Consider the following 144,179-nt stretch of genomic DNA (forward strand, 5'->3'; position numbering starts at 1 on the left):
GAATCCTAGAAATCCTACAGGGTGATTATATATGCACAACTTAGAGACAAGAAGTATGTACTGGGGTGGAGGTAGTGTAAGACAACTAATCTCTTTCTCTTTTTCAAAAAAAAAAAAAAGACTAGAAGTATATTTGTATTTGTATCAATACATTAGGGGCTTTACTCAGGGTTTCTAATTGTCTCTGACTTTGAGTCTGGCCCAATCAGAACTGATTCCTTCCTTTAAAATTACATTTGATAATTTTGACGAGCAAATTGGTGCTGAGATCATTGAAAAGGTATTTTTTGTTTAATTATTGAGTAATCGTTTTATTTACAGGAAGACTCTTTATTGTTTGCAGCTCAAAAGATTATTCAAAGAGTAGAGTAGAGTAGAGTAGAGTAGAAACTGTCATTCAGCATATGTTGGATTCAATGATTGAAAAATTGTGTATTCTTTTTAACAAAAAGTTGGATTCAATGATTTGTTCTTAATATGTATTTATCTTCTTAGGCTAAAGGTGCCCCAACACAAAACATATTAGTAAATACAATGGGCAGCATTGAAGAATCTCTTAAAAGCAATGATTGGTCAACAAGAGAAGCTCATACATTATCAACTCATGAAGAAATGGATATAGCTCATTACATTAGCCCCCATATGGCTGTAATGTATAGGTATTATTTAGCTTTATTTTTATATTTTTGTGCTTCAAATTATATAGTCTAGCTTGTGAAACGGTTATCCTCCACCACAAGTGAGGGTCATTAATAAAATTTGGAGGTTAGTCCAACACATATGATATTTGTCACTTTTTCAAAAATAATGACAAAAAAATTATTAATTAATTAATAATAGAGTCCATTATAATAAGTTGGCTGTGTATAGAATATATATATAGATGGGTGACTATTCAATGGTTACATTTTTATTGTAACCATATGGTTACATTTTTCTTTAACCTGTAATAGCAGGTTACCAATAGGTAAACTTTCCTTTTTTAGATTTAGTTAATTATAATTAACTATTTTCTTAAAATAATTAATTAAATAGACATTCCTTTTTTAGAATTATTTAATTATAATTAACTATTTTCTTAAAATAATTAATTAAATATTTAACAAGACCTCTTTTAGCAATTAATATTTATATTTAAATCCTTATTTGAATTATTTTAATAATTAAGCCATTTAATTATAATATTTACAATAAAATTTATTTTTTTACAAAAATTAAACTTCTTTTGACACAAATTAAAATTCTCTTCTTATAATAAATTTTTAAATAATTAATTATTTTTAAATTATATTTAATTATTTTGTTACAATTATATGAACTAAGTATGAGGCCTCAAGCTAATCAATCGATAACAAGTGCAGCCATTTTTTTTTCTAAAAAATTCTTCAACTTATTTCATTTTTTACTTTTTAAATATTTAAATAAAAAAATTAAATAATTAAGTGTAATAATTTAAAATTAAGATTACAAGAATAATAAAATTTAAATTATGAAATTATATGTGTATAATTTTAAATTATAAAAAGTTTTGTTATAAAATTCTAAATAATTTAAGTATAAAAAAATAAATTGCTAAAAGATCCTTATAGAGTAATAAATTGCAAGAAATTAATTAATAATTATAAATAATTTAATTTTAAAATATAATTAATCTTAATTAAAGTTTTATAAGGAAATAAATGATTAGGTTACTTTCAGGTTACAAGTTATTTATAATTTATTTTCATTTAATTTCCAAATTAATCACAACCATTTAATAGTAATCCAATGACTTAAAAAAATGTAACCATCATTGTTACAATAAAAATGTAACTATTGAAACCTCTTCCATATATATATATCTGCCATCAATTAGTTTGGTGTGCTATTTGATTGATTCGCATTAATGAAATGAATTTGATAAAACATAGATTCAACATTATCAATAACCAGAAGATAGGTTAAAAACTAAAAAACCACGATTCAATAACCAAAATATGAGTTTGCACAAGATTTTTTTGATAATTAGTTCATACATAATGAAACTCTGATTATAACAGCACATATAAAATGGTTGTAGGTTGGGAATGTGCTTGAGTCGTTGTTGTGTGTGAATTGAGACTCCTAATTGTTTCGATCAACCTTATTGTTGTAAAAGTAGTTAGTGTCGATTGAAATCCTCAAAAAAGACAACACTAACAATGTTCATAGCACAAACAGTAAACCTCAAACAACAACTTGAAGATTAGAGATACTCACTCGTAGTCGGAGAAATTGCTGGGATTTGTTGAGTGGAGATTGGTACAGATCGATTGATACTTTAAATTCAGAGGATTAGATCATTTGATGAACTCGGACGATGCGGGCTTAGGGAGACTCTTCACAACTTGAACGAAGATAACCCAAAATAAAGTTATAAACAAGAAGAAGCAGAAAACAAAAAGAGAAGAAAATTGAAGAGAGAGAAATTTACCCTTTCATTATTATCAATCCTTGAGTTTTATTATGCCATGGCTGATCAAATCTTTTTTACGAAGTCAAAGAAAACTTAACAGAATTGAAGAGCTCTTCTAAAAAGAAGAACTTCACAATTTTTTCCATTAAAAAATAAAAACAATAATGGAATTAAAATAAAGACAATGACCTTGAGGAGTGGCTTGGCAATATGTATGTAATCCAACAAGAATATTAGACTACTAGTGCTGAAAAGAATACAACAATAAGCAAATAATAGATTGCACTGTAGCATTTTTATAGGAGTTAGTACAAACGATCAACTATGGGTAAAAAATATTTGTCAAAAACTTTGATAGCGAATTGTAATGGGTTTTTGAAAAGTGTGAAAAACACAAAGCAAATTTCAAAGATCTGAAACAATAAAAGTGGAAAAACTCAATAAACCCAAATCAAAACCAAGAGAATTGAACAAAATTCATATAGCAAAATTGTATACGATCATCAAAATACACTCTACAACAGGAAATGACAAGGGGCTGATATTATATGACCCTGAATATCTAAACACGACCCCTATTCGATCATCGATATGTTATATCAATGGTGATGAAGGGATTCTTGGATACAGGGGCTAGCCAATTGAGGAATTGGTTGGGAGCGGTACCTATTTGGAATTGGCCTAATGCTTAAGTAAGTATTCTTTTGTGCTTTTGGATGCCTCTGTTAATCTTTATAACATTGGATTGTAGTTTCTAAAATATGAAACTACATAAGAATAATATTAAAGAAAACCACAATAGTTTGTTTTCATTGAGAAAAAGCTAAGTTGCATTTGCGTGACTAGGGATATACATAGAGAAAAAACCATGATTGTAATGGGTTTTTGAAAAGTGTGACCTTGTGCGTTCATCCGTGCGTCTAAGTACAAAAGAGAAAAAATGAAATGCATAAATGGGGTACTAGCAAATCTAGACAAAAACAAAATTAATTGTCTATGAGTGAGACTTTACAACTTTTTTTTGTTCTAGTCCATTTGGAATTGGGAGGCAAAGCAAGAACAAGAAAAAGAGTTGCTTCTCTTGCTTTACGATTTTTCCTTCTTAAAATTAAACAGGCAAAACAAGATGTACAAGACATAAGAGACTAAGAAAAACCTTACCCAAAAGGTGCTCCTTTCAAGTCTCTTGAGATGGTACTACAAAAATAAAAACAATTAACTGTAAGTTGCAAAGATTGGGAGCTTATTTCCAACAAAGATAATGAAATCAAACCTTTGAAAAGGGGATTAAAAAAAATAGTATGTAAATAGGCTGAATAAATTACAAATTGCATTTATGTTGATTCCTTTCTTCAAAGTAAGAAAATTGGGAACTAGTGCTATCAACTGGTAATCGAGATTTCCCATTGATTTATATCATCCAAGTACAGATAGCACATAAACACAAAGAAAAACTTTAGATAATTTACAGTAAAATAGAGAACTAGTGCTATCACCCAACTAATCTCACACACGCATTAAGAATAAGAAAAACTTTTCATTTGTAGAAAAATAAAAATCCTAGGTAATGATAACTCTACACAAGCTCATTATCTACGAAAAGCTAAAACTGTTCTATTAGCCATCATCTGAATTCTAGTAAGCATGACGTTGACACCTTTGTCAGCAACAACAATAATAAAAAATTTCAAAGCTCAAACATTAAAATATTGTCCTTCTACCCGCATTTTACAATAGTTTGACCAAAAACATCGAATGAAAAAAAAAAAAAAAACGAGATTGAACTACAAATCAACTGAAAACAAACAAACAATATACACCTAATCGAAAACCCAAAAAAATGGCATCTCTTACTTCAGTAACCAAACAGAGCAAATGCACAGGATGAATATGATCAGGAGAAGCTTCATTTTCTCAAGAGAAAACCAAACAGAGCATCTCTTACTTCAGGAGAACCTTTCTTTTCTCAAGATAAAACCAAACAGAGCATCTCTTACTTCAGGAGAAGCTTTCTTTTCTCAAGAGATAATGAAATGAAATGTTTACCTAAGCACAAGGGTATATAGCTATAGACTTTAGCAATATCCATATCACGTGGCATACTACCCAAATGAGTCGTCCCTTAAACTACAAGACACAGTAGCATAACAAAAATCCCAGGATTCAAAGATCGCCAAAAGATGAAAAAAAAAAGGGTCTTTGATCAACTATAAAATAAAATTGAATAATCAATCGAAAGTCCGAAATTCCAAGAGCAGAGAATACGAAAGAGACCGCAACTAACCTTGATCTGAAGATCACCGCAGCAAGCCCCGAACATATCAAGCAGTCGAGTACCGTTAACGGATAACAGACACCATACCTGAGATTTGTAGGGGACGATCATGGTCGGGATCCTTTTTTTATCAAGCAGTCGAGTGCCCTTAACGGATTACAGACACCATACCGGAGATTTGTAGGGGACGATCATGGTCGGGGCCCTTTTTTCCAGAAATGGATGGATCGGGCTCTTTTGTTGTGCCAAAATTAAATAACAGAAATATTCAAAAGAAAAAAAAAATACGAATGACATAATTGCCACAGCCGGTGGCCAATTTTAAGTATTTTATTACCCCTCATCGACTGTTCGAATCTAAGCCATTGCATTCCAAAAATTATCCATTCTATAACCTCCAAGGGTTAATACCCTTTAGAGGTTTTAAAAACCTCAAACCAAACTGAGGTTTTACATAAAAGGCCATAAATATTATTATTATTTAGATGAAATAGCAATTTCATTAAATTTAATATTCACAATACAAAATATTCAACATAGTAGCTGGAGTGTTAGACTCATAAATGCTATTGTTATCCCAATTTCTGTACAAAGTGATGTGGCATCTATTTGTGTGACACGTGGAGAGGATTTCATAACTTGGACGGGCATTTTGATTCATGATGTACCGTCCATGGTGATTTATGACACAAGCAACTAGTTTGCAGTCAGCTCACATGTACCGACCAGAGAAAATGCAGCTGGAATATCTTCAAGGATACTCTCCCTAAATGTTCAAGCAATATAAGTCTCGATCAAGTCCATGATTTTGTGGAGTGACAACCCTTCTGGCTGGGTTCACTTCAGGTGCGCAAGAAACTAGAACCACCAATACCTAGGCTAAGCAAACTGCTCCTAGTACTAAAAATCCGTCTATTGGAGATCCTCAAAGGACAATTGGTGATGACACCAAACTGCAAAATTTGTGAGCCGCTCTAGAGCAGGTGCAAGAGCATACCAACACTCTTCACCACTATTAGCATGTAAATTTTGCTTTCGAATAGTAGAGACGCCAATTCCAAGAATGGATGGATCAATAAATGGAAATCATGAGAGCCCAGCAAGAGGTAATTGACAACCGTTCCAGGAAGGCTACCGTGTTGATTAGGCAAACCTATCAGATAACTAGACAGCAATCAGTGATAAATACTTTGATTATACAGGATTCGAACAAAAGGATAGATGTCTATATCCCCACTGAACCTCAGTACGAGCCATAAGAACGTCTAGCTAGAAACAATCAGCTAACCCAAGGAAATGAGCTATCCAATCTAAAGTCACAGAGTCAAATTGTGGGTCGTTATGTTAGACGAGCAAGTTTTGCATGTTCATTACTTAGGGAATGATCAGCATAATATCCGTCCTCAAACGGATATACTCAACCAATCCATTGCTAATAATAGTTAGACAAGAAACGATTAACTAGTTTCCTAGGCATACCAGGAAAATCAATTAACCAGATTCCAAACTGGTTAATTAGTTTTCCTAGAATACCAGAAAACTCGAGTTTTCAAACTCAAGTTGCCCCAAACCTTCCAGAATAGTTCAAAGATAAGTTCTAAACATAACCTACCATTCAGAAACTAAAAATACCCAAAGAATAAAGATTCACCATGGGAGAGCCAAGCTTTGAGCTCAAAAGCTCCAAGCTTTCTCTTTCAAAACAAGACAACAACCCCACAACCTCAAACAACTTAAAAACCAAGTTCAAATAGCCAACAAAACTATTCCAAACTAAACAAAATACCCCAGACCCAAAATCACAATATTCCCACAAAAATTTCTAATTAAAAGTCTTAGTTTCACCAAGAGATTCAAGAAAACTTACCCCAATCTTTGAAAAGCTCCTAAGGTTGATCAAAAGATAGAAATTGAAGAATAATTGGATGAGAATGTCTGAGTTTTCGAGCTGGTTCTCCCCTGTTTTGTTTGGGCTAAACATAGAAGAAGAAAGAGAGAAGGAGATGAAGTTTTGGTGTTGTCTTGATTTTTTTAGAGAATTCTATTCTATCCCTAGTATTAATCTATAATAATACTAATAATAAGAAATGATAATAATAAAGAATTATTCCATTAAAAATTATTTTAACTTAAACCTTGACAAATTATCAATTTTCCCTACCCACACTAAAACCTCTAACTCAAACTTTAGGTGTAAATTGATCATCTATATATCTATATAATTGTGATGTTGGAGTAGGTGATGTGGCGCTCTGATCTTTCTTCTTTGTATATTATCTATTTTTTCTATTTTCTAAGTTTTTTTATTTATTTATATTCTTTTCAACATTAATATAGAGCTCCTGTAACAGTCAAACTTTAAAAAATATTTATATATATGCATATAGAAATAGCAAAACTGTTATGAATTTATGATATTAGTAATAAATTGCCAACTATTATATATATGGATATTATTTTTATCATAATAAACTCTTTCATTGGCTGCACTCTTCATCTCCTTCTTCCTTTCTTTTTTATTTCTTTTTTCTTTGGAGAGGACAACAAGTTGGTTGCCACAACAAAAATCTATATCTATATATCTATATAATTGTGATGTTGGAGTAGGTGATGTGGCGCTCTGATCTTTCTTCTTTGTATATTATCTATTTTTTCCATTTTCTAAGTTTTTTTATTTATTTATATTCTTTTCAACATTAATATAGAGCTCCTGTAACAGTCAAACTTTAAAAAATATTTATATATATGCATATAGAAATAGCAAACTCGTTATGAATTTATGATATTAGTAATAAATTGCCAACTATTATATATATGGATATTATTTTTATCATAATAAACTCTTTCATTGGCTGCACTCTTCATCTCCTTCTTCCTTTCTTTTTTATTTCTTTTTTCTTTGGAGAGGACAACAAGTTGGTTGCCACAACAAAAACAAGTAGATCGACCACTTTCAGAAGAGAAAAATGCTACTCCAACATGATTGGTAATAAAAATATATGACACTTTCAGTTTGTTTTACATGATTACATCCTGATATTATTGATCTTCTTACTCTTTTTATCTTGTGATTTGAGTATTTTATTAATGCTTAAAATTATGTGGAACTACCTAATGCATCACATACTTACATTGGCTTTATTAAGCCATATATATATATTAATCGTGTTTCTCACAAAAGCCTAATGATATCAAACCTTAATCCCTCCATTTCTCACACTCAATTCAAACCTTAACCCCTCACATTTCTCACACTCATCAACCTCCCTCATTCTCTCACATTTTTTTCTTTAGCTTATATTTTTTTTCTTTGGCTTATATTTTTTATTTTTATGCTTCTAATGAGGTATATTGAAATATATATTTTCATGTCTAATAATAATAATAAAAAAAAAAATTATGCTACATAATTAGATATAATTGTAGGCGGTTGAATGGCTAACTATCCCCTTTGTTTGAGATTATAGGAAATGTTACTTCTGTGGACACTATAGAGTCCAGGCAGAGCTGCTACATTGTTGGGGCACATTTGATTGGTTTGTGAGTGAACGTTCGGTGTGTGCAGAGCAAGCCAGCCTGGTTGGATACGTGACATTTTTGGATGCAGTAAAAGATGGAGGTAGACTACATATCAATATTTATTGATTAGTGGATGAGTAGATTGTGTCTATTAATCTTGAGAAAGTGGAATCAATTTTTTTTATCTGTGGTGTAAACCTATTAACCCTTACAGCTTAGGAAATCTTTTCATGCATGTTGCTAGGAGATATCTATTGTAATACAACTGTAACTTATCTTTGCCTTGCAATGTAAAAATATGTTTTATAAGTTCTTCATACAGTTTCTTTATTTTATTTATTAGAATTTAAATAAGAGTTCAAGTATATATATTAATGATTATTATTATTAACAGTTATAATAATAAATGTTCTCTTTTCATATTCTTATTTATTTTTCCTTAATTGTTGGTAATAATTTTTTATATATTGGCAAAAATTTTCATTAAACTAAAAAATAATAAAATTTTCAATTACATATATAAATGTTGGACAATAAATGTATATATGTACATTTTATTAGGGATACTTATACCACATACTGAAATGTTTAACTTTTTTTACTTATATACTACGGGGCGAATTTTTTTTCAAAAATATTGTGTTTTTTTTTTCAAAAATACTGTGTAAGTTTTATATTGTATATACTGTGTTAAGTTTTCACTGTTGTTTTACGGTTATTTTTTAGTTGTTCCACTGTTGTTTTTAGTTGTTCTCTTTTGTGTTCCACTGTTGTTTTATAAAAATACAGTATTTTTTTAAAAAAATTCAGTGCAACAATATTTTTATAAAAATTAACTTAAATTAATTCAGTATGTTTGTAAGTTTTCATTTTATTATATAATATAATCATTTTTATTAGTATTATAAATCTCATTGTTGTAAAATTACGGTTATAGCATGATCTTATATTTTGCGAGCTTTTCAAAACTATAGCCAAGGTTTTTTCTTTTTTATTCTTTTTATTTGGTCACAACTCATAGTATCTCCAAATAGACTTCCAAGAAAAAATTAGTACATTGTTATAATTTAGATAAATTATTTTTTAAAAAATATTATTTAGTGTTTACATATTTTAAAAATTATAATTAATAGATTAAATATATTTATAAATCAATCTTAATAATATAATTTTTATATAAATAATAATTTATAATAACATAAAGGGAAACTCATATTATTACTGTTATTTATGTATTAATAAATTCATATATTTATATATAAAAAAAAATACTTTATAATTAGGTTGGACTTATTTTTTTGATCAACATAATAATTAAATGTTAATAGTTTATTATTATTTTTAGGCCGCACAACGCGCGGGCCTATTTACTAGTTAATAAATAACCCGACTAACCCCTTAATTTCATATCATAACATATAATCTCTTGGTACATCTAAAATGCCCTCTAATACCGTCGTGAAATTTTTGGTCAACCAATCAGGTTTCCACTGTTGACGGACCTAAAAATATTTTACTTCATGAATCTCATTTATTTTACCCACATAGTCAAATAAAATCTTCGTAATTAATAAATTACGCTTATTCATTCATTGCCGTTAAAATCTTTAATTATTACATAATTAGCTTGGTAAGATTATAATCTCACTCATTATGCTCTAAACACACATATTATTCCACATTTAATAAAATATGTCTTATTAAACATAATTATATTTTTTGGGATATTACAACTACCCTATTTGTAATACCCTAAGATTATGAAATGGATTAGCAATCCCTAACTAGTAAATTGTGTAATTATATTATTATATAATCTATTATATGCGAATTATTATGAAATATGACATGTTAAGACCTTGTTGGTGAGCCAGGGGCATTTTAGTAATTTGACCCGAGAAGGGTAATACTGTGAATTTAATTTAATACGTGCTTATGGACTATATTATTGTTAACGCAAATTTTCGTTAACCAAATTTGAGCCTCACAATGATAATTCAACACAGGAATAATAAAAGCTATAGAAAAATAAAATATGAACATAGGGTTTTTTACGTGGTTTTGCAGTTAAAATTCTGTATAGTTCACGAGTCAAACTTATTCAGATTTCTGAGTGTTTTTCAGGGCCTCTTGCATAAGAGTTCTTAGGTTTCTTAAATTTAATGTTATTACCAAGTGTAGAGTAGGAAAGGTAATTGATTTTATTTTTAATAATTTTTAGGGCATTTTTCATTTATATACCTATATATTTAGTTTGCTTGGTTAAAAAATATCATATTTATGTAAACTTTTTACTTTTTCCCCATAGTTTCGTAAATAGCTCATTCTTTTTTTTTTTTAAAAAAAAAAAAAAAACTACTTAAGATTTTTACCCTGAACTTTGACATGTACTAAATCACGCTTCTTGAACTTTTCTGATCGTTAAAAATTATTGAGATTGTTGAATTTAAAGACTTTTGTCTAATTTCTTTTAATTTTACTAATTTGGTGATTATACTCATCAAACTTTGATATCTACCAAAATGCTCCTAAAATTTGACATATACCAAATTATGTTCCCTAAACTTTGATTTATGTTAAATTTTCCTTAAAAAAAATTGGACAAAATCCCTTAAATTCAACAATCTCAATTTCAGGGGGCATAATTTGATACATATCAAAGTTTTGAACGAAAATCCTAAATAGCTTAAAAAAATACCTAATTTATTTTTTAAAATATTACATTAGATATTTTATTAAAAAAAAAAGTCCACCTTAAGCTATGAGTATAATATAAAGAGTAATTTGCGACGTAAATACCTAAGTTTTATGCCGAGTAGCAGATAAATACCTAAGTCGTATTTTTGGCAGTAAAAATACCTTCTGTTAGGGTCTTGGAACTTCCGTAGGTACCTGGATGTTAAGTGCCAGGTCAGTACCTACATGGCACGTTGTGATTGGTCCAGGTAAATTTATTTTTATTTTTTTTATTTTAAATAATCATTTAATATTTTAAATTATAAAAAATTAAAAAAATCCTTTTACTCTCTCTCTTCTTCCTTCTTCATCTTCAACCTATCACCTCCTCCTCTCTCTTCTCACAGGTTTCATCTCCGGCGCACCTCCACCCGACCCCGGTGAGGCATTCTACCACAACCGATGGACAAGATTCCCACCACCAGTATCGCAAGCATTAGAGCACACTGAAGCCTGTTCTCCCTCTCGATCTCGTTTGAGTTCCCTCCACTCTCTCAGTCGCTGTCTTTCTCGATTTCTCTTTGCTCAGAGTCGGACGGAGCAACTCCAACTGTCCATGGCTCAAACAGACTTTACTGCACCTACCGGAGATACAAGTGAGGTGTCGACAAGGTTGAGATCTGAGCATCAACGACATCTGGGCATCAACGACATCTGGGCATCTCGATCTAAGAAGCTTGAGTGTTGGGGTTGCAATCGCACAAGAGGACGACGATGATGTTTCTGTGCACTCAAGAAAATCGCAGGCTTCTAGGTATTTTTTTTTACCTTTTTTATTTTCTTTTTCAAGATATTATAGATGAGGATTGGTTTTTTTCTTCAATTTTGGGATATTCGAGTAGAGTTTTTTTTGTTGGATTGGTTAGATTAGTTTTCTCTTAGTGAGAATGTTTTTGAGCTTTAAGTGGGTGAATGGTTTTGGCCCTTTTGGGTGAGAAATTTTTGGTTGAATTTTTTTTTAGGTTTGGGATGCCTCTGTTAAGAACACAATGGAGAAGACGATGGTGAGGGAGATGAAGATTTAGGTTTATAATTAATATTATTATTATTTTGTAAATTTAAATTTATAATCAGGTTTAATTTTAATTTTTATTTAATTTAATTTTTTTTTTTAATTTTAAAATAATTTTAAAATATTTTAATGAATTTTAAATAATAAAAATAATAATTAAATTATGTGGACCAATGCGAAGAGGACATGTGGACACTTACATGTCACTTAACAAAAAAGTGTTTACGGAACTTCTAGAATCCTAACAGCAGGTATTTTTGCTGCCAAAATTTTTAGTTGGGTATTTATCTGCAACTTTGAAATAAACTTAAGTAATAATGCCGTAAATTACTCTAATATAAATCTTACAAATTACTCACACATAAATAATGTAAATGCTACAAAATACTCACACATGAGCAATGTAGGACAAACACAATCTTTTTTTTGGATAAATTTTCAATCAAACTTAGCATTGATTCAATTACTAAAATCCTTGAGTTATGACTTGTTAGTGTAAATCTAGAGAGATAATTAAATTGCCGAACTACTATAAATTCTTAGTGATTTTTTACCTTTCTCACAAACAAAATATAATCGAGCACATAAGCTCTAACACTTAAAGTCACAAGTTTCTACCATCAAAAATAGTTTTATAAGATTATGCAGAAGGCATCAAAAAATATAACCCTACTGCCGTCAAGTCAGCTCGATTAAATGCACACTAACACTGAAATGCTAGTTAATGATGAATAAATCTGTATCAGATTTGTTATACCAAAACATTTTGCATTTGAATATTTAACAGCACAAGTCACTAAACGATTCTGTACACCAAACAAGCAGATGGTTTGCCAATTGTGCCGCGACCTTGACCATGCACTTGGAGAAAGAAATGATAAATTGGTATTCTCACTGCCATCAAAACCAGTAAAAACATTCAATTCACAAACTTTTTAACAAAATACTACCTGAAATAAAATTCTCTTAACTCTCAGAAGTGCGGCCTTAGCATTCAATTACCACAATCTTCGTTTGACAAAATACTACCTGAAATAAAGATGCATAACGTGAAGGGAAGCCAGCAAAGGAAATAAATCAACTATCTGACATAATTACAAATCTTTGGGCTAATAAGGTGAGGTCTACCCTATTAGGAGTACACAGTATAGTAAAATGGCATCACAAGAGAAAGACAAAAAGACACACACATTATATATATGTATATATACCTGGAAGAATTAAGACTTGTTTTCTGAATCCTGTGGCAATGTTGTTCTTGATTTGTTTTGAGGTCTTCTGTACCACAAAATAGTAAACCACAGAGTCCTTAATAAACCCCCATTAGCAAAATGTGGGATAAATATGCGCCCCCAGTACGGGTAGTGTGGGCCAGGTAATTTAAGCAAAGTGAAGAAAATAGCCATGCAAATTAGATGCCAAGGAACTTCTGCATTCTGAAATTAAGCCAGATAAGTATAGGAACCATTAGAATATACATTATTTTAGGCGCCATTTAAGAATACTCAGATAAGACGAACTAAGAAAAGTATAGGCAGATTTGTGCAATTATTTACAGATTATGACAATACAAGTAAATATCAGACCACCCTATTTGGAATTTAAACTGAGCACCACAAATGTCACAAGATTTGGTCAACAGTAAAATATGTTCTACCCAAATGAAGTTCAGAATAAACCAAACAAATTTTTGATTTTTGGTAAACATCTTACCTTGAGAAGTGGGGAAATTTCCAAGGCTGTCTGCCTCAAGACTCCAGCAAGAGTAATTCCGATGAATAATGGAAAAGGGACAAGTTTCAGCTTCCTTTCATGTGCACAGTAAGACATCTCGCTAAGAGAGGACACGGCGAGTAAAGGTACAGATAAGTATTTAAAAACTGCCAAGATGAGGTCCAGGGTAAGCTGAATGAAGTTGTCAAATGCTCTGTTCCAAGGGAAGTTCTTCACTGGTTGAGGGAAACCTTCCCACAATTTCCTTGCCTTCTCCATCAACTGGTCAAACTTTGTTTTCCCGGAATCATTTGATGACTGCCCTGCCGCCATGTTCATTGCACAATAGACCTTTGACATGGGCACAGAATTTTGAAGTACTCCATATGATTTGAAACCAAAGCTGCAGCTACGTGGGAATGATCCCAGCTGCAACCAAAAGAGAATTCAATATTCAGTACAAACCAAAAAACAAAAAAAACAATTCAAATATTTTATAGCTCTGCTCTGATTACTAAACCGAAATTAGCTTAACTAAAATCACAAAGTCGTTTTTATTCGCAAGAAAATCATCGTGTATAACAAGTCATTAGCAAAGTAGCTCCTATTTGGTTGAAAAATTGCGTAAGCACAAATGTAGTCGAGATAGGATTAAGAAAACGGGAAAGAAAAAAGAAGTATTTCAACTATACGATAATTTGACTCCAATTTACTCATTAATAAAGGTTCAGATTTTCAGGGAAACCAAACATTTCAACTGCGAGGAACAATTTGTTTTTTTTTTTTTTTATTTTATTTTATTTTTAAAAAGAAAAAAACTTCAGGGAAACCAAACATTGCAACTGATACTACGATGAAAACACACAAAAATATATGCGTATATAATCAATAACTACAATTGAAATAGCCGGAAATTAATAGCTTTACCTGCAGAAAAGGATGAGGGGTCTTAAGGGCCATCTTTGAGGAGATCTGGAGATAAACAGAAGAAGATATCAAGTGAGAGGAATATAGAGACGACATTAATGAAAAAGCTTAAACCCTCGTCCCCAACCAGAATCAACAAAAGCATCTCATCTAGAATCTTTCACTTCCCAAAACCCTCGTCCCCAACCAGAAAATGAGAGAGAGAGAGAGAGAGAGAGAGAGAGAGAGAGAGATACCTGATTTAGCAAGAATTGGTTGATGGAAGGAAGGAGATGAAGAGCAGAGGCGGCTAGGCTTGGTTGTTCTTCCAGTCGGGTGAGCTTTCCTGAGAAATGAAACTCTTGTGTTATCAAGAGGTGGATATTACCTCAATGTTGAGCCCATGTTGAGCCCATAGTAAAATGAATCCCCAGCTACAAAAATAAAAATGTAATACCAAACATGTTTGGGTTGGGCTTTAAATTCCCAATCCTCAGTAAGCAAACATGTATACCAAACAGCCCATTAAACGGCGTGAGGCTGGTGTTGGTGGATCTGAACTGAGCCGCTCCATTGACATCCCTACACTTTTCTTGTTTGTCAGTATCTCAAAAAGCACGAACTCCCTTTTCCTATATCTTCACAGTCTCCGCCGAAACTGAAAAATAGACAACACAGTTCATAGTCCAAGACTTCATTTACCTTTTTTTTTTCCCTTTGAAGGTGAATTGCTTGTACAGATTACACATTGCTTTACTACTTCAAAGCCTCATCAAGTCTTTTGAAACATTCACAATTGTGTTTTTTTTTATGTGGCAGTGTCAAATGAGCTCTTCCACCTCACGTTCCTTTTGCTTTGACTCTGGCTGCCTATGGAAGGTCTGTTTTACTTCCAACGTCTATAATTTTTTGCGTCTTTAGCTTTCTTTTAGTTTTACTTTTTATTTTTCGATAAAATTATGCTTTTTTACTATTTAATTGTATCCATTTTAGAAAATTGACTATGAAAGCTTTTTGTTTGTTCTTGTTATCATCGTTTTAAATGTTGGTGGATTTAATGTTTTTAAGTATTTTTGTTTGAATGTAGGATGAAATGAAGGTGACTAAGGCTAAGAGGCGAAATGCAGGGAATATGTTTGTTAAATGTTCCGTGAATACCAAAGCTCAAAAAGCAGAAAAACCCATTCGTATTGGGGTTCTTGGAGCTAGTGGTTACACTGGTTCTGAGGTAGAGTAATTCCCATGTTGTTAAGTTTTATTTTTTTTTTCTCGGAAATTTTATGTTGGGGGTGGAGGGCTGACAAGGGAGCAGAGAAAATGAAGGACAGTTCTCTGATGGAAAAAGAATTTAGAAGCTATGAATGCATCTTACGGTTTATAATGTGGGAAATCAACTGGGCATTTAGAACATTTCATTCATGTATTCAGTATCATTGCATTGATCAAGTTGAGGTCTCTGTTTGTGATTTTATAGCCTAAAGGATCATATTGCATTTTTATTTTGGCAGATTGTTCGGCTTCTAGTAAACCATCCACACTTTGGCATTTCCTTTTTAACTGCTGACAGAAAAGCTGGCCAACCACTCAGTTCTGTGTTTCCTCATCTAATCACACAAGTAAGTAAGAAGTTTATAAATTGAAAGTAGCCTTTCAATGCAAACATTGATCTGATCATCAATTTCCATTTAGGATACTTCCTATCTGGTTGACTTTGTTGCCTGGCCTGTATCTTTTATCCTTAGATTGGTATCAAGTGGTCAAATGGATGTCAATTTAATGATTTTGGCTCTAAATTGTTTGATCATATTGTGACTTGCTTTCCTAACATATACGAATTTGCAGGGTTTACCGAACTTGATTGCTGTCAAGGATGCTGATTTTTCTGGGGTTGATGCTGTTTTCTGCTGTCTGCCACATGGAACCACACAGGTTTGTTCCCATTACCTTTCTTTCTGTTAATTTCTTGATTGACAAGTTACCTTTTAATTTTTCCTTCCCTTCTTGTAGATAGGAAGCACTGCTTTTTAAGCTTACAAATAGGAAGTGAGTTTACTTACTGAATATTTGCCTTCTATATTTTAATTTTCAGGATATTATAAAAGGACTGCCGAAACATTTAAAGATTGTGGATCTTTCTGCTGTATGTTCACTTGACGACCCTGTGCTGTTTCTAGTTCTTTTTACTTCTGTTATTTTCATTATGTAACATATTTGAAAGTTTGAAGTCATTGCTTGTGGAAATTTGTATTTATTGATTCTGTAGGACTTTCGACTTCGGGATATATCTGAGTATGAAGAATGGTATGGTCAGCCACACAGAGCACCAGATTTGCAGGTGAGGTAACTATTTTCTTCTGTCTAGAATATGCCATGTAGTTTGTTTTATACCTGTCATTCATAGTTTCTGTAAGGGCTCTGAAGTTAACCATGAATTATGAAGAGAATCTAGCACAACAGGCATTAAAAAGGTTATGTTTTAAATACATTCAATTTTTTTACTAAAAATTATTTATCTTACTGGATCCAGAAAGAAGCTGTGTATGGACTCACTGAGATTTCACGAGAGGCGATAAAAGATGCACGTCTAGTTGCTAATCCTGGTTGTTATCCCACGACAATTCAGATTCCCCTTTTTCCTTTGTTAAAGGTGTGTTTCTTGGTTATTTGAATTCATTTGTCGTGTTTTTACGAGAATGTAGCTTGGGATTTTTTACTAACTGGAGCTGGTAAGAATGTAATTTTCTTATATAATGTACACTTACAGCCTGACAAGAAAAGAATGTACTGTGTCTATATAGAAAATCTTAGACAAAGAGAAACTGAAATGATCTATAATTGATCTATAATCTCCCATTAAGCATGGCTTAACATTATGCATCAGGGATAAAATGGAAATAAGAAATAATCATGCCTTTCTCTTGGTGCAAATAATCCAATTCAAATGACCTTGGTGCAAAGGTTTTCCTTATAGCTTGAGTTTGACTGTGATTTCTATGGAGTAAAATCTTTGTTTAATTTATCTTGCAAAATGAATTACAATAATGCTTGAGCAAATTTATCCTTCTGTGTGACATGTAGGCTCTAAGTATTAATGCTGTACAAATTATTTCGAAGTTTAGCGAAACATTCTAGAATAGGCTTTTATACCATGTTCTGTAATGGTAGTTGTACAGTCACAATGAGACTTGTTTCGAAGTTATCCTTTTGTATTTTTAGGGATTCCTGATAGCCCTTTCACATGCAGGGGAATCTCGTAAGAGTTGAAAATATCATTATTGACTCAAAATCTGGTGTTACTGGAGCAGGTTTGTATTTTTTTTATACCTCCTAACATTCACATGGAGGGTCCAGGATATACCTTCCAGTGCTGCTATGTTACTCAATATTTTTACAAATTAATTAATTTGCAGGGAGAGGTGCGAAGGAGTCAAATATGTATGCCGAACTAGCTGAAGGCATCTATTCTTATGGTGTTTCCCGGCATCGCCATGGTAAGTTTTGTGTTAAAAATCAGTATGGGAAAAGGATTTGATTGGTCACATATTTCTTTATTTATTATTGAAAATGAAACAAAAGGCGATGATGTTGTCAAGATGTTTTAGGAAGTTTACATTTGCTGTTTCACTTTGAATAATATAAATAACTAAATCAAGCAAGCCCTCGGAGATTAATATTTATTGTCTGCATCCTTATTGTAATATAAATTAGATCTGTTTTTGTTTTTCTTTTCTAAATACTTTAACCTTTCTTATTGGAAGAAAAATGGGAGAGAGAACATATATGACTAGTTTTGATCAACTTTTGTTAATTAAAGGTCAGTATTTTGGGTTAAATTTATTCATAAATGATTCCCTCAAAACGGATAGACAACTGTATAGTCACTTTGTTTCTTTTAAGGGTCACATGATATTCAATTGACATAACTTATATGCAAGGCTAAATAGGTTGTTTTTAATTCATTGCGTATTGTGGTAATCTTGGTTCTTTCTTGAATTTCAGTTCCAGAAATTGAACAGGGACTATCCGATGCAGCTGATTCAAAGATAACCATCAGTTTCACCCCGCATCTTATGCCAATTGTAATTATTACACAAATTGTATTAGTGATTCTATCCTCTGCAAACTTTTTGTTGCTAAAATGAATCTTTGTATCAATCTTTCAGATCCGCGGTATGCAGTCAACTATATATGTTGAAATGGCTTCTGGAGTAACAGTTGATGACCTATACCAGCAATTAAAGACAACATATGAGGTCACCTTTTGAACTAAATTCTCATAGTTGAGCGCTTTTCCATTTCATAATAAAATTGAATCAGAAGTCAATACTTAAATTCCTGCACAATCAGACATTCGTTTAAATTAAAAAAAAAATATTGGCAGTGAGTCTTAATAACCATTTGCTACTCCTTATTCCTATCAATATGTCATCTTGACAGGCTTAGGAAATATCTTGATTTGCAATAATTTGAGTTGACTTAAAGATGTTCGACATTTTGCAACATTTCTCGTGTGTTAGTTTGATGATCAGGATGTTTTACCTTAAATCTTCCCTGAATATTGGTGTACATCAACTAAAAGGAATCAGTATTAGGAAAGGGTCTTGGTTATTCTTTGCTAATGAATTGAATGTGAAAAAGTTTTTTGAGTTCTGTACAGCCCTTGGAATTGTTTGTGGCTGTTACCTTGTAGAAATGGCATAGTCATTGATCCATGTGCCTGTTCAAACATTCTTGTTTGTCTTCTTTGGCAAGAGAATATATTTTCCTTGATTTATTTTCTTTTGTAATTGAAGAATAATTCTGTTGTGATTTTGTTACAGGATGATGAATTTGTAGTCTTATTAGAGAAAGGAATTGTCCCTCGCACTCATGATGTTCGTGGATCTAACTATTGTTTAATGAACGTCTTTCCTGACCGAATTCCTGGTCGAGCTATAATAATTTCTGTTGTATGTCCAATCTCTAAATACTTAATTGATTATTACCATGTGCTGCAGCAAATTCTTATGTATGGCATCATAAGTGGCTAAACTCTTAAATGTTGGTGTAGATTGACAATCTTCTTAAGGGAGCTTCAGGTCAAGCTATGCAGAATCTTAATCTGATGTTGGGACTTCCAGAAAGCACAGGGCTTCTTTCCCCGGCTTTATTTCCTTAGCATTTTTCTCTTTTTATGTGTCGGAAGAAAGAGTAAGCATTCTACATACGAACTAAAATCTCCTTATTTCCTATGTGAATACCATATTAATATTTATAGAAATGACACATTCATTACTTACAGTAACACCCTATGTAGTCTAGAAAAGATAAAAAGCAAAGAAATAGTTCACATTTAGTATAAGTTGAAGGGTCAAAAGTAAAAGAAATTGTCGGATTTACCTAATTTAAGATCGGTGAAATGTATCAGTTCATGGGATCTTGTAGTTGTAGTTTTGACATAATTCAGATAATATGTTTCTATTAGCTTCTCCTTTACCTTCATTTTTTTTTAACCCAGAAAGCCAAATGAGAAAAGAAAATGTTCTCATTTTATCTTCAGCAAGTGTTTCATTTAACATTGTTTTTGCTCTGATATTTTCCTGATTATCACAGGGAATAAAAGATGCGGAAACCCTACCAAGTCCATTAATTAAGTTTAATTTTCAGCTAGAAATCAATATTTCCAGCACCTATCACTACTTGGCTACATTTTATTTTATTTTATTTGTATTTTGATAATATTAGAAAGTATAATTTGTTGAAATTGATTATGGGATGTTATGTTTGCTGACATGTTGTCCTGAGATTTTAAGATTTGAATTTTGGTTTTTACGAGTAAATAAATATAGGCTAATATACTGATGCATACGCCGTGCAACCCAGAAATCAATATATATTAGAAACGGCTGAGAGTTTAATTACAATAAAACATTATTGAAGTAATCAATTCATCCAGTGAAGTTTCTGAATATCTTAAATCTAAAGAGCATAGAGATAAAATATAACTGTTGAATCGTTTTTTTTTACAATCTATGTTATTTTATTCCTTTATTAATAAAACTAGTAAAGAGAATAAAAAAGAAAAGAAAGAATTAGTCAGGCAAAATCATAAAGAAAAAATGTATATTATTATCATTAATGAATAATAATACAAATTCACTTTTCTCTCTAACTTTTCACTTTCCACTCTTACTACTTTTTCACCTAACGTAAAATTATTGGAGCCTACAAAGAGAAGAAAATCAGACCAAAGAAAAGGGAGGGTATCGATACTTTCAAAAAAAAAAAAAAAAAAAAAAAACTGACAGAGAAGAAAAAAAATACTACATATAATTTTTCCAAGAAATCAAGAGGCTTCAAGGATAAGTATTCATGGAATGCTTTCATTTCTCTTTCTTTGTTTGTTGATTATGATGTTAATTACCTCTCTTATTTTCTCTCTATTGATTTATGGAATGTCCTCATTCCATAAAATGAAAGTGGATGCCCTCAAGGAATGTTCTCATTCCACAAAAAAAAAAAAAAAAAAAAATGAATGCTCTCATCCAAAAAATGCCCTGATTCCGTCAAAAAAAAAAAATAGATGCTCTCATCCAAGGAATGTTCATTCTGCCAAAAAAAAAAAAATGAATGACCTCATCCACCCTTATTCCACCATAGAAAAATGGATGCTCTCATCCATGGAATACTCTTATTCCATAAAATTTAAATTTATGGAATGCTCTCATTCCATTAAATTTATAGATGCCCTCATCCAAGAAATGTCTTTGATAAAAAATGGATGCTCTCATACAAGCTTAAAAGAGAAAGAAGAAGCAGAGATGAATTCCCTCTGTTTTGTATTGATACTAAAATGAATCTCACAATATTACACTGGTGCAAAGGCACCTATATATACACAAGGAATTAAATCACGAGGCCTAATGCTATTGGTCAAAGGATAACAGAAAAAATATTCTATATGGGACCACTGTCAGAATCAAATCATTTGTTGTAATCATTTGCAACGTAAGAATATTCCCTTTGCCTAATCATCAGTATATTCCATATTTTGCATTTGGGCAGCTTTAAGACCTTTCATTTCAACATGCCCCCTCAAGCTATGTTGTGGTGAGTAACTAACAGTGAGCTTGTTTTTGAGATAGTGAAAGGTTGAGATTGGTAGGGACTTGGTTAATATATCTGCAGTTTGTTCATCAGTTGGTATGTATCTAACTTCAATCATTTTGTTTAGCACTTTGTCTCGAATGAAATGCACATCAATCTCTATGTGCTTAGTCCGAGAATGAAAAACAGGATTGGAAGCCAATTGCCTTGCACCAGAGTTGTCGCACCATATGACAGCAGGACTTTCATGCTTAATTCCAATTTCAGTAAATAATGATTGTAGCCAAGTGATCTCTGTGCAGGCTTGAGCAAGGGATCTATATTCGGCTTCAGTGCCGGATCGAGCAACAGCCTTTTTCTTTCTTGAACTCCAACTGATCAGATTACCACCAAAGTAGACACAAAAAGCTGATGTTGATTTTCGATCGTCAATTGAACTTGCCCAATCAGAGTTGCAGAAACTTTCTATGACAGGTTTAGTTGCTTTGGTGAATTTGATGCCTTCTCCAATTGTTCCTGCAATATATTAATATCCTCTTACAAGCCAGCCAATGTTTTTGAGTGGGAGCCTGAAGAAATTGGCTTAGTTTGTTGACTAGAAAAGCAATATCAGGTCTCCTAAGAGTTAAGTATTGCAGTGCACCAATTGCACTTCTGTACTGAGTGATGTCTTCAAGAAGTGGACTGTCCCATAGGTGTAATTTATTACTTTGAAGCATAGGTGTAGGACACGGTTTGGCATCCAACATGTGGTATTTTTTGAGAAGATCAAGGGAGTATTTGGTTTGAGACAAGTGAAGCCCATCTTGCCCCCAAGTTGTCTCAAAGCCAAGGAAGTAAGTGACAGACTCGAGAGATTTCAGAGAGAATTGTTTGTTTAGCTCTGAAATGATGTGAAGCACACGATGAGAGTTGTTCCCAGTGAGTAGGATGTCATCAACGTAAACAAGAACATATAGATGAGCATCACCCTCGGCAAGATAGAAAAGAGAGTTGTCTGAAACTGAGTTGCGAAGACCAAGCCGAAGTAAGGCCACACGAAGAGTATCAAACCAGGCACGTGGTGCCTGTTTTAGGCCATAAATGGCACGGTCAAGTTTGCATACAGCAGTGGGAAATCGGGGATCAACATAGCCAAGTGGTTGAGTCATATACACATCTTCTTCAAGAGTGCCATGGAGGAAAGCATTGTTGATGTCGATTTGTTGAACATCCCAATCAAATGTAACAGCAGAGATAAGATGTCACGAATTGTAGATGGTTTAACAACGGGACTAAAGGTTTCAAGATAATCGATGCCTAGCTGTTTTTGAAAACCTTTAGCCACGAGTTGGGCCTTAAGACGTTCAACAGTGCCATCAAGATTGAACTTAATCCGATAAACCCACTTATTGTCGACGTCGTGCATACCAGGTAGACGAGGGACAAGATGTCAGGTGCCATTTCTTTTTAAGGCAAAATATTCATCATCCATAGCTGCCTTCCAAACACGACTTTTCAGGGTAATTTCAGGGGAAGCTGGGGTAGTGAGGGAGAAGGCTGGAAGGCTAGGATTTTTGAGAAGTGAAGCAATGAAAGTTTTTGGCTTGAAGATGCCAGATTTGGAGCGAGTAACCATTGGATGTGATGGTGCAGGTAATGGTTCAGGTTGCGGTATGGAAGGCAGTGAAGGCAACTGACTAATTGGTAAATGGACAGCCAAGGGAATTGTGGGGTATGAGGCAACATAGGCAGGACTTTTGGGAGAAGAATGACCATGTGCAGGACTTGTTACTGATCATTGGAAGCATCTGAATTCGAAGAGCCAATTTGAGGTGATGTGACTGGGCTTGCTAAGCTTTGAGATGTATCAGTTGCAAAACATAGTGTATCATCTTGAATATTTGGTGTGGAAAGGAAAGGAAGCCAATGACTGTAGTGAATTGTGGACTCAGAAACAGAAGAGGACATTTGTAAAGGATCTGTATGACCAAAACCAGTGGAGAAGGGAAATTCTAATTCATTAAAAGATACAATGTGTGCAATATAGATACGATCACTAGAATGCAAGCACTTATATCCTTTATGATTAGGACTGTAGCCAAGAAAAACACATTTTGCAGATCGAAAATCAAGTTTGTGATTGTTGTAATCACGTAAGTGGGGAAAACAAGCACACCTAAAAACCTTTAAAAATTTTAAATTAAGAGAAACTTTAAACAGTATTTCAATTGGAGATTTGAGTGCAAGTGTTGGTGTGGACAAGTGATTGATGAGAAAAGTGGAAGTGCTAAAAGCATGCCACCAAAATCTCAGTGGCGTGGAGGCTTGAGAGAGTAAAGTGAGCCCCATTTCAATGATATGTTGGTGTTTTCTCTCAGATTTGCCATTTTGAGCATGAGTATGAGGACATGGGTGCCTAAAATGAACTCCAATAGAGGTGAGAAAGGGTGCTAAATTTCTATACTCTCCTCCCCAATCCGATTGGAGAGTTTTGATTTTAGTGTCAAATTTTCTTTCAACAAACCTTTAAAAAGTAATGAATGTACTTTTGACATCTGGTCTGAGTTTTAAAGGGAAAATCCAAGTAAAGTTGCTGAAATCATCTATAAAATGCACATAGTACCTATATCCTTCTTTTGATGGGATTGGAGAAGGGCCCCATACATCCGAATGTATGAGCTCAAGTGGTGAATGAGTTTTTGTATGAGATGTGCTGTAATGTTTATACTTGGATTTGCCTATATGACATGCATTGCAAAATGGTGGGTCAGATTTGAAAGAAACTTTTTCATTCATGAGCATATGTTTCATTACATTGACATTGGGATGACTAAGTCTCATGTGCCACACATTAACATCAGAATGAAAAACAGTAGGCAAACAAGGACTGATGACAATTAAAAGACTGTGAAGGACTCAATTTTTCTTGACTACCTAATAACTGAGAAAGTTTGGCAATTTTACTGCTCTTGGAGGAATTAAAATAGCTAAGATTAACACTGGATGATGATGGAGATGCAGTAAGTTGCAACTGATACAGGCCATTGCTAAGCACTCCCCGAAGCAGCTCCTCCTTCGTGATTAGATCCTTCACAATACAATGATCAGCATAGAATTCAAAAAACACATGATTATCTTTGGTTAGTTGGGAAATAGACAAAAGATTTTTAGCTATTTTTGGTACACAAAGGATATCTTTGAGAATAAGACTACAAGCAGAGTTAGAAATTTTGCCAAAACCATATTGAGTAACTGATAAGGGAGATCCATTTCCAATCAAGAGTTGAGTAATACCTTTCAGATTTGTTTTGTGTTGCAGATTGGTAGGCTTAGAGGTAATGTGATTAGTGGCTCCACTGTCTGTATACCGCGAGTTGTTATTGAAGTTTTTAGTGGCTGAGAGAAAGACTTGCTGATCATTTGATGGCTGGTTTTGATTCATAGATGGCTGCTGCTGAGTATTATTCTGACTAGGTGCTTGAAAGGATATGTCAAACCTGTGATAGCATTTCGAAGCTATGTGACCTGGTTTGTTGCAGAGTTTGCAAACATGTCTATTGTTATTTAATCTGCCTCTACCGTGGCCTTGACCACGATTGTTGTGAGATCGACCTCCTAGGTGCTGGTTTTGAGTATTTTGAGAGCCTCCAAAGTTGAGAGATCTGCGCATCTGAGTAGCAAGATGTGCAGCAGGAATTGTAGGATCTCCTTGAGTTGAATGAAGTTGTTCAAGTCTGATTTCCTGGCTTTGCAACATGTATTGAACCTCTTGTAGAGTAACCTGGTCATGTCTAGAAGTTAGGTTAACAACAATTGATTCATACTCATGGCCAAGGCCACCCAATATATAGAGAATAAGATCATCATCAGACTAGAGTTGTCTTACAGCAGATAAGCCATCAGAGATATTTTTCATTTTTAAAATATAATCATGAATAGATAAACTGCCCTTTTTAAGTGACTGAAGTTGAAAACACAGCTGGAGTATGCTGGCCTTTGAACTTGTGGTGTATAATCGTTCAAGAGTTATCCACAGTTCATGAGAGGTAACGCAATTTATCACATGTCCAAACATGAATTCAGAGATTGAGTTGAGCAGCCAACTCAATATGGACTGATCTATGCGACGCCACATCGCATATCCGAGATTCAGCTATCGAGATTCGCTTGGAACAGAGCCTCTGACTGTATTGTCCACAAACTGAGGAGGACAGACTTTAGTCCCCAAAATATATCCTTCCAGATCATGAGCTCTGAGAGCTTCTGAGATTTCCAAAAGGGGTAATTGGCTCTGTCGAGTTTAATGGTGAGAGGAGCTAGGCTTTGAAATGGTGAAGCAGCTGTAGGTGGAGGTAAAATAGGTGAAGATTCATTGTTGGCAAGGGGTTAGCTTCTAAGGGACTTGTGGCAGAGGATCTTTCGACTGATGCTGGTGTCTCCATTGATGTAGGTTAACAGAAGCAAACCACGCTCTGATACCAAGCTTAAAAGAGAAAGAAGAAGCAGAGATGAATTTCCTCTATTTTGTATTGATACTAAAATGAATCTCACAATATTACATATATATACACAAGGAATTAAATCACGAGATCTAATGTTATTGGCCAAAGGATAACAGAAAAATATTCTATATGGGACCACTGTCAGAATCAAATCATTTGTTGCGATCATTTGCAACGGTAAGAATATTCCCTTTGCCTAATCATCAGTATATTCCATATTTTGCATTTGGGCAGTTTCTATTAATGATTTTTTTGAAATCCCCTCCACACACCCAAGCTCCATCTATCATTGGTTTCAACTGTTTCAGCAACTTCTAATATTCCTTTCGACCTCCCGGATTCGGACTACCATAGTAAAGCGCCATGTGAACCCTAAATAATTTTCCACAATAGCATCTATATGTGAGACCGTGAATGATTTAATCTGGACATCGAAAGAATATCTCCAAAGCATAGCTAAACCACTATTTTTACCCTTGGCATCCACTGTAAAACAGCCAGCATAACCTAGTTGAACTTGAACTAACTCCACTGCAACACTAGTTAAATACATTTCTGACAAAAAATCATCTTGGGATGATTATCTTTGACATGGGACCTAAACATAGTTAATGTCCACGGGTTCCCAAGCCCTTTAAAATTCCAAAACATGGCACTCATTGCACTTTGCGACCCAACTTCTATGGGTTCTTCGCTTCCTCATTCTCACCATGGTTCAAATTCATCATTACTGAAATGCTCCTTGGACCTTCCTCACACCACATCTCAGGTTAAACTATCTCTTCCCACTTTCCCCCATAGTTACATGTGAAGGAATCCCTTTACGCTTGTGTCGTTATGGAACCACACACTTTTGTTTTTTCATTCTTTCTCCCCGACTTGGATCACAACATCCTATACTGAAAGCCATTGGAACTTCAACCAAAATTGGTGCTTGAGCCAGCGGTAATTCTTTTTGACCTCTTTGGTATCACATTCCTTTAGAATCTTGCAGAATCCTAAATCAAAATCTTCCCCCATAGTCTGGCCCTTACCCTGAAAACCACCTCACTTTTTATTACATTGTTTTGATTGGTCTCTGCCTTCCTCAACCCCATGCCGATCATCAAACTCCCCAACTTAGATTGAACCCGCACCACTTATCACCTCCCTTGCTCTTTCTACCGACACTACTTATTTCTCCTTATAATGGTTACCTAAAAAATTGCGTTGAGGACCCACTACCAACACTGAATTATTCTCTTCCATTCCCATAATCTAATACTCCCTTAGTTCTTCCCTCTACTTCATCACACCACTACTCTTGCCAGTTAATTTAGTCAAGAACTATTTCGAACTTGTCCCTAACTCCCCCATGTCTAACTTTGTAGTAACTTTATTGGTTTCTTGATCATTAGAACCTCTCTTTTGGTAAGCAAAGTAGCCGTGTCGTTCATCAACCTTTAACCAAACTCCATAACCCGACAATCGATTCCCATTATCGTCTTTTACCATCGTTATCGGCTCCATACAAGATCTAGCTTCATTCCCCAATCTTCAACAATTAAAACACATATAGGGTAATCGATCATACCTAAATGGTAGCCAAATATTTTGACCCTCACTGGGAAAAAGAAACCCTAGGCACAGATGTCACACTACACTTTAAATGTAAAATAGACATTAATCACAATTTTAGTAATATGAGCCTTCTATACTTTGATTATTTCTCCTGTTAACCCAGCTAATCTATCCAAATTTTGTTGTGAAATAGAGCGTGGAGGTATCTGTAAAACTCGCCCAACAATTGGAAAACAACACAATCCTTATTCCAATCCGTAGGTACCCTCTCCATTCGAGCCATAATCAGTGTCCCATTGTTCAGGAACTAAGGATTCTTAGTCAATATCATGTTTAAATCTTGTTCGAATTTGAAAAAGAAGACTAGAAACATCGCCTCATCTATGGTTAATTTAATTTGGACACCCTATTCCTTCTCTGATAGTCCCCGAACCCATCCAAAGACCGTCTTGAGCAAAGAGCGATTCATTGACCGATTAGTGAAAAAATGCCCAATCGCAAACAATTTCTCCACCTCTGTTTCCCCATCTTCATTAATCTTCCATCAATCTTCATCCTGAACAATGAGATTTTTGGTTCTCGATAGCAGTTCATCCATGTCAGTAGTAGGCCTAAGAGGCATTTTTTCAGGAAGGCTCTTCTCGCAAGAGAGCATTTTTCAATTAGTGTAATGATTTTTTTATGACCCTTAGATCTTAATTTTGTATTTGAAAAAAATTAATATTTTTTTAGTAAGAAAATACATAAAATATAGACAATTTGTTGGTGACTTATTGTAATTTTAAGTAAATTATAGAATTGAATAATTGCTTTATTTCTAACTCACAAATGATTCTAAAATGTAATTATTAAATGTTTTAGTGTCTTTTTTATAATATTTAAAAAATTATTATTGTTAAAATTAATCCTTTCAATTTATCTTTTTTAAACATTAGCTATGTGATAATCTCATTCTATCTTTTTTATGTATTATATATTCTATGGTAGTGACATTGCTTTTGTTCCTCTACTGTATTGACATTTTTTAAACTATTCATCCATATGACTTTTGAGATTAAGAAGTAACAGAAATCTAATAATTGACTTTTTGAGTATTTTTTCTGTCATTTTTAAAATTTAAATATTTATTAATAACAAACTCAACAATTTCATTATTTATCCCTCAAATTTTCCGAACTAAATATAATCTAGAAACTGAGTAGGGAGAATAAGTTAAATTCTTTATTAATTTAACACACGTAATTGAAATATTTACAGTACAAAATAAAGAGAACAAATATAAATTTTGCCCTTCAAATATGTTGGACAAATTTTTCAAAAAAAAAAAAAAAAAATATGTTGGACAAAAAAATTGTCGATTATACATGTTAGCAGAGTTAACTATACACAGTTACACACCATTTGTTTACAATTCAACGATCTATATCAGAATTAAAGTATGGAGCATGGGACACCTTTTTGGGGGTTGGACGTTTCTCCTCATCTGCTCTAGAATTAATTGGTGAAGATTGTGGCAAGAGCTCACACAATCGAGCTCTTTCACATGTAATCTTACTCTGCAAATCACAACAAACAGCTGTCATTCTGATGAACTATATATTTATATCTAATATGTATGGAAGATATTAACATATTAGGGACCTTGTATTTCAAATCTTGCACTTCTCTATCCATAGAGGCAATTTTATTCTTTAACTGCTCAAGAACTTCTTCAGCAAGAGAAGGGTTAATCTCATTTACAGGCTTTGTAATTCCAGCTGCCTGCAAATTGATTGGTTTGAATAAGGTTAGGTTGATTCATTTTCTATGTATTGAAATTACACATAAGTTTGTATTTGGGCTTACCTTTAAGATACTGGTACACAGAGCCAATAACTTATGTGCTAATTGCAGTTTTTCCTCCTCTGTTTCCTGGAGCAGATAATTCATTGTTAATTGCCTAACTCTCTCTCTCTAAAAATATCGATATATACTCCTCTGTCAATAAGGCAATAAGGGACTACTACCACCACACTCCTTCGTGCTCTTGGTACTATATAGTTATAATTCCAATTTTTCTTTTTTTCTTTTTTATGTGACGATGTACATATCCCATTAATTTTCATAAAATTCTGAACTTGTTACTAAAAAAAATCTAAACATTCGGCTTCACAAGCATATAAATAAAATAGGAAAATTTATTCAATATTTACTATATAACTACAGTATCCATCATCACATAAAAAAAAATTAGATTTATAAGTATTTATAAACCAATGCACTGGTAGTCTTTTTTGCACATGGAAGTACCAAAGAATCTTCATATATATAGTAAACCAATGCAAATAAATCCCTGAAGTACAGTGTACTTACCTTTAATTTTGAACTCAACCGTTTCTCTTCATCAAAATCTATGTATGGATTCCTCCCATTGGATGCACGGAAGCAAGCAAGTTCATCCTTCACACGAGAAAGAAGGACTTCTGTCCGCCTCAGCTTGGTGCTAAGGTCAGCATTCTGAGTCTTGAGCGTGTTGTTTTCTTCCTGTAAACATATAAATTCCCACTCAAAATTGATAAGAGAAATGTAAGGAGTTTGAATCTGAAGAACAGAATCTGTTAGATCTATTGTGATATATTTAATACAAAAAGTTCGTGTGTTATATATTTGTCCTAATATTTAGCATTGTTCTCAAATTATAGAAGTTTATCCAAAAATCAGTTTTTATTAATGTCATTGAAAATATATAAAAGTAATATGTTTCTTTATTATATTTGCTTTCAGGATTTTTGTCATTGTCATCTGGCTAACAAAATGTGTGATGTGGCTGTTTAGTTAGCATAAGGTGTATAATAATTTGAAATATATGTATACATTCTTATAACTTTTTACATTAGTTTTACTTAATTTATGTTTATTTATTCATTAATTGATTTTTACTTTAAAGATTTTCTTAAAATGCATAATTTAAATTATACACATGCCACTAATATAGCAACGGACATGATAATGGACTGAGCATCCGCTAGCCAAGTGTGACAGAAGTTAAGTGAATGACCACTTTACAACATTACGAAATCAGGCCTAAAAAATCATGGGACACAATAATGCTTAAGTCATAATTTGAGGATAAAAATCTACAATAGCCTAAAATAAGAAGTAAAAAATCTAGTAGCTAAAACTAATAAAAAAGACGTAAAAGTAAATTGAATAAATTTGTGGTGATACAAAATATGCATCACGCAATAGTGTGCTAAATTTGGCACAATTTTTGGCTTAGGATTGAAGCAAATTTTTTATAGTGAGTTGTATTCTGGCCATTACTAATTTAGCAAGCTTGTGAAAAAGTTAGGACAGTTGAAAGTAAGTCATAAGATCTTGCCTTGATTTTAGTATGATGATGAATTCGTTGATGGAGGTTTTGCTGGCCAGACAATTTATTTATTTCTCCTTCAAGTTCCATCACTTTCTTCTTGTGATTTACATTCTCCATCTGCAAATAATGAATACAAGGGTAACAAACCGTCGTTAACTTCTACGGTGACATTCCAATAACTTTAATTTGCTAAGCACAAATTCATTTATCCACCTTTAACATCTCATTCTCAGCTTTAAGTAATTGATCACGCTGTCGAAGCTTCTCTAAGGCAACTTGTGCAGCTACTACTTCAGCCTGTTTTCGATCAATCTCCTCTAGCCATCTGAATCATGGGGAAATAAACTTAGACATGCCTAAGATAATTTTTGATAATGTGTGTGTTACTTGATACTTTTGGTAAGTCAAATCATTGCTTACCCTTGTCTCTCTTTGATGAATTCAGTTAGCTGTTTTTTCAGCTTAACAACCTCCTGATCCTGAAGGAAATTCAATAAAAACAAGTCATGTTCATAGCATATTCAAGAGCAAAGATGTCAAGCTAAGATTCAGATGATGAAAGCTGAGCTTACTACATCTTGGGATTCTATATCATGAAATCGAGCCTTCTCAGTAATTTTCTGAACTTGCTGATTGTCTAGTAGTGACTGGCATTAAAATAGGAGATGTGTGATATTAGAATTGTTGTCCAGACTAAAAAATGATCTATTTTTATACCATATTTGCCAATGTTGGCTTCAGAATATATATATATATATATATAACCCAGATATCTGTATGTCAGGAAGAGTCATTTGTATACAGATTTTATGAAAACTTTAATGAAACTCAATTTTTCGAATATACATTAAAACTGGCATTAGTTTGTTAGACTAAAACCAGTAAGGCTAAATAGTTACCACGTAAGTAGTCATGTCCAACTTGACTCCCAGTAAGTCCCGAATCACATCGTGGGTCATACTTTCAGCAGCTGCCAATTTGGTGTTTAGAGTAAATATCTACATTGAGAAGAGAAAGGAGTAATCCAAATTATTTTGGTAACAAACATTAATAGAAGAACAAAACAATGACATAAATGACTCTTATGTTCATTGTCCAAATCTTGGAGCAACCAATTCAGGGCAGCAAGGCCTACCTCTTTTTGACGGCTTGCCACAAGGGATTCAAGCTCTTCAATTCGCAGCCTTGCCGCAGTAAGATCCTCATCCCTCTCTGATTTTATTTGTTGCACCATGCCTAAGCCAATGCATTTAAAAGGAGAACCAGATCCCCTCGGCTTTGCAACAAACTTCTCAGCCTTTTTCGGTGAAGAAGTCAGGGCATGAAGAAAGCTGCTACCTTCGGGTCTGACTTGTTCAGCCATGGCTTCCAACGCTTTGAACTGTTTCCACTTATAAAAGTTAGCCAGATGAAACAAAAGAAAAACTAAGGGCATTATCAATTATATATATTTCTATGCATGCAACCTATTCAATGAAGTTTGATATATCCATTTAATGGTGGTGGCGTACCTTTTGTTTGTACTCACTAGCCTGTGCTTCAGCATGCAAGTTTAGCTCAGAGATATGGGCCTTGAATTGGGCAATCTGTAGAAAGAAAAATAATTGGAATTACAATCTTTAATCACATGATTAATGAACTATGTTCAAATTCATTTGTGAAAATAAGGGGCTGCTTCCTTGGCAAGCTTAGAATAATTTAAGAAAGATAGTCACCTCTGAGTCCTTCTCAACTATATCCTTCTCAAGAATCTGTATTTGCGCAACTGCTTCTTGAAGACTTTTCTCTTTTTCATGTAAGTAACTGAAGGGAAAAGGTCAAATTTGGCACTTTAATACAAGATACATTTATTATTATGAGTAATAATAAAATAACTTTTTTCTTCAATTAAATTGAAATTGTTATGGAGGTGAATTCTAGACCTTCTCATGTCAGCATCAGCATTTTCAACATTTCGTGTTTGTTGTTTTACTGCATGAAGTTCCAATTCCAGCTCTTCTCTCTGCAACCGCTGTCTTTCAGCTTCTTCCTTAACAATAGCAACCTAAAAACAAAGACATCATATGACATGGTAAGAATAAACTCCGGGCCACAAGAATTACAGTTTACAAATCATTATCCAAAATTTACCTTGTTTTCCAGTACATTTATAGTATACTCTAGCTCTTCAATAGACCTTTCATATAGCTTCACTTCTGCCTCTTTTTCGTCAACATAGATGTTCTTAGATTCGGCTATCTGACACAGAGATGATGCAAAACAAAATCAGGAAATGAAATTATAAAGTAATAATAAACGACATTGTTTGTTTCCTTGTGCCAAATTTCTTGTACCTGTTGTGCTTCCTTTGCAATTGCTTCTTGCTCTTCAGCCCGTGCCTGTTCTGCTTCAAGCTTGTTTTTCAAACCAAGCATTTCTAGCTGTAGTTGATCCCTCTCGCTCTCAAGTTCACCTAGATTACTTCTCAGAGATTCTACCGAATCATTCAAGCAGTCAATAGCATTACCCATTTCCATGAGCTCCATTTCTAAGCTCTCATTTACCTTCTTTGTCTCAGTCAAATCCTCCTCGGCATAACGTTTAGCAGTAAAAGCATCTTCTAGCTGAGCCTTCAGTTCCAAATTTTCACTGCGAAGAACATCTCGAGACTCACAATCTCTTGAGATACTCAACTCAAGAGTGTTGATTCTATCTGTTTTCTCGTGCAACTGAGCTTCAAGCATTTCTTTTGAAGCCATGGCCTCATCGAGCTCAATTGATTTCACCAAAAGCTCATCTTCTAAAGCCTCAAGTGATGCCACTAGTTCCTTCATTTCATCTTTTTGATCCTTGGTATTGGATGCAGATTCCTGCAACAAGCTCAGATCAAATAACAAGCCTTTGAGAACATCATCCTTCCTTAGTAGCTCTGTTTGAAGAGATTTATTTTCGAATTCCAGCTCTTTGCATTGGCCCTTTAGGTACTCAATCTGCTCCATAAACTCATTTGTCTTCTCTGCAGTTTCACATATTTCTTTAAGCATTTCATCCAAGTTCACAAAGCCTCCTTCGTTCAGAACATTTAACCTGCTATCCATCAAATCAACACATTTCTTGATGTTAGAGCTGGCCATGGTGAGAAGTTCATGCTTGTTTCTCTTGGAAGACACAAGCTCTTCTTCCAAAAGAACATTTTCTTCTGTCATAGAATAATGAGATAGTTGGAGTTCATGAAGTTCTTCAGTTTTCAGCTGGAAATCTGTCTCCAGATTGGCAACACGAGTCTCCAAAATTAAAATTTCATCTCGTAACCTGTGATTTTCTTTCTCAAAGACATCAACTTGCCCTAAATATGATTCAACATCAGAATTCTTCTCTTCAAGATTGTGAAGAACTAAGCTTTTCTCAGCATTCAATTTCTCAATCTCAATTTTCAGCACCTCATTTTCTTTCTCAAAGCTGATCATTCTAGTTAGCTCAGCTTCCTTCTTTCTGAAATCAGTCTTCAGTTCATGTGAAGAAGATTCCAGCAGTAGTAGCTCCTCCTCCATTTTCTGCTTTTGCTGATCAAGGACAGAGAATTGACAAGCAACCTCAACTTCCTTATCTCTCAAGAGCTGATATTTCAGTTCTGCATCTACCTTGAAGAGAATAATTTCTCTCTTTAAATCTTCAAGAATTGTACAGCACTGGCTATGCTCTCTTTCTGCATTAGCTTTACGAAGAGCCATTTCCTCTAATTGTGATGCCAATATAAGTGACTCGAATTCTTTCACGCACCACTCCATCATAAAAGACTCAGATTGTGATTTGAAGACCTCCTCTTTGTCTTGCAATAATTTCTCTTGATCCAAAAGTGATGCTGCCAAATTTTTGTTACTTAAGTCCAACTCCGCCATCAACATAACAAGCTGAGATCCTATGTAGTTAGACCTCTGCACCATCAACTCCTCTTGTAGCTGCAACTCTGATATCTTCTCATCGAAAGAGGTTAGCTTGGCACTAAGCTCTTTATTTTCATCCTCTGTTTTGGAAATGCGATTGAAACCATTTTTGATGTCACACAATAATTTTCCCTTCATCACCCTACACATCTCAAGCTCTTTTATTGACTTGCTATTGTGCTCTTTCAAATCAGCAATAACAGCATTTGATTCACACATGCCATGTTGAAGCAGCCCATTCTCAGCATTTAGCCCCGTCACTGTTTCCAATAGAATTCCCATGTGGCAAAGGTGAAGGACTGACACCGCACAATCCCTCCCAATTATCTCAGACCAAATTTCATCAAGCCATGTCTTCACTAGCTTTGAAGTGTCAAATAGTAGACTCTTCAGAGTACCGAAGTCCGAGGATAGAAGCAAGAAATTTTCTTTGAAAGAAGCCCGGACCTCCACAATCATACCCTCCAGTTCTACAACCAATGCGTTTGTCTCCGATAAATCAGACCTAAGTTGTTCACATTGCTGACTTTTGATGATGTTAATGGACTGCAAGCTCTGAACTTCATTAGCTAATATATCTTTATCTTTTGTCAGCCTGCAATTTATTTTGTGCAATTTTTTTACTTCAAGCTTCATGGTCTCATTTGCTATCATCAGCCCATTAATCATAATATCTGCTTCCTTCATTGTATCTTGCGCTTCTTCAAATTTAGAGAGAATGCAAGCAACTTCAGCAGCTTTCTGAGCAGCAACCAATTTTGCATCATCAACTTCTAATTCAAGCAACTGTTAAACAAAGACACATTAGAAGAATTCTAAAAGTAGCAAAATGCTAAAATAAACAAGGAATTAATGTTTAGTATTACGAGAAAGCAAATTGATTTATTTATGCCTAAATACGTTATCATGAAGAGAAAATTTGAAAAGGATGTATGTCTAAATTAATAAATTATCATATGTTGACATGAAGAAAGAGATATTGAGTGCGAAAATTCAAATCTTTTCAATGTTACACTTTCAATACTCAAATATTTCTTTTGGTGGTAATAATATACTCTGTCTAGATTTTGGTGTAATTGTTAAATCTTGCTGTTAAATGCCTGATATGACAGCTTATACCAATATTTTATTTAATTAAATAATTTATCATTATTTCAATTATTTTATATTTTGAAATAATTTATTATTTGTTTTAAATAATATTCAAAACAATGTTCAGTACTCAGTAGAATATGGAAGAATTAGAGGCATCCCAAAATTAGAGGTATGAAAGTCTTTAATCACCTCTCTAGTTTCATACAAATGCGAGCCAGCTTCCACCACATTCTGTTCAGATGCCTCTAGCCGTTGATTCAAAACTTCCATCTTCAGTTTGGATTGAACTTCAAAGTCAGTCAAAGTTGTTTGTAGATTTCTTATTTGGTTTGTAAAACATGTCATGCTTTTGCGACTATATTGCTCAGACTTCAGTATGTCTTTATTCTCTCTACGTAGCTTTTCCATCTCAACCTGCACCTCTTGTAAACTTTGAAGGGCATATTCCATTTCCCTTCTCAGAAGAATAATAGTAGTGTCCCTATCACATTTTTCCTCACAAGGGGAAGACTTGAACTTATCCTGATCACATGAATGAAAACATACCTTCTTCCCTATGTCAGGAGAAGACTTGGAGATGCCGGTTCCTGAGTCCTCAACGATTTCGTTCTCAACTTCATCATCTTGATATATTTCATTATCTATCTGCAAGAATATTCAGGTTTAGGGACTATAAATCATGCATCCGTAATTAAAGGACCTCAACCAATACAAAGATGTTAACTTACCCAGCCTGCACCTTCTCCATCGAAAGATGTACGATCTTCCTGTGGACTATTCCTTGGAAGACTTTTATACTGCTCCACATGGGTGCCCATGCATGACTTGAGTGAGGAAACACCATATTTTAGCTCAGCCAGTTTTTCCTTTGCAACTAATATATTATTCTCTTCAACATCTTTAAGTTTTTCTGTCATAGAATAGTTACGTTTTTGCTCATCCGCAAGCTTCTGCTTTAGATCAGATGAAATTTCCCTCAAGTTTACAAGCTCTGCTTTCAAAGACATGATCTGTCTTTCTGCTTCTTCAACCACAACAACCTGTTCACAGAGGAGGGCATCCATCCTCATGTTAGTTTCTTCTGATTTAGTAAGTTGGATATTCTTTTGCTGTAATTCATCAAGATTGTGATGATTCACTTCTTCTAATCTGTTGACAATGACAAAAGCAACTGTTGCACAAACTGATGCTTTTTTTAGCTCATCTTCCTGTAATTTCAGTCTATTTTCCAGCTTATCTATGGTCGATGCTTTTACACTCAGCAGTGATGTCAAGGCCAGGATGTCTTTCTCTTTTTCACTGAATTCGCGCTGGTGAGCTTCAGTGATAACCATCGCTGCTCCTCTCAGTGACTTTAGCATACTCTCTACGTCACTTTGTTTGTTGTTTGCATCCTCTAAACATCTTCTCAATTCTTCAATCAATAATTCTTTTTCAGATATGGTTCTTACCATCCTACCAACATGTTCTGATATCCAAATCCTTTTCTGAGGAAAAGAATTAGATATATGTTCAAGTTGATCAGAAGCATCAATGAGTAACTCACACCCATCTGAAAGAATTGCTTCTATCTCAGTAGTTAACAAACACCATTCTTCAGATAAACTTCTAAGTTCTGCATCTTTCTCCTTTAGCTTTGCATTTAAACTCCCATTATCTTTGATCAGGAGATTCACTTTTTCATCAACCTCCTTTAATTCAGTTTCTGAAAGCATTAAATTCCTTCTCATCTCTACTTCTTTCAAATGACTATCCTGGACTTGCTGCTGAAGTATGGCCAACTCTTCCTGCATGCACACAATCACCTCAGCAGTTTCAGCTTCTACCTGTGAGCGAACCTGATCCATTTCTTCATCATTAGAGACATGAAATTCACGATCATTTTGGTACCATGTGTTCAGTCTCTTGGCCTTTTCAAGGGAACATTGCATTCTCGTCACCTTTTCCTGCAACAAAGAAGTATCATTCTTGGAGCAGTTTGTAGGTGAGACATCCTTTAGCTCCTTCAAAGCAAGATGCTCTTGAAGAGCCATAATTTCAACTTCATATTTACTCAAAAGCTGCATATAACGGCTGTTAGTGTTTCTTAGGTCTTCCATTTCGTTGATAGACAAAATCTGCTGAGACTCCATAGCTTCAATAACAGACTTAGCTTCCATCAGTTCTGTCTTTGTGTCTTCATGATGTTTGATCGTCAAAAATAAATCTTCTTTTGCACGCTCAAGTTCTTTGTTTAAGCATGTTACTCTTTGCTCTGAATCTTCTTTGAAAATGATCTTTAGTATATCCAATTCCAATTGCAAGTTAACAATTTCTTCTGCATTCTTAGTCATAATGGATTCATGCTTTGCCTCCATCTCCTCGATTTGATTTTGAACAGCACTATTAAGTTTGAGAGATCCTAAATCTTGTGAATCCTGAAAATAATGTTATTTCCCATTAATAAATTTAGATATAAACAAATGTTAAACTAACACTTAATAACCTAAACATAGCTCATAAGGGGTCCAGACAATCAACCAATGAGACTAATTTCTTTTCCTTGTCTCAGTGGTATTTCTTCTTTAGGAGTATTTAAAAAAACTCAAACAAGAGCTATATACTTGGAGTTAAAAAATGTATGTACCTCTGTGGTCTTAACACTATCTACTTGATTAGAAGGCTTAGGCTTAACATTGATCAACATTGATTGTGCATCTTCTAGCTCCCTGCAGAATTTCCAGAAAAAAACAGCAATTTATAAGAGATCGGAAGTGAAAATTAACATAAACCACTTCTAACTGGAGGACTATCTCAATTGAAGCTTGGCAACGATTTTCTCACCTACTGAGTTTTGCATTTTCATCCAAACAAGCTTTTAAGTTGCGCCGGCATTCCTCAAGTTCATTAACAGTTTTCTCCAACTACAACCAGTTACAAAGCAAAATATGAGCTACAAGTATATAACTAATATGTAACTTCCTTCGAAAAAGGATTAAATGATACCTCTAGAGTAAGAGAATCATTCTTCTTGTTCATGTAAATGGCTTCCTGTGTCAAAAAAATATATATATAATATATATTAAAATAAGAATCTTGGGATAAAATGATGAAAGGAAAGTGGCAAAAAGGGCTATATATGATATCATCTTCCACTGAAACCCATATTTCCACAAACAAAATGACAGAAATGAGAAGCTTGAATAATAGAAGAGGTGAGAAAAGTATGCCACCTCAGGTTCTGTGATAAAATTTTGATAACTATGATGTATGGAGTTTCCGTCAAGAAATTGAAGTAGCTGCAAACAAATGCATCATCTTTAGTTTCACAAGCCCCATAAAGCAACTCAACTGGCAAGAAAGAATAATTTAGTTTATATTTTTAAACACCTGATCTCGCAATTTGGATACTTCAGACAAGAGTATTTCTCTCTCTCCTTCTTCGTAGAATTCTTGAAATCTACAATGCCATAATAATGAAACTTGTAAAATTGATTTAACAGCTAGAAATGGTTGAGGTTTGCAAAAAGTACCTTCTAAGCTGGTCTAAAAGTCTTATATTTTCCAAAGCAAATCGAGTTACTTCTGGATTCTTATCTAGCTTAGCTTGAAGTAGTTGAATCTCTTCAGATAGAGCTCTTGTCTCTTCTTGCAAATAAATCTCAGCAGGAATAGAACCATTAACAAGTGCCTCCTGTCTTCTGATTTTGTCTTCTCGAAACCTGAGCATCATCTTAGTACATCTGGTGTCTTCTTCTCTTTGACGTGCCTGACAGGTTATAAATACAGGAATAATAAAACACAATCCAAATGACAGTTCTGAAAAGGAAAAAATGGCACACTAGATATATATACCAAACGATTTAATTGCTCTATTTCAGCCTCAAGTTGCTTAATGCAAGTTTCTGCCATCTGCTCCCTTCGTAAGGCACCAGCAAGAGTTGTCTCCAAACATTTCAGCTGTAATAAATCATTGGTTTACCACATGTAACTGGGAATACAAGATATCTACAGAAAATATTACTTGCTGTTGATAGAATTAACAGTTAAGCAAACTACAAAGTAAACTAAATTCTTATTTTTCATTTGATGTCCAGATTTATTGTGCATGTATAGAAAAGAAAACGAAAGCATTTATCAAAAAGTCCATCGAAATAAAAACTGTCAAAGCAATATACCTGTTTAGTAGACATTCTCACAGTGCCTTTGGATTCAGTTTTCAGCAAATCGTCATCTTCTACATCCATGTCACACACATGTCCTGGAAAACCACTTTCCTGCTCTTGTCTTGCTCTCGTATCTTCAACAGTGGGAAGACCAAAGGATAAGGATCTCGATACATTCTGACGTCTAAGAATAGAAAGCTCCTCCTGTTACAATCATAGCCATTGATGTTCAAATCATACTATTTCACATATGGCACAGGCAATGAATGAATTATCAAATTTTTCTCTAACCTTTAGAAGTCGTATTTGGTGTTGCAGAGTGGTGACATCTCCTGAAGAATCTTCATTCACTACGGCCTATGCAATGAAGAAAAAAAATTTAAAAGTATAACTCAAAAGTTTTCCAAGCCTTCAAAATATTAAATAATACTGCATTGATTAGAAAGAAGCTTACATTATTCTGGATCATTTTTGCTCTCTGGGCAAACTTAAGAGTGTTTAAAGTTTCAGCTTGAGAGCTGAAAAAAAAATATACATGTGTTAATTAAAGGTCAGCTATGAAACTAAGGTACCGTAATTCCCAGAGATGAAACTAACCAGATAGAAGGGCTGACATTTGCAATAATCATAGTCTTTGAGTTCCCACCGAGTGAGTCCTACATTTTAAATAATTGAATAGAAACATTACGAGTCATAACTAAAAAATGTAGAGCTATTCAGTGCTAATTAAAGAAATCACAAAACAGTATTAACCTGTAGGAGGAAGGTAAGCCTCGAGTCCCTATAAGGAATATGTCTTGGCTTCCCTTGCGCCACATCCACTAGAACCATTATTACATGACTGAAAATGCATAGGTCCATGTTTAAAGACAGCAAATAACAAAGACTGATCCAAAAAAATCATTATGTCTCAAAAATCAAGCTTTGTCAATGTAACAAGAAAATAAGTACCCTAATGTCGACAAAGATTTGTTAATGTTAGCAGCTTCTTTTAAACGCTCACCCTCAGCACCAGAAGTTTTCTGCCTGTTACAGGGAAGGGAAGAAGTTGGTGAGTGAGGAAAGTGTCATGCAAATTCTTGGAATCACAAACTGAAGCAAGACTGATGATGTTGCCTTACCTTTCTGATCCAGCCAGATCAACCAAGTTTAGTCTAGCAAACCTTAAGTTGGTCGTGGAATCGTTTTCCCATCTACTTTCAATCACACAGGTAAATACACTATGTGAACGACTGCTCTCTCTGTTCATATTTGTAGATGCAACTTTTCTATTTGAAGAACCCTATAAGCAGAAATCACTATTAGTGCAAGCATATGTAAATAATGAAAAATGCATTAGAAAAATAATCATACTAAATGAAAAAGAATAATGATGAATAAGTTTTAACCTGAATTAGAAGATTTACGATGTCGCTCACAGTCCGAACTTCAAATTCAGAGAGATTTTCTACATATACACCCTTTTTAACATCCTCACGCAGCTGGAAAAAGAAAATAAAGAATAGAGATTGATAATAAATTGGAAAGTATGGCATTTCTCAAAAGACAGCAAATTAACCAGACTTACAAGCAAATTAGTACATGAGGGATCAAGGAGATCTGTGATCTGTTCATTGTAAATCTCTAAGAAAGAACACTTGCAATTGTATGTTAATTTCTCATCCCTCCTGCTTTCCTCTTCCTAAAAATAGAAAGGTATATGGCAAACAACACTGTAAACTTGCACATACATTGTGAAGGAAAACTAGCCAAAATTGAATACTTACAGCTTGGATCCTAGCAAACAAAAATTCAAATATGCGTGGTGTCATTCCCCGATGTGGACTGGGCTTGACTTCTAAGTTTTCAATATCCCCAAGCATTGTATATGTTTTTCCACTTCCCGTCTGCATCATTGAAACCCTCTTGATGATTAATAGTCCAAAAAAAGTGAAATACTTGACTTACTATTATTAGCACAACTGGTATTACTATACAAAAATTACCACTCTGTAGAAGTAATAGATAAGGCTGGTCAGCACAAATTAGTCATGCAAAATCCATATGTATGGTTATTCGAAATATTATTCAAATGCACAATATATGATGGGTTGCATACTTGTCAAACAGTCAAAGTAGTAGTATTTATAACTTATCATGCACTGCATTGCAGAGTGCATAAAGAGAAAGAATTTGCTGTGAACTGAACTTTTACTTGCTGTAAAATAGGTCGTTGTCACAACACTTTGTGACTATGTACACTTCACGAATATAATCAGTATTTCAACAAAACCTAGACTTAACAAAGGCATGAATGAAATGACAAATGTTAAACAAGCTTCAATAGGACTACACAATAGTAGACTCAATATATCATCAACTAGGTAGTGTTTGAGTTTCGAAAGAAAGAAAACGAAAGAAAACACCCAAATTGTTTAAAAGGCTAGTATGTATATGGATTTACCTGTCCATATGCAAACATACAGCTATTGTACCCTGACAGGCAGTTCTCCACCATGGGAAGACAGGCCATCCTGAAAAGCATTTCCTGCAAGTCATAGCTAAAGCAAGTCAGCTCATCAATTCAAGGGCAGAAGGTTAAGAAAATAAAGTGTTAGTACTATTCACTACTCTATCCGGACCTGGTCTACTGTTTCACATGCTACATGGTCAAATGTGAACCTAGTTTCTGGATGGCCAATCCAAGAAATGGTGTTAAAGCTTTCTTGCTTCAAGCACCTACTGTATCCGTTTGTGCTTCGCTCCATGCTATTAAGAGGACGAACACGAATAACCACCTGCACAAGTGTTCCCAATCCCATCATCAGAATTTATCAAATCAAGCAATATATTACTAGCAAACTACGCATACCCAGTTCACGATTTCCCTAAATCATCAATAAAAAGTAGGATCAACTGTCTTAAAGAAAGAAAGAAAGAAAAGCCAAGAGAATCATTACCTGTACATTGTGCTCCATCCAGAACGATGGATTTTCCTTCAAATCGAAGTGAGGAACTTCGACTGTATTAACCACTGTACACGAACCAGAAGGAATAGGCGTGCCTTTGTACAATGGAGCAAAATTTGCCTGTCGGGCACCACCAGTTCCATCCACCTTGCTCCGGAGACTAGAACCCGGAGGTTTAGAAACGCTTTTAGTAGGCGTGCTCTGCGTGGAATTGGTCTCTGAAAAATTCGAACCAGCTCTCCCAACTGTTCTCGTTGTAGTTCGAGGCGTCATGTTCGCAAAACCTCCATTACTAACTCCAGCTCCCCGGACTTGTACATCGTCACGCAAATCACCGGCAGTAGCTCCAAGCTCGTTCTTCTGCGCCGCCCACCCGAATCGTTGCCTAGCTGAAATCCCAGCTCCATACTTGTCGGGCGTCCGAAGAGGCAATGCTGGATCTGCAACTCTGGTTTTGACCTTACTCGGAGTCTTATCGACCTTACTCCGACCACTGCCCATTTCTTGTTCTTGCTTGGTATATGAAGTGGGCTCCTGTATAGCGTTTAAAGGAGCTCTAGATGCATCCGAAGATATTCTACTAACCAATAAATCATTCCGGCCAACAGGAATGTTCTCCGCCTCATCGTTCTTCCCAGTATTTCCACGCAAAAATTTGAAATCCCTCAACATCCTAAATTACACCAAAGAGCAAAAACCAAGAAATCGGTTTGTGGAAAACCAATATGCGCAGCTGAAAAATCCCTGAAATGTTAGTAGAAAATCTTGGCCGAAGTGAAAATCAAGTAGATCTTGATTCAAACACTCATGTTCCTCTGCTCTTTCTAAGTTTATCGCTTTCTTTTTCTCTTGGCTTTGAGTTTGAACATCACTCTCTCTCACTCTCTCTCTCTCTACTGTCTGGAAATAGAAAAAGCTAGTTATGTGTTTTGAACTGAGATTAAATGGAGGGTGGAGATGTGAACTGGATTTGAATTTAGTGGAGATGTGGCCGCGGTATAGGGATTTGAATTGCGAGAGATTTAAAAATGCTCACAAATTTCAAATTTCAACGGCTAAATGCCAACAAGTCAAGTAAAAACTTTATTTGGAAAAAGATAGTCCTAGCCATTATTACAAGTTTAATAATTAATAGGGTTTAATAATTAATAGGGTTGCTCAAAATTATTTACAAATCCCTCAATCCAATAAATTCCTCAAATCAAACTGAATAAATTGATAAAAAAAAATACAATCTGAATAACTTTATAAGAAATTAAAACCGCCCAATAAATATAGGGAAATTTACACAGTTTACTGTGTTTTCTCATTTTCTTTCTTTTATACTGTTACACTCCAAAAATAACTTTTGTACTGTTTTGTTTTGTTTTTTTTTTTTTTTTTTCGGCTGCCAACTTTTTTTTTTTTTTTTTTTTCTTTTTCGGCTGCCAACAATTTTCAATTTTATGTTATTGTTTTGTTTTTTTTTTTAGATTGATTGGGACATGGGCTCAATTATTTATTTAATTTTTTATTTTAATGGATATAAAAGTTATTATTTATTATTTTTAATATTTAATAATTATTATTTTTTGAGATAATTTAATAATTATTATTTTGATGAAAATGTTGATGGGATGTGTCATAAAAGTGACATGTTTTACTTTTTCTTTTATTTAAATAAATTTAAAAATCACACCCCATGTCTCATTCTTTTTTTTTATTTAAATAGATTTAAAAATCCCACTCCCATTTCTCACTATTCATCTTCTTCATCATCTTTATCTTCTAGCTTTTCAAATAAATCTCACCCCCATGTTCTAATATTCATCTTCTTCTTCAAGTTTTTTTTTCTTCATCTTTACCGTTGTTTTAGTATTGTTCTACTGTTGTTTTTCATGATTTTTATTTTTTTTTCATGTTTAGTTCTTCTTCTTCTTCTTCATCTTCTTTTCTTTTCTTCTTCTTTTTTTTTTTTTTAATTTTTTTAAGTTCTTAGTTATGTTTTTTTTTGAAAATATAAGAGTTAGTGTGGTTTTTTTTTGTTCTAATTTTCTAGAACTTTTCTTGCAAATATAGTGCATTTAGTATTGAGGATGTGCACAACATAGTTAATTTTTGATCATTTTTTTCTTTTATTGTTTTTTTTTGTTTTACTATTGTTTTAGTATTGTTTTACTGTTGTTTTTCATGATTTATTTATTTGATGCCGATTTCACTGCCCTTGCTCCATCTCGCTGGAATTAATAGGTATTTTCTGGGTGTTCTCGTGTTGTTGTGATGGTTATGTCTGTGAGTGTGGAAGATGGAGGCTATAAATACATTTCTTCTTCGTTCTCTTTGGCTATTTTTGTGGTTTTTTTCTTTTGGTTCTCCTATAAATATATTTGACGAGCTCACTCACAAGAGAGTTTTGAGGTGTGTGTTTCTTTTATATTTTTCTAAGTAGTTATATTTGCTTCATTTGTTTTTGTGTTGTTTCAGTGTTGTTTTAGTAGTTTTTTTTTTATAATTTTCTAGGTATAGACTTGCAAATATAGTTGATTTTGCATCTGGTGTTGAGGTTGTGCAGCAGATTGTTTGTTTTTTTTAATCATTTTTTTCTTTTGTTTTGTTTGATTGTTTTAGTGTTGTTTTACCGTTGTTTTGCCATGATTATTTATTGACGTCGATTTTACTGCTTTTGTTTATTCTTGTCGGAATTAATGGTTATTTTCCGGTGTCCTGGTGTTGTTGTGGTGGTTATGTCTGTGATTGTCAAAGATGGAGGCCTCATACTTTTGTTTTGTTGTTGACAGTATAAAAGAAAAAAAAAAGGGGAGGACAGTATAAATGTTAATTCTGCCGTGTGGCAGTAAAATTGAAAACAATTACCCCAAATGCAGTATTTTTGTAAAATACCCTAAATATATTGGGCAGTTTGAATATTTTTCTAACCCGCCCAAATAACTCGAACAAACCAAATAAACCGATTTACATATTTTTTACTAAAATTATCTATAATATAATATATAAATTACGTTTAATTGTTAAACTATTTTACATTTAAAGTTTGTATTTTATAGTATTTAGTTTGAAATTTAGAATGGAAAATTTGATATATTATGCTAAAAAGTTAGAAGTGGTGTTTAATTAAATCAAAAATTTACACATAGTAAATATATGCCAATTTTTCAATATTCTTCCAAAATTACCCATATCCTTTCACTTTCCCCTCATTCTCTCTAACAGCCCCCTCTCTCTCTCCTCCTTCACTTTCCATTCGAACCCCCATCCGAGAAGCTCTCCCCCTCCGTTTGAACCAGCAAGGTTGAACCAGACGACCCAATCAACCCAGCCCCTCCATTCAAACCAGACGACCCTCTCGACCCCGCGCTCCGACGACCCTCTCGACCCAAAGCTCAAACGACCCTCTCGACCCAGTCGACCCCATCGACGGATGCCCTCTCGACCCAATCGACCTGAGCGACCAACGAGACCCACTCGAACCCCAACAACCCCAATCGCACCAATCCCAAGTTTGTTTTTTTTTGGAATTTTTCTTTGAATTTCTCCTTTAAAATGCATACATTTGTTGTTGAATCTGTTATTGAATTGAAAGTTGCGATTTTGTATGTTATTTGGGATAAATTGTGCAATAAAACTCTGGGAAGAATATGGGTTTCAAGCCATAGATGTTTTCTGGTTTTGTATGTATTGTGCGATATTGTGCGATTTTATGTGCGATATAATACGAGTCTGTATAGGGTTTGTGTGTTTTAGATTTTTGAGCGATATTTGTACGATTTTCGAGCGATATTACGTGAGTAAGTAAAGTTTTTTGGGTTTTGGTTTTTTTATGCGATATTGAGCGATATTTGTGCGATTTTTGAGCGATATTATGTGAGTCAGTTAAGTTTTTTGGGTTTTGGGTTTTTTTATGCGATATTGAGCGATATTGTGTGACCTTTTATGCGATTTTAGTGCTGTAAGTATTGTTAGAATTAGAAATGATATTTTTGGCGACTTCTATGCGAGTACTATGCGATTATTGTACGATGTTTACTAGGCAATTTGCAATTGAAGCCTATAAATTTATTGTTGTGGTTAAGCGATTTTAAGTGATGTTTGTGCGACATATGTTGGATTTTTGCGATTTTAAGTGACGTATGTGCGATTGTTATGCGATTATTGTGCGATATAGTCCAATTAATAAGATTTTTTGTTTGAATTTGCAGATGGCTCCAGAATTCATTCTCCCCTTGGCTGAGCATTTTCCTGGGCGTATCACTTACAGAGGGAATGGGTACTTTGCTTCAATTAAAGCAAAGTTTGAAGCCTTTAACTTGACAGAGAGGGTGAAGGAAACTCCTTTTGTTTTTTGGAATGCAAATGATCTGAAATTCTCCGGGGTGATTGTGCATCAACTGCTGTTGAGGAAAAAGAAAGTGAGTGGGGTGAAAAATGATGAAGTGTGGTTTTACGTGGGTAAAACCAAAGCCAGATTTGAACGGTCTGAGTTCGGTTTGATCACCGGCCTAAAGATGAGCGGTGGCCCCACGACAGAAGAATTGAGTACACTTTGTGAGTCTGATCAGATACTGCGGGACTACCTCAACAATGCCAAAAGGGTCACTTTCAAACCCTTTGGCTAGCATTTGAGGCGTGCGATGTGGCAGACGATGTGTACAAGTTAGGGCTGTTATTACTTAAAGTTTCTCTTTCTCTCTTCATCATCTTCTTCTTCTTTTCTTCTTATTTATTTCATATTATTCTATATTATTTTATAACACGTTATCAGCACGAGTCTCTGCCCAAGCCCTAAGGTAAATATTTTGTTAAAGTTCTTGAATATTGTTTGAAGGTCACGATACACTAAATATATATTTATATATGGGTATGCTATTAATGGGTATTACCCATGTATGAGTATTTTATTCTTGACCATTAGATCAAATATCTAATGGTTGATATTTATAATCATTAATTAAATATTATAAAATTAATATTTCCTATTTTGTTATTCTCTATATTCCTAAAATAGATAAAACTATTAATAGAAATAAAAAATTTATAAATAGAATTGTTATTTAAAAAATAAAACACACTAAAAAAATTAACAAACTATTTTTTTAATAAAAATCATTTTAAAGATTAAAAAGAAAAAAAAGTGCATATTTATCTTTTTATAAAATTTCTTCATATTAGAATTCTAAATTGCATTACTGAAAATAAAAAAAAATAATAATTTTAAGCTTTAAACTGTAATACACATAAAATTTATAAGATTTTTTTTTAAACCTAAAATCTTTAATTTTATAATAATTAACAATTATTTATATGTTTTTATTTTTTTAAAAAAATACTTGAGCTTACCAAATCTATAAGAACAAAACCAATGAAGAAAATTTTAACAAAAAAAAATGAAGGAAGAAAAAAGTGTCATAAACATTATTGAATAATGACAATTGCCAACACAAGAATTTCAGCACAAAAAATTATATTTGACCCCCCTAGACAAGATTATCATCTTCCAATCCTAAAAATATAAATAATGAACAACACCTCATTAGTTATTCTAGGAGAATGATTCATGGTAATATCAAAAAAATCATTGGATGGTAATAATATTTTTCTAACAATGATAGCCTAAGTAAGAACTAAGAAGTATTGTAGCGTTTTATTTTTAAGAATATGAATAATATTAAGACAATTGGATTCCACAATCAAGCTCCTATTCTTCTAATAAAAAAACACATTAATATACATGTAAATGATTTTTAGTTTTACAATAATAAATTATTAATAAACTCATAATTTCATAAAATAATAAAGTAGTAATTTTAATTAATTTTTAAAAATAATTTATAATTTTTTTTTCAAATTATTAGTTGTAATTATTATTTCTAATTTTATAAAAAATAAATATAATTTTTTTTTTTAAAAAAAAAAAATAATTTTTAGAAACTTGCCATAAAAAGATTATTAGATTATTACCTTATTAATTTTTTTTAGTTCCTATCAATGGATATTACCCATTAAAAAATGTTCCATTTATATATATACTCATCTGACTAAAGAAATTTCAAGAACCCTTTTTTCTTTTTCTTTTTCATTTAACATCTATATATTATATGTTAAATATGCATATATTCTTATTATTATATGTTTATGATTCATTTTATATATATATATATATTATATTCATAAATTATTTATAATATTTACAATATATGTGTCTACGATATGATAGAGAAAATCTATGTAAATTATACATATATCCAAAAAAAAAAGTATGTATCCTCGATAAAATATTGCATATATCCTGAAGAATGCGTTCTCTATAAAATCTTGCATATATCCTGAAGTTATGCAAACATAATATTTAATTATTTATCATATAACTGACTGAAATATAATAAAAGAGATGAATACATATTCATATATATGTTCTTGTATCCTTTGAGGACAATGAAAAGTAATCTAATATCGATATAGATTTTGACAAATATTTCCTGAAGTTAATATTTTCTATTTGTCAAAAATATTGTATTTATGTGAATACAACTAAAGAATCATTAAAAATGATCATGTAATTTTATAGTGATTTTGGATACCCAAAAAGGATGTTAAGAAAATTGCATTGAAACATCAAAGTATAAGAATAACAATGAACATGACTAATGTTTATTTAAATACACGAGGCATATATTTATTATTCATCATTCCCTACAAAGAATGATACGAATTGAATTCAATTACTTTTAAAGAGTGTTCGTATTCTACATATTACTCATGTTATTATACATTGTTATTACTTACAATGTTTATATTATAAATTATTACATGTGACATATATTAAAGATCAAATTTTGTATACATCTTGAAGATTGTGCAAAAATTATATTCATATATTCTTTGAAATATTATAAAAGAATTGTTGAATAATTTCTTATATTTTTATGAATGAACAATTAATAAATTTATAATAATGTTCTACTTGTTCAACGTCATTTCCTGAAGTGAATGTAATAATTTCAGGCTAATTAGGATTTTTGCCCCCTGAACTTTGACATGTACCAAATCATATCCCCTGAACTTTTAAGGTCGTTAAAAATACCCCCTGAACTATTGAGATCGTTGGATTTAAGGACTTTTGTCAAATTTCATTCAATTTTACTATTTCAGTGTTGTTTATGTACTAAACCATGCTCCCCAGACTTTGATATCTACCAAATCGTGACCCTCGAACTTTGACATGTACTAAATCATGCCCTCTGAATTTTCATCCATGTTAGACTTTTTTACTAAAATTGGAAAAAAGTCCTTAAATCCTACAATCTCAATAGTTCATGAGGTATTTTTAACGACCTTAAAAGTTCAGGGGGCATGATTTGGTACATGTCAAAGTTCAGGGGGCAAAAATCCTAATTAGCCATAATTTTAAATAATCAATGGCATTGTTTACTACTCAAATATTTCTAGAAGAAATTAGAAATAACCAAAAGATAAAATACCACACACAATCAAAGTGCATGAAATCTATATATCATGTGTGGAATTGAATAATAGTAGTCATGTACTTGTAGTACGGACACACTTATAATCAAAATAAAATTATATTTGATTATTGAATAGAATGTGAATTATACATATATTTTAGTATATCATAAATTTATTGTAGATTCCTTGAAGAGAATGAATAGATATTAATATTGGTGTTGACAGAGGTTTTTGGCAACCAATTAAATAGTATAATGAGAAGAGATGTAGAAAGTTTAATGTACGTGATTTTTACATGGTTGGGGCATTAATGAACCTTAGTCCACAAGTCTTTATTATTTATAAGAGTATTTTTTTACAGAGAATGTTCTTGGTGAATCTCTCTCTTCTTTACTCCCTTAAATTCCTTAATTAATCGATCCACCCCTTTTTTATTCTGTCTATGGGATATTTATAGTGTTTTTTGAGGGAATCCCTATAAAGGCTAGATATTTTCCATGGGGCACTTATCTCACGGCCCAACTGGGTAACAACCCGAGTTTTATATGGCGTAGCATCTGGGAGACTAAAAGTGTGGTGAATAATGGAGTGCATTGGAAAATTGGTGATGGCAAGTCGGTATCTGTGCTAGGGGACCGTTGGCTTCCTGATGAGGTTAATCCTTGTGTAACTTCATCTCATCCTACTCTTAACGACATTATGGTTGAAAATTTGCTTAAAGTTGAGGGTGTTGGCTGGGAATTGGAGATAGTGAATGACCTTTTCAATGATAGAGACAAAGCTTTAATTTGTGGCATTTCGATTCAAGCTAATGCAGGGCCGGACTCCTTCTACTGGTTTCTTGAATGTTCAGGTGACTACACTATGAAGAGTGCTTTCAATCTGTTGCAGAAATTGAATGGCTCTTGGAACCATGTGGAGGCTTCGAATTTTTGGAATAATCTATGGAGATTGAAGATTCCCCCCAAGTGCAAGAACCTGGTTTGGAGAGGAGCTTCCTATTGCCTCCCTACTTTGGTAATGCTTATTACCAAGCGAGTTACTGTTACTAGTCTTTGTCCAATCTGTGATTCACATGATGAAACCATTTTACATGCTCTTGTCACGTGTTCTGTGGCAGCAACTTGTTGGGAAAAGGCTGGGGTAAACACGACTATCACGGCTGGTATGGATTTCTTGGACTGGTGTGCCACCGCTTTCGATTCCGCCTCCAACGATACTCAATGTTTGGTTGCTGTTCTTTGTTGGGCCATTTGGAAGGCTCAGAATGATAAGGTGTGGAATAATAAGCTTCCTAATGTTTCTTCGACTGTTGCTTTTGCTATTACTTACCTTGACTAATGGAAGACCGCTCAAACTCCTTTGGAGTCATCTCAGTTGGCTGCTGGGGATGGAGCCGAGTGGTGGAGGCCCCCTGGTACAAATGGTGTTAAGGTTAATGTCGATGTTGCAGTCTTTGAAGGGTCACAAGGCTATGGTTTCGGTGCGATTGCTAGGAATGACTTCGGCTACCTTATTGAAGGTGTTACACTTTCCTATTTAGGGGTGGTTAGACCGGAGCTAGCGGAGGCGATTGGGGTTCTTGAGGCCTTAAGTTGGATCAAGGCCAAGGGTTGGCTGTGACACTTAAATCTAACTGCTTGTTGGTCGTAGAAACAATCCGAAGCCCTTTGAGAATGATTTCTAGCTTTGGTTCAGTTGTTCAGGATTGCAAGGCCTTACTTTTGGAATTAGGTAATATCTTAATTTATTTTGTAAAACGTTGAGCAAACTCAGTAGCTCATTTATTTGCAAGAGCTTCTAGTTTATATTCTGATCGTATTTTCAGTTTGAGGGATGTCGCAACTAAGTTGCTATCTTGTTTGGTAGCAAAGATTGAAGTTTAATAAAGTTTTTGATTATTTTCTTTAAAAAAAAGTATTTTATTTTAATTTAATAAAAATTATTCAAAACTCCCAATCTATATATATAAATAAAGGAAAGCATAAGAGGATTGATGTGGCATCTTTTCCTTCCATTTCTCTATTTTTTCTATTTTGTTATGTTTTCTAATTTTTTTCTATTGAATAATAAGAAAAAAATAATGTAACCTCCCCATTCTTAATTTTTTATAAATAATCTATTAGTATTCTTTTAAACTATTAGTATTCTCATCTATATATATATAGATAGATATTTTATTACACCAAAAAAATATGATATATGTATAGTAATTTTGTAAATATATATTTACATATATATATAAAGGAAGATTTTAGGGAATTTATGTGGCATGCCTAAGATTGTTATTATCTTCAATACTTATTTTTCCATTTTTCTAATATTTTAATAATTTTGTATTTTTCTATATGTAGATAAAAAGTCATATGTATCATACCAACACAATATATTCATTAATCAATATCAATATATATATGGAAGAGGTTTCAATGGTTACATTTTTATTGTAACCATCATGGTTACATTTTTTTAAGCCATTGGATTACTATTAAATGGTTGTGATTAATTTGGAAATTAAATAAAAATAAATAATAAATAACTTGTAACCTGAAAGTAACCTAATCATTTATTTCCTTATAAAACTTTAATTAAGATTAATTATATTTTAAAATTAAATTAATTATAATTATTAATTAATTTTTTGCAATTTATTACTATACACGGATCTTTTAGCAATTTATTTTTTTATACTTAAATTATTAAAATTTTTATAGCAAAACTTTTTATAATTTAAAATTATATACATATAATTTCATAATTTAAATTTTATTATACTTGTAATCTTAATTTTAAATTATTACACTTAATTATTTAATTTTTTTATTTAAATATTTAAAAAGTAAAAAAATGAAATAAGTTGAAGGATTTTTTAGAAAAAAAAATAGTTGCACTTGTTATCGATTGATTAGCTTGAGGCCTCATACTTAGTTCATATAATTGTAACAAAATAATTAATTATTTGAAAATTTATTATAAGAAGAGAATTTTAATTTGTGTTAAAAGAAGTTTAATTTTTGTAAAAAAAATAAATTTTATTGTAAATATTATAATTAAATGGCTTAATTATTAAAATAATTTAAGTAAGGATTTAAATATAAATATTAATTGCTAAAAGAGGTCTTGTTAAATATTTAATTAATTATTTTAAGAAAATTGTTAATTATAATTAAATAATTTTAAAAAAGGAATGTCTATTTAATTAATTATTTTAAGAAAATAGTTAATTATAATTAATTAAATTTAAAAAAGGAAAGTCTACCTATTAGTAACCTGCTATTACAGGTTAAAGAAAAATGTAACCATATGGTTACAATAAAAATGTAACCATTGAATAGTCACCCATATATATATATATATCAATCAATTTATATACATATGTCAACTTAACAATCTAGGATTCTAATTTTTCTTTTTTTCTAATTTTTTTGACTTTATTTTATTATACTCTATTAAAAATTCTATATTTACATTATAAAACTGAAAATCTTTTTTAATTTATTTACATAATATGCATTAGTAACTTACATTTAAGCTTTCTTATGCATGCACGCATTAGTAACTTACATTACACTAGATATAAATTAAAAAAACGTTTTCACAACGTAAACTATTTCATTAAAAGACTTCAATTTTTTTATTTGATTTTATTTTTTTACTCTAAAAATTCTATTTACATTGTAAAGACTAAAAGTCACTCTCTATTTTACTTACATAATTCATGCATTACTAACTTACATTACACTATGGATTTCATTAAATATAAATTAAAAAACTTTTTTCACAACTTTCCTTTCTATTTCATTAAAAGAATTCAATTTTTTATTTACAATAAAGAAAATATATGTATACATTTCAAATTTGTAATTATTTTATATTCATAATAAAATATAATTAATGATAATTAACATTTTATAAATTCATGCGTTACCAACCTTTCTATCTATCCATAACCCCCTTGAGTATTTCATATTTAGTTACAACTATATAAATACATGTATTTTTCTCTTTTGTGAATCATGCTTTGATTATTACTTGTGCTCTACTATAATATTTTCTTATTACGTAAATTCGTATAGTTTTTTTTTCTTTGTTGTGCTGTTTTTAGAGTGTGTATATATAAATATATGCATCTAAATACATGAATACATACTGATCACTCATAATTACATACACTATAAGCAATCTTTAACTTTTATAGATCGTCTACGAATGATTCTTTATATTTGAAGTCCTTTCTTTTTCCTCACCAATACCATTATGATCACCCTACTTTCATGTAAGTTATTATATCTTACTTTTGTTAAAATTTTAATGAAACATATATATGTTGTTTCCATTCTCACCAGTGAGCACAATTATTTGAGTTTTTTATTGGCTCAATAGATTGATATATAGTATGTCTTTGTGTGTGTTAGAGCATGGTAGCATGTAGTATATTATTTTTATGGTATAATATGGTATCTCTCAATATATATTGATCAGTAAACTAAGAACTTTCATGATTTAATTAATTCTATATTTGTGATTTTTTTAAGAGTGAAATAGTCTTTTCTTTTTTATTTTATTATTTTTCGAATAATAAATATATCATAATAAAATAGAACGATATTATAATATGTTATATTTTAAAACAAAAATTATCATATTCAATTATATTTATTAATCTTTCTCAAATTAAACTTTTTATTTTTTATCTCCCTAGATGCTAAGATTTTAAATAATATTCTCACAAAAAATAAATAAATAATTTAAAATACATTTATTTCATTTCTCTTTGTCAATTGTATATATGAAATAATAGTTAGTAGTTTAGACTTTTTATTTTTATTTTTAATTGTATTAAATATAATTTTTTTAAATTTTATTCATTTTTCCTTTTTTTTTTTGTTAGTTGATATTCACCTTAACTCATAGTGTCTTTTTATTGACATATATGCATTAATAATAATAATAATAATAATAATAATAATAATAATAATAATAATAATAATAATATCAATATATATAAGGAAAAGAATAAGAGAGATTATGTGGCAACTTATTGGAGTATTTTTGCCTATTCTTTGTTTTCTCTATTTTTCTAATTTACTTAATATTTTCATTAATTTTTATCACTATTAATTAGTTACGTTTAACTATCATAAAAAAAATTAAAAGTCATGTCATTAGATATTATTTGAGGCTCTTCATTATCATTCTATATCTAAGACTACTCACATTCTTAACATATACCAATAAATATATATAAATATACCCTATTCATATTATTTGTATTCCTATATAGTTGTAGATTTAATTTAGAGTTTATTTGAGACTTTTAAATTTACTTTAACTATTTAACTTCTTCCTATACATATTAATTTTTTCCTATATATACATATGTCCATCTAGCTAATTTCTCACAAAAAAAAAATGTAGAGATAGGAATCAATTTTTTTTTTTTTTTTTGTAGTTAGCATGTCTTTGATGGAGCCCCTCTTGACTAATTGGAGAGATGAGCTAGCGGCTATGAAGATAATAGTAGTAAAGTTGAAATTAAAATGAGTTTATGTTATTATATATGTTTTTGTATAAATGGACGAGTTTTGTTCATTAATTTTGGATATTTGATCTATGTACAAATTTTTTATGTTGCAATTACATAATATATATAGGGTTTATTAAATATTTTTTCATGTTATCCTCTTCTTCTACTAGAGAAGTTCCCTATATTTTTCATATTGAAATAATATAATTTAGTTTAAATTAAATAATTACACTAATATGTGTTTGTTTTGCATATACATAATAAGTAAAAATACCATACAAATCATTATTCTTTACCTCTTCTTTTAAGCATATCTTATTATCTCTATTGATATTATTTATAAGTTTATTTTAGTTTATTATTTTTTTATTTTATACGTATTTTACATGATTAGAGGTGATTCACTAAAAAATACAACTTTCAATAATTTAAACTTAATTAGAGTGCTCTAATTATCTCTCTTATTCCTTCTATTATATATTGATATTGACTGATGATAAATTATATGATGATAATAATATTATGATTATTAGTTTTTCATTAATCATCCACTTAATAATTATCACATATTTATAGTCATTTTTTTATTTAAAAAGATTAAGAGTGCCTTTTCATTTTTAGTAATTTAAATCATATAATTTATATCTATTTATATTATATTTATATAGCTGTAAAAAAAGAGGTGACATTCTCAACATCTTATTTTAATTACTATATCTAATTTTCTATTTTTTAATTAATTTATAGTTTTTTTTTCTATTTTTTCATATTATTTTAATTTAATATAATCAATCAACCAATTAAATTATAAATATAATACTAAGAATACAAACGTTTGTGTTTTATAAAATTTTCAACAATAATTTTATTCATTAAATTATAAAACATTCTCAAAACTAATTATAAAACCAAAGGTCCATCTCAAGATTACTTGTTTCTCTATTTGCAAATGTTGAGAACTTTAAAGAAAATAAAAAACTAATATTTAATAACGTACTAATATTATACATATTGAATCAAATAGTTAATTGTATTATATAATTCGTATTTATATATATATATATATATAATTTTATACTAACCATCAAATTTAATTCATGTCCATAGGTAAGATGTATTGATGGTGTCATTTTTTTTTAAATAATTGGTAGTATCATTTAAGTTGTGTATATATCACTATTATATTATTATTACACCATATAATAATTTTGGATGTATATATATATGTGTGTTCTTTTTAAGGATTAATTAATTAAATTTTTTTTCAACTTATTATTTCTCATTGTGAGAATTTGTGTCAATTATCGTTTCTACATTAATCATAAAAATAATTAATAGTTATGATAATCATAATAATTTTATACTGTTGCTATAAATTATATTAATAATAGGACCGAACCCGCGCGAAGCGCGGCTTAGTCCCCTAGTTAATTATAAAACAAAAACATCGTATCATAGAGCTAGAAGTGCTAGGCACCTTCAATGTTTTTTTTAATAGTAATTTATGATCACATGCGTGATGAGTCATGCATAATTAAGAACAAATTACAAGCATGTAGGAATCATCACAGATTTGCAATGAAGTTTCTACGTTCGGGAACTCTTTTCAAAAAGCTAAGCACACGTGGCTTCACAAAAAAACATTATCTTAATTCTTTTATTTCATTATATATTTCTTTAATTATGAACGTAAAAAATAAAGATTAACTAAATCTTTTCTCTCAAGCAAACAATTAAGATTCCCATTAGTTTATCGGAACAATAAAGATACCTCAAACAAAGAGGTGCAACCAATTTTGTAAAATTAGTGATTTAACCATTTAATTTATTTATGTATTAAAAAAAAACAAACCATTTAATTTATTTATGGTTTGGTCATGACGTCAGTAAATGAACAACTATCAAATTAAGTAAAATATATATAACAATTTGCAATATTTAACTTTAACAAATCAAACACCAACCAAATTAACTAGAATAAATCACACAAATTGCAATACATATTTAAGTTTAACAAATTAAACACCAACAAAAATAAGATTAACAAATTAAACCACACAAATTGCAATATATGCTTTAACAAACAACCAAAGTGGTATATATGTATACACATAAAGATCACTTATTGCCCATAAAATTAGACACAAGAGATTTGGCCTTTGGAGCCTTCCAAGGGCCATTTTACCAAAGAACATCTACAACTCTTCAAAACTGCCATCTTTATCTTTTAATATATATCATACAATTATTTTAGGAAATACAATAAGCAAGGGTCGTTTTCAAAATTATTGTGAATAGATCGTATTATGGACAATTTATTCATTTTTTATTTATATATGTACTAACGTAGTCCGTTATTAATTTTATATAAAGGAAAAAAGAAAAAGTTCAAGTTCTGGATAAGCCCTTGCGACGCGGAGCACAGTCGTCGGAAAAGGGAAGAAGGGAAATAAATAAAAAATAATATATTATCTCATAAAGCGCACTAAATAAATATATATAAAGGGGGAGAGAAGAAGAGGAAGGAGAAGAAAGAAAAGAAAAACAAAGTATAAAGAAGAAATGGTGATTCAAAGACTGGAAATGTGTATAGAAATGGTGAAAATGGCAATAGATTTCGTGATTGTGGTGGCTGAGGCGGTGGAGATTGTGATTCATCAAAACTCGTCTCCGTCTTCTTCCTCCTCAAGAAATTCGGCTTTACAGAGTACTGCCCATGTTCCCTTCGTTGGATTTTTGCCCTGAAATTAGCTTTTGCCATTTTTTTTTTATATTTCTTCAATTAATTGAGATTTTGTTCTCATTAATTTACTTTTTGTACTTTAAGAATTTTGTTTCAAGTGGATGTACTCTGCTACTCCTGTACAGTTTCCTCATTTTTATAAAACTTCTCTTTGTTGAATTATTTTCGCCAGAAATATTTGATATTGATGTAATTTCGTGTATGTATACAACTAATGAGAGCTTCAAAATATTTCTAAATTTTGTTCTTGACAATATATATATATTTTAGTTAGATTTATCTATAATTTCCAAGAACGGATCTAAGTTATATATCTATATATGTGTGTATATATAATTTCTGGGTTTCATTAGGGTGTAGGAGATGATATTATAGGAAGTCATTAACCTTCATTCGTCTGCTCACTCCAATCAAATATTAAACGAAAAAAGAAGCACTTTGGTGACTTTTTTTTTTCTTCAAACAATGATCAATATTATTGAAAAACCAATGTTTTAAAAAGACTAAACAGAAGTTACAAAGGAAGGAAAATTTTTTACCCAAACAATTTGTTCATCCATTCGAAGAGCATGCACAGCTAATCCATGTGCATCCGTATTGACCGTTCGTCGTACATAGATTAGAAACACCCTTGAAAATCTACAAAACAAACTTGCAACATCCTCTAACAAAGAACTAAGGAGGCGTTTGGTTGGAAGGAATAAAAATATAGGAATAGGAATGAGAATAGAAATAGGAATAGGAATGGAATAAAATTTAAAATACATAAAAAAAATTAATAAAAAAATCATTAATTTTTTTTTGTTACATTAGAATGGTCATTCCTTTTTTTATAAATGGAATAGCCATTGCACCAAAATAGTGGAAAGATCATTCCATTGGAATGTCATTCCAATACTTTAAAATGCAACCAAACAAATAAATGGAATGAAAATTGTTTCCTTTCCATTCCATTCCATTTCATTACCTCCAACCAAACGCTACCTAAAGTCATTAAGATAAACATGAGTACTATTAAAAGCAGAAATAATTGCTAAACAATCCAATTCAACAATGTTAATTTCAAATCCTAAGGAAATAATCCAATCCACAACGACCACAATTGCCATACATTCTGTTTGTATAATGGAAAAATTTCCCGCAAAAGAAAAACAAGAAAATTTGGTATTAATAAAAGACATGATAAAAAAAAAATAATTTTTAATCTTTATAGTCCAAAAGAAATCACAGATGTTATAATTGTTATATATATTTTAAAAAGATGTAACAATATAAGTAGAAAATTTAAATTGGAATCGAAGGGACTATTCCCTTCGATTAGAATAACATCATTATATATTGAGCACTACTTCAAAACAAAAGGTTTGATCAAGAAAAGTGATGTGTAGAGAGAGAGAAGAGAGAGAGAGAGAGAGTGGGTATGCTTTATCATCTTGTTTCTTGAATACACCTCCGTCAGCGGTGCTCTTCATCGCTCCAAAAATTGTGTCAACACCAAAGGGGTTTTGATTATCTGTGATCTTACACCTGTTATCTGTTAGGGTGTAGCCTGTGGATCATTTGTTTAGGGCTCAGAGAGAGAGATCGTGAGAGGAGCGTTTAGGGCAGGGATTTTTTATTTTTTATTTATTGTTTTGGTTGTGCGACTAGTTTGGGTCCAGGGTGAGTTTTGCGTTAGATTTTTGTGAGAGCTTTTCTTCTTTGTGCTTTGGTTTCCAGTTGTGGTAGTGGTATGAAGACCTGGTTTTAGGAAGGTTGTGGGCGATGTGTTTTTCCTTTCTCTTCTTTGTATCAAGCTTTGGAACTTTTCGTAGATGGGATAAAAGTGGGTTCTCTATTTGGAGTGTTTGTGTAGAAGCTTTCAAGGGAAAAAAACTTTCTTTTTTATGTTTTGGTTTTTGGGTGACAAGGTTTTCAAAGTGCAGCATTTTTCGAATTGGGATTACTTGGAAGCAGTGGTTGTTTTGATGCAGAATTTGCTTTTCTTTCCTTAAAGAGCCTTGCTGCCTCATCATTGGCTACTTCTTTTGTCATCTCTGTTCTCAATCCTAGGTGGGAGGTTCACTTTCTTCCTCGGGGAAGGACTGGCAGCTCTAGTGTGGCTTTGATTGATGGTCTAGAGGTCATGGATGAGGTCTCTTCCTCGGTGCCGACATCGGGGGTTGATGTCTTGCCTCCTTGCGTCACTCCGGTTGCCCGTTCTCGTGCATTGTTACCTGGACGTAGACTGTCGTTGATGAGACGGGGCACGGTTTCTGACCGTTGGGTGTGGCGTCCTAAGGTGGCAGAGTCGGCGGGGAAATTTTTTGCCAAATCTAGTGTGGACTCTCTTTCAACTCCCCTGGAGTTGGGAAAGATACCTGATATTGTTCCTATTATAGAGCCTATTTCAAATTTTCATGGGGAAGGGGATATCATTGGGAGAGATGATGTGAATTATTTGGTTGACTCGGTCAACCCGTGCTCTTCTATTGGGCCTGTGAGCCAGTTGGCTTGTGTTGTGATAGAGCTGGTTAGGAAGGGTACGACTGGGCCCCAGGCTGCCCCTAACTATTTTTTTCTTTATGGGCCGAACTGTAAAATTTGTGCTTTTGGGCCCAATGTTGAGGCCCGTGTCTCCCCTTGTCATGTGATGGGTCATAAGATTTCAAAAGATATTTTTGATGTGGGGCCCAGGCATAATATTAATGGTTCAGATTTATGTGGATCGTGTGACTCTGTGGGACTGAATAAATTGAGGAAGGGGAAAAGTGTGATTATTAAATCAAAGGATAAAAGTAGGGTGTCGTGTGGGCCCTTTGAATGTCACATGAGTTTGAAGATTGGGCCAAGTTCTTTGGGCCTTTTGGACCTTTTGGAGCAATCAAAAAATAGCTCAACTCTTAGACAAGAGATTATTTTTCAACAAGATGAGCCTCTTGATAGTGATGAAGTGGCCAAGCAGGGGAGTTCTAAGACCTCCGCAAATGTATCTCTGCAAGTTAGCATGCCAGTTTCTCTGGGACAGTCCTCTAAACTGACGGCTTGGAAGGCCAAGGCCCGTTTGGTGGATCTCTCAATTCCGCCAACGAATTTGTTTCAAATTGATGATGTGGGCTCGGCGGTCGGTGCAAATGAGGTGATTTTGACCCCTGTGGAGGAGGACGATGTTCCTCCTCCACAGGAGCCATGAGAGGTGTGGCTTGGAACTGTAGAGGGTTAGGGCAGACCTCTACAGTTCTGGAATTAAAAGCCCTGATTCGGTCGTGCGATCCTGATTTCATCTTCATTACTGAATTAAAAGTGGAAGCTACAAGTTTGGTACGTACTCTTAAATATCTCCATTTTTATCATAATATTGTTTTTTCGGCTGTGGGGCTTGCGGGGGGTATTATTTTGGCTTGGAAAGAGGGGTTTATGTTTGAAACTATTATGCTCTCAAAAAATCAGATTTTCGGTCTTGTTTATTCGGACCCTCCTAGGAATCCTTGGTTACTTTCTTGTGTGTACAGGCCCCCTTATTACCATGAAAAGAGGCTCTTTTGGTCTAACTGTTGGGTTTTATGCCCTAAATAAAACTCATTTCATATAATCAGATTTACTTATTAATAAAGATCAGAAATAACATTTTATGTTGCATGGTTCACATGATTTATTTCATGATTATATGTATATAATGTATGAATTCTTTTTAAGTCCAGAACATATGAGTTTGTTAACGATTATAGTGTTGTCAGCACAGTGGAATATAATCTTTATTATATGTTCAAAAGTTTATTCCCTGATTTGTCAGAACACTGGATTTAGACTGACATGGTATAATCAGCGATAGGTATTCTTACACCTTGGAAAAGTGTTATGTCCTTTCCAGGACATTGGCCAAGTTTACCAGTATCGGATGTATGGAGTATACATCGGAAGGGACCGATATTGAACTTTGATTAGATATATTAAAATTTACCGTAATATCTATTCAATTCAATATCACCTGTTGATCCTAGATCAAATGATCTTAATCCTGATATGGTTAGGTTCAATCTCAAGAGTGTTATCCGTGTTCTTTGATTTGTTAGTTAAGCCTACTTTTGACAGTCAGGGTGATACGTACATTTTGGGAACACGGTAATGCAATTGAGTGGGAGCGCTAACATAAATATGGAATCTATAGCTTCTATCTAGCAAATAGAAGTAAAGGATGATTTCCTTCGAGCTTAACCAAACGAAGATAAATGGTGGAGATCTCATTTCACTTAGGTGAAATATCATTTATACAGGGTTAAGTGTTTTAAGGATAAAATACATTGAAGGTGTAGCGGTAACAGTAGTGCCTTTTCAATGTAGATCATCTATATAGAGGATCATTGATCACATTAGGGTTATAACAATGGATAACTAATGACGTGTCTATATCGTGGAACATATAGAGCGTTCTATATGACTGAGAGTGCAATTCCAAGTTCTAAGTGTGGATTCAATGAGGAATTAATAAGTTAGGGAATTTACTTGGTAAATTCGGTTCGACTTATTGGAAGCTCGGTTATATAGATCCATGGTCCCCATACTAGTTAAGACCATACTGCTTGTAAGACTCAGTTAATTGATTTTAATTAATCAATTAAAATTCTAAAAGTTAGACTATGTTTACTTTATGAATTTTCACTAAGCAAGGGTAAAACAGTAAATAGAGAGTTTAAAGGGTATATTTATTAATTGGGAAACTTTGATTAGTTTTTATTAATAAATAAAATAAATGACAATATATTATTTAATAATTAATTATAGTTATTAAATAATTAGATTTGACATTTATGAAGTTGAAAGAGAGAATTGACAATTTTGAGAAAATGGGAAACTAGAAATGATGAAATAGGAAAGTTTGTAAAGTGGAAGGATTTGTTTTCCTCAATGAATGGCCGGCCACTTAATGCTTCTATTTCTCATTTTATTTTTCATTTTTAAATGCCAAATAATTCAACTTTAACCCTATGTGGTATTCTATAAATAGAAGGTAAAGGCTTCAAGTTTGAGACACACACTTTACAGTTTATTCTCTCAAACACTATGAAACCGCCACTCTCTCTCTTTCTTTCTTCTCTGTTTTCCGAATTCCCTTGAGTGAATGAGTAGTGCCCACACACATCAAGTGGTATCTCAATCATAGTATGTAAGACTATGAAATTTCTGCATCAAAGAAGGAGAAAAGAAGATCCAGGTTCAGATCTTGGTGATGCTCTGCTACAGAAAGGAATCAAGGGCTAGAGATCTGAACAGAAGAAGTCATATTATTCCGCTGCACCCACTGTAAGATTTTCTAACTTTATATGTGTTTATTTTCATTGTTTTAGAATTCATATTAGGTTGTTAATCCAACATACATGATAGTAAATAGATCCTGGTTAAATAATTTTCAACACTAACTTGATGGAGCTTGGTCGTAAGTTCGGAGGACCTTGGCTGATCCTTGGGGATGTGAATTTTGTGCTGAGTGACTCGGAGAGAGCAGGATCCCGGGGAAATGACCAGTTTATCCCCTTTATCTCAAACCTCATCAATGATCACGCTCTGGTTGACTTACCAATTAAAGGGGATGGCATGACCTGGGACAACCATAGAGATGGCAACAGGCACATCAAGTCAGCCCTGGATAAAGCTCTTGGCAATGATGATTGGCTAAGACTCTTTCCTAGGGTGGTAGTTCAATCTCTTGCCACCTGCAATTCTGATCATAGGCCTCTCTTTATTAAGTCTGCTTCCCAGGAATCCAGGAGTAGACGTCCTTTTCGTTTCGAGGCTTGGTGGGCCAGGGACCCCCGTAGCTCCTTAATTGTGGAACATGCGTGGGGATCTGTTTTTCATGATTGGGCCTCGGCCAGAGTTTATAAGAGAGTGGATGCATCGCGACTTGCTCTGCTCAATTGGAACCGGGAGCAATACGACAAGTTGGATACGTGCATTTCCAAGCTACAAGACCAGTTACAACTTATCCAAAGTATGCCTGCGGGTACTAGCTCTTGGGCTCAAGAGGTGGAGATAAGGAATAATCTTAATGAGGCCCTAAGACGAAAGTCAATTTACTGGCAGCAAAGATCCCGTGTTTCGTGGATCAAGGATGGTGATAAATCTTCCAAGTTCTTCTTCCTCTCGGCTACAATTCGGAATAGGAGGAACTCAGTGGAGAGCATCCTGAGTACGGATGGGGTTTGGTTAACTGATCGAGATGCAATTGGTAAAGAATTCACTAATTTTCTGGGGAATATTTTTAAAAACCGCCCTAGGGGCCTTTGGAAAGCTTAGACCACTTGATTTCGGACCACCTCTCCCCCTCGGAACAAGCAGGGCTGGAGGTTATCCCTTGTCATGAAGAAATAAGACAAACACTGTTCTCGATGGGTAGTTTGAAGGCTCCGGGGCCGGATGGAATGTTTGTTCTCTTCTTCAAACATTATTGGAACTCGGTAGGGAAGGATTTCTGTGATGCTGTGACAGACTTCTTCCTCACTGGAAATTTACATAGGGGCTTCAACGCTACTAATGTGACACTCATTCCTAAAGTCCCTAACCTAAAGAAAGTGTCTCAGTTTAGACCGATTGCTCTGTGCAATGTCATCTATAAGGTGATCTCCATAGTTATTGCTAACAGAGTTAGAGCGATCCTCCCAAGACTGATTTGTCCTACCCAAGCTGCTTTTGTCCCGGGCAAGAGCATTCAGGATAATAATGTCTTAATGTAAGAGATTATCCATTCGTTCAAGAAAAAGAAAGGGAAGGAGGGTTTTTTTGCTATCAAAATTGACTTAGTTAAAGCGTATGATAAGTTAAGCTGGTCTTTTATTGATCATGTCCTGTGCAGCTTCAGGGCTCCTGAGAAGTTTCGCCATTGGGTCCGACAATGCCTCACAACGACATCTTTCAACCTCCTGCTCAATGGTAGGAAGATTAGTGGGTTTATCCCTGAATGTGGCATTCGGCAAGGGGATCCCCTCTCCCCTTACATTTTTATCTAGGCGGCAGAAATTCTTTCACGTATCCTTGAGAATGGCCTAAACTGTGGAAATATAAAAGGTATCAAGTTGAGCAGAGATGGCCCATCTCTATCCCACCTTTTCTTTGCCGATGATCTAATTCTGGTGGGCAGGGCAAATTTGATTGAAGCCAAGGGGATGTGGCAGTGCTTAGAGAAATTCTGTGATTGGTCGGGCCAAAGTATTAACAAGCTCAAAACATCCATTTTCTTCTCTGGTAATACAAGTATCGGGATGAAGAGGAGTATTAAACAGGCTCTGGGGCTCAATTGTGGGATGGGAAACATAAATTATCTGGGACTCCCCTTGTTTAGATCCCGTCAGAAGGATGCCGATTTCAACTTCATCCTGGATAATTTGGTTAAGAAGTTGCATGGGTGGAAATTAAAATCACTTTCTAAGGCAGGTCGTGCCACGTTGATCAAATCTGTTGGCCTTGCATTGCCTGTTTATACCATGCAAACGACGAAACTCTCAAAAAAACTGGCTTCAAGAATTGACGGGATGGTAAGAGACTTTTGGTGGGGTTGTGAACAAGGTAACAGAGGGATCTGTCTTAGGGCTTGGGACCACCTGTGTCTACCCAAGTCTCAGGGCGGTCTTGGATTTCGAAAATCTTTGGAAATGAACCAAGCCCTTTTAGCCAAGTGGGGTTGGGATCTTCTCAATGAGAACCAGTCATTATGCTGTAAGGTGCTTAAAGCGAAATACCTGCGGGGTAGACAATTCTTTGATTGTGATGTTAAGAGTTCTGACTCCTGGTTTTGGAGGAATGTGGTGCGTGCAAAAGAGATTCTAAAGGAAGGGGCTTGCAAACTGATAGCTAATGGGAGCGATACAAGCATTTGGAATGACCCATGGGTTATACATGGCAGGGATTTTTACCCTAAGCCCAAGCACAACTACCAGGGAACACCTGAATTTGTGTCGGATCTGCTTTTACCTGACGGGAATTGGGACATTCAGAAGCTCAATGATCTCTTTCACAGGGAAACAGTTAATAGTATCTTGAGGGGCGGTAAACCGAGTGGTTAGGGTAGGGATAGATGGATATGGACTAAGAACTCTAATGGTCGATTCTCTACCAAATCGGCCTATCTTATCCAAGCTATGAGACGGGCTCCGTTGTGTAATGTAGCTCCGAACCTTTGGAACAAGCTGTGGAGTTCAAAAGTTCTGGAGCGTCACAAAGTCCTTTGGTGGAGTATCCTCTCGAATGCGCTACCTGTTAGGGCTATCCTTTCTAAGAGAATGGTTATTGATGAAACCACCTGCCCCTTTTGTGGTAATGGTGATGAAACTATGGAGCATTTATTTCTCTATTGCGATCTGGCGTCGCACCTTTGGAGATCTTCCCCTTGGGGAGTTATGCCTGTTGTGGAATCTGGGGCCCGTATGTGGGACTGGGCTAGTTTTCTTTGGAACCTTAGGACCAGAGGAGTGGATACAGATGGTTTATTCCTTTATGCTTCTATCGTGGTTGACACGATTTGGAGGGCTCGAAACGACAAGGTTCATAATAACAATATGGGTAGCTTGAAACATTATATTGACTCTATAAATTATTGTTACGCTGATTATGGATCCAGTTTGCTCAAGTCTCGACAGGTTGCTGATACTCTGGGTTGGTCCCCCCCGCCTGAGGATTGGGTCAAGATCAACTGCGATGTCAGAGTCGGGGTGGAATCCATGTGTGTGGTGGCAATTGCCAGAGATCATACGGAATCGATTTTGCGGGTGGCGACTAACAAGCTTCACTTCTCTGACTCTCTTATCGGGGAAGCGGCGGCTTGTATGTTAGCTTTGGAGACGGCGGCCACAATGCATCACCCTTTTGTTATGGTGGAGAGTGATTCTAAGATGGTGATCAAGAACCTAAAGGGTGTCGAATCCTTTTGGCAGCTTGAGAACTACGCAAGACAATGCAAACATCTCTCTACTTTTTTCACTTGTTGTAATTTTTCTTATATTTCTAGAAACTGTAATTTTGCGGCCCATAATGTGGCCAAGTGGGCGTTTGCCAACAATGTTTCTGGTATGGTAGAAGTCTCTACTATTCCGAGTAATATTTTTTGTAATGACCGTGAAGTCTGACTAGTTGTTTCCTTCTAATATATATACGCTTTATTTTCAAAAAAAAAAAAACGAACACTACTTCTCCTTCTGAGGACAATCGAACTCGCTGCATCACCTCTCAACAAATCTTTCTAAAATCCTAAAAGAAAGTGTTCTTAACTTTATGTTACCAATGGTTTTATTAACTATGGAGAAAGTACAACCATTGGCACTAACCCAAATCAGACCAACGTATCTAACTCCAAATTCTCAAATTTCTAATCTTGTTTTCAAAGATTAAATGTGAAATTAAAAATGAATCCCAAAAACCAAAGTAAAGCACCAAATTCCTCACACTGCAACATCTTTACAACAGAGAATAATCATAAGCATTAAGGAGAAAACACAAAAATTAACACTTATTCTCTTTCAATACAAAGTTCCCATATATCAAGATTATTTATACAATTAATTTAATAAGTACCATACAATTAATTAAGGTTTATTTATACAGTAGGTCCTTAAAGTATACATATTTTAGCAAGTTAATCCCTAAATTTTATTTTTTAGCAAATTGGTCCCCAAACTATATAAGTTTGGGTAAATTGGTCTTCAAATTTTATTTTTTGACAAATTAGTCCCCAAGCTTTTATTTTCTTGGTGTTGTGATAAATCCAACACGCAAGTATACGTATCGTTTTAACAAGTAATACTCAGGTAATGAGATCGTTCCCACGAGGACTTCAGTTAAGTACCAATCAATTAAATTCTTGTTTCTATTTGGCAATCGAATAAATAAATTTTGAACAAAATAAACTAAGCAAAATTAAATAAAACAAACAAACAAAAGGTTTAACAATGGATGTGAAATTAGGGATATGATTTCAATTGCTTACCCAATTATTAACACTAATTAACCATTATTCTTCCTCCTATGTGATGACAGATTATAAATTAACCTAAACTCTTTTCAGATCATAAAAGTCCTAAATTGCATGTCAACTACTGCATCTTTGAGATAGAACAACATACAATTCGCATTAAGCAATAATCTAAAAGTCACATAAGCTATGTGAATACTCTCGTTTCACATCAAAATATATGTCTATTCATTTAGAGCATTCACAATACCCACTTTTTAGATTTTGTATTGAGATCATAGAACATGCAAAAGGTGATCAAACTTAAACATGAAATAAGCACAAATATGAATAAATTACAATAATAGAGGAAGAAAGAACAATCAAATAACATTAATCCATAGAATAATCTCAGTCAATATCCATCAAATCCCTAAATAGAGAGTTTAGCTCATAATCGAATCCATAATTAAACTAAACACAAATAAAAACATAAAAAATCAAGAGAAGAGAAACAAACTAGATGGAGGATTGTTGCAAATCACCCATGCTCGCTCCAAGAGCCTTCTTCTTATATTTTTAGGGTTCCATATGGTCTGCCCTCTTTAATTCACGACCCTCTTTCATTAAATAGAGTTTATCCAGCCCAAAAACGAGAAAAGATGAAGTTATCCTTGACCTGTACGAAGTCGGCGCCGCGGCGGGCAATATTCTCGCCGCGGCGGCTGCAGAAAAGTAAAAAAATAGGCTTTCTGTAATCCCCCGCCCCGGTCACTGGACTCAATTTTTTCTACTTCGATCTCTTTTCGTAAAATGGCCATAACTTTCTCATACAAACTCCAAATGAGCTGATTCAAAATGCATTGGAAAGATAAAAAAGAGATCTAAAAATTTTATGTTTTGACTTTGTCCAAAATTTGATCAGAACATAGTCGAATTCAGGCTTAAAGTTTTAGCTTTATTCTCTTTAAAACTGTTTTCCGAAATTTGTCCAATTTATGCCTTCCAAGTGTAGAAAACTAAAATCAAAGAAAACAAGCGTAATTCTATTCCAAAAATAATAATAAAGAAGAAAAACAACTATAAAATATGACCTGAAACTTAGGCTAAAAATAGTCTAACACTTGGAAACATAAATTCCTCACTTTTAAATGATGGTATTTTATTTTTTTATTTAATTATTTTTGTATTAATTTAAAATAGTTTTATATTAATATATTATCAAATTAAATAAATATATAATTTTTGTTTATATGTATTTTTTTTTTCAATTATGTCAAAATAAGAAAAAGAAAAGAACAATTGAAAAGATTTAAATAATAATATATTTTTTATAAACTACTAAGTAAATTATATTTTAAAATTTATTTTTGACTTATGTTCTACGGTGTGAACTCATGAAGTTTTACATCATTGAAGCAAAATTTAAATAATCAATAAATATATATATAATTAAAAAATTATTAAAATTATAATACTACATATTCATAAATCAATAATAAAATATAGCTAGTGTTTATACTTTTTTTTGTTATTAATAATATATATGAATAAAGTATATTTTAAATATTTAAAAAAAAAAAGTAAATATTATAATTATACAGAATATATTATATGAGTACTTAAAAAATAAAAATAAAAAATATAAATTAATATTATTATTTTTATCAAAGTGTTAATATCAAAAAAAAAAAAAATATTTAAATTTAATACAAAAAATAAATTAATGTATGTAAAACAAATAAAACATCAATATCTAATAGTGGGGACTTAATGTTGCTAAAGAAATAAAAGTTTGGGGTATCAATTTACTAAAAAATAAAGTTTGGGAACCAACTTTCCAAAACTTATATAGTTTGGGGACCAATTTGCTAAAAAATAAAATTTAGAGACCAACTTACCAAAAATTATAGAATTTAAGGACTTGCAGTACAAATAAGCAATTAATTAATGGAGTTGTATTATTTTAAACTTTTTAATAAGGAAAATAAAAAGAAAAAGAATGTTTCTTTTATATAAAAAAAAAAATAAGTATAATTATATAGAATAAGTTCATAAGATTTCTACAGTGAGCTACATAATTATTAATTTTTCACCTCAGGTTTAATCCCTTGATAACTTTAAAAACTAAGTTAGAATCACATTCCACAATAACAAATTACAAGTCTTTCTTCACTGCAAGTTCCAACGCCAACAAACAAGATGCAACCTCCCCACTAAGAATAATAGAAAAAGGCAATCGCTAAGTACCAGCCAAAAGTAAAAATGGACTTCTATCTTTGCAGTGAATTTTACAATCCCATACTGTTATACCCGTACTTCAAAGAGTGACACGTGTCTTGCACTGGAATATAAACCACCTGATATAATAAAATTATATCATTTAATGCAAAAAGGAATACCTCGTTAATAAAGGATTAATAGAAAATATTCATAACTTGTTGACTACATAGTCTTAAGCGAGATAAGGATAAAAGACTATTAAAATTTATATTGACGAGACACACACCTGCCTCGGAGTACACAGTCAAAAAAGATAATTCATTTATTCAAAGGAGTGAATACAGTCGTACAAAGAAACCTCGAATTATGGATAGCAAGACAGCTACCTCGCAATTCTAACTAAAGAAACTTGACGAGGCGAACCATCTGCTAACACTTAGCGTTTTTTCCACATTATGATAGACAAGGATAACAACTCGGAGATAAGCGAGATACAATTGTCTAAATCAGCATTAACCATCTATAAGGATAAGAATAAAAAGCAGTTAAGAAGTTATTCTGTATTATCCCACATGCATTTAAATGAAACGTGGAAATTGTCCACATTTCATGAACAGTTATATCTTAAATCGATCCCAAGTGTGAATAACTACCAACCTATATTCCTATAAATAGGGGAGATTCCACAGAAAAAGGGACGGATTTTGAGAGAGAAAAAAGATCAACGATTGTATCTTGTATCAATTATACAGAAAACTATCATAATAAAATAAACTAGTGGAGTATGCAGAATTAACTGCAAAACTACGTAAAAATATCTGGTGTTATATATACATTTTTTATTTCTATGACATATTTATTACGTAAATAAAATATAATTTGTTTTTTTGGGGGATTTTTCCACCAATTTTGAATTTTTTGAATTTCAAACCCTACATATCTAAATAAAATATAATTTTTAACATTTAAACGTAAATATCAAATTTTCAAATTAATAATATTTAATTTTTTTTTCAATAGATTATTATTAATTTGAGATATTTTGAAGTTTAAATTTAAAAATTGGTTATTTTAATTTTAAATTATGGTTAAATTTTAAAAATTTATAATTTTTTTAAATTTACATATTATTTAATTATAAAGTTAATTATTTTGAGTGAGCTCCATACAAGGCTTTGAGAGCATCCAAACACTAGCAGGTGACCTGTAGCCCATGAATTTAGAGGCTATACCTTCTGTCATGGAGTCGTAGAGCAAACCCATTAGGAGTTGGCCGTGTGTTATCCAAGCTTCATATTCTGGATTTAAGATGGGGTCTTTTCTTCAACAATTATAAGAAACTTTGGTGGTAATGTCTTAGAACCATTCAAGAAACTATCTAGACTAGTGCCCTCGTATGATGGTTGAGACCATTATTTTTCACAATGGGAAATTGTTGCGATCTAACTTCAAGGTAAAGGGCTGATTTAGAGTGTTGGTAAATAGAGTCCCCATTACAGCTAAGTTTATCGGCAATGAGCATCTTGAGTGAACAATAGGGTGAGGTAAACCAATAGTGTAACACCCTACTAGTTTAGGCATGTTAACATGATTTTTAACTTAATTGTGCAGCTCGTTGCTAATTAATGAGTTTATTGAAAATTGTGAATAATTCAAACTTTATTTAACTAATTATAGATACCAAGATAATTTCCTTATATTAAATAGGGATCCCGTTGCAAAATATTTACAAAAGTTTTACAGTGCATATTACAAAAGTTTGTCACCCAGCGACTATACAAAATATGCCCAACTGTCCCAAAGACGGTACGCTCCAGGCCTAATCGCCCTAACATGTACAATCTTTATCTACTCGCTCTCACGACTGCTCAACCTTAGCTTTGCCCTTACCTACACATGCAAAATATCTGTGAGTCGACAGACTTAGTAAGAAAAGCATAAATAATAACATTGCAATAACCCGGATTATAATCAGGCACCCATACACCAAACCATAACCCTATCCCCATGTCTGGCACGATACTGAGTCTAGAACGTTTGTACAACAATACTATCGACCATAATATCAGCCTATACTTAGTAAGCTAGTCATACTCTAGCCATACTGATGTGATAGCGTCAATCACTATCTGGGGCAAACATACATCTATCAGTATCCAATATAACTCTACGTATACTAATACCGCTATCAATGTAATCTTACAGGCTCAATAAACATGTAAATACATATGCATATCATTATACTAATCTTACCTCATTTTTGAATTTAGGTGCACCGGGCAACCTGAGTGGAACAGCTGCTCGATGAATTACAGGCTCCTAAATCACATAATTCGTGAAACTGATAAGTGACACGCTAAATCACTTTTTGGGGACTTAAACTTAAAACTAAAAGTTTTCCTATTGATGAATAACATGGCAATAACCAAAATATTGCAAAAACGAGAAAAACTAGGGTTCCCTAAAATGCCCCAACCGGTAGGCCGATTCCCCAACCGGATTTCCAGTTTTGTGGGGTTTCCTGGGGACCAACCGGTCGATCGGTTCCTATAGGTCCCCCTGAACTGGAATTTTGGTTCAATGCAGGAAACACACAAAATCACCCCACATCCTCAAATCGATCCCAAACTCCATACAAACTTGCAGACCTGCCATTTACACCATAAAGAACATAATCCATGCAATAAAACACCTCAACATGACCAGAATCACAAATTACCATTAGAGAGCAAAGCTTGAGTTCAGAAATTCAAACATTGCTCAACCAACACATGCAACCTCAAAACCAGCTCAATCCAACATAAACAACCTTAATCTAACCTCAGAATGCAAAATCAAACAACCCTAAAAGCTACAGCACCTAAACTCACAAAATCATGCAAAATCTTAACTTAAAACTTAAGAAATCCAAGGGGAAAGGTGCTAGAGAGGTTATCTTCAATTGAAAACACCAAGAACTTGCTAGATTTTCTAGAAATGGAGCTGAAAATTCAAAACCCTTGCTGTTTCTAGGGTGCACAAGAAAAAGAAAGAAAGGACAAATTGTCTTGATTTTTTTGATTTTTCTATTTTTGATAAAATGAGTAACACTGATGTTATTCAACCTAATTAATCAAATAAAATCATATTAATTTACTAACTAAAAGCCACTAGAAGACAAAACTTTACTTTAGGCAAAAGATTATTTTGCCTCCACTTAAACCAAAAAGTCTCAAAACCTCCTAGGGGTAATTTAGTCAATTCTAAAATCTCGACTAATCCCGACATTCTCAATATCTAACTGTATTGTCCCGCTACTACTAAAATACTAAAATGTGATTTTATTGGCCAAACACCGCGTTCCAATATTAACGGGCACAAAACATACATAAACATAAAATTTCATATATAGCATAAACAATACACCCTAAATTCAAATAAATCTCCATAAATTAATAAATCATAAATAATATTTTAATTTCATAATTAAACCCTAATTATCTACTAATTTTCAAGTTAAAACTATGCTCTCTTTACAATTAACCACTAGTGTCCCTTGATCTATGGCCCTTCCAGGAGTTTGAGATTCTTCTGTTGCCATGGTGTTGGCCTTTTATGCTCTTATACCAAGTGAAGAAAAAACAAAAAAAAAAGAAAAGAGAAAACATGGCAGAAAGAATGAAATCTCAGTTCAATGAGCATGAGCGGTTGTATTGATATTTTATAGCATTAGAAGGATTATACAATTTTTTTTTTTTTTTTGAAAGAAACATGTGTTACAACACACCTACAAGGAAGGTAGAGGACCATTCCATATTAACTCATTATCTAATCCAAGACCCATCCTAGCTACCCTATGAGCTAAAAGATTAAAATCCCTACCAACATGAGAGATGGATAGGTCCGGACTGAACGATAACAAGTTCTTAATGCTACAAACTACATCATCAAAGACACTATTATTCCAGTTACAAGCATTAAGTTTATCAACTATAGATTTACAATCTGTCATCAAAACATCCACTGGAAACCGAAGCAATTGGACCCATTGAATAGCATGATAAACCGCCTTGGCTTCAGCAACAGCAGGAGGGACAAGGCCAGGAAAAGGGGTAGAAAAGCCTGCTCTTACTCTGTTACAACCATCCAAAAGAACCACACCAATACTATGTCTTTTTCTATGAAGATCCGTGGCTGCATCTGTAAAAAGTTTAAAACCATTGGAACAAGATGGTTGAATCCCTGCATGGACTGAGCTCCAATCTGAACCTGACCTCTGCACCTGCTTTGACTGTGCATCTAAGTGCTGGCAGAAATATGTAAGACTCCAATCAAAAATATCTTTAGGAGAAATAGAAAATTGCTTATGTAAGACATTATTTCTTTGATTCCAAAGTGCCCACAAAAAACAATACAGAATACCAAGAGAATCTTTATCATGATCACACACCAAACCCATAAAGAAATCATTTAGACTCATATGCTTATTACTATCATAATAAGAGACAAACCTGGAAGATCTCCATGCCTTTCTGGATCTGGAGCAATCTAGCATAGCATGCTTAACACTCTCAGGGGCTAGTTTACATAAAGGACATAGAGGGGAATCAAGAACTTTTCGAGAAAAAAGAGAAGTGGCAACAGGTAAAACATTGGATAACATTCTCCAAATAAACAGTTTGACCTTGGGAGGAATATTAGGTGACCACACACGAGACCAAAACTTTTTAGAAGAAGTAAAGGAGGAAGAAGAAGGAAGGTCCAAGGAGGAGGAAGCCAGATGATAGGCAGACTTGACAGAAAAAACACCTGAGCTAGTTTTCTCCCAAATCAGAGAGTCCCTGCCAAAACACCCAGCAACAGGTACTTCTAGGATGTCATTAATAATAGAATCATCAAAATAAGCACTTAATCTATTGACATCCCAAGTCCCTGAGTCAGTAATGAAGTAGGATAGAAACTGAGAAGGAGGATGAGCAGAAGGAGAGAAAACTTTAAACTTATGATTAGGGAGCCAATGGTCAGACAAAGTATGAATTTCATTCCCATTCCCAATTTTCCAGATGAGTCCAGAGGCCAACAAGTCCCGACCCCATAAAATGCTTCTCCAAGTGAAGGAAGGGTTATGACCAGGGCCAGCAGCAAGGATAGAGGAATTAGGAAAATAACGAGCTTGAAGAATCCTACTAAGGAGAGAATGAGGATTATCCAGAATACGCCAAGCTTGTTTGGCTAACATAGCTTGGTTAAAATGAACAAGAGAGCGAAAACCCAACCCTCCACAGAATTTTGATGTACACATGGCTTTCCAAGATTTCCAATGAATTTTCCTAGACTCTCCATTAGAACCCCACCAGAATCTGGCCATCGCAGTCTCGATTCCCTTACAAAGCTTAACAGGAAGTCTGAAACAAGCCATCGCGTAAGCAGGGATAGCTTGTATTACAGCTTTCAAAAGAACCTCCTTACCAGCTCTTGAAAAATATTTGGAGGACCAAGATCTAAGAACGGAGGCTACTTTATCTTTAAGAAAAGAGAAAGAGTGAAACTTAGAACGAGACAAACATTGAGGAAGACCTAAATACTTAGAAACAAAAGGCTTATCCTCTAAATTAAGCGTGTGGAAAAACATAGTACGAGTATCCTGAGCAGTATTAGGAGAGAAAAGAATGGAGGATTTAGAAAAATTAATGGCTTGGCCTGAGGCCCTAGAATAGATATTAAAAATTTCGTGAAGTGCAAAACAAGACTCTCTATCAGCAGAGCAAAAAAGAAGACTATCATCAGCAAATAACAGATGAGAGATCGAGGGCGCATGCCTAGAAATAGAAATACCTTTAAGAGATTGGGCATTCTGCCTTGCCCTGAGAAGAGCAGACAATCCCTCAGCACAGAGAATGAAAAGGTAAGGGGATAAGGGGTCCCCTTGTCTAAGACCACGAGAAGGTTTAAGGGAGCCTTTAACCTCCCCATTAACCAGGAAAGAAAGAGTGGTCGTAGTTATACATTTCATAATAAGGGTAACAAAGCCAACAAGAAAATTAAAATGGTGCATAACACTTTCCAGAAAATGCCATTCAACTCTATCAAAGGCTTTAGCCATATCAAGCTTCAATGCAGCCCAGCCTCTTTTACCAACTTTACGAGCGTTAATGGCATGAATAAGCTCTTGGGCTATAAGAATATTGTCGAAAATAACACGCCCAGACACAAAAGCACTCTGAAAAGGGGAAATAACCTTGTCTAAAACAACTTTTAACCGGTTAGCAACAGCCTTAGAAATGATTTTATAAAGCGTGGAACACAAACTAATTGGCCGAAAATCTTTCATAGCATTGGCATGTTGCTTTTTAGGAATCAAAACAATCAAAGTGCTATTAATCTCAGAGAAGTCAGCAGGACCATTTAAGCAATTCAACACCACTGAAGTCAGGTCATTCCCAAAAATGGCCCAATTCTTTTGATAGAAGAAGGCATTCAGGCCATCCAGCCCAGGAGCCTTATCCCCAGAAATGCTAAAAACAGCCTTTTTGACCTCTTGGGCAGTAAAGGGCTGAGCCAAAAACTCATAGTCCAAATCATCAAGGGGAGGCCCCAAACAATCAAGAATATGGTTAGTTGCCTCAGCATCACAACCATCAGAGGAAAAAAGACTAGAGAAAAAAGAAGAGATAATATCAAACATAGCTTCAGGATCACTAGTTGAATCACCAGCATCGTCCTTAAGGTATCGAATGGTATTATTCTTTTTTCTGTGGGATGCAAAACGATGAAAAAATTTTGTGTTTCGGTCACCAGCCTTAAGCCAGGACACACGGGACCTCTGCTTCCAATAAACCTCTTCCTTGTAGAGAAGAGCATCAAGCTGAGATTGAAGATTTTTGAGATGAATCTTATGCTCACTAGAATCAGGGCCTAAGGATTGAATCCTAGTTATTTCCCTTTGAATATCCTGAATACGAGGCTGGAAATGAGGCAAGACAGATTTGTGCCAAGAGGACAGAGCAGTGACACAGGAATTTTGCTTGGCTAAGAAAGTGCCAAGACCATCTAGGCTATTAGAGAGGTGGGGGGAATTGTTCCAAGAGTCCCTAATAGTGGCATAAAAACTAGGGTTGTCTAACCAAATATTTTCAAATTGAAAACGCTTTTTAATTCTACGGGGCAGGTTAAGATCAGGGTTAGAGTGTAGAACAACCTTGATAGCTCGATGATCTGAGCCATAAAAAGGCAAGTGGTGCAAAATAGCATTAGGGAAAAGCATTCTCCAAGATTCAGAGCCTACTGCCCAATCAAGACGTTCATACACAGTATTATTATGCCAAGTATATTTATTACCTATAAAATTAAGAGGAGAAAGACAAAACTTATGGATAAATTGAGCAAAATGATCCATATCAGAAATATTATAATAGTTACTACCAGTTTTATCATCAAAGTCCAAAAAACTATTAAAATCACCCATAATGAGCCAAGGCAAATTAGGGGAAGAGTAAAAGAGTTTGTCTAATAATTCCCAATTAACACAACGAGCAGAGGAAATAGGAGAACCATAATAGCAGGTAAAATGAAACATAGCATTATCCTTGAAGTTTATATTACAATCAAAATGGTTATTAGAGAAGGATAAAATATTTACATAAATAGTTGCTTTCCACAAAAGAATAAGGCCCCCCCCAAAATACTTCCTAGGGACCTCAAGACCATGATCAAAGCCCAAAGCAACACGAACTCGGTCAATAGCCTTAGCAGGCAGACGAGTTTCCATCAAAAAGACCACATCAGGCTGCTGCTCTTTCACCATCAGGGAGAGGCGTCTGAATGCGCGCGTACTCCCCAACCCGCGCGCATTCCAGCTTAGAAGGCTCATTTTTCTGGGCGGGTGTGCATAGCATCACCCGCCTGTTCATCTTGTGTAGAATCAACAGGAGCCTCATTCTCCCTTGCACCAGATCGAGCTCGTTTAAGTTGAGACCGCACAGAGCTTCCAACAACAGCAAAGTGAGGCTGGAAGGAGGGCCTCTTAACACCAGAAGCAGAAGCTAGGCCTTTTCCACGGACATCAGGATCAGGGTGATCCCGATGAAGATTGGGGTCCATATTAGCATTGTCAGCAGTGCCTTGAGGCATAACAGTTACAGAGCTAACAGTGCTAATAACCTCAGAGGAAGAAAGGCCAACAGATGGAGCAGCAGCAGGGGCAGGTTGGCTAGCAGCCACAATAACAGAGTCAGTAGAGTATGAGGTGAAAGCTGAAGGTCGCAAAGAGATATTAAAAGTGGAACTATTGCAAGGCTGAGCAAGATTGGAGAGGTTAGGATTTAAAGGTGTAGGCATCATGACAACCGCATTAGATGTTGGAGGGACAAAGGGCCCAGGAAAGTTATCATTAAGGCTCAAGAAAGAGGGGAAGTTGATGCCTTGACCAGTAAGGTTTTGGGGGGGTAAATTGAGATTAACAGGTTGGTAGTTCATCATAGTTATAGTAGGGGGATGAGGATATTGGAATGGCTGGGACTTATCAATGATTTTTTCCTTACCACGGAGGAGAATGGAATAAGGGCATAGGGGTTCAGTGTAAAGCTCATCACACTTCTGAAGAAAAGCCACACAGTATTTTTTGGTATGATCAAGTTTCCCACAGAAAAAACAAAAGTCGGGAAGTCTTTCAAACTTAAAATCAAGCCACTTGACAAATTCCCTACCCATACGAATGAACTTAATATTCATTCCCCTTCGTAATGGCAGATTAACATCAAGGAGTATACGAATACGCATGTAAGGACCAGTACCCTCCTTAATGGTATCTTTGTCAATCTCTATAAGATCCCCCACTTCCATAGCTATAAACCTAGCCAGATCATGGGACTTACACATAAAGGGGATACCATAAACTTGTACCCAGAAGGGAACATAGTGAAGGTTATCAGGGGTAAGAGGAAAACTACTATCAGTAGCAGCAAATATGGTGATGCTCTGGGCAAAATGCCAGGGCTGACCATCTAAGACTCGACCTTTATCACCTTCACAGCCAAAGGTGACAAGAAACATACCATCAGCATGTTCAGAAACAACAACAGGGAATCGACACAACGATGACCACATACCAGACAAGGTTTTCATTAGAGAGGGACGGTTATAGGGCCTAATGGTATGAAGCTTTAGAATGAGGCTTATAGGGGCAGAGGAGGAGCTCGAAGAACCAACCTCATAGGTAAAGATAGTGGATTCATCAGGAGGGAGGGCTAAAGCATGAGAAACCGAACTTAAAAACTCATCCATACTAACAGACAGATAGAATTCAAGAACACAGGCTAAAAAAAGAAAAATAAACTGAGAAGGATGATGAAAATGATACCTTGGCTTGGTTATATATAGGAAAAACCATAATCCTTTGAGAATTTTCCTCATTGCCGCCCTAGTCACTTCCCTAGTCCCATCCATTGAAGGAGCAATGATGAAAAGAAGCTGAGGAGCTTCGGAAGTCCAGTCGCCCGCCTCCTTCTTACGATCTTCAAGGGAGTTTTGCAGGGAGAGGATTTGGGAGATCTGCAATAAATGGGGAGAGGACAAAGAAAGATGATGAAAAAAGGAGAGAGAGGATGAAATTCGAAGGTGAGAACAATAAATGCTCTGAGGGGTTTTTATGAGATGGGAAAAGGAGCAATAATATCCCCCAGAGCAATAAATGCTCAAAGGGGAGAGAGAAACCAAAAGGGATGATTCACGATTTGGGTGAAAACACCTGAAACCACCACAAAACACTGTAGGGTGGACTAATTTCCCATGAGAGGGACCAGAATCTCAATTGAGGAGATGAACAGCATGCTAGAAGGCTCCAGAAGAAGAAAGGCTTGATATGTATATTTTTGCAATATTATCTCTTGTTAAGGATTATACAATTAACAAGTGTAAGCATTAGACAAAAAGGAATATTGCAAAAAATAATGCTAACGATTTCTCATAATCCAAGGCCTAACAAAAATCCTAACGGCCTGGGAATGTTCTAGACAGAATGGACACTCTGGCAGTGCCACCAAGGCAAGCTAACTCACTAGATTCACTATTTTTTTTTTTATTTAAGCCTTTATTTCTTACGCACACTCTTATTTCATTTTTTTTTTTTTTTTGAATGTAGCGTAATGGTATTTTACAATCTGTTAATAACTTAATAGTTTCAAGGTCCTAGGTTCAAACTCATGACCACTCCCTTTTTCCCATCCCTCCCTCACCACTAAGCTAGCCTTAGTGGCTTACACCCTCCTATTTCTTACATATTCATCATTATTTCTTACATTTTTTTACATACTATTATTATTTATTTTTTATTATTTTTTTATGCTAAAATATATATAGCTTTCAATAGAGATGTTATTGGTAATTAAATATTATTTTATCGAGTTAATTTACGCGGCGAGTAAAATTATTTGTTATATGAAAATAAAAAAGTTAAAATTGATATGGTCTCAAAATTTAAATAATAAAGAGTGATTTTAAGGGTCACTTTTAAGTTTTAAGGGTGTGCATTATAGAATTTTCCAATAATATTTATTTTAAATTTTTGTAAATGAAAAAAACTTCATTTCAAATTTGGTCATAGGTTTAACACCTTGAGAGACAGCTCTGGTTATAAAGTCTGTCATATAAAAGATTTCCAGTTTTTCGTTATTATTGCAATGGAGATGATAACATTCTTAATTTTATTATTTTTTCCTAAAAGAAAAAAAAAACCAACTGAAGCTCACAATAGTTGTTGAGTTTTCTAATCAGTTGTACTTGTTTGTAATGTTTTGAAGGTGATTCCAAAGACTTATTGGCTTCGACATCATGACCATGTGATCTGAGCCATTGATTGTGATAACATGGTTAGGTTGATTGTTAATAAGCATCCATGCTTCCACATCTTTATTCATCACTTTATCTTTCTCTGATATGATATAGACTCGATCAACTGACCCATATCTGTCTTCGCTCAAGGTTAACTCTTTGGACATGTCCTCGTCGCTAAACAATGGTAATGGTCTCATTAACATGATTGCAAGTTCCAAATCCTGTTATACCATAAATAATTTTCTTACTAACACCATCCAAGAATGTTTGAATGATTATGCTACATATCAAATTATTATTGGTCTTACTCAATATACACATGTTAAATAATAATTATCAGTTAACCTCATTAATTTGTTTTTAAAATGTACATTTAAAATCAAAGTTTATTTATTAACACAGATATTAAAATGACATTATATGAGAACATATTTAATCTTTTTTAGATAAAAGAACATACTTAATTTTAAGAAAAGTGTAATGCAAAAATTGTATTTTAAAATTGAATGGAATTGCACTAATATGTAATTACGAAATATGTTGAGGCCGGTCTAGAGGATCTTCGAATCCACAAATTCATGGATGGAATTGTTGAGCTTCTTTTTTATCCATGACAACCTTCAAATTCATCAACAACATGAGAGATCCATCTCCATTGAAGGTAGAACTAGGTGTGAGATCTGAAGGTTCGAGTTAATGGGTTGTTACTTGTCATCCAATCTTGTTGGATGCTCGTCCTTTTTATCTGCCTGCTCATCTCATCATCGATGATGATTGGGAAAGAGATAAAGGAAAGAAAAGATGGAGATGCGAAGATGATTTTCTTAGTTTTCTTTTTCTTTTTTTGTTTAGGAGGCTTTTTAATTTTTAAATGTCATCTTTTACGTATTTCTTGACTTAAAAAATTATTTTAAAAATATATTTTAGGCAATTAATTAATCACTTAACACATGTTTTAATAAAGAGATGATACATGGATCTTCGCTACCACTTAACAGCTATAGTTGGCATTAAATAGCCAAAGGGAAAAACTGTAATAAATATCAATGGAAGGTATTATAAGGAGACTTATTTTTGTCCCTACAAAAATGTAACTACATTCCATAATTAAGTTTACTCCCATCTTATTTTAAAAAAAAAAACATTTAATTATTTTAATAAAAACACCCTCGAATATCAAACAAAATTAATAGTATTGAAGAGAGATGATCAAGACCCCATGGAAGTTTTTCTGTGATTTTACTAAAGGATAAAAATATACTTAAAATTTTAGGGTGTACTTAATAATATTGGCCAATACTAGCTTGCAAGGTTGGTGAGATAAAAATAGAGATGGGTAGAGTAAATAGAGGGACACACAGAATTTATACAAGTTCACTTCCCATATTGCAATAATAATGAAGTTACGTCGACTTTGAATTTTTATTTTTCACGAGAATTATAAGAGAAATGACTAAGTTTGAAAACTCTAATTTTTAAAGAGAGAGGTTCTATTAACATAATAATAATAAAATATTCTAAAAAAATATAAAAAAAAAAATTAAATTTAGGCTATTTTTGTTTGTTCATGATGATCTAATGGTGAAATTGACTCCGAAGGTTAGTCTTCAATTTTTGGAGCTTGAGTCGCGTCCGTGGGACCCACCTTAGATAGGTTGTATCTTAAATTCGTAACTCTCTTGAGGACAAAATTTCGACTTACTAACTTTTAGAAATTCGATTTGAGTGTAAGACATAACTTGATAGAGCATTCAAATATCTTTAAAACACAATTTAAATTGTGTCAATCAGATCAATATTGAGTGAGTTATGACCGTTTATTGAAGGCTGCTCTAATACCAGCACCCAGGTTGACATCCTAGCACTAGGTTGACATCCTGCGCCCAACTTAACATATGACGTCAACCTTGATGCTTTGTGAGTGAGAAATCATGTTGGAGATGTATTTTTTGAAGCCTAAGTGTTATTTTGACACCACTTAGTTAATTTCTTTGTTCTGGAGAAGTCGTTTACCAATTCTCAAAGATGTTGCTATTTCGCGAAATTAGGAGACTGGAAACTACCCAATTTGTGACTAAGTTCCTTTGCCAAAAAAGAGAAAATATGAAGTTGTGAACTTGACTTGTCTGAGCTCATAGCTCTTGTTTACTATGAAAAACTAGACAAACGCTCAAGACAGAAGTAGAATTGGATAAGTAGAACCCAACGCGCTAGGTCATATGTCAACCTGGGTGTTACGTGCTCTTTCAGTAGTTTATAGGATATTGTCTTGATACTTCCAAGGTTCTTGAAATAGAGGATGAGGTCTCCTACCCTAGTTTTGACCATGCCTGAGAGAATGCTCAGAGAAGAATTTGTATTTTAGTGATCGGAGCTAGCGCACCAGGTTGAATCTCAACTTGGGCGATGGGCCCAACACCATGTTAACCTTGGCGATGGGCTCAGTTTTCTGCCCTTTGGGATTCTCATTTTCTCCTCAATTTTACATGTGTCTTTGTTATATCTGTTGATGAAAAAAATTCCCTAAACACTTTTTTGGGAAATTGTTTAGAAACAGTCTAGGTTGACAAAATGTCAACATAGGCATAAGGCCCAGGACTAGGTGTCAACGTACGCGTTGAGTCAAGTTTTAGGCCACCAAACTGTTATGTTTGATTCTCAAAAAGACATGTATCTTCATCTTTTATGAAAATAGAGAATATGTCTGGAAGAATTCTAAAAAAAAGTCATTGGAAATGGCCTAGGATGAGAAAATGTCATCCTGGCATTAGGCCAGCATCAAGTGTTAACATGGGCGTTGGGCCCCCATTCTAGCCTCCAAGTCGGTTTGTTTATCCTTCAAATGTACTTGCTTCCTCATTGTTGATGAAGAAGAATAATATGCTTAGGTCAGTTCTTCATTTTGATGCTTGGAAGTGCCCAAGGTTGACAATATGTCAACCAGGGCGCTGGTGCATGGGGCACTTGGTGCTCCAGGTGCTCAAAAATAAAAGTTCTATGAATCTGATTCTAATGCATCAAATATGTTTGTGATATGTCTAATTGATGTCCTAGTACAAATTTTGACCCATGTGCACTAAGACGGTCCCATAAACCAAAACCTTAGTTGGGATGTTAGCCTAGGCGCTGGGTAAAACCCTAGGCACCTAGGTTGACTTTTGAGGTGTTGTTTCGTGTGTTTTCAACTTTTGTGCTCAGACTTGGATTCTTCGTGTCTTCATGACTTAGAATCTAAAGGATGGTGACTTGGAAACTACCTGGAAGGATCCAAATACCCATTTTGGAGCCTTAAATTCAACCTAAATGTAGGGCTATGGACCCTTTCCCAAGTTGACTGCTATGACTTGAATTCCTTCACTATAGGAATGATTTCCTTCTTCCCACATGTCAAACATTGATGTCCATGTCACCAAGGCTACTTTTGGTGTAAACATTTTCCCCCCAAGTCAACTTTACACTTTTGTAAGGTTGACTTGATAATGTCTAGAAGAGCTTGAATCTTCTCTGAATTAGCTTCGATTCCTCAGAACTACAAGTAACCCTAAGAATTCCCTAGGAAAACTTTAAAGGTGCATTTCATTAGATTCAACTTCATTCCATACTTTCAGATAATAGACAAGGCTTCTTCTAGATCTTCGTTATGCTCCATGGATGTTTTTTACTTTACTAACATGTTGTCATTGTAAACTTCCATGCTCTTCCCTAAGATATCCTTGAACATTTTATTAACCAGATGCTAATACGTGGCTAGGGTTGTGCTTAGGAAAATGGGGGCCCATGGAGAGTTAAATTATGGGACCCTTAAATTAATTACATAAATGTGACTCGTCTTGTAGTTTTTAATAACCTAATTTTTTAGAAAATTTTATATATTAATAATAATTAGAATACATAATTAAATATATACATTTCGGTACACACATAAAATAATAGATTGAGTTAGTCTAGTGGGGAGGGGTTATATTTTCCATTATGTGGTTAGGAGTTCGAACTAGCTCTCCTTTTTTTTTCGTTTTCAATAATGATTTATTTTACAAGAAAAAGGTAGTTGTTAGGACTCGAACTTAGCACACCAAAACTCTGAAGAACTTAAAAGGAGGCGCAGCACCATTACGCCAATGCTATGTAATTTTTATAATAGTATAAATAAGTATATAATTATTACATTATCTTTATAAATAAATAAATAAATAATATGGGGCCCCTGGGTGGGAGCCCTAGGCACGAGCCTACCCTTAAAACCAGCCCTGTATGTTGCTCCAGCATTCTTCAGTTGTAAAGGCATGACCATATAACAATAGATGCCTTTGTTAGTTTGGAAGCTGGTACGTTCTTTATTTTCCATGTGCATCTTGATTTGGTGGTAACCAGAATATGCATCTATTAAACTTAGAAGCTCGTATCTAGATGTGACATTAACCATTTGATCTATTAGGGGAAGTAGAAAGTAAATTTTTGGACAAACTTTATTTAGATTCGTGATATCAATGCACATTCTCCAGGTTCTATCATTCTTGGGGACCAACACTTGGGTATAGAGCTTCTCAGAGAAACTCTATATTGGTTAGTTTGTCAACTTTTGTTTTTATTGCTTTTGCTCGAATTGGATCAAACAGACTTCTCTTCTGATAGACTAGATCTACATTTAGATCAATGTTCAAGGCATGGCAAATTACATGAGGACTAATTCTAGTCATATCACAATGGATCCACGCCAACATATCACTATTCTTCCTCACGGTTGATACGATATTCTCTCTTACAACCAGAGGCAAATTCTTCCCTACTTTGATGATCTTTATAGGATCTTTATTGTTGACGCATACTTCATCTACCTCTACCATTGGCTTGATGATTCTTTCTTCCTTCAATTTGAGTTGAGTTAGTAGCTTGCTTCTCGTTCGAAGTAGCTGTAGGATGTTTAATTTTCCTATAATCTGCCATAATGTGACCATAACCTTGACAAGCTTTGTATTTCACTAGAAGCCATTCATAGTCAACTCCTTGCTCTATGAGTTGGCCATGTTCATTAAGAAAGTGTATCACACTCGGAGATTTATCTGTTATATTTATTTCTACCAGAACTCTAGCAAATTTGACCATTGTTCTCTCCCTTATAACTTTGTCAGCCATAATAGGTTTTTCAATTGTGCTAACAATGGCACTAAGGCATTTATTTCCCCAATAATGCAATCCAAGATCATGGAGATGGATTCATAATGGAACCGATTTGAACAGCTTCAAAGCAGTAAGATCTGTTGTCCATGGCCGCACAATAACTGATTTTTGATCGAACTACAGAACACCTTCTTCCAAGACCAAATCTCGAGTTGCTATATCATTGAATTTAACAATGGTATAGCCACCATTCATACAAACTATCTGAGTAATACCCAGCTTCCCCCATTAATGTTTAATAAACCTTTCAAAAACCTTGATTGGAGGGTTAGCTCCTAAAATTATACAAAATACAACAGTATTCCATTTTGTTGCATGTTCTTGAACCTCATCAATATCAACTTGAGCAATTTTTAACCCATCTTTAAGAATGGGAATATGCTAGTTTAGAATCATGAAAGAAAGACTTACCTTCCATGAAATGCTTCCATAGTTGCTGAGAATTTGTTAGAAAATCCTCTCGATCAACCTCCTCGGCCAAGCTCTTCTTCCCAGTTGTCTCTACCTTTTCATCATGGATTGAAGGGAGATCCTCCACAGATTGTTTGACTGCTGGCTGTTGGATCACCTTTTTTTTCTTTGCCATGGAAAAGAGAAACGATGAACACAAACGCCTAATCCTCCACCAAGACATTTTTCAATCCAAAAAAATTCGACGAATTGAATCATCCAATAATAATAGAAAAAAATAGAGCTTGACCCAAATGATGACACTTCTCTTAGAATGCACTGTTGCGATCTTCATCAACATTCTCAACGAGGCTTACTGAATGATTTTGGAACTTACCAATATAAGTTCTCCTTGTGCATCTTTGTCTGTTGAGTGTGTGGTAGCTTATTTCGCTAAAGCTAAGGCTGGTAGAGTTGTTAATTCTTGGTTTTAAATATTACTTTGTTCCTCTTTTTTTTATGCCATTGATAAATTATAGATCTTTACACGAAACTTTTTCAAGGATTTAATAATGTTTTACCTTTTGTAAAGATCGCTCATTTCACCTATAATCAAGCTAGTATCGTTACACTCTTGAAATTGCCACCACATCATTAATCTCGACATCATGCAATGTCCTTAGTGGCCTGCTTTATTTCAACTCTTAGCTACACATGTCAAGGACCAACCCTCACACGTGCAGATAACTATCTTGTCTCAAATGGGTCAACAACTCTCGAGTTTCACCAAATAGCTTCTTATTACCTCGTCTGAGTTTAACCCACTTATGAGAAACCCTAGAACAGGATTGTTAAATGTGGGTGTTTCAATGTTTCAAGTCAGGAAAGGTGAAACCCTAGTCGTGCATTGGCTCTGACATTGTTTATACGACCCGACCGAACCCGATTGGAAAATGATTAGGCTTGATGAGGAACTTAGGCCAAGGATCTTCACTCTGGTAGAATAGGATATTGCTCAATCTAGGTCTTTCTTGATCAGTTTCTTGAGTTACTTCATTACTATTCAACCATGTTTAATTTTATCGGAGCTTATTTGTGCCCCAGTGACTCAACTCAGCATGTGGTGGAGCATTGTTTATTTTATAGGAAGAATAATAGCATGTTGGTTATTAGTGGGTCTGGTCAAAGTGGGGAGAAGAAGCTAACAAATTGGGTAAGTGAGTTAGTTAGAAGGAGCAGTGGTGGTGGTGGTAGCGATATTGGTTTGGGATAGGTGGCAAAAAATGGGAATTGTATGGCTCAAGCTCAATTAATATTAAATATGTTTAGTGTCGATAATAGTAATGGTAACGGTAATAATAATGAATATATTTTAGTTCAATGGCATGATTGGACACTTAAACTTGGTTGGAAAGATACTTGTTTGTGTACCATTTATGTACGCACTTGTTGTACTACTAATGCTTTTACTACTTTCAACTATATTATTTTCATAATTTTAAATGATGTATATTTTTTTAATTTATTATAATAATATTTTAAGTATATAGTTTTATTTATCTTCATATTTAAAATATAATTTATTTTTATATAAAACGTATATTTTTTAGAGTGTAAAATGGAAGAAATTCTAAAGTGAGTATCAATTTAATATATATTTAACACAAACTAAAAATAATAAAATAAAGTGTCTTTATAAGATTTTGAAGTGTAAAGATTTTTTTTTAGAAAATGAATGAAATCTGAAAGTTGACTTACCTCATACGGGCTTCTTTGGTATACTTTTGATGCTAGAAACGATTTCCCGAAAATGAAAGTTGTTGGAGGGTTGTTTGGCCCATTGTCGTATGTGTAGTGATTGTCCATTTGAGCATCTGAACTTTTCAATGACTGTAAAAACACAAAGGTAAAGGAATTTAACAATAACTCTTTTATTTATTTATTTTTTAGAAAAATATGAAATTTCATTGCACAAAAGAAAGAAAGCCATCATTCCACTAACTAATTTACTTGGCCAAACAAGTAAGTTTACACGGTGAAAAAAGAAGAAGAAAAAATAGTTTTAGTACAAGCAGTGATGAAACTCATAAATTTTTCTAAAAAAAAATTATTATATTCATTAAAGAAGTTCTACAAATTTATAATTTTTTTTATAAAGACATGATATGCTACCTTTACATGTAAGAGTTTAAAAAGTTAGATTGAAAAATAATTGTATGAGTATAAGATACGAAACTAAATTATTAATTCATTTTTCCATCCAAATTTTATGAAAATATTTTAGAGAAATTCTACAATGCACTCCCTTAAAATGGATATATTGATACACCCTTATTTATTTTAACACCCGAAATAATTTTTTAGTCAAATTTTTTCTTAAAGTCATGTACATTATAGTTATTTAAGACATCTTGCAATATTTTAAAAAATTTAGAAAAGTTTAACACGCCGAAAAATACGTTCAAACATTGTGTTGCACGCGTGACTATTTTATTTTATACGCGTGTAAAAGACTGTTTGAACATTGTTTTCTATATTGTAAACTATTCTGAATTTCTCAAAATTTTGTAAGTTATCTTAAATAGCTATAATGTACATGAATAAGAAAAAAAAATTAGACTAAAAAATTCTTCTAGATGCCGAAACAAGTGAAGGGTGTATTAGTACATCTCTTTTAAGGAGTGCATTGTAGAATTACCCAATATTTTATAAGAATATTTTTAGTTTATGCATGTTATTATGTTGTCATTTTTTTATTAATATTGGGGTGCTCTACAACAATTAAGAATTTTTAACTACTTTTGATAAGTTTTTATTTTCACAATACCGGCCTTTATTCATCAAAAAAAAAAAACATAAAATATTACATTAAAATATATAAAAAAAAAACATACATACGTGATCATTAAAAAAACAAAATAAGTGTTAAATTATATTTTGATTTTTTTAAAAAATATTATAGACTATTTTCATAACATACATCATACATGATCATTAAAAAAACAAAAACATAGACCATAAAAGAAAGAATTACCTGGTGGTAGAGAGTGGAAACATTGAGAGAGGGACCAGGCATCAAGGCGGTGACAAAAATAGCCACATCGATCATCAACGGGAATTCCTCCATAGCTTTGGAGATGGCCAGTCCTCCCAGGCTATGACCCACCATAATAATGCTCTCTCTTTTACTACTCCCACCAACACCTTCCATGAAATCCATCAATGGCCTCAAGTAGTCATACATGGATCCCACCTCGCTTGCCCGCAACGGATCCACTCCCGAACTGGCCAAGTCCAGCGCCGTCACTCTGTGGCCCGATGATTTGATAAGGCTCACCAGTTTGTACCATGACCAACCTCCATGGCAAGACCCATGGACTAGCACGAAATGTTTGCTTCTTTTCGTAGTCTCTGCTTTAACAATCTTAGCTTCAACCAAGAAAATAATGACCAGAAAAGAGAGAAGCACCACAAGCTTTCTTTTCATCGTTTTTCCAATATAATCTACGCTTTCATTTGATTTTTTTGTTGAACGAATCAATTGTTAGACCTTGCTCTCTATACAAGAGTGTGTTCATTTTGTTTTATGCTTAGCTACAATCAGTCAACTTATGTTTTTCTAATCACTTGGTCTTTTAAGAAAGTTTGCAGAAATACTTTTTTAATGACATCATGAGAATGTGTTAATAAAATAATCCATGTCCAAATAATTGTGTCCCATTTTCAACGGAGTTCTTTATACTCTGCAATATATATTAATAGCATGGAAACATGACCGTAGCTCTCACGAAAAATTTTCTACATCACTGAGCAGATTCTTCAGAATAACCCACCTTTGAAAACCCAATTTTTTATTCTTTTTTTAATTTATTTTATTTTTCCTTCGTTGTTAGCCATGATGTCACCCCTTAATCTCTTTGGAAGTACTTTCAATCTCAAACCAAATGATGAACAAATTTTACACAAATATTAAACTTGTTAATATTTTGGTCCATTAATCAATGATAGGGGTTCGTGGTGCAATTTACATTATCATCATTATTAAATACTAGAAAACAAACCGTGTTTCGCGTACGGATTAAATAATTAAGTCATAAAACTATATCAAATTTCAAATTTTGATATTTTTTATTTAATTTTTTTAATAATAAAAGTAATTATTCTAATAAAGTTTTATTTTTTTTTCTCATAAAATAAATTAATATTATAAAAAAATCATCATACGTGAAAAAGATATTATAAATTGAAAATATTTCACATAACAAAACAAAACAAAAAAAAATCTTATTAAAATTTTAACATCATAACATATAATAATCATCAAGTTAATATATTAAGTTGTATCAAAAAAATAAAGTAATAAACACATATATTATAGTATTGTTTGGTAATATTTTTATTTTTTAATTTTTTAATCACATAATTAAAGTAAAATTTTTGTTTTTTTAAAATTTTATTTTTGAAAAACAAAAATGTGTTCTGTAAACACTTTTGTTTTTCAATTTTAAAAATAAAAAATAAAAGTGTGTTCTTTAATTTTTTTTTTATTTTTATATTTTTATTTTATTTAAGTTTGGTCTAGGTCCGGGGTCGAATTCGAGTTCGGGTCAGAGGCCGAGTTCAGTGTCAGGGTCGTGGAAGGGGATTTGGATCCGGGTCTGGTCGAAGTCCAAAATATTAATTAAGAAAAAATTCTATTTAAAAAAATATTAAAAGTGATTTTTTTTTTTAAATTTTGATTCTCAATTAAAAAGTAAAAACAATTTTATAGAACATGTTTTTAAAAAATATTTTTCACTTTTTTAATTTTATAAATAGAAAACTGATTAAAAAAGTGTTACCAAACTATATATATTTGTTCTTATCTAAAAAAGACATATTGTAAAAATTAATGATTTGTTTCATCGAAAAGAAAAATTAGTAACTTTATATATATAATGCGGTGCAATTTGAACCGCAATTATTAAATTTAAAACCGCAAAGATTTTAAATTGCATTTTTTATATGATGCGCCAAGCGATTTGTGCAGTGACATGATCCTCGAGATGATATGGATTGCGAACTGCGTCTTAACATAGTTTTGCCAATATTTCTCGAAATATTCATTAGGTGGGATAATATCGTTGTGCTTGACCATGTTAGGCAAAATCTTTTTGTTGGTAAAAATGTTATTCTTCCCTTTGGGCTGTTTAGCATAATTAGCCTTCTGTTTCACTTTACCTGAAGAACAATATTTTTAATCACGATAAAATTTCATACATCGAAAAAAAAAATATTAGACATCAATAGTAATATAAGTGAAACATTAAATTGCACAAAGAAGCGTATATTTTATCTAAGTGCCCTTCTTGGGTTTGTATTCGTTATCAGTTTCTTTCCTTTTAACTACTTTTATCATCAATCTCTTATCATCTTTTTCAAATTCCTTTTGTATTAACCGTTCCCTCCATTAGCATCCTCCATCACTGTCGTCGGCATCCCTGCCCCACACCCTCCTCGTTCTTCCCCAACTCCATGGACTCACTTTCAAATGATATACATTCATCTCTTTCTCTTACTGATGACGAAAGATTTGTGTTTTGTATACCTGAATATAACCCTCCCCTACTCGATCATTCCACACAGCCCATCCTCTTAGCCAAGGTTCTCACTCACTAGAATGTGTATAAGCAAGCCTTTATCGACCAAATGTCGGGACATTGGCAAGGCCGTTACCGTGTTGTAATCACTGAATATCAGGAAGGAGATGGCCTATTTCATATAAAGTTTGGTTGTGAAGGCGATAAAAGACGGGTTCTCACCAAAGAGCCTTGGCACTTTCAAAATCATCTCATTGTTCTCCGCACGCCAGATGCTCTGCAAAATGTCTCAAAGGATGATTTAGTTTTCACACCCTTCTGGGTACAAATCTATCGGCTGCCATTCTTAAGCAAGTTTAAATTGCTTGCTGAAGCACTTGGCAATATCATTGGTGAGTTTCTTGAAGTATTTGATGATTCCACCAATGAAGGGTGGGGTCCTTTCTTACGAGTTCGTGTTAAACTTTGCACGAACAAACCATTATTGAGAGGCCAAATGATTCGGCTGCCAAGGATTAAAGATGAGTTTTGGGTCGACTTCCGCTACGAAAGGCTTCCGGAATTCTGTTTTGAATGTGGCCGGTTGGGACATCCTTTTGAGCGCTGTGTTGCTTTTATGGAACGTATGGACAGCGGCAATGATGACGATTTTCAGTATGGACCATGGATGAAAGGTGCTAAACTCCCTACTCATAATTATGACCGATATCGGACAGATTTTGCAAAAGGCAATGCTTGGCCACTAATTACCCGTTTGGCTCGAACTACACTTTACCATCTCTCAAAACCCGATACCAAGCCTCTCCTTCTACACTATTTGAAGGAGAATCCTCTAAAAATCCTTTCCCTTTGCCTCTGCAAAATTCTCACTCCGACATATCTCCAAACTTCTCACATTATCAAACACCACAATCGGCCTTCACACCAGCAACCTCTTCAATATCACCTATGCCTCTCAGCCCTGCAACACACTCCAACATTCTACACTCTACCATCTCCCAACCTACGGATGCCCCTGCCTCCTTTCCATGCTCTTTTTTCTCTTCACAGCCATCCACTACATCAACAAACCAGCCTTCTAACTCCACTCCTAGCCCTGTATCGACTCCCAGCAACCCCAAAAACAAACAACCTATGGTTTTTTCTGCCAATTTATCACAGAAGCATACCCCCAATACATATGACACCAACACCACACTCAATATCACTTGCTCCAGCAAGCCGAGCTACTCCCAGCCTCATTTTTCACTCTGCAACAGCCTACACCAGCAACCTATTACCCTTTCCAATACCAAATCTCACCCACAGTCTGCTGCAAGTCCTGGCCGAACCACTCACAGTGAGTCTATTGCTGACCTCTCTCACATTTACATGCTTGAAGTTCATAACCAGACCTTTGCCACATATCCACCACCACTACAAACAACTCAACTTCACCCAAACACAACTACCTCCACTTTAAATGTCCCCTTCAAACATCATCCTACAATTCCAGCAGCTATTGTCTCCATTGGAAAAGAAAACTTACCACCCACTAGCACCTTCAAAAGACAAAACGATTCTCTTTCAATGAGGAAGTTCCTGAAACGATGCTGTAACACTCAAGGAGCATCATCTTCTCCCTTGTCCCGAGATGATGATCATGAGATTTTAGTTTCTGATCCTGAGGATTCTAATTTCTCCCCAGACTCAATTACAGAGGTTGCGTGGCAACCCCGCACATCATCATGAAAATAATAAGTTGGAATGCACTGGGTTTGGGGAACCCGAGTGCGTTCAGACATTTGCGATTACTAGTTCAACAACAATCTCCCCATATTTTGTTTCTTATGGAAACAAAACTGCCGGATAACTCTGTTTCTCGTGTGCGACAATCTCTTCATTTCCCGAATGGCTTAGAATCTCCTCGCTCTGGCCTTAGTGGTGGACTTTTGTTACTTTGGAAGGATGAAGTGGAAATCACTCTGCTTAATATGGGTTCCACTTTTTTTGATTGCTACATGATGATAGAACAGCCCCACGGTTCATTTAACATGTTTTTACGGTGCCCCGGAAGTCAATAATCGACAAGCATCTTGGACTCTATTGGAAAGACTTGCGGATGTTGCTCCTCATCTCCCTTGGTTTGTTATTGGTGATTTTAATGAAATTCTCTCAAATAGTAATAAATCGGGTGGAGCTCTTCGTTGTGAATCTCAAATGGATGCTTTTCGAAAAGCCATTGACAAAGGTTGTCTTCATGAAACTCTAGTTGAAGGTGACCCATTTACTTGGGCTAAAAATAGGGCTGCTACTAATATTATCAAAGAGCGCATTGATTGGTTTTTCATCAACAACCATTGGGAATCCTTCTTTGAGAGCCCTCAAGTACATCACCTAGACTATTTTCAGTCGGACCATCGCGCCATTAGTGCCACCATCAACCTGATTGCTACACAACACGCCACAAAAAAAAGGAAGAATCGGTTTAGATTCGAGAAGCTATGGCTGTCCGATCCTGATAGCAAAGACATTATTGTTGAAAACTGGTTACACAATGACTCCACCGACCCTATTGCTGCTGTTATTTCCAATATTACCACATGTGCTGGAAAACTTCAACTTTGGCATGATCGCAAATATGGGAAGATGAAGAAAAACATTAAAAAATGTCAAAAGCAAGTCGAGCAGCTCAATAATTCTTCCAGTCATAGCAGCAGCCACTTTGATAATCTAAAACAAGCTGAATCCATCCTTGATGAGTTATTGGAACAAGAAGAATTATATTGGCAGCAGCGATCTCGAGTTGATTGGCTTGCTTGTGGAGATAGAAATACCAAGTATTTTCATACAAAAGCTAGTGCCCGACGGACCAACAACCACATCAAGTTTCTCTTTAACAATTCGGGTGGTAAGGCTTCCTCCATTGCTGATATATCAGCTGTAGTTCAAGACTTTTACGCTGATCTTTTCACAGCTGGTAACATTGATGAGTGTGCCCTTGCTCATACACTTGATTGTATTCCCACTTTGGTAACTAATGCTCACAATGATGCTCTCCTTGCTCCATTCACACCAGCCACAGTTGATAGTGCCCTAAAGACAATGAGTTCGGACAAAAGCCCGGGAATTGACGGAATGTCCGCCATGTTTTATCAACAACATTGGTCAATTGTTGGTAATCTTGTATCACGTGCCGTCCTCAACATACTCAACAATGGTGCCGACCCTTCCAACCTTAATCACACTTTAATCACACTCATCCCAAAGATTAAGAAGCCTCATCATATGAAGGATTTTCGGCCTATTAGTCTTTGCAACGTCATCTCCAAACTTGTAACGAAAATGATTGTAGCTCGGTTCAAAGAAGTTCTTCCTTTGGTTATTTCTGAAACTCAGAGTGCATTCTTGGCTAATCGGTTGATAACTGACAACATTCTGGTGGCTTTTGAACTGGTTCATGCAATTAAAAACAAGACTGCTGGGAAACATGGCATTGCTTCTCTCAAGCTTGACATGAGTAAAGCCTTTGTTAGGGTTGAATGGAAGTTCCTTGAAGAAGTAATGAAGAAAATGGGATTTTCCAATGGTTGGGTCTCACTTATCATGAGCTGCCTCACTACCAATCGATTCTCCTTCCTTATTAATGGTGAAGTTACGGGTTCTTTGACTCCAACAAGGGGGTTGCACCAAGGCTGTCCTTTATCTCCCTATCTATTCTTGATATGTGCTGAAGGCTTATCACGGTTGTTGCAACGTGAGCAGGATTTGGGAAATTTACATGGTTTTAAACTCACTAGGCGGGCTCCCATGATCTCCCACTTACTCTTCGCTGATGATAGTCTTCTTTTTTGTCAAGCTGATGAGAGCTCATGTCTATCCATCAAAAGGGTTTTGGATACTTATCATCGAGCGTCAGGCCAATTAATCAATCGAGACAAATCTGTGATGTCCTTCTCCCCGAATACCACCTTGGCTGCCCAAGTCTTCTTTCATCGACGCCATTCTATGCCGATTAGTGAGTGTCATGAACGGTACCTTGGCTTTCCATCTTATTCAGGCAGGGATAAGAAGGAGCTTTTTAGTAACATTAAGGAAAGGATTTGGAAACTCATGCAATCTTGGAATGAAAAACTCTTCTCCGTTGGGGGTCGGGAAGTCCTCCTTAAAGCGGTAGTCCAATCGATCCCAACCTATGCTATGAGTTGTTTCCGCTTGCCAGTCTACTTTTGCAACCAACTTGAGAGTATGATGTCAAACTTCTGGTGGGGAATGAATGAAAATGGTTCTAAGATTCACTGGCGTTCTTGGAATTTGCTTTGCAAAACAAAAGGCGAAGGTGGAATGGGTTTTCGCTCTTTCATCCAATTTAATCAAGCTCTTCTTGCTAAACAAGCTTGGAGGCTAGTTGAAAATCCAAATTCTCTCCTTGCTACACTTCTCAAGAGCAGGTATTTTCCTAACAACTCTTTCTTGGATGCAAGTATGGGCCACTCCCCTTCACTAACATGGCAAGGGATTCGTTGGGGACGTGAGTTGTTGATAAAAGGCTTACGGTGGAAAATTGGTGAAGGAAGATTGATTCGAAGTGGATTTGACCCGTGGATTCCTGGGCACACATCCTTTTTACCTTTGACATACTCGGGTCCTTCCAATGGTGTTGTGGCTAATCTTATCACTGATGAAAGACAATGGAACGCTACCTTACTTCAGCAATACTTTAGCCCTATTGATGTTGATAAGATCCTCACACTTCCATTAAGTTACTTCCCCTCTAGAGACAAATTGATATGGCACCACCACTCTTCAGGAAACTTCACGGTTCAAAGTGCTTATCACCTAGCTACTTCTTTCGAAGATGAAGATCTTAGCTCCACTTCTACATCAGTTGTGGCTTGGTGGAAACTATTTTGGTCTCTCCAAGTCCCTCAAAAAGTGAAGATCTTTGCTTGGCAAGCCATACATGATGCTCTACCTGTTGCCGCATCACTTGTTCGAAGGAAGATCATCACAGATTCAACTTGCTCCATTTGTAAACAAGCTTGGGAGTCAACGGGACATTCTCTTTTCAGTTGTAAGTATGCCAAGGCTGTTTGGCGATCTTTGGGTTTAAGCTTTAATTGGTCAGCTGCTGCATCTATGAAAAATGGTGATTATGTGATACACCTTTCCTCTATCTACAACGAAACTGAGATGGAACAGCTGTTCTGTACAATGTGGGCCATTTGGACTGAACGGAACAATGTAATCCATGGGAAAAAAGCAAGATGTGCCTAAAATCTAGTTGCCTTTGCCTCAGTTTTTCTCCAAAATTTTAGAGCAGCCCAACAGCGATCATCTGCTGCCATACTAGTTACTGCACCAGCAACACCAGCACCCACACCAGCCCCTCCCTCGGCCATCTGCTTCTGCTGCTTGGCATCCTCCAGCAGCTGGTGCCTTCAAGCTCAACACAGATGCGGCTGTGGATATTTCTACTCACACAACAGGTCTAGGTGCGGTGCTTCGAGATGCAAATGGTCATGTTAAAGCTGCCCTCTCCATGCCTATGCTCGGTGTTACGTGCAGTCTATGATGACACGTTACAAGCTAAGAGATGCCCAGAAGTTGGGTAAGTGGTGGCGCATGTTGTAGTGCATGCAGGTGGCATGCTGATGCTTAGTTTGTATGCAGTGGCATTTTCGTAAATATCTTCAATATTGTCCGGATCGGGACGGGACCTAGTATTCGCCATTTATTTGGGTCTACAAATAGAATGGTGCAATCGGTTTGGCGAAACTATGTGATTTGATATATGGTGCTTCCCATATGTCTACAGAGCAAAAATCATCTATGTTCCTGGTAGAAGGCTAAAAGCTCGGAATACTCTTTAAGGGGGTACTCTGGTGTCAGCTCTCCACCACCCCTTGCACCTTGGTGCTAAGTGAGCTACTACTAGCCAGTGGGGACTAGTAGGGCGGGCATATGAGGACCATGAGGGGACTCATATGTCTCCATGAGTTGGAGTACTCATGGACATTATCGGGCTGACCCAGTAGTGCATCGAAGAAAGCTGCCAGAGGTTGACTGGTACGTTTCTCTTGGCTTACCGGTATGCCGCTTGCATGGGACGTGGCCTAGATCCTCCAAGAGACGTTGTGGTGCGCCTAGACCACGAGTCTCAACACGAGATGACACGAGTAGTCATTCGTGGGCTAGTTAGCATACACGCATGGGACGGATGCACCATGTTGAAAAGGGACAGAGGTCTTATGTATGCAACTAATTTGGTAGCTTGTCTTGAGGGCCTGCCAACATGCGTGGAGGCATGGCGCCTTGAAGATTGGTCCATGGACGTATGGGAGTCCTTGGGCGACAAGGGAGACTATTCGGACAGTATCGAATGGGGCATGATAGAAGCGTTAGCACGTTGGCTTGGTGTTGGCATCTTGCCACGCATGCTACCTTGGTCTCGAGTGACAAGGTGAGCGTCGGTGTTGGGATTTGTCTTACCATGGTGGGAACCTATGGACAGTGCGAATATCTTGGCTAGAGAGCCTCGATGCATGAATGCACTCGTGGATGCTTGCAAGCATGACTCGGCGGGAGTTGTTCGAGAGACGTAAGTGTGCACGAAGCACACGGTCGCACGAAAAATAAACCCATTGTTACTCGGATGGTTGGAAGGCTGACCTTGGCTTAGAGAAGTGAAGGTGCCGCACGGGCGTTCCGCTGCCTGAAAAGGTGAGCCCGTAACACTCGACAACCTCAAATCTCATGAGATGGAGGCCAAAGCACTTTTCTATAGTCTCAATTGGGCTCTTCAACATCACTTACCTATCAATCAAATTGAGATGGATGCACTTATGGTTGTCAACGCTTTGAAAGCTCCCTTCAATTCAAATTCGGAGTTTTCAAATTTAATTCTTGATGTTCTTAGTCTTTTATCTTTTTTCCCAAATGTAAAAGTTTCTCATGTCAAGAGTTTTTAGATTTAATTCTTGATGTTCTTAGTCTTTTATCTTTTTTCCCAAATGTAAAAGTTTCAAAAGTTTCTCATGTCAATCGTGTTGCTAATTCAGCTACACATGGGCTTGCTAAATTTGCATTAGGAGTAGATGAGACTCATACTTGGTTAGAGATTATTCCTCCACCTATATACTCTATTATTGTAAATAGAAACCTTATTTGTTTAATAATAATAAAGTATTTTCCCTCAAAAAAAAAAAAAAAATTGCACAAAGAATATTATTATTTATAACACTACCACCACTAGATAACAGCCCTTTACCAATAGATCCAACAAGTTCAATTTGTTTTTATATATCTACAAGTACAAGGACTTTTATTACTACTGAGTCAATATTTGTCATTAAAACTAGGGGTGGGCATCATCCAATCCAATCCAATTGAACCGATCCAATCCAATTCAATTACAAAAAGTTGGATATCCAATTACAATTGGATTGGATGCTAAAAGTTGGATTCTAATTGGATTGGATCGGTTATTGGATGTCAATCTCAAAATCCAATTAAAAACCGATCCAATCCAATTACATTTATATATATTAAAAAATTATTTATATAATAAAAAATATTGAAAAATATAATAAATATTCATTATATTTTTATTAGATTTTTTTGTATGTTGAATTTATAACACTAGATTGTTTAGTGTATTTATTTTCATGATATTTTGTTCTATTTTATTACTTAAAAATGTTATTGTTTTAATTATTTAAAACTTTTAGCTACAATACACTTGTAAGAATAGTATATTTATGAAGTATTAAACTTAAATAAAAAGTGATACTTTATTTTTTTTTACGTATTTTTCTTTATATTTTTAAGCTAATATTGAAATTTAGGTGTGTAATTGGATATCCAATTGAAAAACCGATCCAATCCAATTAGTAATTGGATTGGATTGGATTTTGACGTCTAATTGGATTGGATCGGATGATAATTTTCTAAATCCAATTACTAATTGGATTGGATCGGATGAGCAAAAAAAGGTTGGATTGGATCGGATGCCCACCCCTAATTAAAACAATCACAATGTTAAGTTTACAAACTGATCAGCATTGGGTATCAAACGAACGTTCATTTATTATGGTAGCAAAGATCTCCATTCTCCAAGTTCATTAGAAACCATATCACCTTTGATTTCTACTTTAGCAAAGGACACAAATTCAGATAGTGCTCTAAAAATCCTAGATGCTTGATCAAAAACACTGCAGTTCGAAATTAATAAGGAAAGAAAAAGCTCATAACGGTTGGCAAGTACAGAATGATCAGAAAAAAAAAATATTTTTTAACAATTGGCAAAAATTAAAGATCTCTCAGAACGGTTGTAATCATCAATGGAAGTCAGTCCACTACTTTTATTTATAAACCAATCATCATAGAGATAAAAACAAACAATTGACAGTTCTACATTAAAAATTTAAAATATGATTGAAAAACATAATATTGCAAATAAAAATATGACGCCATTCGAAAACTAATCTTCATATCGAGATGACTACAATCGACAACACCATACAAAGGAATTGGAAACCAATAACTGGTTAAATAAAACACTTGTGAATACCTCAGAATGGTTAAAATCAACAAATGCAAACAGAAAATTCTCCAAGAATAAAATCATTGGGAAAGGAAAGAAGCATTAAAGATAAGAGATGTGATGATAAAACAATCCCTCACATACGGAAGGATTTTATATCAAATCTTGAAGAAAATATTACAAGATTAAATTGCAAGAGGCTGAAAACAAATCCCTCAGAAAATTCATTTACATCAAAGTCATTTCATACTACTTTTAACTTAATAATTAACTCATCACAGGGACTAAAATAAACAGAACAAAAGTTTATAAATGACTTCGGAATGTAAGAGAGGAGAAAGGCAGACAGCAAACAATATAGTCCATACTCTATGCAGAAGTATTGAAAATGTATAAAGATAAGATGATTATAAATAAACAAAATATATCAATTACAAAACTGCAAAAGTAGATGTTATTAGCAGTATATGGATATGCGGAAAGTTACTAGTAAACACCTAAAATAATGAGTAAGAAATAGGCATTTATCAGCGAAACTTCCATCAATCAATATTGGCCTCCCATGAATCAGATAAGCACATAATTTCAGCTCAACTGGGATTATGAAGGCTCTTCAGTGACCAAAATAAACTTAACACTAACAAGAACGATACAGGGTGTTAGACTTAGGTTGCTAATGCAACAAATGTGCAAAAATCATTTAATAAAAATAACCAGATACATCATAATTTTTTTATCTGAACGATTAAATATATCTTTCCTAAAGAAAAACAGATATAAAAACAAAACAAATATTGTGCAGTTTATGAGGACTCAGAATATGGATAATCGTCAAGGACTACATTAGACCATTACGTCGAACGAGACCATAGATAAAGATCATCAGTGTCCCTATAAAGCTAAACAAATCAGTATTTAAATGGAATAAGTGCACAAAATCAGGCATAGAGATGAAGAGGACGCACGATGTCTAAAATGAATATTTTATCCCAAATCATAAGCTACATACAAATTTAAAGATTTTAACGTCAAAGGACGGACCAAGGAAAGACGTGGTAACAAGCGAGTGCATATGCGGTGTAGGACTCAGAATATGGATTATCGGCAAGAACTAAAACAGTCCATTACGACGAACGAGACCATAAGAGAAATCTTCATTGTCCCCTACTAAAAAATTGTGCACATGTAAATGTCGACTAAGGAATTGCATTCCTACTCCACTACTGACTCAATATATACATATATGATATATTCATAAATAAGCAAAACAAAAAAAAAAGTTATAGGTCGTCAGATAGGAGCGAAAGACTAAAAATGAAATAATCACAGAGATTCATCTGAACTATGCATTAAAAATCATCATACGACCATAATTAAAACAAAACAAAAATTAGAACATAGCTACTGAGGAAGGAAGTAGTGGTATAATGTATTCACAATGAATCATCAATTAGATAATTGCGAACTTTTCTCAAATTCACACAAGCCGAACGCCAAAATTATCAATGAATGAAATATAAATGCATATAGATTATAGGGCCTCATAGAGAAGATTAGTTAATCTACATAGTAATTTCGGACATATGCTTGTCTAAATGAATTTTTTAATCATTGGCCCCAAAAGAAAATATAAGAACGAGTACAAAAAAAGATGATACATCATAATTTTATGCATCAAACAAAACAATAACAAATATGGAATGGCGATATATAACTCGACATTCTCAATCACGGCATGTGTGAGGAGGAGCATGAATTGCTCAGTTGAGTTCCTTCTAAACAATAGTTCAGTGGCGGCGTTAAGAGAAGCAGATGGGGTAGCTAGGTTAGAAAAAATAAGATGGATACTCATGTATTCACAACCACAGGATATATATATATAAGAGGATTAATATCATATAAGGCCCCATTTGTTATGTCGGAGAGCGATTAGGGTTGGGATATCAAGCCCATGTTTGATGCTAACTTTCGGTAGACTCATAATCCAATGGCCCAAATTAGATCCTATACAAAAGTTACTGCATCTTATTTTTAGCTGCTGTTTTAAATATTTTCATTTATACCTTCTTTTTCAGTTTCTATTCCCATCATACCCCTCCCATTTTATAATCTCTATTTATCCTCTAACTGATATAGTGATATTTAGTTCCCCTAATTTTCTCAGAAAGCTTTGCACCCATCTCCACCTACCTTAGACTCCATGAGCTTCAACGATATCCTTTGTAGGTTTTGCCTCCATTAGAATAACTTAATATTGTTTTATTAGGGCTTCTAATTTGAAGAAATACTATTTTTTTAATCCAAGCTTGAGGAAATAATTTGAAGAAACACTATTTTTTTTAATCCAAGCTCAAAAACTAGTAAAAATACTATTAAAAACTAGTAATTTATCAATAATTAACTACTCGTTTAACATTTTATTTGAACTACTTTGCTATACGAATATCATTGCTCAAAAACTAGTTAAAGAATCAAGATTTTACTGTTCCATGCCAGTACAATAGGGACCATTTTCTAATTTAACCTGCTAAAGAATAACATTTAAATGCTTAATTTTTAGATCAATAATAAACAAACTTTTTAACTTAAACAAATTCATATATTTGTTCATAATTTCTAAACATCCACTACAACATCATGTACAAAAAATAAAATCACATACCAAGCTTAACTTAACATTGTACTAATATTGTACTTCAAAAAAAGAGTTCAGTACAAAGGTCCTTTAGCCAACACAACCATACCCAACTTAACATTGTACTTTACCAAAATAAAATGTAACAATCATAACTACCCTACAGGGCATTAGGTGGTTGTTGGGATGAACTAGCTTCTCTTGCCATTTGCTTCATTCTCCTCTTATTTCTCTTCACAATTTCAGGGTCTGGATTTTTCTTGGGGGGACGACCCTTCCTTTTCTTCTCAGTAGGAGGATCCTAAGACAAGTAATTTAAATAGGTTATAGTTACAATTCATGAAATTACAATTCAAATAGAAGTTTAGTTGGAAGAAATATACATGGGTGACTTTTTGGTTCTTACAAATAGTTTTGATATGCCCTCGTTGTTTGCAGTTGGAACACTGGTTGGTTTGTGGCGTTTTCCTTAATTTAGTTGCACATGCTGGAGGTTCATTCACTTCTCCGTTCCTTGATTTTTTGGGCCTTTCAGGTAATACAGTTTCAGGTGGAGGAAGGATTGGATTTTTGTCTTTGTTTTCCCATTCATCAGAACTAGGCATTGGTGTAATACCCTTTGCATAGGTAGCTTCAAAGGCTTCTTTCTTGTAGCAAGGATCTACAAATTCGTAGGCATCAAGATTAGAAAACCACAAACAAGCTAAAGCATGACCACATGGTATACCTGTTAGATCAAATGATCTGCATGTACATGTTCTTGTCTCTAAATTAACAGATAATACTTGACCCGTTATGTAGGTAACTTGAAATGATCCATCAATTGACTTAGTACAAATGCATTGTTGTGCTACCTTTTTGTTCTTCTCAATGATGTCAAAGATCCTCTTTCCAACTAAATAATTCCATTTAGAGACACTTTGTCTTTTCTTGCACATCCTTCCCATTAACCAAAAATGTATTGATTCTAAAAGGGTGATGATCATTTTGTCCCTGCTATCCAAGATTGTTGAATTGAAGCTCTCACACAGATTGTTAAGAAGCATATCACACTTTACTGAAGTCCTAAAATGTGATTTCGACCATTCTGTGGGTGCCTTTTTCATCAACCAATTATATGCTGGTTCAGAAATCTCCTTTAAGTCATTCATTTTTCTTTTGAACTCTTCAGAGGTAGTCGATCTAGCACATGCCCATAGCGCTTGCTTCAAAAGCAACACAGGTGTTATAGTGAGATTTCTCTCACCTAGAAACTCGAGACAAGACTCCCATTTAAAGGACACGTATGTTCAGATTCCCAATAGAAGCTGAAAATGTCCATAAGGGGTTCCTCGAAATTTGATAGAGCCAGCGAGGTCTTGCGAGTACGACCAAAGTCGGATCGCGTAATTCGCGAGGAGAGAATGGATCCAACTCGCATATGTCGGGACATATGCGAGTATCCTCCCTATACTTCTGCGGAAGCATAGAGATCAACTCTCTATGGTGCGATCTGGTCCCAACGACCCGATAGCCTTGATAAACTGCTATAGGCTCACATGTCTAGGTTCTATCAGCTCGATATGCGAGGTCTACAAGAGGCGATTGCTTAAAGACTCGGACAGTCCCTAACGTAATAATAACCTTGCGAGCTCAACAAACGAAACATGAACAGTCAACTCGCAGATGCGGAAGACGCATACGTTGATGGACTTAGTAACTGTCACTCATTTATTAATGTTAACGTTGTTTGGGTTTAATTATTGCAATTCAATATGTAAATAATGGATCAACAATGAATGTGATCCTTATGTAACCGATTGGACACCTACTTTGTATATAAAGGGGTGATCCACCATGAAAATGGCACCTACGAATCCTTTGCTACAGTAGACTAAGCAGATCACAATCTGACTGAACCACTATAATTCTTTGTCTTATTGATATTTTCCAGCCTTGTTGATTGTTCTTGCATTCCCAGTCGAGTACTCGCCATTCTAGGTCGAATACTCGCACTTGTTACTTCTCTGAAAATTCTCTTTTTATATTAATTAAGTAATACATTTTGGTGTTGTGAAATTCACTCGACAACATTTGGCGCCGTCTGTGGGAATCGACTAAAGATTTCATTCACTTCAAAGAACACTATTCATCATGGCTGGAAATCACGCTAATGGAGCTAACAACGGGTCCGTCAATATTGGAATGATGAGTGTACCACTGTCTGGAGCTGGAGTGCCACCTGTGGACGTCATCAACGGCGGAGTAGGGAGGAGCAATATCAGACCTCTCAACCTATTCCCAGAAACGACTGGCCCTCAAGTCGGGGACACGTCCACACCACCAGCAACCATGCATTTTCCCCCCGTCACTCCGGCGGTGGTATCCGAGGGAATGATCCAGCTCACCACTGATCAATATGCTGCAATTCAGGATCAACTGCGGGCACTACAAGCCGAAGTAGATGGACAGAGTCGAGCTCGACACCCTCCTCGAGTTCCCGCCATTCGCAACGATAACCCTCAGGTAACAACTTCTAGACGTCATACTAACCGTGTACGCAGGGAACGAAGAACTAACCCTGAAGCTCTGGACCTGAACCATCCGATGTCAAGAGATCAATCCGCAAGGTTTCCTAACCAGAGCGCACAAATTGACGAAGATCCTGAGCGCCGTAATCCTCGCAGTCGACCATCGAGCGACAACGACGCAGAGTCAGCCTCTTCGTCATCGCATGGACACACTCCGAGCAGGTATACACGATCCGACTCTATACAGACACAACAAGGAGGACGTTATCAAGTACACCGAGGTGATCTATGTGATCATCTCAACGCTGTTTTCAGGGCACGCTCCCGCGGCCCACATAATACTGAGACACTCCGTGATCCCCAGACGGGCGATCAGGGTGTCAACGCAGATAATAACCCGCCTATCGCGCCGATCGCGACCACTGGGATTAATATCCCAGCCAACCTTGTTGCAGTAGTTGCGAGCCCCGCAGTCGCAGCGACTCCAGCCCCTGCGACAGGAGGAATCGACCAAAGTATGCTTCTACAAGCTTTAAAGATGCTCGAGCAGCAGCGTAAGCCTATATATAAGTTGCATGACACCTCGCCTTTTACTGCGGAGGTGCGATAGGCTCAACTTCCGAAAGGGTTTCGTCTATCTGAATCCCTTAGGTATAAAGGTACTTCTAACCCGATAGACTATTTAGAAAAATTTAATACTATAATGGAAGTAGACCAGGTACCACAACTCGCGAAGTGCCGTATTCTTGCGGCAACACTCGAGGAAAATGCTCATGATTGGTTCACCCAATTACCTGAGGCATCAATATCGACGTGGGAAACCTTCGTCGACTTATTCCTCACGCATTTCCAGGCCACAATGACGTATAGACCACCCTATACGACTTTGGCCAACATCAAACAAGAACCTGGTGAGTCTTTACAAGACTATTTCAAACGTTTTAACGCAGAAGTAACAAAGGTCGAGAAGGCCCCCGAGTCTTCGCTTGTTTGTATGTTGATAACAGGTATCTTGCCGAGGACCGACTTTTGGAAGGAACTACAAGCTCGAAGGCCTGAGTCCTTGGTAGAGTTCTTCGCCATGGCCGAACCTCACAAGAGAATTGAGAACTCTCTAGCGGAGTTAGAGAAGGGGAAGGACAAACGTCGGTCACCCATACCGCGGTCGCGATCTCGCAGTCCGCGAGGGAAGAACTCCAGGGGCCGAAGCCCGAGAAGACGCAGCCCGCGAAGACAGCGAAGTCCGAAGTTGGCTAAGTCTCCCCCAAAGAAGGAGTCCTCGCCAAAAAGGAAGGGAGGACCTCGCTTCGTCAATTATACTGAACTCGCAGTCCCTCGAGACCATATTTATGCGATTGAAGAAAGGAACGGAGTTTTCAAGAAGCCGCCCCCCATCAGGGAGAATCGCGACCGGAGGGATCCTAAAAAATTCTGTAAGTACCACAAGGACATTGGTCACACTACTCTAGAATGTTGGGTCTTGCAGGATGAAATAGAGGAGCTGATCCGGAGAGGGAAATTCGACAAGTATAAAAGGAGCGAGGAAAGTCATCCCCAAGCGGATGACAAAGGAGAAAACCAGAACGCGAGTGGCTCCAAAACACCTCGCAATATCCTGACTATAATCGGAGGACCACACATCGTGGGCGACTCTCGCAAATCACAAGAACGGTATGCCAGAGAAGCCAAGGAGAAGCCGCTTACCAATGTGAATAATCTTGGTGAACGACCTGAGAAGCTCTTTAAAAAAGAATGCGACGACATCATCTTTATGGAGAGCGATGCGAGATGGGTCCATCACCCGCATTCTGATGCACTGGTAATAGTCGCCAATATTGGTGGGGACAATGTCCATCGTATACTGGTTGACAATGGGAGTTCAGTGAATCTGCTGAATTTCCAAGCCTTCAAGCAAATGGGGTTGCAAGAGAAGGATTTGCGACCTATGACATCAAGCATTTATGGCTTTTCGGGAGATGTCATAGCAATTAAAGGAATGATCAAGCTCCCAATCACTTTGGGAACTGCCCCAGTAACAGCCAAGTCAATGGCCGACTTCGCAGTAATCGACCAATACTCAGCGTATAACGCCGTAATTGGTCGACCAATCCTGAAGAAGATGAAGATTATAACCTCGATCTATCATTTGACGATGAAGTTCCCTACTCCCGCTGGAGTAGGTTCGGTGCGGGGAGTCCAATCCGACTCACGAGAATGTTATAACGCAGCCGTTAAACTCGCAGAAAAAAGGTCGGTAAATGTTATCTACCTTTTGGAAGCACCACCTCCTCGCCAGGAGATCCTCAGGATCGAGGAGGTGCCGTACATAGACGAACCAGACTTGGATCCAAGAATCCTCGATCACACCGCCGCAGCCCAAGCCGCAGAAGACACAATCGAGGTACCTATAGATCCTGTAGATAATAACAAGGTTTTAAAAATTGGTTCTAAATTAAATTTACAGCTGCGAGAACAATTACCGACCTTTTTAAAGCAAAATCTTGATATCTTTGCCTGGAAACATTCAGATATGGTCGGGATATCTCCGCAAGTCATGTGTCATCGCTTGAACATTGACCCCGAAGTGCGAGGTGTCCGACAAAAGTGCCGCAAAATGGACCCCGCGAGGTACCAAGCGCTGAAAGAAGAAGTCGACCGCCTCCTTGCCTGCGGCTTTATACGGGAGTCGTTTTACCCCAACTGGTTAGCAAACCCCGTACTTGTGCCAAAGCCTAATGGCTCATGGCGCACATGCGTTGACTTTACTGATCTAAACAAAGCCTGTCCCAAAGATAGTTTTCCTCTTCCTAGCATTGACCAGCTTGTCGATGCCACTGCAGGTCACGCACTTTTGAGCTTCATGGATGCATACTCGGGATACAATCAAATCCTGATGTATGAACCAGACCAAGAGCATACCTCGTTCATTACTGATCGAGGATTATACTGTTACAAAGTAATGCCTTTTAGTTTAATAAACGCAGGTGCGACTTATCAAAGGCTAGTGAATATGATGTTCGCAGATCTCATTGGAAAGACAATGGAAGTATATGTTGACGATATGCTCGTAAAATCACAACATGCGAAGGATCATATTACCCACCTGCAGGCCATGTTCGACATACTGCGGCGATACAAGATGCGTCTAAATCCGTTAAAATGCGTCTTTGGGGTTGGCTCTGGGAAATTCCTTGGTTTTATGGTTAATCAGCGAGGAATAGAAGCCAATCCTGCGAAGATCAGGGCATTGGTGGAGATGCCATCATCGACCAAGCCAAAGGAGGTTCAAAGCCTCACAGGTAAAGTCGCGGCTTTAAACCGCTTTATATCCAGATCTTCTGATAAGTGCAAGGAGTTTTTTCAGATTTTGAAAGGCAACAAAAGGTTTTATTGGAACGAAAAATGCGAGCAAGCCTTTCAAGCTTTAAAAACGCATTTGGGGCAACTGCCGATCTTATCGAAGCCATTGTCCGGAGAAGTTTTGTCTATCTATTTGGCCGTCTCCGAATATGCGATTAGTTCAGTACTAATACACGAGGACCAAGGACGCCAATACCCGATGTATTACGTCAGTAAGCGATTATTGGATGCCGAGACGCGTTATCCCCAAATGGAGAAATTGGCTTTCGCCTTGATAATATCCTTAAGAAAATTACGACCCTACTTCCAGGCTCACAGCATTGAAGTTTTGACAAACTTCCCCTTAAGACAAGTTTTAGCGAAACCAGAAGTATCGGGGAGATTCTTAAAGTGGGCGATGGAGTTGAGTCAGTTCGACATCAAGTATAAACCGAGAACTGCGATCAAGGGGCAAGCCTTGGCAGATTTTATACTTGAATTCCCCAGCACCGAGGTGGCAGTCGTAGAGGACAGAAGTGACATTGCTACAGCAGGCAAAGAAGCATGGACATTGTACGTTGATGGAGCCTCGAATAACGAAGGTTCTGGCAGTGGGATCTTGTGAATCAGTCTCAATAATTTCAAGGTACACGCTGCTTTACGTTTTGAATTTTCTGCATCTAACAATGAAGCCGAGTATGAAGCTTTAATCGCAGGATTGAAACTTGCCATCGAGATGAAAGTCGAGTATCTACAGGCTTTTAGCGACTCCCAAATCATGGTATGCCAGGTGAATGGAGAATACCTAGCAAGAGGCGGAAGATTGGTTAAATACTTAGCCATCGTTCGCGAAATAATGCAGAAGTTCAAAAATGTAGTTGTATCTCGAGTACCGCGTGCTCAAAATGCCCACGCAGACGCATTGGCCCGTTTGGCCTCAACTAGAGAAGCCGAATTGCTCGATGTGATTCCGGTAGACGTGCTGGCTCACCCAACCATAAATCAAGAAGCAATCATGGAGATAGATGATGTTTAGGAGATTACCTGGATAACTCCTATCCTCGCATATCTTGAGAAGGGGCTCTTACCCGATGATAAGGTAGAAGCGAGAAAATTGCGACAGCGAGCAGCACGTTATGTAATATATGACCAAAGGTTGTATCGCAGAAGTTTTAGTCAACCGCTTCTCAAATGTATCAGTGGAGAAGACTGTGGTTACATACTTCGTGAAGTACACGATGGGATTTGTGGCAATCATACCGGAGGTAATTCCTTTGCTTTAAAAATTATGCGGCAAGGTTATTACTGGCCAACATTGCGACAAGATGCTCTCGCGTTTGCAAAGAGGTGTGATAGATGTCAGCGAATAGCCACTTACACCCACCAGCCTCCGAGTAACCTCCATTCTATCACAAGTCCATGGCCCTTTGCAATATGGGGAATCGATTTAATCGGCGAGTTACCCAAAGGAAAAGGCGGAGTCAAATATGCTGTAGTCGCAGTTGATTACTTCACAAAGTGGGCCGAAGCCAAAGCACTCGCAACCATCACAGCAACGAAATTGCGCGAGTTTGTCTATACCTCCATCATTTGTCGATTTGGCATTCCGCATAAACTCATTTCAGACAATGGAAAACAGTTTGACTGTAAAGAGATGCGACAGCTATGCGATGATTTGGGGATTAAAAAGGCTTTTTCCGCAGTTGCTTACCCGCAGAGTAACGGACAAACTGAAGCCATTAATAAAATAATCAAACACACCATAAAAGGGAAACTAGAAGATCGCAAAGGGGCTTGGCCAGACGAGTTATCGCAAGTCCTATGGTCTTATAATACGACCCCTCGATCTACAACTGGCGAAACACCCTTCTCACTTTCTTACGGGTGCGAGGCCATGTTGCCAGTTGAAGTCGGGGCAGGTTCCCTACGCAGGGATATTTTCAACATCTCGCAGAATAACGAGAATCAGCTATTCTGCCTTGATCTTTTGGAGGAAAAGCGTGACAAAGCGCACCTAAAAAATGCGGCTTACCAACAGCGAACTGCAAGGTACTTTAACTCCAAAGTGAAAGTAAAAGCCCTGCGAGCAGGAGACTTGGTCCTTAGAAGAGTAATGCCAAACACCAAAAACCCGTCGCATGGGGTCTTCGGGGATAATTGGGAAGGACCATACCTCATCGCAGATAAAATTGGTGATGCAACGTATCGACTCGCAACACTCGATGGAACTGCGATTCCACGAGCATGGAATAGCGAGAGCTTGAAATTTTATTATCAATAGTACTCGCATTATTCGATTATGTTCACTCTTTTACTTATACTTAGATATTTTTCATTCAAAAAGGAAAAATCCTAAGTATAGGGGGGTATATATGCCCGAATGTACTATTGATTATATGAATGAAATTACTTGTTAAATTTTCAAAGGTTTTACCAGCTTTGTAAATATTCCTACTTATTACACTAAGCTGTAATTGAAGTCGCAAATATATAAAACGCGAGTACCCATGTACTGCGTAAATGTTAAAGGATAGTTATCCCCGCGAGGATATAAATTTGTCCAAAATAAAAAGAAATTTGTCCAAGTACAAAAGCGCGAGTACCCTTGTACCGCATATATAAAAAAAAAGAGAGAATTAAAATTAAAAAACAACATAAATTAGAGGATAACTAAGCATCTGGAGCAGCAGGAGTAGTCTCATCCGGAGCAGTCTCATCCGCGACTTTGCTGATGACCTCGTTCTCGACGTCTTCAGCTTGTGCACCCTCGACCTCATCAAGAAGGTCCCTCCCCCACCTTGGGTCTGAGTAGGCGACATGGCACGAAAAGCCTCAGCCATCTCAGCGGCTCCTGTTCCGAGAAAAGAAAAGTCAAAATCTGGGACTTTGGAAAGAGTGGTATAGATATAATCAGACACTGCCTGATCATACTGCTTCTTCCCATTCTCTTTCTCAGTCTCCAAATCGCGGGCCATCTCCACGATCGTCGCCTGCGATTTCTTGACCTCATGCTCCGCTTGTTCCTTCGCCTTGCTGAGTTCTTCGAGCTCCTTCTCCTTGGCCTTGATGAGTTCCTCGAGCTCCTTCTCCCTCCTCGCCACTTCTTGCTTCAGCTTTTTTATGTTCTCCTGAAACTGAGCATTTTGCCTCTTCAGCGAGTCGGCTTCCTTCGAAGGAGTAGCAGCAGCTTTTATGAACAGAGTCATCGACTGCGCGGCCAGCTCGACAGAACGCGTAACAAGGTCCTCATAAGAAATCTCAGCCAGGAACTTCTCTTGCATGGCTAGGAAGTCGCGAGCTCGAACAGGTGGATCAATTACGACTTTCTTCCCCTTGTCTTGTGTGGTCTTGGCCAGCTTCTTGGAAAAGTCTGCGACGAGTGTAGCCATCGCATCGCTCTTCCTCTTTTGGGCAACAACCGGCAAAAAGGCGATACATCATATCGCCTGAGAATAGCTGCGATGAAGGGGTGAAAGGGGACCGATACCCCACACCGAAGAATGGGTATTGAGACTACCACATCCTCTGTGGGAATAATCGCAGGGTTGGTAAACGGAAGATGCGCTCTCTGAGATGGCTTAGGTCGCTGAAATGCGAGTCGCAGCAAATTTAACCTCACAAAGGTGGTGAAGTCTGATTTGGAAACTCTCGAGATTAAATCCTCACATGCGAAGGGCTCATTCAGCTGGGAATCGTCGACCGAATCTGTCCCACTCCCTTCCGCCTCCTCCTCTTCCTCACCTGACTCGCGAACTGGAGTCGTCCACTCATCGTCCATCTCCTCGACCTCGATGTCAGGAGCATGCCTCGAGTGTATAAGGTAGTCGCGTGCCGATACTGTGGACTCGCTGTCTCGAATATCGATGGTCCCAGGTTCTGCGAGTTCTAGCACCATCTTTTCAATGTCTACAGAAGACATCGGGCCTAACTCTATTGGAGCGGCCTCCTCTTCGGAAAGCGAAGTGGGGAGAAAACTGTCCTCCTCCTGGTCAGCTTCACCGTCAAATGCGCGGCCTCCGGAGCCGAGCTGTTGGCTATCCGACAAATCGCTCATCTGAAAGATAGAAGATCTTTTCAGCGTGATGGATGTGTGAAAAGCAAAGTAAGTGATCTCACTCGCATTAGATTATAAAGTCGCACTCGATAGAATGGTCAGCCTCCTTGCGAATACTGACCATCCCCTCAATATGCGAGAAGAGATAAAACTTTCTTGGATGAGTAATTCACGCATCCTCGACCAAGCGGTATACCTCCAGAAACGGCTAGGAGTTTCCCAGTGACTCAAGGGGTATGTATTTTCGAGCATAACCCTAAAGTTACTGGGAGACCCCCACCGTTCCGAGACTACCTATCAGCCAAAGTGTACGATCATTTGAGTATCATCGCATATTGCAAATGGCTGGGTGTACCTCAGTATCTCAAGGGGCATATAATCGCATATATGACCATTAGAATACTGAGATACACCCACCATTTGGAACGGCGATTGATACCCTCGCAACTCAGCCCGCGACATATAAAAATCCTAAAAGATCTAGCTAACAGTCAAATGGAAGTAAATCTTAACAATACGCGAGTATTCAAGTTGTTCATCTGAACACCCGCGAATATTCAAGTTGTTCATCTGAATATCCGCGAGTATTCAAGACGTGAAACAGTGCCTATGTGTTGTATGCGGTTGTGTCAGTTTACAGGTCATATTCTATGAATTTACCCAGGTTTTCTTACCTAAAACACATAGCCTCATAAGCACATACAAGCATACATTCCTAAAAAGCCTCTAAAATACCCGAACCCAGAAAGTAAAGCATTTCTTTTTCTCCAAACAGAAAACGAAAATGCAATGACTTGAAAACTAACCTTTAGTTCTGATTTCTGCGATTGCTCTCGACCACTTCTGAGATTGAGAATATTGTAGAAAAAGTGGTAGAAAATCTGGAAATGGGTTTTTGAAGTCTCTGTAATGGAGGGAAGGAGGAAGTTAAGAACAAGAGGGAAAAATGGGAGTTTTTGATTCGTATCAAAGGGTTTAAATACCCATATCCCTTTATTAATTGGGATTACGACACGTGGCAGCCAGAATGCCTAAGGTCGCCCAATCTAACGGCCAACGATGGCCACGCCTACACAAAAACCGAGGAGTTTTGTGACGTGGCACCATAAATGTAATAAAAAGTAATAATTACAGCCGTCATTTTTCGAAACCCTCGACGGGACAACCAAAAGGTCACCTCCTCGTGACAACCTTTCACCTGTCTCTCGAGTAATAGTTTCCCTCAGTGACCGCTCCTGCCACGTCGCGAAACTAGGGGCATGTGTTATAGTGAGATTTCTCTCACCTAGAAACTCGAGACAAGACTCCCATTTAAAGGATACGTATGTTCAGATTCCCAATAGAAGCTGAAAATGTCCATAAGGGGTTCCTCGAAATTTGATAGAGCCAACGAGGTCTTGCGAGTACGACCAAAGTCGGATCGCGTAATTCGCGAGGAGAGAATGGATCCAACTCGCATATGTCGGGATATGCGAGTATCCTCCCTATACTTCTGCGGAAGCATAGAGATCAACTCTCTATGGTGCGATCTGGTCCCAACGACCCGATAGCCTTGATAAACCGCTATAGGCTCACATGTCTAGGTTCTATCAGCTCGATATGCGAGGTCTACAAGAGGCGATTGCTTAAAGACTCGGACAGTCCCTAACGTAATAATAACCTTGCGAGCTCAACAAACGGAACATGAACAGTCAACTCGCAGATGCGGAAGACGCATACGTTGATGGACTTAGTAACTGTCACTCATTTATTAATGTTAACGTTGTTTGGGTTTAATTATTGCAATTCAATATGTAAATAATGGATCAACAATGAATGTGATCCTTATGTAACCGATTGGACACCTACTTTGTATATAAAGGGGTGATCCACCATGAAAATGGCACCTACGAATCCTTTGCTACAGTGGACTAAGCAGATCACAATCTGACTGAACCACTATAATTCTTTGTCTTATTGATATTTTCCAGCCTTGTTGATTGTTCTTGCATTCCCAGTCGAGTACTCGCCATTCTAGGTCGAATACTCGCACTTGTTACTTCTCTGAAAATTCTCTTTTTATATTAATTAAGTAATACATTTTGGTATTGTGAAATTCACTCGACAACACCAGGAAAATCCTTCTTGAAGTTTTCATAAAGATGTTTTCACGCAGAATCTTATATCAGAATCTTCAAAAATTGTACCCAAAGCTTTTTCAAGGCCATTGTGTCTATCAGATATGAAAGTGAAGCTTCTTGTGTCTACCACATTTAAGTCCTCTTTAACCAGCCCCAAAAACTAAGTCCAACTGCCAGTATTTTCTTTCTCAACAACAGCATATGCAAGAGGAAACATACTATTATTTGCATCTATTCTAATTGCATCAAGTAACATACCTTTGCAATAACCTTTCAAGAAGCATCCAAAAACTAACTTCGTCTACAATACTTGAAACCAACTTTACATGCTGCAAGACATATGTACACTCTTTCAAAAACTCTTTTCTCATTGACCAAGTTAGTTTTGATCAAAGTTGTGCTACCTGGATTGAGGTTCAATATTTGTGTACAATAGTCGTGAAGAATTGCATATTGGTCTTTGACTGAGCCATCAATGATGTATCTAGCTTATTTTTAGCTCGATAAAAAGTCCAAGAGGAAACTTTAGAGTACTTACTATCAGATGTCATTTGTCTGAAGACTTTATGTTCATGTTTGGGTTTTGTTTGAACTTCTCCAAATAATGTTTTGCAATCCAATCTGCATCTACTAAGCTATTCTCAAATACAATTCCACAATTATGCTCGTCTTTCATTTTATTGATCCTAAATCTGGTGCCATCATCTCTCATTCTTCTAGCATAAAGAATCCATGTACACCCATTGCCTTTGCATTTAGCTCGAATTCTTAAACTAGCATTAGATACATACTTGAATTCTCTGTCACTGGTAACAAAATAATCATTCAAAGCTTTTCTTAAATGCTCATTAGTAAGGAACAACATGCCCTCTTTGAACTTGATCTCCTCAGGTTTAGTCCTTGGATCAAATTCATTGTTAGACTTTTTAGACTGATGCACATCTTCACCATCACTAGGCAAGCTTCTTAATTCATCTTCCTCTTCGTAGCCCCCATCAGAGTCTTCTTGGTTAATCTGGCTGCAAAAATCATTAACAGAACCCCACCATTTACTTGGATCTGTTATGCTCTCATCTTCTAAGTCTTCAGCCTCATGAGCATATTCTTCTTCCTCAAAATATACACCATTTAGTTGGGCTTCTGTTTGGCATTGGATAGCAGCCCCACTTGTTTGAGTTTCAACTTCAAATGAGCCTACTAAAACAGTCTCTTCTTGGGCCTCACAATCTAAAAAAAAAAAAAAAAAAATGATACAAACAAAATATCAATTGAAACCATTAATAACATCTTAACATAAATATTATATAATTAGAAGTAACAAGAATGAACTTATGAAAAGTAGAACTGTTAACAACAACCATTTCTTATGTTGTATACAAATTAATACATTATACACTTCTTTTGTCTTTTGACCAAACCAATATAAGTAGCTAGGATATTAACAAGTGAGTGAAGATTGGCATGTGGATTTGAAGCCTAAAACTATTATAAGAGCAGTAGGATATATCAGTGATGGATGCTTGTGACTTGAAAGATTACACTTGTTCAAGTACTTAAATTACCTCAATTAATATTTCACTGATTACACTTGTTCTAGTACTTAAATTACCTCAATTAATATTTTACTGATACTTTGTCTTTAAAAAAATTAGTGATGCTTACTTATCTATAATGGGACCATGATGTATGTTCATTAGTTAAAGTAATAGTAATATGCTATAACCTCAGTACATGAGGTATATCTACAATAATATATAAACCTCAATGAAAGACATCTTCAACAGAAAGAAAAAAGAACCTTTATAGATGATAGTCAACTAGTCAAGTAGTCTAATAAAGACCAACCAAATAAAATTAATACAAATATTCTGTCTCTACGGCACAACGATAGAAATGACAAACATGAAGGGTTTGAAGAAGATTGAGGATGGCCACAAAAGAAATAAATAAGATGGGCGGATACAACAATTTGGATTACTGAAACTATTGTTGATTTTCACTTTGCTTTTTCAAATTTTTTTTAATGAAATTGCATTTTGTAATATAATAACTTTCATGTTAATTCAAGTTGCTTTGTAATAACTTATTTACTCATGTGGTTTGTTATTTGGCTCATATTATTTTGGAAAAAGGATTGATGGAATGACAAAAAAATTATTTTTATTTCAAGAAAAAAAAAAGAACAAAGTGACAGTAACAGTAAACATGTACATTTCCAAAACATACCCACTATCATAATAAAACAAAATAAAGGTCTCCTACCATACAGAAAGTAATTATACAAGCAAATAAAATTAATATTTAACACAAATTTTGAGAAGAAAAGAAAGTTATACTATTGCACACAATAGAAAACCCCAATCATACTCCAACTCATGTGTTTTGAGATAACCCATACAAAAATCACTATCATACTCTTTATCTTTAACAAGAAAGGGAAAAACATAAAAAGTAATATGTTAAGAGAAAAGTAAAATCACATACCGTGATAATCGTTTTCGTTCATTGATGTCTCTCTCAAAATTTGAGTATTGCAATTAATAATGGAGATTGCTAAAAAAATTTGGTCGGAATCTGGTTTAAGAAGCGAGAAGGTGCGAAATGGGGATTTGGTTTCTCATCACGGTGGTGTGGAGTGAGACTCTTGGTCGCTTGGTGCGATTGAAATTCTATTTATTTATTTTTTTTGATTTTATGTATTAAAGGATTATTATTATTTTTATTATTTTATGTTTTAAATTTATCAATTAGTTTTAAGTAATGTTTAATAAATTAGGTGAAAAAAAAAAAGAATCAAACTAACTTCTGTTAGTGGGTACCAACAACATAGTGTAAAAAATGAGTTTTTAGTATTAATGCCACAATTTTTAAAAATTGAGTACTTATTAGCAATAAAATAAATAAAATTGGTATTTATGATGCAAATTTCCTAATTTAGAATGATTTTATTTTTTAACTTTCTAACAATATGCAACTAGAAAAGGGATGAGGATAGGAAAAAAAATGTACAAGCCAATAAAAACATCATAAAAATAAAAATTATAAATACATTGACAAAAATACCATATTTTTGTATAAATTCAATCTCATTACTAAAGGTTTATAGAAAATTAAAATAGGGTAATTAAAACTAGGTATTGTAAAAATAAAGCAACTTCCACCTTATCATCACCTTATATCATTTTGTCAATTCTAGTTTCACATCTCCCAAATAAATCAAATAGTTTTCATTTTTTTGAAAAACAGACTTTTATCACATAACAAATAGAGAAAAACAAAATTTATTGACATGATAAATTAATTACACATCATTATTGCCTAAAATACAATCATTGTTTCTCTTAATCAACCCATCCTCGAATCTTTCCTCATCTTTAGGGACGAGTGTCATCTTCAAACTTTTATTTCTCATACTAGTTGATAACAAAATGTCCAAAGATTTTATTTTCTCAAAAAAAAAAAAAAAAAAAAAGTTAATGAGTTCAACATTATATCTTCTGATTTTATAATTTCCATTCGACTGCCTTCTGCATTATTCAAACCAGCCAACTTCCTATCAAAAAAGGATAAATGTCATTTTATTTCTTCCACAGTAATGCCTACATCAAAAAAGAATAAATTATTGCATTAAAGTAGTTCCCTTTAATAATAAATATTGTATCTGTTAAAAAAATACTAATAGATATTCTCATTACTTTGTAATTTGGGCCAATTCGAAAGGATAATAAAAAAAATAATTTATGTTTTTTTTTTTAAAAAAAATGGTAATGTTAATGGTGGGAGTTACAAAGTTTATGTGCATTTAATAAGAATAATGTGTATTAATATAAAAACTGTTAAATAATAAATAATATTAAATATGTAAATTATGCATAAACAAGGTTAGTCAAACATTTTTAACACGTATTAATTGATAATCGGGTATACTTTGAGAAAAATAAATATTAACCCGAACATATAATATTCTACCATAAAAGTTAAGAGGAAACAATTATCATACTTAACATACTACTTGTTCTTGTAAATGTAAAGTAAGGCATCATGATAATTGATTTCATTGTCTACATCGAAAAGTAGTTTTCTCCACAGAAAGTCTTCATCCTCCGAAGCGTCGAGAAAAGCTGTAGCTAAATCTTGTTGAACTTGTATCGTGAAAGCAACATAGTTAGATATTCCCTTGTACGGCCGAGTTGTATGGTCTACGAAGTTCATTCTTACAGTCGTTCTTTCATGTTGAGTTTGCATGAGTCGACCTTTGATATCTTCACGCAAAGCATGCAATTCTCTAGTCAGGAATTGTGTTTTGTTTTTTAAATGGAAAACTGATTAACAATCCTAACCATGGCTTTGTCATGCATAATATTATGCTCTGCAACTCTAATTTTCTATTGTTGATCACCATCTCTTTCTCTATAAGAAAACGTTATAATGGTTGGATTTGGGTGACCTAATCACACATGTCAATCATATTTATACCATAGATATGTTTAGATTAGGCATGTGTATTTTGGAATGATTCCATTAAGTAAAACGAGATAACCATTAGAAATCAACATAGAAAATTTCGAGTTACCATTCCAAGAAAATACAATTAACTATTTTATACCCATTCCAACATAGTATACATAATATAATTAATGTTATTTTTCTTACCCACTCTATGTAAAATTTCTTGAGTCTTGTATAAGTCTTTAATGATAACAATGACACGTGTAATTAAATTATTATTTTTACTGTCATTTGTAGATTATTTTATTGTATTTATAAATGAAGCTAGTAGTTCCCCATAAAATATCAGTGCCCAGTACCCTATAAAATATAAGTTCCTTATTTACACGTCACTTTAACCAAACTCTTGACTTTAGCTAACATTTATTCTTTTAAATATTTTATTTAATAATTTTGAGTCTAAGTATGTTACTTTATAGTATTTCTACACATATTATACTAAAATAAAAATAATTTAATTAAACAGTATACCATTAAAATAATAAAAATATTATAAAATTAATATAAAAATTATAAATATAAGATATCCCTATTCTTTTAGCTATTCTATAGTAAAAAAGGGACATCAATGGAGTTGAAAATATAGATTTGCTAAAATAAATATGTGACAGTCAGTAGTCCCGTGATCCGTAAGGGGAAATATCGGGTAAGCTGTGCAATCCCACACCGCCTGGGGAAGGTCAAGTGGGATGATTCTGAGACTGTGTAGGTATGGGACTACACAGTTGAAGAGAGCTTAAATGGATTGATAGATACTACCTATGTCAACAAGGTGCATCTTGTTTTTCGGTAGCCCATCTCGAAAGAACTCCACAGTTAAGCGTGCTTGACTTGGGGCAATTTAAGGATGGGTGACCTCCTGGGAAGTTTTCCCAGGAAGCGTGCGAGTGAGGACAAAGCATGCTGGAAACACTCGTGTTGGTCTGTAGGGCCAGTCATCAATCCAAGAAGCAGCCAGAGTGGCGTACTCGTGTATAAGAGCCATTCATTCCGTGGGTGTAAGGACCCAATGAAGGCTTGAAGCGGGGACGTTACAAATGGTATCAGAGCCTTGACCCAGTCAGAAGTGTGGTCGACGAGGACGTCGGACCCCGTAAGGGGGGGTGATTGTGACAGTCAGTAGTCCCGTGATCCGTAAGGGGAAATATCGGGTAAGCTGTGCAATCCCACACCGCCTGGGGAAGGTCAAGTGGGATGATTCTGAGACTGTGTAGGTATGGGACTACACAGTTGAAGAGAGCTTAAATGGATTGATTGGTACTACCTATGTCAACAAGGTGCATCTTGTTTTTCGGTAGCCCATCTCGAAAGAACTCCACAGTTAAGCGTGCTTGACTTGGGGCAATTTAAGGATGGGTGACCTCCTGGGAAGTTTTCCCAGGAAGCGTGCGAGTGAGGACAAAGCATGTTGGAAACACTTGTGTTGGTCTGTAGGGCCAGTCATTAATCCAAGAAGCAGCCAGAGTGGCGTACTCGTGTATAAGAGCCATTCATTCCGTGGGTGTAAGGACCCAATGGAGGCTTGAAGCGGGGACGTTACAAATGGTATCAGAGCCTTGACCCAGCTGGAAGTGTGGTCGACGAGGACGTCGGACCCCGTAAGGGGGGGTGATTGTGACAGTCAGTAGTCCCGTGATCCGTAAGGGGAAATATTGGGTAAGCTGTGCAATCCCACACCGCCTGGGGAAGGTCAAGTGGGATGATTCTGAGACTGTGTAGGTATGGGACTACACAGTTGAAGAAAGCTTAAATGGATTGATTGGTACTACCTATGTCAACAAGGTGCATCTTGTTTTTCGGTAGCCCATCTCGAAAGAACTCCACAGTTAAGCGTGCTTGACTTGGGGCAATTTAAGGATGGGTGACCTCCTGGGAAGTTTTCCCATGAAGCGTGCGAGTGAGGACAAAGCATGCTGGAAACACTCGTGTTGGTCTGTAGGGCCAGTCATCAATCCAGGAAGCAGCCAGAGTGGCGTACTCGTGTATAAGAGCCATTCATTCCGTGGGTGTAAGGACCCAATGGAGGCTTGAAGCGGGGACGTTACAAAAGAGCTAAGGAACACACTCCCTAGTAAACGTTTGAGTTGCTAACAAAAAATATAATGTTTTTTTTAAATCGTATATAAGTACAGAATAATAATATGTTAAGATCAAATTATTTTATCTATAAAAAAAAAAATTAAATATAAAATGGTTAGAACAATAATAAAAATGATGTGGTCCATAAAGAAATAAAATGATCGTATATGAGATTCATTTATTATATTTCAAGTTTTCGTTCCTATTTTTCTAACCAATGTTAAAGTAATGAAGATAAGTTATCGTTATAATTCAATATATTAGTCAAATAAATTATAGATTGAAGGATATTAGAAAAATAAAAAAAAAGAGTTCAAAACATTGACATTTTATTTTATACTATTTTGAAATACGAAATGGAAATAAAAAACAATAATTATAAACAAGCTCAAATAATATTTTTTTGCTTAATGCTTGTAGGACATATTTATTATAGCAAAATAGTATCCTTCAATGATTGTTTTTGCGAAGATTCTCTTTATGTTCTTTCTCCTCGTCAACAAGCTTAATAAGTGTTACAATCCAGTAGTGCTCCTCCTTCTCGATTGCATGGAGAAGCTTTTGAATAGTGACATGTTGTTGCTTTTGAATATCGATCGCTTCTTTCATATTTAGCTTTGGGATGCATCGCGATTCAAAAAGTTGGTTAAGCTTATGCCTTCTAATTCGTATGTCACTTATGCGTTGATTAATTTCTTGCCTCTTTCTGGATAACTTTTCTATTATAGATATTTCTTCATCGATACGAGATGTGCCGTCCCGTACTAAATCAATTACCTTATTCAAGAAGGTATGACTATTACCATCAGCCGTAATTATTTTTATTTGGCCATTTGTGTTTTCCTCTTGTGAGTTGTCTTCCCATTTTCTCTTACCTTTTCAGTCCTGTTTGATTGGATTTCCTTGATCGATTTCCGCTTTTATTGATTTGATGTTGTTCACCATTTCATTCTGTCGATTTTCAGCTTTTTTTTTTTTTTTTTGCTTGATTGGTTTGTAAGATGAGTGTGACAATATAGAATAAACTTTGCATATATAGATGACAAGTAAACTTGATTCATGTATTCTTTAAATACTCAGCTTATGGAAAAAAAAAATAATAATAGCCACGGTTATATATACGAGATAAATAATTATTTTCATTTAAAAAATTACATTAAAAAAAGTGAAAATTTATTGTTAATTATGGATTTACCTTTCTAATACATATTTGAGTAAATTCCAATAAATTTCTTATTTAGAGTCCCAAAATATATTTAACAATAATTGTTAATTATACTCACTACACATTTAATTTTAAATAAAAATTCTTAATAATAATGAAGACATCATTTAATTATCAATACTAATATTTAATTACAGTACACACGTTTTTTTGAAAAATTAAAACAATAAATTATTTCATTAAATAACAATTTTAAAGGCAGCCTAATAAAATTAAAAAAATATCTTTTTTGAGATTATAAATTTATTTTCTTAGTAAAATAAATGTAATTTCAAATATTTTTAGTGAATATTTTAAAACCAACATTAACCCTAACCCTACAATTAATAGCTTTTTAAATAAAATAAAAAATATTTAAAAAAATTCGGATTTAAAAAAAAAAATCAAAAAATTAATGTTGCCTTTTAAACCAAATATTTTATTTACTCATATTAATATCGAAAATTACAATGTTAATTATAACTTTACCTGTCCAATACAGATTTGTGCAAATTTTTTTAAAAAATATTAATTTAGAGTCCCAAAATATATTTAAAAATAATTGTTAAATATTCAACACACATTTAATTTTTTAAAAAATTCTTTTATTACTTAACAATTAATTAATTACATTATTAAATTACCGATCCTAATATTTAGTTACATTGCATGTCACTGATATTTGAACAAATTACGGATTAAAAAAAATATCTTCGAAATCTTAACAAATTAATGTTGACTTTTAAGCTAAATATTTTATTAGATCAATCTCAAAAATTTCATGGACCACCCAATTGAAATTCTCATGCCTAAAGAAATAACATTGATTATTTTAAGAAGATTACATCAAGTGATAAATAAATCAATAAATAAAAAATTTGGTAAAAAGAACAAAACAAATATCAAATTTGAACAATTCAGTTTTCCATTTGCATGGAAGAAAAGTATTCTACAACGTTCTTTATTTGAATTAAACTGTTGAAAGAAATTTGGTCAATATGGTATGTAATAAAATATAATTAAATTTACACTATTAATTAAAGATATGAACTACCTCGAAAGATCTTTTATCAAGTCTACACCTATGTATCATAAACAATGCAACAAACACTCCACAATCAAAGAAATTTAGTTGTCTTGGAACGTTTTGAGCACGATGGATGCAAAAACTAGTGAAGCTAAAAGTTAACGGTCTTTTTTTAATCTAGTTCGCCATTGCCAAATCTAGGTTGCGCAGCAGCAAAATTGTTTACAATACAAAAATTAAGCAATAAAATTATAAATCTCTCATTTTTTTCATACAATGAATTCAATACTTACTATTTCTTTAAACTTATTAGATTGACGAACTTGAGATTTTTCATCAGCAAGTGAGTCCCACACTTCTACCCTTTTTAGAGATATAATAACTCGAGCAAGACAATAGTGGCTTGACGATAAAATCGGAATGTATATCTACAAGAACGTTTAAACTTACAACAAATAAAATATATGCAATAGGAATAGGATTAGGATGTAAAAAGAAAAGACTCAGCAATAAAACCCTACTTCTTTGCAGAAATCAAGATTTCTCATGAATATGTTGTAGTAATCCAATTTTTTTTTTCAAACTTTATGTAATGGTAAGTCACGATACGGTAAAGATTCTTTCTATTTGAAAATTAGAAATATGTTGAGATCAACATTATGTACAATAATTCTTGCGAAGGTATTAGAATAATATAAAATCAAATAAGAACTAACCAATAATCGACATGGAAGATACCAAATAGTGGAGCAACCACCACTCTTTCTCATTTCTTCCTCCGTCAAGAATAGAGAAATCATAGTAATAACCTACTAAAGAACTAATTATTGTTCATTCCATAATATTGACTAAGTTATCACATTTAAAGATATATTTATTTTTATCGATGATTCAACCCAAGCCTCTGGTCCAAGGTATCGAAAGTCTGAACGTTGTAGATAATTATCTCCAAACACTACTATAAGATCACTATATATATAAAAAAAAAAAATCAAAAGAAAAAATTAGATAAGGATTCAATTTTTTGAAGAAAAAAAAAAGAATAAAAATGAAGAATTAATTATAACCTTTGTTTTGAGTCCGAAAATATGTACTCTAACACTTGTCCATCTTTCAATCTTAGCTGATTGGTGACTTTAAAATCTTCAAACAACACAACCTTATGAGCTAATGTGGATGATGAAGTTTTACAATTTAATTATGCATTTGTTGTTTTACAAATTGGTAAGAAGTTTTTAGAGAATACATAAATGAGTCATAACCAAGTGTTAGAATATAAAAAGAAGTATGATGTAGTTAAAAAAAATGAATTTTTTAACTTTTTATTCAAATTATTTTTAAAAAAATCCATTTTTTTTTAAAAAAATATAGTAAAAAAAATATAATAGTATTATATTTTATTCATCAATTCAAAAAAACTATTATTAAATAGCCCACAAAGTATTAATTACATTAATATTTTCGAGATCTGCATTTAATGCACAAAAAAAAATGAATATGGAATGAATGGATAAAAACTGGAAGGGGAATGAAAAAGAATATAAGAATGAATCTTTATTAGTTTAATTTTTAATTTATTAAATAAATTTTAAATAGAGGTCCATATCAGCAGGTCACCAGGTTGCCTTTCTAAAAGTTTGAAAAGTCAAAAAAGTAAACTTAGCCTAGTCAGCAATTATCAACCATTAGATTAAAATCTAAGGGTTAAAAATGAGGGTTCCATCAGTGGGTATATTTTTTGGGTTTCATTAAAAACCAGATCCTTATATTGTTATACGTAAAATATATACGTATATATAAAAATTAACATTAAAATTTTACTCTTTTTTTCTTGGATTGGATCCATCTAATCCAATTCAATACATACTTAACCTAAAATATTGGATGGGTCCAATCCGATCTAAAAAAATACTAGGTTTAAAATATTGAATAAACCTGAATTAAACCAATAAATATATATCAAATACATCCAACGGATCCAATCCAACATCCAATGGATGTTGGATCGATTGGATGACTGAAATTAATTAGATCGGATCGGATGGTAAAATCTAACATCTAATATATAATTGGATCAAATCTGGATAAGCATAGGCGGACCTAGGGATGTTGAGGGAGGGCTAAAGCGCACCCTGAGATTTGAAAATATATTAATATACAATTTTTTTTTTTCATATATACATAGTAGTTAAATAGAAGAATTGGTTAAGACGCTTTAAATTTACATGAGAGACTATGTTTTGAATCCTATTGCCCCTTTTTTCTATGTGTAGTGTATCTACTTTTTATTTATTAGGAAAAACAAATGAAGTATAAGGTTCAAACTTATGACCACTACAATAAAAGGATGTTGCTAAACCATCATTCTAATTAAATTTAATTATTTATTTATTGTTTTAGATTATATTAAAGAGAAATGTAAGAAAATGACCCTATTTTTAACTTTATAGATAATTAATATCTTTTTTTTAAAAAAATAATAAAGCAAATGTCCTTTTTTACTTTTTAATACCTAAAATATCTTTCATTATATGAAAGGTATTATATGTTTTATTCCTTTAATAGAAATTATGGAAAACAATAGATCAAAATTTCTCTACTGAATTTTTATCAACTATTTTTTCATTATATAAAAGGTATTATATGTTTTGTTCTTTTAGATTTTGTTATTGTTGTTGGTGTCTAATATGTTATTTAAGCATATAATTAATTTTTTATTAATATATCGTATGATATACAAACAATATACCTTAAACTAATATACATATATCACAAACTTAAACTAATATACTATTAATGACTTGTTTTCCACAATATACAGTAGCATACAAAAACTTATACCACAATCATAAGCAGATATACCATAGTAAAAAATTAATATACCACCAGCATAGTGAAAAAAAATTATACAAAAAACTGAATTTAATATTCCACAAGTTTTTTTCTCTTGTTCTTTCCTTCATGAAATACCAATGAACATAAAATCAATATACCTCAGTCAAATATAACTATACCTCATACTTAAATTAATATTTAATAGCTTTTTTTCCTTTATATCCTTCACGATATACATATTACATACAAACGATATTCTTTAGACCAATATAAATCTACCATAAACTTAAACTAATATACTATTAAATGATTTTTTTTTTCATGATATACAATAGCTTATAAAAACTATATTATGCAATCATAAGCATAAATATTATAGTAAAAAATTAATATACCACCAGTATAGTGGAAAATATATATATATACCAAAAACTTAATTTAATATTCTACATGTTTTTTTTTTCTTTTCTTCATGATATACTAATGAACATAAAGACAATATTTCCTAGTGAAATATAACTATACCTCAAACTTAAACTAATAGTCCATATTTTTTAATTTCTGTCTTTCGTTCATTATATACTATAACACATTAAAATAATATACTACAATCTTAAACTAATGTACTACCTTTTAGTTATTTCAAAATATATATATATATATATACTACCTTTCAATTTTTTTTAATATATTATTGCACATAAAAACGATATACTACTGTGCAAAATAACTATACCAAACACTTAATTATTCAAGGTTATAATATGTTATTTAAGCATATAATTAGTTTTTCATTAATATATCGTATGATATACAAACAATATACCTTAAACCAATATACATATATCACAAACTTAAACTAATATACTATTAAATGAATTGTTTTCCACAATATACAGTAGCATACAAAAACTAATACCACAATCATAAGCAGATATACCATAGTCAAAAATTAATATACCACCAGCATAGTGAAAAAAAATTATACAAAAAACTTAATTTAATATTCCACAATTTTTTTTTTCTTGTTCATTCATTCATGAAATACCAATGAACATAAAATTAATATACCTCAGTCAAATATAACTATACCTCATACTTAAATTAATATTTAATAGTTTTTTTTCCTTTCTATCCTTCACGTTATACATATCACATACAAACGATATACCTTAGACCAATATAAATATACCATAAACTTAAACTAATATGCTATTAAATGATTTTTTTTCACGATATACAATAGCATATAAAAACTATATTATGCAATCATAAGCATAAATATTATTGTAAAAAATTAATATACCACCAGTATAGTAAAAAATATATATATATATACCAAAAACTTAATTTAATATTCCACATGTTTTTTTTTTCTTTCCTTCATGATATATTAATGAATATAAAGACAATATTTCCTAGTGAAATATAACTATAGCTCAAACTTAAACTAATATTCCATATTTTTTAATTTCTGTTTTTCGTTCATTATATACTATAGCACATTAAAATAATATACTACCATCTTAAACTAATATACTACCTTTCAATTATTTCAAAATATATATATACACTACCTTTCAGTTTTTTTTAATATATTATTGCACATAAAAACGATATACTACTGTGCAAAATAACTATACCAAATACTTAATTATTCAAGGTTATAATTATAATTTCATTATCAAACTTTTAACAGAATGGACGTTTTGTTAATTTTTTTTAAAAAGGGACATTTATTAATTTTATTGTTAGATTTATGACCATTTTGCATCTTGGCCCTATATTAAATATATAATTAATCCCACCCTAAAATTTAATTTTGGGTCTGCCACGAATAGGTCTAAAAATATTGGATGTGATCCAATGAACACCGCTAATTGATATCATGAAATTATTAAAAAATATTAATATAAAAAAAATTAATTAAATATATATTTTTTTTATTTAAGCATTTATATATTACAATTATATTTTACTTAGTATTAGAACTCAGGACCTTTAAGACACAACCCACTTATGGCCACTTGAGCTAGCGTCAAAAATGATTTTAATAGAACTCATGAATTAATTAAATATTGGTATTAAATATAAGAGTAATTTATATCATAACATACATTCATAAAATTAATAACAACTATATGCGATAATTTTTTACACTAATATTATTAAATATTTCAAACTTAAATAATCATAATTAAACTATTTTATATTAAATGAATTATTACAACAACCGATCACCTAACCTAGTTTGAAAATATTAACATACAATTAATCATACACGTGCGAAGGGTAATTAACTAGTTTATAAATAGCTAGATTGAACTGTGTCATCATTCATCAATAATTGCGAAGACTTAAATTCAGCTCACAATTACTAATTTCGTAGACGCAGCCATGGGAGAGGTTGATCCGGCTTTCATCCAAGATCCCGAGCACAGGCCTAGGCTGGTGGTAATCGAAGGGGAGGGCATACCACTCATTGACCTTTCACCAGCAATAAGCACCTCCGAGAGACTCGCGAGAGAGATCGGTGGCGCGTGTAGCGAGTGGGGATTCTTTCAGGTGATCAATCACGGGGTACCACTGGAGTGTCGACAGAAACTGGAGTCGGCAGCGAGGAAGTTTTTTGGTCAGGATGTGGAGGAGAAGAGGAAGGTGAGGAGGAACGAGACGAGTGTTTTGGGTTACTTTGATGCAGAAAACACCAAGAACGTCAGGGACTGGAAGGAGGTGTTTGACGTGGCAGTACAGGAGCCCACGGTGGTCCCTGTTTCCACTGATCCCGCGGACGACCGAGTCGTTGAGTGGTTCAATCGCTGGCCTCTCTACCCATCGGAGTTAAGGTACGTAATTGTGTGGATACACATAACTCTATCTCTAAATCAGGAATTAACATCATTTGTCTCGTTAAAAATGATTCTTCATAATCTATAAAACCAATCTAAGTGTGTTAACTCAATTAATTAGTTTTTCAGAGTTCAGACTCCATTAATAGTTGGTTTAGTGAGTTATAGTGTATTTTTATTAACTTAATATAAATGTTTGGGTTATCTAATTATAATTAAAAAAAAAAATCTAACTAGCCCAATAATTTTGTCTGTTTAATCCAATTAACTCATTTAAACCAAAATAAATATAAATTAAATAAATATTAAAATATTAAATAACATTTTTTTTTTTAAAAAAAATATACTTGTAAATTCTAAATTTCAACTTTAATATTTAAATACAATTAAATTGTCAACTATAAATTTTAAAGGCTAATTAGGATTTTTGTCTCCTGAACTTTGACATGTACCAAATCATACCCCATGAACTTTTAAGGTCGTTAAAAATGCCCCTGAACTATTGAGATTGTTGGATTTAAGAATTTTTTTTCCAATTTTATTAAAAAAGTTAACATGGATGAAGTTCATGGGTCATGATTTAGTACATGTCAAAGTTCGAGGGACATATACAAAGTCTCACTGGTCGGATAGCCGCCCTAAGCAGATTTATGTCCAAATCTATCGACAAGTGTGTCCTTTTTTTCAATATCCTCCAAAAAAATAAAAAATTTGAGTGGACTGGCCAAGAAACGCGAAGAAGCTTTTCAAGAACTATAAAAGCAACTCAGCACAACCTCCTATCTTATCAAGGGTCTAAACTCTATAAATAATATGTGTCATTTATTGTTCTTATTTTATTATTATTTACTCTATAATTATTATCGCTTTAAAGATTCAGTGTCGTTGACTAAAAGTGAGGTCAACAATAGAAATTATAACACATCTTTTTAATATAATGATATACGTTATAGTTATCCTACACTTCCCACCAATATTTATTTAAAAAAAAATTAAAATAATTTACAGTGTTGAAAATATTGTTTAAAATAGTTAATTGCATATTCATAAAAATAATTTCAATATTAACGCGTGTGCAACTGATTATTTGAAGTTTGTTTTTAACATCACATATATATAATTACGACACATACCATCATATATATATATATAAAGACTAATTAGGATTTTTTTTTCTTCTCGAACTTTGACATGTACTAAATCATTCACCCTGAACTTTTAAGGCCATTAAAAATTTTCACGAACTATTGACATTTTTAAATTTAAGGACTTTTTTTTATTTCGTTCAATTTTACTAACGCGGTGATTTTTCATTTACTAAATAATACTCCCGAACTTTGATATTTATCAGATCGTGCCCCCAAAATATTGATATTTATTAAATTGTACCCTTGAATTTTCACATATACTGAATCGTGTCCCCTAAACTTTCATTCACATCAGGTTTCTCTTAGTAAAATTGGACAACTGTCCTTGAATTCAACAATCTCAATAGATCGAGAAATTTGTAATGACCTGAAAAGTTTATGATGCATGACTTGGCACATATTAAAGTTCGGCAAAGAAATTCCAAATTAACCTAAAAAAATAAAATTATAATTTCTCTACATACTGAAATTTAAAACGTTCCTACCCATATACACAAAAGTGATATTCCTATTACAATATTGTCCTATATACATAAACATCTCATCTATAACCTCAATAAAATGAGAATAATTTTGGACTTTCCACTAAGTAAATTACACAATTAACTTTTATTAGATATTAAATTACAAGAAAAAAAATTCATTATTTTGATAACCACAAAATAAATAAATAAATAATTTTGCTAATAACAACCAAATGTACACAATTATTTAAGTGAATCTTAATCTTTCCCTCCTATTAACATTTTTTATTAATCCGTTCAATTTTTTTTTTTTTATAATCTTCTATAATAATTTTTCTTTGTAACTTAAATTATATTTTTAAAATACTTCTTTTTTAAAATTAAAAATTTACTTCAATCCTATAAATAATTTATTTATTATTTTAATTTAATAAAAAAGACAATAAAAAAAAACGGGTAAATACTATTTTTGACCTCGTGTTTTACAAAAATTAGTTATTGGACCCTCTATTTTGTTAAATGAAAAAATGGACTCTATATTTTTCAAAATAGTAAAAATAGGTCCCTAAGCTCAATTTTTAACAATTTTATTTTTTTATATAACTAACTTTAAGACAATTTCTAACATGAATAGATACAGAATATGTAACCAGTTTTGTCATAACTTCTATAGATCAAATTATTATTAAGATTTGTTTTGATAAAAAATCAATTCAAGGTCTTATTTGTACAATTTTAAAAAATACAGGGTCTATTTTATCATTTAACAAAATAGAAAATAATTAATAATTTTTACAAAACATATGGTCCAAAATAGTATTTACTCTAAAAAAACACACATTTACTTATACAAGTATCTTTTATTTATTATATATAAAAAAAAAAAACAAACTTATAAATTTTTAAAATTATTAAAATTTATAAATCTACATTTAATTTGATACACGTTCTCTCACTAGTATATATAAATAGGGCAATCATTTTTGTCCTTATTAGAAGGGACCTTTTGTTTTTTTTATATAGAGAAATTTTAATTCAATTTTGTAGTTATATCATTCATTTTACTAATTTTAGAAAAATTTAAAATAATTTATGATGTGAAAAGAATAGAACAAAATCGTTAGTTACACTCGTATAAAAAAATTTGAAAACTAACTAATTGGTCAAACATTATTTTTAATACTATAAAATTTGACATGTTTTCAAAAAGCGGTGGGATGGAATGTATGCTATAATTGTAAGATATACATCGTCATCAAAATAAATGAATTATTATTTCTCCACATCTTCAAAGTAAAAAGTTCCTACCAATAGAGACGAAAGTTGGTGTCCTTACTGTAATCGATATAAAAGATAAACATTTGAGCTTATCTTTTATCATATGATTAGAGAAGCATGTGAGGAATATAGTAGAGAAGTGGAAAAACTAGCTCACAAGATGCTGGAACTTATTGCTCTGAGTCTAGGCTTGGCAGCAAATAGTCTGAATGTGTACTTCAAAGACCATCAAACTACATTCATGAGACTCAATCACTACCCTCCTTGTCCCTCTCCTACCTTGGCACTTGGTGTGGGTCGCCATAAGGATGGTGGGGCCTTAACTGTTCTAGCTCAAGATGAGGTTGGAGGATTGGAAGTTAGGAAGAAATCAGATGGAGAATGGATTCGGGTCAAACCCACCCCCGGTGCTTTTATCATCAATGTTGGGGACATTGTACAGGTACCATGCAAAAGAACATCTATATATCCTAACTTATAACAAACTAGGAATGCCTATTATTAACATTTTTCTTTTATTTTTGAATTCTGATACATTATACCTTAACTAAAATCATAATATTAATTTGCAAATCATGTAACATTTGGATTTCTTGGTTCAGGTTTGGAGTAATGACAAATACGAGAGCGTGGAACACAGGGTGATGGTAAACTCAGAGAAGGAAAGATTTTCAATTGCATTTTTTTTAAACCCTGCACACTACACTGTTGTCAAGCCCTTGGATGAGCTGATTGATGAGAACAATGCCCCTAAATTTAAGTCGTACAATTGGGGCAAGTTTATGACGCATAGAAAAGACAGTGCTTTCACCAAACAAAATGTTGAAAATATCCAAACTCATCATTTCCGCATGCAGGAGTAAAATATACCTATATACTACAATTTATATTTATGTACTGTGTATATTTAAGTGTAATATATACAGAGGTGTTGTATATATATTGAAAATAAATTGTCTTCTGAACACAGTTCAACATGTATATGGGTGGGACAAGTTTAATGATCAGTTCTTACAAAGGTGTTGTCGAACCACTACTAGTGAGTCAGTTAGGTTCAAAATGTTGTAAAAGAAATTAAATTAATGAGTGTTGATATAAAGTGTAATGGTAATGGTAATAAGAATAGTGATGGAATGTAATGGTAATATTATTAATGTGTTTGGTTTATTTTGTAATGAATATCTTTATATATAAAGTGTGTTTATTTAACGGTTTTTGTTGCTTAATTTAACAGAATATTTTAAGAATATAAGAATACTAAGTAATATAGCCGCTCTTCGCGCGGCAAATTTAATTTTTTTAATACTATAATAAAAAACACTATTTATTAATATACTAAATATTTACTTAAAAAATAATTCTACTATATAATTAAAGTAAAATTATATTATCTAACTCTCATTAATAATTTTATTTATCAAAAGATAAAACTCTATATAAAAAAAATTTAAGTCTATGTACAATTTTATTAATTATTATTATTTGGAGTTGTTTATTCAGAAGTATAAAATTTATTATACATAGTATTTTAAATTGATTTGTTAAAAAAAACTATTGTTATAAAAATAAATAAATAGGGTGATGTAGAAAAATATTAGGGTATCGTATCTCATTATATCTTATCCTTTGTCATCACCATATCTTACTCAAATTTTAAACTTTGATATAACATATATGTGTTATATCAACTTTTAAATTTTGATATTTTCTTATATAATATTTTTAATAATATTATGATTAATTATTTTAATAAATTTTTCATATTTTCTTACTAAAAATAATATATATTGTAAATTTTAATTTTTTAAAGATTTTCTAAAAAATACTTAGTTTCGAAAATATATATAATTTGAATAAATTAATGTAAATTTTATAAGTAGTTAAAATATATTTTCTAAAATAATATATGTTTGTATAAAATCCATTAATTATAATGAGAAAATAAATAAAATCATGTTTCTAAGCAAATTTAATTTCATATGGTACGTTATAGATATTTTTTAATCAAATTATGTTTTTTTAATTATTTTTCATTACATAAATTATTTTTTAATATGTATAAATATGGATCGGTTCAGCTCAATTGGATTAGATTGTATGTTGCCCACCCCAAGCTGACCCCATCCTTGAGAGCATACAACACAAACAGAGTGGATAGATACTTTAAGGCCTTTGGGTGTGAATTGGGTCAGACTGATATGGTAATAGTTGGCCATCTCTTTGAAGTACGGATGCAAAGGTAGCATTACACCCTGTTTGGCGTGAGGGCCCAACCAAGCACAATAACCCTTTCCAGGGTCGGTAGCCAGCAGACTGGGAGAGGGAAGGAAGCATTCAACATTCCCCAAGAGACCATCTTCCAAAAGATTAGTCAATCTCTTCATGGTCAGGACGGATGGTGGGGAGATGCATCGAGCTTCCCTTGGACCTCTCTTATTTATGGGATGAGCCTCGATGTACTCCTCCTCAATGTAGTCCCAGCCAGCCTCCAAGACGTCACCTGTCTCAGAAACAGGTTCTCCTTTTTCATTGAAGCCACCAAAAGGCACGAGCTACCCCCTCTTCCTCATCGCCTTTGGCCTTAGAAGGAGTTGTGGGACTGACCTCACCTTGGTCTTCCACCTCCTGGACTTCAACATCTCCAATAGTCTCCTCCTCCTCAACCGCAAGGGGGCCTGTTTTTCCCGGGCCAGAGTAGCTAAATGGGCGATATGAGGGTTGACAGATAAAGGTTTTTTTGACAGTCTGCTTGGTTTGTGCCATCATTTTACGTTTGGACGAAGTTTTATTAGAAGTGTGCCTTACAATAGTCACAGTAAATTTGGCAATAGAATTTACTTTAGTAGCTGGAATTGGGCAGCCCATGGGCAAAGTGTCAACTACGCTCGGATGGACCTTATACGTCCAGCTAGCAGAAAGATAGCATCTCCAACCTTTTTTAAGTTCCCCGATGAAATGGTCGTATCCTTTGCCATGAATTTGGTTCGGATAGAAATAGTGTTGGACCTCAGGTTTCGAGGAAGGTGTATGCTCGCTACTTACTTCCCAATCTTTGAAACTAGAATTTGAAAGATCGTCACTAGTCGAAGATGGACTAGCATGGAGGCTGGGATGATCTTGTTGGGTTTTGTGCCCTAAATAAAACCAATTTTAATATAATCAGATTTACTAATTAATAAAAATCAAAAACTGCATTCTATGTTGCATGGTTCACATGATTTATTTCATGATTATATTTAATGTATAAATTCTATTAGGTCCAGAACATATGTATTTGTTCATGATTATAGTGTTGTCAACACAGTGGAATATAATCATGATTAGATGTTCAAAAAGTTTAATTACCTGATTTGTCAGTTCACTGGATTTAGACTGGCATGATAATCAGCGATAAGTATACTTACACCTTGGATAAATGTTATATCCTTTCCAGGGCATTGGTAAAGTTTACCAGTATCGGATGTATATAGTATACATTAGAAGGGACCGATATTGATCTTAGATAAGATATCCTAAACTTACCGTTATATCTTTCTAAGTCAATATCAATGGTTGATCTTAGGTCTATGGTTCTTAATCCTGACATGGTTAGGTTCGATCTCAAGAGTGTTATTTGTGTTCTTTGATTTGTTAGTTAAGCCTACCTTTTGGTTTGGGTGATACGTACATTTTGGGAACATGATAGTACAATTGAGTGGGAGCGCTAATCATAGATATGGAATCTATAGCTTCTATCTGGACATAGAAGTTAAACGATGATTTCCTTCGAGCTTGGCTGAATAGAGATAAATGATTGAGATCTCATTTCAGTAATTATATTAGTTTACTGAAATATCATTTATAAGTAGCTAAGTGTTTTAAGGATAAAATACATTGAAGGGTAGAACGGTAACTTTGTCCCTATTCAGTGTAGATCATCTATAGAGGATCCTTGACTATTAGGATTGTAACAATGGATAATCATAATGTATCTATATCGTGGTACATATAGAGCGTTCTATATAACTGAGAGTGTATTCAATTCCAAGTTCTATAGTGGTTCAATGAGGAATTAATAAGTTGAGAATTTACTTGGTGAATTCTAGATCTACTTATTGAAAGCTCGGTTATATAGGCCCATGGTCCCCTCACTAATTGAGATAATACTGCTTGCAGGCTCAGTTAATTGATTTTAATTAATCAATTATAATTCTAAAATTAGACTATGTCTTATTTATGAATTTTCACTAAGCAAGGGCTTAATTGTGAAGAAAAGAGGTTTTGGGGTCAATTTGTTAATTAAGAGACTTTGTATGGTCTAATTAGTAAATTACATAAATGACAATTTTATTTAGTAATTAATTATAATTATTAAATAAATAGTTTTGGCATTTATAAGGATTCAATTGGAAAATATGGTATGATTGAAAAGAAGAATAAGTTGTTGAAATAAAGTGGAAAAATTGTAACTAGAGATTGGCCCTTTAAAGTGTACGGCCAACAAGTATTTTTTGCCCAATATTTTATTCTTTTTAATCCATATAATTCAACCCTAAGCCCTAGTTGAAACACTATAAAAGGAACATGATACTCTCACTCATCCAACTTTGTCAACTTGACTATTCAACCAAACCTAGATGAGAGAGTTCCTTCCTTAGTGATTTCACCTCCTTCATTGTTCTTCCATATTTGAACCTTGAGTGAATGAGTGACATGCCCACACATAGCAAGTCAAGTACTCAATCATAGTGAGTAAGACGGTGGTAACCAAACCCGAAGGAGAGAAAGAGATCCAGGTTTAGATCTTGATAATGCTCTGCTACAGAAAGGAATTAAGGGCTAGAGATCTTGAAGAAGGAGTTATTATATTCCGCTGCAATCAATGTAAGGTTTTCTCAAACCCTTATGTGTTTATTTCATTGTTTTAGAGAATTCATATTTAGGATGTTAATCAACATACTTGTTAGTAAATCTAGATCCTTGTAAAATATTCCCAACAGATCTTTGTACAGGAGTTGAAGCAAATCTTGGTTGATATGATGCTTGCCTCCCCAAAAATTACCATGGTTCATCTACAAAAGGTGGGAGACAAGAGAATAAGAGTTGGTCGGGATAACGAATGAAAACAGATTGTATATGTCGACCAGGCCTGATTAAGAATCAAAAGAAAAAATTTCACCCAGAAATGAAATTTCCAATCCCGGAAGTTCAAATTTTCAATTGGAACCTCATATTTGTCAAAATCTTATGGACGGGTGGGGAGGAACAATTTAAGGTTAAAATCGAAGCGCAGTCAGATAATTAGGTGTTATGGTTAAACATCAATTAAATTTCGTAACCCTAAACCTAGTTATTCTACAATTAACCTAGAACAGTTCAAGAACAGGCAAAATCCACAGTAGAGAATTCTGAAATAATGCATGAATTTCATGGCAAGCATATAAAGAAAGGAATGAAGAACTTACTCACTGATTCAAAGCTTTCTTTCTTTGTTCTGATGGTATCGTTATGAGTTTTTCTATGAATTCTTCAAAGAATCTGAGAGAAAATTTGCTTGGAAATTTTTGCTTTAGTTCTTTAAGAGTCGAAATGGCTAAAAAGATCACCAAAGGATTTGAGTTCTATTTATAAGCAATTTGAAAAGAAAAATAATTATTTTAAAATTTGAATATTTGGGTTTCCTCCCAAAAGTAGACGTTAAGTACTCATTACTAGAAGTATAATTGTCAAAGTGTGCTCAGACATCGAACCGTGATTCGAGGTATAGCTTTCAATAGGCACTAAATGGTCAGATATCGAAGAGACCCCCAGTTAGAGTCCTATCAGATCAGCATCCATCATCAAAGACACGAGTCACCCATCCGAACAAGACTCCAAGCTGAGTGAAGTCCACGTGCGACCAGGAAGGTCCGACGCAGACTTGGGGGCAAATATTATCCTATTTTTTACACCTTGACGTGGTAATGAGAATGGATGACACATGTCCCACATTTTTACTACCGGGGTAGAGGGAAGTATTCCTAGTAGCCCATTAACAGTTAATCTTAATGTCTGTTGTGACAAAAATGTCCGAACAAGTTAATCAAGGGGTAGTTCGACCAAGAGATAGACATATTTGTACCAAGCAAGGCATATAAGTTGGCAATTCCAGAGATTAGTCTTGTCGTTTCCAAGACACGAAGACAATCCCTATAATCGTTGGATTGAGTCAGAGAATAAAGGCAATATGCCTTAGTTTCTTTTTCTTTACATTGTAATTATAGAATAAATATAATTTCTTATTTTATTTATTAAAGATTAAGGGAAATCATTCTTCATGTAATAAGCTCCTATAAATAGTGGCATAATCTCACTATTGAGAGGGACGAAAGAATTAATCCAGATAAACACTCGAGAGAGAATAGTGATCTAAGAAAAAAAAATAACTTAGAGATCTATTGTAAGAGCTTTAGAGAGGAGACCACTTTATTCCTTCTCTCAATTTAATACAAATACAAGGGGAGTAGGCTATTACCATTCTACGAGGCTGAACCTCTTTAAAATATGGTGTTCTTTTTACTTTACTATTTTTGCTTTTTATTATTTATCTTATTTAGTCACTTTATTTTGACTCACTATCGTTGGCTAGAAACGAGGTCAACAATGTGTATATGATGTATCTTGTGTATATAGATATTAATATATTTGTATGTTATATATATATTAGATATGTAGCATATATATTTATTTGTGAAACTAATGTTTAGTTTGTGTATGTTATATATCATATCATAGTAATATACATATAACATTAAAAATTACGGTATAAGTCCCCAAAAATTTAATTTGATGCAGATAAGTTTCTAACTTCAAAAAATAGTGGTTATAGTACGCCAAATCCTCCATTTCTACTTTTTCTTCTAGTTTCTTTTCTGTCAATAACTTCTCATCTCCAGGAACCTTGGAGACTTTTTGGTGCACTAGGATTCCTTTCGGACTTTCTCTCCATATCATAAAGTCCATAGTTCCATCGAACTTCTCCAATTTGAATCTCTCCATTGATGACATTCAAAGTTTCTTCAAGAATTGTAGCAGAAAAAATTAAATTTTGTGTTCTTGATCGATTACCAAGCTTTGATTTGTAGGAAAATTACGACTAATAGTGCATAATTAAATCAATGAAACTTTAACATTCAAACAATTAGCAAAAACATGATTAACAAATCAAGAGCAATAATTAGATGAAAAATAGGGGCAAACAGAGTATTGAAAATTAGAAAACAATAAATGCAAAAAAATAAAGAAATCAACACCAAGATATATACTGGTTCAAGTTTGATAGATCTATGTAATCTATGGCTCTACTCTAGTTCTAGAACACCACTAAATCTTCTGTATTGATTGAGCAAGAACAAATACATTACAATCGAGATAGGTTCTCTGTTGAGTTCTCTCAAAGTGTTTCAACTCTCACACTCTTACTCAAGAATCTTCTTCATCTATAGAAGATTCTTCATACAAAATCCAAACACAATCTCTCTCTTTTCTCAGCACCTCTCAATCTACCTCTCAGTCTCTTTCTCTCTCTGACTCTCAATCTTAATCTGAATTGTCTGTTCTTTGTTCTTCTCAAATGCTTAAGTGGGTGGTATTTATAGGCTTAGAATTAAGATCCTAAAGTCGGTGGTTGCAAGAATCAAAGTTGTTAAGTTAGTTAGACAATAACTAACTTAACCAACTCTTCTATGAGTGAGATCTCCACGTCAGCATCAGTCTTAGTGCAACTGGATACATATATAAGCTTCCGAGATCACGGACCAAAGGCACTTCCTGAAGAAGCTTCTAGATAGGATAGAACCAGCTAGAGCCGGCTATATGGAACTGCCTTCCAGGGAGATCAATCTTCCAAGATTAATAATTAGCTGTCCGAAACTCCTTTTTGGAGGAGGGCTAGGTATCATGAAGACTGAACCCGGAGTGGACATGATAGTCATCTGGGAACTCCCTTTCGGACTCAACTATCATTCCACAAGACTCCTTCCGGGATGGACAAGTTAGTTGTCCGGGAACAACATCCGAGAGACACCTAACTTTCTAGGAACAATTTTCTAGGAATGATTTTAGAAACCTTTTCTTTTGGAGGAACTATACAGCAAAAAAAAAAAAAAATGTAAGGCAACCATATAATTATTATTTTCTCTTCATTTTTGGTTATAGATTAAGATTTTTTTTTTTTTAACTTGACAAAAAAAAAATCAACATAGTAATAACTAGTGATACTGGTTAGGATTTTTGATACGACACGAAACTGACACGAATTCGGAAACACGAGTATGACTAGGCACAAAAAAATATGGGTTTGGGCACGACACAGGATGATGCTACAAATTGGTACGACACGTAAGCACGAATAAACCAGCCTATAAGCACGACACACGACAAACCCGAAAAGCACGACACAACATATTAAAAACTTTATAATTTATTATTAATATAGTTAAAATAATAATAAAACTTAAATATAATAATGAATATTATAATTCTATAATTAAAACTATTAAAATATAAAAAACTAAGATTATATATTATTTATTTATATGGTGTGATATAAAAATTTGTATTTTTATAAGTAAATATTTAAATTTTAATAAAGTTAATAATTTTTTTTATATAATTATCTGTAAAATATTATTCAAAAGTTATATAAATATAATTATAGCTTTGAAATATACATATAATTTAGTAATTGTAAAAAAAATTATGAAAAAGTAAGCACGAATTTAAGCTCAGATATAAAAATGGGCTAGCCTGTTTAAGAAATACGGGCCGATACGAGCAAAGCACGACACGAATCGGAGCACGACATAAAAATATTGGACTTACAGGCCGTACCGGACTTACTTTTTAAAAATATTGGCACGACACGACACGTATTTTTTTTTTTTTTTTTTTTGCACGGCACACACTTTTTGAAAAACATTAGATAAATACAAAGGGAAATTTCAATTTTTGGCCTTAATAATACAAGCCATATCAAAATTTATACCCTTCCTTAATTTGTACAAATTTAGTCCATTAATGACATGAACTTCCCATTTTACCCTTTTTTTTTAAAAAAAAAAAAAAATAGCTAAAATCTGAAATTGATATTTCTCTCTCTCTTCCCTCTTCCCTCTCTCTCGTGCACCACTCTCTCTCTCTAGAAAAAAACTGAAAAATTTATCAAAAAATTTCCCTCTATCTGTCCCACTCTCTCGTCACTCTCTTTATTCCCTGTTGAATGGTTGTTTTCTCGGTGGGTGTTGGTGGAAAACTGAAGCACAACTCAATATCACTCAAGAATCTTACACCATTATAATGGGTAAGTTGTATTTTAAGCATTTTGTTTGACTTTATGTAGTTTAAAATTGTTATATGTGTGTTTATTGTTGGAACTGCTGTTTTTTGGTCTGAAATTGTTGAGATCTGGCAGATCTGGTTTTCAGTCGAATTCTGGGTTTTCCAGTGTTATCGATGATATATCGATACTTTGTCGATGGTTTGTCGAAGATTACAAAAGGAAAGGTCCGTGACGACCATTATCGACGTTATGTCGACATAATGTCGACATGTTGTCGACATCATGCAACCAACATGGTATTTACTATTTGTCGACATTTGTCGACAACAAGCATTTTTCTTTTTTTTTTTAGAAGTTGTCGATATTTTGTCGACATCATGTCGACAAAATATCGATGCAAATAAAAAAAACCGTGAATAAAACATAAACATAACATAACATTAACATTAAATAAAGTTCATTAAAAACATAAAATAACATAAAAAAAACATAAAAAAAAAAACAGAAAATAAAGTTCATAAAAAAAAACAAACATTAAATAAAACTCACCACAAGCCATAACATAAGAAATTATTTTTTTTTTAAATTCTTTGGCTTGTGGGTGAGCCTTGCAATACTTGCATAATGTTCCAGGCTTCACTTGGGGTTTTGCGGTTAAAGATGCCTAGTTTGCAACGACGGCATCCTTCGGGGAACCCTGGTGGTGGAGCCGGCCATACACCAGTTTTGCAAAAATGTGCTTCAAGTTGCCTGAACCTGAACTCATTCCCACATCGTTCTCTTTCGAAAGCTCTTTGGGCGTCAAAAACTTTCTGCATTTCAGGAGTAACTATGCCAACATCAGGCTCCTGCTTCAGCTCTTCAGGAGTTAAGATGGGGAATTTGCCGTTCTTTCTTGGGGACATATTTAGAACGTAAGAATAAGAGAAATTTTTAAGAGTAAGAGAGAAGTAGAAGACAAGAGCACTTATGAATAAGAAAGGGATTTGCTTTTATAGAGCAGTAAACATGTTGGGAATGTATGAAAATTTAATGGTCATTAAATGCGTAACTGTACAGGGAAAACGCATGAAATGGTGTATTTGTCGACTGAATGTCGATACTATGTCGACATCATGTCGACAACATGCCAATTTAGTGTCACTGCGAACACATTTGTCGATGCCATGTCGACGTCATGTCGACAGCTTGTCGATAAGACACGTGTCTGACATGCAACGTGTCAGTTGGGAAGGGTTGTTGGGAACGTAGGTAAAATTTATTAACATTAAATGTGTAACCGTTGTTAA

At 34.2% G+C, this 144,179-nt stretch overlaps 10 protein-coding genes, 1 long non-coding RNA gene and 5 other non-coding genes across 26 annotated transcripts; 6 read left to right on the forward strand and 10 right to left on the reverse strand.

Moving 5' to 3' along the window:
- Window positions 1-12,503: 12,503 nt before the first annotated feature.
- Window positions 12,504-15,187, reverse strand: LOC115703231 (uncharacterized). Of its 5 annotated transcripts, none has more exons than XR_009685545.1 (7): window positions 15,053-15,187; window positions 14,853-14,941; window positions 14,617-14,661; window positions 13,690-14,118; window positions 13,188-13,412; window positions 12,948-13,005; window positions 12,504-12,870 (listed from the first exon to the last, which is right to left on the reverse strand). XR_009685545.1 is itself a non-coding variant. In XM_061107851.1 (7 exons), exons 1-5 carry the CDS (start codon window positions 15,057-15,059, stop codon window positions 13,197-13,199), a joined length of 786 nt encoding a protein of 261 aa, XP_060963834.1. In that variant the 5' UTR covers window positions 15,060-15,187; the 3' UTR covers window positions 12,504-12,870; window positions 12,979-13,005; window positions 13,188-13,196. The 5 variants fall into 5 exon arrangements, 4 of the variants coding, with proteins under 4 accessions (XP_060963834.1, XP_060963836.1, XP_060963833.1 ...); XM_061107851.1 differs by having other exon boundaries at window positions 12,979-13,005; XM_061107853.1 differs by lacking the exon at window positions 12,948-13,005.
- LOC115703230 (probable N-acetyl-gamma-glutamyl-phosphate reductase, chloroplastic) lies at window positions 15,053-20,440 on the forward strand. Its single transcript, XM_061107849.1, has 15 exons — window positions 15,053-15,318; window positions 15,415-15,474; window positions 15,683-15,823; window positions 16,104-16,211; window positions 16,438-16,524; window positions 16,685-16,735; window positions 16,859-16,930; window positions 17,123-17,242; window positions 17,840-17,900; window positions 18,006-18,086; window positions 18,595-18,674; window positions 18,759-18,848; window positions 19,416-19,544; window positions 19,646-19,785; window positions 20,188-20,440. Exons 2-14 carry the CDS (start codon window positions 15,421-15,423, stop codon window positions 19,751-19,753), a joined length of 1,182 nt encoding a protein of 393 aa, XP_060963832.1. The 5' UTR covers window positions 15,053-15,318; window positions 15,415-15,420; the 3' UTR covers window positions 19,754-19,785; window positions 20,188-20,440.
- An 8,484-nt stretch (window positions 20,441-28,924) lies between these two features.
- On the reverse strand, window positions 28,925-44,248 carry LOC115703222 (kinesin-like protein KIN-12D). Of its 3 annotated transcripts, none has more exons than XM_030630736.2 (37): window positions 43,183-44,246; window positions 42,865-43,020; window positions 42,687-42,770; window positions 42,010-42,129; window positions 41,811-41,924; window positions 41,632-41,724; window positions 41,365-41,525; window positions 41,195-41,269; window positions 40,997-41,084; window positions 40,841-40,899; window positions 40,698-40,761; window positions 40,535-40,600; window positions 40,256-40,447; window positions 39,933-40,037; window positions 39,611-39,846; window positions 39,468-39,537; window positions 39,311-39,376; window positions 39,084-39,128; window positions 38,922-39,001; window positions 38,725-38,806; window positions 36,827-38,515; window positions 36,288-36,743; window positions 33,414-35,789; window positions 33,211-33,318; window positions 33,003-33,124; window positions 32,796-32,883; window positions 32,592-32,666; window positions 32,216-32,461; window positions 31,980-32,078; window positions 31,656-31,727; window positions 31,501-31,559; window positions 31,294-31,405; window positions 31,087-31,197; window positions 30,078-30,248; window positions 29,571-29,636; window positions 29,367-29,486; window positions 28,925-29,281 (listed from the first exon to the last, which is right to left on the reverse strand). In XM_030630736.2, exons 1-37 carry the CDS (start codon window positions 43,861-43,863, stop codon window positions 29,138-29,140), a joined length of 8,751 nt encoding a protein of 2,916 aa, XP_030486596.2. In that variant the 5' UTR covers window positions 43,864-44,246; the 3' UTR covers window positions 28,925-29,137. The 3 variants fall into 3 exon arrangements, 2 of the variants coding, with proteins under 2 accessions (XP_030486596.2, XP_030486595.2); XM_030630735.2 differs by having other exon boundaries at window positions 31,653-31,727; window positions 43,183-44,245; XR_009685519.1 differs by lacking the exons at window positions 28,925-29,281; window positions 29,367-29,486; window positions 29,571-29,636; ... (1 more) ...; window positions 31,087-31,197; window positions 31,294-31,405 and having other exon boundaries at window positions 31,980-32,050; window positions 43,183-44,248.
- On the forward strand, window positions 29,117-41,401 carry LOC133029032 (uncharacterized). Of its 5 annotated transcripts, none has more exons than XR_009685523.1 (3): window positions 29,117-29,511; window positions 29,619-30,212; window positions 31,526-32,219. It is a non-coding gene; the product is annotated as an uncharacterized LOC133029032 (long non-coding RNA). The 5 variants fall into 5 exon arrangements; XR_009685521.1 differs by lacking the exon at window positions 31,526-32,219 and adding an exon at window positions 41,279-41,401 and having other exon boundaries at window positions 29,486-29,754; window positions 30,151-30,212; XR_009685524.1 differs by having other exon boundaries at window positions 29,486-29,754; window positions 30,151-30,212.
- A 2,372-nt stretch (window positions 44,249-46,620) lies between the features above and the next one.
- LOC133033157 (uncharacterized) lies at window positions 46,621-47,952 on the forward strand. Its single transcript, XM_061107774.1, has 2 exons — window positions 46,621-46,688; window positions 47,388-47,952. The coding sequence occupies exon 2, from the start codon at window positions 47,388-47,390 to the stop codon at window positions 47,802-47,804; it is 417 nt and encodes a 138-aa protein (XP_060963757.1). The 5' UTR covers window positions 46,621-46,688; the 3' UTR covers window positions 47,805-47,952.
- A 16,370-nt stretch (window positions 47,953-64,322) lies between these two features.
- On the forward strand, window positions 64,323-66,958 carry LOC133033144 (uncharacterized). The gene is made up of 4 exons (XM_061107756.1): window positions 64,323-65,127; window positions 65,361-65,628; window positions 65,752-65,868; window positions 66,037-66,958. Exons 1-4 carry the CDS (start codon window positions 64,323-64,325, stop codon window positions 66,956-66,958), a joined length of 2,112 nt encoding a protein of 703 aa, XP_060963739.1.
- A 75-nt stretch (window positions 66,959-67,033) lies between these two features.
- Window positions 67,034-68,017, forward strand: LOC133033145 (uncharacterized). Its single transcript, XM_061107757.1, has one exon. The coding sequence runs from the start codon at window positions 67,034-67,036 to the stop codon at window positions 68,015-68,017; it is 984 nt and encodes a 327-aa protein (XP_060963740.1).
- Window positions 68,018-81,466: 13,449 nt separating this feature from the next.
- LOC115702464 (methyl jasmonate esterase 1) lies at window positions 81,467-91,026 on the reverse strand. The gene is made up of 3 exons (XM_030629912.2): window positions 90,473-91,026; window positions 89,197-89,328; window positions 81,467-82,091 (listed from the first exon to the last, which is right to left on the reverse strand). The coding sequence occupies exons 1-3, from the start codon at window positions 90,923-90,925 to the stop codon at window positions 81,807-81,809; spliced, it is 870 nt and encodes a 289-aa protein (XP_030485772.2). The 5' UTR covers window positions 90,926-91,026; the 3' UTR covers window positions 81,467-81,806.
- Window positions 91,027-101,311: 10,285 nt separating this feature from the next.
- On the reverse strand, window positions 101,312-101,388 carry LOC133033326 (small nucleolar RNA R21). The gene has a single exon (XR_009685582.1). It is a non-coding gene; the product is annotated as a small nucleolar RNA R21 (small nucleolar RNA).
- A 622-nt stretch (window positions 101,389-102,010) lies between these two features.
- On the reverse strand, window positions 102,011-102,142 carry LOC133033327 (small nucleolar RNA snoR83). The gene has a single exon (XR_009685583.1). It is a non-coding gene; the product is annotated as a small nucleolar RNA snoR83 (small nucleolar RNA).
- Window positions 102,143-102,350: 208 nt separating this feature from the next.
- On the reverse strand, window positions 102,351-102,432 carry LOC133033324 (small nucleolar RNA Z43). Its single transcript, XR_009685580.1, has one exon. It is a non-coding gene; the product is annotated as a small nucleolar RNA Z43 (small nucleolar RNA).
- Window positions 102,433-102,623: 191 nt separating this feature from the next.
- On the reverse strand, window positions 102,624-102,704 carry LOC133033325 (small nucleolar RNA Z43). Its single transcript, XR_009685581.1, has one exon. It is a non-coding gene; the product is annotated as a small nucleolar RNA Z43 (small nucleolar RNA).
- A 119-nt stretch (window positions 102,705-102,823) lies between these two features.
- On the reverse strand, window positions 102,824-102,913 carry LOC133033322 (small nucleolar RNA snR60/Z15/Z230/Z193/J17). The gene has a single exon (XR_009685578.1). It is a non-coding gene; the product is annotated as a small nucleolar RNA snR60/Z15/Z230/Z193/J17 (small nucleolar RNA).
- A 1,334-nt stretch (window positions 102,914-104,247) lies between these two features.
- LOC133033251 (uncharacterized) lies at window positions 104,248-105,388 on the reverse strand. Its single transcript, XM_061107925.1, has 2 exons — window positions 104,583-105,388; window positions 104,248-104,477 (listed from the first exon to the last, which is right to left on the reverse strand). Coding segments are annotated over exons 1-2 (747 nt in total). The 5' UTR covers window positions 105,328-105,388; the 3' UTR covers window positions 104,248-104,475.
- Window positions 105,389-116,746: 11,358 nt separating this feature from the next.
- LOC133033146 (uncharacterized) lies at window positions 116,747-118,846 on the reverse strand. The gene is made up of 2 exons (XM_061107758.1): window positions 118,684-118,846; window positions 116,747-117,426 (listed from the first exon to the last, which is right to left on the reverse strand). Exons 1-2 carry the CDS (start codon window positions 118,703-118,705, stop codon window positions 116,747-116,749), a joined length of 702 nt encoding a protein of 233 aa, XP_060963741.1. The 5' UTR covers window positions 118,706-118,846.
- Window positions 118,847-129,970: 11,124 nt separating this feature from the next.
- LOC133033294 (jasmonate-induced oxygenase 1-like) lies at window positions 129,971-134,802 on the forward strand. Its single transcript, XM_061108006.1, has 3 exons — window positions 129,971-130,699; window positions 133,704-134,034; window positions 134,195-134,802. The coding sequence occupies exons 1-3, from the start codon at window positions 130,251-130,253 to the stop codon at window positions 134,453-134,455; spliced, it is 1,041 nt and encodes a 346-aa protein (XP_060963989.1). The 5' UTR covers window positions 129,971-130,250; the 3' UTR covers window positions 134,456-134,802.
- Window positions 134,803-144,179: the final 9,377 nt, after the last annotated feature.

This window comes from Cannabis sativa, unplaced genomic scaffold, assembly GCF_029168945.1.
Source record: "Cannabis sativa cultivar Pink pepper isolate KNU-18-1 unplaced genomic scaffold, ASM2916894v1 Contig3, whole genome shotgun sequence".
In the NCBI taxonomy this organism is placed as follows: Eukaryota; Viridiplantae; Streptophyta; class Magnoliopsida; order Rosales; family Cannabaceae; genus Cannabis; species Cannabis sativa.

Bases quoted from the DNA above. Each gene is read 5' to 3' on its own strand.
- LOC115703231 (XM_061107853.1), bottom strand. The intron at 14,662-14,852 runs GTATCTCTCTCT...GTTTATCTCCAG, and splicing joins ACCAATTCTTGCTAAATCAG to ATCTCCTCAAAGATGGCCCT. The intron at 14,119-14,616 runs GTAAAGCTATTA...TTTTGGTTGCAG, and splicing joins CCCCTCATCCTTTTCTGCAG to CTGGGATCATTCCCACGTAG.
- LOC115703230 (XM_061107849.1), top strand. From the start codon at position 15,421: ATGAGCTCTTCCACCTCACGTTCCTTTTGCTTTGACTCTGGCTGCCTA. The intron at 15,824-16,103 runs GTAGAGTAATTC...TTATTTTGGCAG, and splicing joins GTGGTTACACTGGTTCTGAG to ATTGTTCGGCTTCTAGTAAA. The intron at 18,849-19,415 runs GTCACCTTTTGA...ATTTTGTTACAG, and splicing joins AATTAAAGACAACATATGAG to GATGATGAATTTGTAGTCTT.
- LOC115703222 (XM_030630735.2), bottom strand. From the start codon at position 43,863: ATGTTGAGGGATTTCAAATTTTTGCGTGGAAATACTGGGAAGAACGAT. The intron at 43,021-43,182 runs GTAATGATTCTC...ACACTTGTGCAG, and splicing joins GGATGGAGCACAATGTACAG to GTGGTTATTCGTGTTCGTCC. The intron at 42,771-42,864 runs GTCCGGATAGAG...TATGACTTGCAG, and splicing joins CATGTGAAACAGTAGACCAG to GAAATGCTTTTCAGGATGGC.
- LOC133033157 (XM_061107774.1), top strand. From the start codon at position 47,388: ATGGCTCCAGAATTCATTCTCCCCTTGGCTGAGCATTTTCCTGGGCGT.
- LOC133033144 (XM_061107756.1), top strand. From the start codon at position 64,323: ATGGAGCTTGGTCGTAAGTTCGGAGGACCTTGGCTGATCCTTGGGGAT. The intron at 65,629-65,751 runs GTAAGAGATTAT...TGTCCTGTGCAG, and splicing joins CAGGATAATAATGTCTTAAT to CTTCAGGGCTCCTGAGAAGT. The intron at 65,869-66,036 runs GCAAGGGGATCC...TCTGGTGGGCAG, and splicing joins ATCCCTGAATGTGGCATTCG to GGCAAATTTGATTGAAGCCA.
- LOC133033145 (XM_061107757.1), top strand. From the start codon at position 67,034: ATGAGACGGGCTCCGTTGTGTAATGTAGCTCCGAACCTTTGGAACAAG.
- LOC115702464 (XM_030629912.2), bottom strand. From the start codon at position 90,925: ATGAAAAGAAAGCTTGTGGTGCTTCTCTCTTTTCTGGTCATTATTTTC. The intron at 89,329-90,472 runs GTAATTCTTTCT...GTGTTTTTACAG, and splicing joins TTTCCACTCTCTACCACCAG to TCATTGAAAAGTTCAGATGC. The intron at 82,092-89,196 runs GTAAGTCAACTT...ATGGTATAACAG, and splicing joins ACCAAAGAAGCCCGTATGAG to GATTTGGAACTTGCAATCAT.
- LOC133033251 (XM_061107925.1), bottom strand. From the start codon at position 105,327: ATGAATGACTTAAAGGAGATTTCTGAACCAGCATATAATTGGTTGATG.
- LOC133033146 (XM_061107758.1), bottom strand. From the start codon at position 118,705: ATGAACGAAAACGATTATCACG. The intron at 117,427-118,683 runs GTATGTGATTTT...TTTTTTTTTTAG, and splicing joins GAACGAAAACGATTATCACG to ATTGTGAGGCCCAAGAAGAG.
- LOC133033294 (XM_061108006.1), top strand. From the start codon at position 130,251: ATGGGAGAGGTTGATCCGGCTTTCATCCAAGATCCCGAGCACAGGCCT. The intron at 130,700-133,703 runs GTACGTAATTGT...TCATATGATTAG, and splicing joins CTCTACCCATCGGAGTTAAG to AGAAGCATGTGAGGAATATA. The intron at 134,035-134,194 runs GTACCATGCAAA...TTCTTGGTTCAG, and splicing joins ATGTTGGGGACATTGTACAG to GTTTGGAGTAATGACAAATA.